Genomic DNA, 144179 nt, shown 5'->3' with positions numbered 1-144179 from the left:
TAAAACATAAAAACAGACTATTAAATTGGTGCTATTCTGATGGCAACGGCCTTCTTCCACAGCTCTTAAATACTGGCGCCAGTCAATTGTATGCCAGCTGGAAGAGGACAGTCTTGCAAACCTTGCAGAACTGCATCAGGTTCCACAAGGCCCTCACTTCATCTGGTAGTTGGTTCCACCAGCAGGGGGCTATGATTGAGAAGGCTCTGCCTCTAGTTGGTTTCAATCGGGCCTCCTTCAGCCCAGGGATTACTAACAGATTTTGTGATCTTGATCTAAGTACTCTCTGGGGAATATGTGGAAAGAAACAGTCCCTAGGGTAGGCAGGACCTAGGCCATATAGGGTTTTAAAGGTAATAACCAGCACCTTGTAACGAACCCAGTATACTATTGGCAGCCAGTGCAGTTCCTGGAGTCCCGGGTGAATGTGCTCCCATCTGGGAAGCCTCAATAACAGCCAGGTGGCCACGTTTTGCACTAGCTGCAACTTCCAGGTTTGGCACAAGGGCAGCCCCATGTAGAGGGCATTACAGTAGTCCAACCTCGAGGTGACCGTTGCATGGATCACTGTTGCCAGGACGCCGTGCTCCAGGAAGGAGACCAACTGCCTTGCCCACCTAAGATGAAAAAACACGGATTTAGCAGTGGCTGCTATTTGGGCCTCCATTGTCAAGGTAGGCTCCAGTAGTACCCCCATGCTCTTGACCTTGTGTGCCATTGCCAGTGGCACACCATCAAAGGCCGGTAGGGGGATTTCCCTTCGGGACCACCATGACTTAAGCAAAGGACCTCTATCTTCACTGGATTAAACTTCAATCTACTCAGCCTAAGCCATCCAGCCACGGCTTGTAGCGCCAGATCCAAATTTTCTGGTACACAGTCAGGCCGGCCGTCCATCAGTAGATAAAGCTGGGTGTCATCAGCATACTGGTGACAACCCAACCCATACCTCCGGGCGATCTGGGCAAGGGGGCGCATGTAGATGTTGAACAACATCGGGGAGAGCACCGCCCCTGAGGCACCCCGCAATCAAGCGCATGTCTCCGGGACAGTTCACCCCAATCACCACCCTTTGTCCCCAACTATCAAGGAAAGAGGAAAGCCATTGCAAGGCCAGTCCCTGAATCCCTGTGTTGGCGAGACAGCGGGTCAGCAACCAATGGTCGACTGTATCGAATGCTGCCGATAGGTCCAACAACATCAGTACCACCGAGCCGCCTCAATCCAGATGCCGCTGGAGGTCATCCACCAGGGTGACCAGCACTGTCTCCATCCCGTGGCCTGGGTGAAAGCCGAACTGGTGGGGGTCTAGAACGGAAGCGTCATCCGGAAAGCTCTGTAATTGCAGCACCACTGCCCTCTCAAAAAGTTTACCCAAAAAAGGGTAAATTCAAAACCGGTCAGTAATGTGCCAATTCAGCCGGGTCTAATGTCGATTTTTTCAGGAGAGGGTGGATCACAGCCTCTTTAAGAGGTGTTGGAAAATGCCCTTCCATAAGGGATCTATTCACGATATCCCGTATAGGATATCTGAGCTCCCTCTGGCAAGCTTTAATAATCCAGGAGGGGCAAGGGTCCAGATCACAAGTTGTAGGTCGTGCAGTAGAGAGGATCCTGTCAACTTCCTCTAGGCTGAGTGTATTGAAGTAATCCAGAACAAAACCAGAAGACAGGCACGGGCCTCGAGTTCACATACTGTCTCCAATGTGGCGGGGAGGTCGTGGCGGAGCGATGAGATCTTGTCTGCAAAAAAGTTCGCAAAAGCCTCACAGCCAATCTCCAATTCCTTAGAATTTGGCCTGCCTTGTGGCAGTGTTGTAAGGATCCAAATTGTGTTGGACAATTGTGCTGGGTGTGAAATTGCAGACGCAATCTTGGCCGCAAAGTAAGTTTTCTTTGTGGCTTTGACTGCCAACTCATAGGACCTCATGAACTCTCTAGAAGATGTTCTAGTCGCTTTGTCTCGAGTACGCTGCCATTGCCTCTCTAGCCGTCTGAGTCCTCGTTTCATCTGCCGCAACTCCAGGTTATACCATGGGGCTAGCTTAGATCGAGGGCACAGAGGATGCAGAGGTGCAATCTCATCGATGGCTCTGGAGAGTCTGTCATACCAAGACTTCGTCAGGTCATCCAGGGAATCACCAGGAGGCCAGGAATCCCATAGAGCCATTTGGAACTGTTCTGGATCCATCTGGCTCCGCGGGCGAGCTAAAATATGCTCACCACCTAATCAGGCTTGAGGTGGGACATCCACACGAGCCTTGAGGGCATAGTGGTCCGACCATGGCACTGCTTTGGCAGTAATACCATCCACTAAGACGGTGAGTGGACGTTGTAACAATTTGGGAGAGTCCCAGTGTCGCCATGGATGACACTAGGTGCATCGCCTGACTGGAGGTCGCATCATCGGCATGAACATTGAAGTCACCCAGGATCAAAAGCCTTGGGTACTCCAATGCCCAGCCTATTATGGCCTCCATCAGGGACGGTAAGGTGCTGGCTGGTGTGTTAGGTGGACCAGCCAAATTGCCAACCCCTCCCCAACGTTCCACAACAGACCGGCACATTCAATGCCCTTAATCTCTGGGACTGAGAGAGCCTGGAAGGCCACCCACCCGCTAGTCCGTGATTGGTGAAAGACTGAGTATCCTGGGGGAGACATCTGGGAGAGAGCTACAGTCTCCCCATCATGCACCCAGGTCTCAGTCACGCAAGCCAGGTCCACATCCTGCTCAAGCAAGAACTCCCGAAGGATTGAGGTATTATTATTTATGGACCTGGCATTACATAACACCAATGAGGAAGGTGAGTAATTCAGCCTGACCCCTCTACCTGCCACCGTCGGGATGGGACGCAGACTGGAAGGGGGCCGAGCACTATCATATTTCGGCCTCCTTCCCTTATAATTCTCCCTGTTCATACCTTCCCCTCCCCAGGAGTACTGGAATCCCCAGGCCAGTCATCCCCTGCTGGTCTCCGCCACAGCCTCAAACCAGCTGTAAATAGGCTCGGCTCGGCACCCTACTCGGGGTGTTAAACAGCAAACTAGCTCCCCAACCCTCTCTTCTCACACCAATCAATCAATTTCCTAATTTAAACTAACCTGCTAATAATTTAATCTAATAGTTAATTTAATCTAAAACCCCACCCCACAATCTCCCCTTTAATTAATTAGCTAAAAATAATTTAATTAGTTCTAATGGCTCCTTAATTGTAAAAAACCCTCCCAGCAGCTTCTGTAAGAGCTCTCTCAGCCCTGCTACTGAGAGGCATTGCCTGTTAAAATAGAGTACCCCAGTGCATAGAGAGAGTGGGTCTCCTGTTCCTGGAAACAAAATGGAGTCTGACCAGAAACAGGCCAAGAAAACACTCCATCCAAAAGTGGAGTGGACCCCGTAGAGAGCTTGTTCTGGCTGGCACCTGAAGTCTGTCTCTCAGTGCAATCTCACTTATTCCATTCCCTGCCAACGCTTCTGCCCAGACAGGATGCATAATAGCATGGGAACTGCTGGTAAGTATTATTCTCACTCTGATCTTCTGCTACCTGTCGATGGCCTCTTCCTTCAACCCATCACCTCTACTCTGCCACTTCCATTCAAATTCATGATAAGACCCATCCTACCACTCAAGGTCTTTGTCTTTTCTTTAGTGTCAGCCAAAACCGGTAACAAATCATTCAGTCACGTCCGAGCCCATCATTCTAGTAAATGTGTGGAATTCCCCGATCTATTGTTTTAATTACATAGCTATTCAAGAAAGCCATCATCGGGCCATCAAGGACTCCTTAGTAATGAACGATCCCCATCTGTCAGATCCCTATATAGTATGGGTCAAAAAACCATTTCAGTGTGCATTCTGTAGGTGCCATTTGCAGTCTGTACCCCCGTTACTCCTGTAATTGGGTCTGTAGGGCATGTCACACTGGTCATGCTCGTCCCTCTCTCTGTATTTTTCCATTGAACGGACATCTCCTCTTCTGGATCAGGTGAATATTACCCGCCTCAACGACCCTTAAATTCTTCTATCGATAACCTCTATTTTTCCTAGTCTCTTGATTGCTTGTTTTGTGTACCTGCGTGTGTAAACCCTCTTATTACATATTTGAGTAAAACATTATAAAAATACTATTCTTGGTTGAAAACCCAAACTCCGTATCATTGAAAGCAAAGATCCCTCGCTCCTAATTAGCTCTACCGAGTCTCTTAGCTAATTTCTCCATTAAAAAGCATTGCCGGTAACAGCCCCACCTACCTCACAGGGTGTCTGTTGTGAGGGAGGAAGGTAAAGGAGATTGTTAGACTTGACTTGACTAGATGCTCTGAGATTCAGAGTGAAGGGTGGGGGGTGTATACCAATATCTTCCTCTTCTTCAAAAGGACATAGTGGGTACCTGAGCCTGGTGACATGGCATTTTACAATGACAAGTTTTGTTCATTTTCTGGCACCAAAGGTATCTGCTGAAGTTATCACCACGAGAATGAGAAAAAGAGTGGATGAAATGTGGGAATCTGTAGAGGCTATTATTAATATTGTTTCCTAATGTATTTGCTAATGCCAAGCATTTAATATCCAGGCAATGCTCTTGGATTTCTTAATTTTTTTGCTTGGAAGATGTAAGATCTTGATACCATGGACCATGAATGAATTAAATAATATGCCTGTTTACATATTAATCCTCTTGAAACCTGCTATATAACTATGTGCCAGGCCCATGTACATCCCAAGCACATGAGTGCAAGAAGTCCAAGGAGAAAAACCTGATGTTTAACATTTCCTGTGGAGCAATAATGCATGCCTAAAAGACTAGACAAGAGCTATGAGGAATCAGAGGAAGGGCAGCTAAGGACACATGCACACCCTTGGACTGAGTCTGGGCCAAATCTGTGGGCCCTTTCCTCTAGTTGGAACTGTTAGGGGAGGGGAAAAACAGACACTCCTCAACTGGGTCAGGAGTCATGTATAACAGATTCAAAATTGTGTGAGCTTCTCAAGGACGGATAGCTAGGCAACCTTGCATAAGGTTCGTTCATCAGTGAATGTAGAGAATGAGAGATAGCAATTCTATAGAGTTGTTCTTCAACATCAAAATTGCCTGGGAAAATACATATTTATTTGCAGATTTGTATTCCATCATCCAGCTCAAAAGAGCCTGCATGTTGGTTCACCATAAAATTAAGTCCCAGTATTATCACCTTATTTTGTAGTTGGCTAAGATCTGAAATTGTCCTGGAATATCAACATACTCTAAGAAAATACATTAATGAATGATGTAGCATCATTGGCTAAGGCAAGGAGAAGAGTGTTTAGGAAATATTTCCTTCATTTGAGCATAATTATTTACAGTGAACAATACTAAGAGGCATTGTAATTTTATTTCCATAAAGGACAATGAGCTCTGCCAATAGGAGTTGATATTTGCAGCCTTTTGGCCAGTTTAGTGTTTCTAATGGCAGGGCTGTTGCGGCTGTAAAGAAAAGCATTTTTCCAGACCCAAACTGGCAACTTTGCTATGAACCCAAAGAGATGAGTTTCTGGGGCATATGAGACTGGATTTTCCCAGAATCTGTTAAGTAGACATTGAAGATGTGTGGGCTTCCAATCTGGATCAGGACTATGGCATTGGAATGGGGGGGGGGGGGAAGAGAGAGAGATGCCATTTATCCTTTCATTCCTGTTCAGTTTTGTTTAATGAAACAAACTGCTCACCCCCACACACTGGGAAGATTAGATCAAAGGATGGAATCAGACAGGCTTTTTGGCCCACCGTAGCCACCCCCAAGCTCTGGATTTAATGTGCACGATCACACATACATCTGTCCCCCATGGCCCACTCATCCTTCCATCATTGTAGGAGGGCCCAAAATGGATTAAACAGCCACTGGAAAATTTCTGTTGGCAAAATTGTAGCAGCGCTTCCATAATGCATTTCTGGCCATGTGATTGGCCCTGGTGCACCATGGAAGCGCAGGAGCAGTGTGAACAACCCTCATAGCACATGCACAGCCTGCTCTGACCTCACAGGACTGTGACTGTGTTGCCAGCGCCATCTGATTGCCGCAGCACCAGATGCCTCAAACAGGACCAGCTTTTTAAAAGCCGAGAGACTGCTGCAGCAATCCAGAGATCCCACCCAAAGATCTATTTAGGCCCTAAGCAGTGGTGGGATTCAGCCGGTTCGCACCGATTCTGCCGAACCGATACCTAATGTGCTATTGGTTCGGCAGAACCGTTTGTTGGCCGGGCGCCTGCTGTTAATTTTTATTACTTTTTTGTGTGAGCTTCACCCCGAGCCCCAACTTGCGACCACCAAGTGTGCACTACGCGTGTGCCTGATGAAGCAGCTGCTTCGCTAAAGCATTCGGCATCCTCTCACACGTGGGCTTTCCTTAGACCGCTGGTTTGGCTTCACCCTCGCCTTTCTCTCCCCCCCACCCCATTCTCCTTCAGTGAGCACGCGCCCGACTGCCTGTCAGCCCGTGCGCGTGTCTAGTGCAGCGCGTGGGGCACCTGCTTGTCTGGCTGCTGTGTGCTGCCGCCACCGCCGCCAGCGCCACGCAGGGCTGTCGAAGCTAAGACTCCTTTCCGTTCACTGCCGGCTCCAGTCTCCGCCTTCCCCCGCCCACTTCCCCTCCATCACCCAAAACATAGAAATGAGACCCTTGGAAGTAAGCGGGGGAGGGAGGGTGGAATGCTGCCTTGGTGTCCCTTTCCCTCTGGGCTCTTGGAGATCCCGCCACGCAACCCCGAAGAGAATCCGTGTGCACCGACCAGGCTGGCGAGGGGCTTCTCTGGCTTACCGCGAAGGGTAGAAGGCAGCGTGGCCCCGGCTGGCTGGCTGGCCGGCCTCTCTCTGATCTGCCTGCCCGGGAGAAAGGGCAGGCCTGCGAGGCAGTCTCTGTCTCCTTGGCTGGCGGACCCCTCCTCTCCCCTGCCCGACTGGCTTGCTGGGGATTTTTTATCCTTCCAGAATGTGACTGTTTGTTGTTTTTCCCCCTGGCTGAGACGGAGCGAGAGCGACACGGCCGGTGGCAGGAAATGTTTGCCTCCTTGGCACACCAGCAGCGCGGATGGAGGGCACGCCGCAGCAGGCCCTTCGCCTGGCCTGGGTTTGTGCGCCAGCTCAGCTGTATGCAAAAAGCGCTTGCAGCAGGGCCTGCCGCCGCCACGTGCCCAGCAGATGCCAGGAGCAAGAGATGCCTCTCTGCAGGACAGCGGAAGGGACTGTGCTTCTCTGGGACCTCTTCAGCAATCTCTCTCTCTCATCACGAATTCCTCAAGCTTCTTTATGCCAAGTCGGATTCTTTGGTCTGGTCAAATGTTGAGTGCAGGGGCAACCTTAAAGGCCCCTGCAACGTTTAGGTAAGATATGAGCTTTTGTGCAGGCACACTTCCTCAGATACATAGAAATAGAAGTTAACAGTTCATATATATATATATATATAGGCAGATGCCTTTACATAGGTGAACAGCAAATCAGCATGCAACCTGTTGAAGATGTTTTGACACAAGCAGAGACTAAATAGCAATAACAAGCTATGGTTATAGGTCTGTCAAGCAGGGGTGGAATTCTAGCAGGAGTGCCTTTGCATATTAGGCCACACACCCCTAATGTAGCTAATCCTCCAAGAGCTTACAAAAAAGAGACTTCTAAGCTCTTGGAGGACTGGCAACATCGGGGGGTGCGTGTGTGGCCTAATATGCAAATGAGCTCCTGCTAGAATTCCACCCCTGCTGTCAAGGTCAGTATTGTCTGCTCCGAGTGGCCACAGCTCTCCAAGTTCTGAGGCAGGAATCTGTTCCCTGATGCTCAAGGTAGAACTGGGGACATTGTGCGCGTGATCCGGAGTGAGACCATTGGTGTATCGACTCCAGTATTGTCTGCCCTGATCTGAAGAGGCTCTCTAGGAACTTGGGCTATAGCCTTTCACATCAACCCCTATCTGATCCTTTTAAATGGAGATTTTGGAGATCGAACCAGGAACCTTCCATTGGCCAAGCAGATTCTCTGCCACTAGCCACACACCCTCCTGAGAGGACAGCACCTACCTTTCCAGTTAGCACTAAAACATCATACCAGGAGTGGAGGAGCCCACTGTGCAAAGATGCCCATAGCCATTTCACACAATTGATAGAGGCAAACCCCACTTTACCATGGCACAAATTCTAAAGAAAGCTGCAGCCCCGGAAGTGTGCTTGTTAAAATCCCTGCATAACAAAACGGGGGGAAGGAGATGGTTTCATAGATTTCAGATGTACAGGTAAAGGGACTTAGGTATACACCTTAAAAAAAGCTGCAAGTACAAGTCCCCTTAAATGTACATCTGAAATACATGAAACCAACTCCTTTCCCCAGTTTTGTTACGTAGGGATTGGAATAAGAAGTTCCAAATCAAAACTGAAACCTGCAACCTGCCCCACTTAGCAACCATAGCCATCAGTAAGTTTTGCCAGTGAGGAAAAACAGTTCCCTCAGACTGTTTCCAGTTAGGAAAGTTTGGTAGGGTGGGGTGTGCGTAAGCCCCCTCTTCATTAATACTCAGGGTTGTCAGCCCTGGGTTGGGAAATACCTGAAGATTTGGGGAGTGGAGACAGAGGGGGATGGGCAGTGGTGGGATTCAGCCGGTTCACATCGGTTCTGCCGAACCGATACCTAATGTGCTATCGGTTTGGCAGAACCAGCCCGCGCGTACGCGTCTAGTGTGGCGCGTGGGGCACCTGCTTGTCTGGCTGCTGTTTGCTGCTGCTGCTGCCGCCGCCGCCGCCAGCGCCACGCAGGGCTGCCGAAGCTAAGACTCCTTTCCGTTCACTGCCGGCTCCAGTCTCCTCCTTCCCCCGCCTACTTCCCCTCCATCACCCAACAACATAGAACCTGTTGTTAATTTATTTGAATCCCACCACTGGCCCTAAGTAACATGAAGTGTCACGAGAGAAGGGAACATCTTTCTTGCATCTCAAACAGTGTCCCACTATCTGATCCCCTTTTCATGACATCTATGCTTCAGTCTTTAACTGATATTGCTGAAACCAGATCCTATCAAAATGCAAACTAGGTTCTAATGATCAAGACTCACTCTCATGTCTGATTTGTAATATTGTGGCAATTGGTATGTTTGGAAATGCTCTGCACAACTAGGATAAATAAGATTCTGCTTTTTAAAAAGTGTAGCAGAGTGCCTTTAAGTCTTTAACTCGTTCTTTCCTTTTGGCTATCCAATGAGGTGGGTTATCATTGCTGCAGATAGTATTGAGGGATTTTTTTTTATTTTATTTTATTAAATTTTTTTTGCCTAAAGATGTAGCAGGGGTGTCAAACTCATTTGTTAAGAGTGCCGAATTTGACATAAATGGGACTTTTTAACATGCTTAAAACTCCTGCAATATTTTGTTTAAAATGGAAAGGTAGGGGGATAGTGAGATTTTGCAATACATTTTAAAAAATAAAGCATCAAGGAAAAGCACAAGGATCACACAGCAGAAAACTAACAATATAAACTACTCTCAGCCTGGGAAAACATGAAATGGCAAGGCATTGCAAGCTTCTCCCCCCCCTCGGGTCTACTCAGATTAGTAATGGCTCTCCAGTGTAATATCCCCCTTTGGCTGTGGGTTCCCAAGTTAGAGTACTCACTAGGTACTAGTTCTCACTCCATTGAGAAGAGACAAAGTTGACTCAGAGCATCAATCCTTGATTTACAAGGACACAACTCCAGGAAGCTTCAGCTGGCCATAGGAACGCTGGGAAGTAAACCTCTCAATTGAAAAAAACATGGAGTGGATTTTCCATTCTGGTCTGCTGTGCCCATAGGCCTGAATGGGAAATCCATTCTGCATTTTCTTTGCAGCTTTAGCCTCTGCAAAGAGAAGGCAGAAGGAGCTGGTAACATTGGCAGCCTTGGAGCTTCACAGGGTGAGGACAGGAGAGGGGAGAAAAGAGCCCCGCGGGCCTAATTGAATCCCTCAGAGGGCCAGTTTGGCCTACGGGCTACACGTTTGACACCCTGATGTAGAATGAACTGGAAATTGTGATGAGGAGCTCCTATAAGTAGCAACCAGAACTCCTGTGGAAAAACTCAGTCTACGTAACTACTCCCATAATGATCAAAATGAGGAGGTTTTGGTAGGTTTGCATCTTTTCTGGGAATGTTGCAGTCTATAGATGAAAGCTCTATTTATTCTAATACAGCACACAACAATGCAGAGATGCAATGAATTTCCACCCACCTGGTTTGCAGGAGATGCAATGAATTTCCACCCACCTGGTTTGCAGGTGATACATAATAACTGGGCTGGAGGCGAAGGAATTCCAGATTTCTAGCTTGCTCTGTTAAATGTCGAATCAAGATTGTGTAAGCTTCTCAAGGAAGAAACTGCCTATAATTTAAAAATGTGTCACATTTATTGCATTCCACAGCCAGTTTCAATTTGAATCTTTGTTTTTATTTGACTCCCATTTGTTGTGTCTTATGTTTGGATTTCCTACTTTTGTCAAAATATAAAACCACTATAATACAAAAAGAGCAAGAATCATATTCTCCCCCCTCCCCCAATATTGTACACCATCTAAATTTGTTTCTTCTCATTTGTGCAGATCTTCTTACATCAGCAGCCATAAGGCAGCATTAATTAATCATAGAACGAAGCCTAAAAATAAAAACAATTCTGCTTGGGAAGTGTGTTGTGCACTAATTCATTATAGAGCTGGGCAAACATAGCTGACAGCAGCAGAAATAAACATAGAATCCACTTTTCTGGTCTCTGAGGAATGCTAATTTCTTTTTTATTTCTTCCTTACTGAATGGCATTTTTTTAAAAAAGAATTTCCATAAGAAAGTGAATAAATGATAAAATGCAAAACAAGTGACGGAAGAACACATCCATGAGTGGAAGAAGCCTTCTCTGGTCAAACAACAGGGAATGCAGAAGAAGGCTAGCATTTAAAGTATTTAATTAGGATCTGAGAAACATAGAAATATAGAGCTGGAAGGTATCTCAAGTGTCATCAACTCCCCAAACAATGCAGGAAATTCACACCTACCTCCCCCCCCGACTCCCCCAGTGGCCCCTGCTCTATGGCCAGAGGAAGGCATACAACTTCTAAGATCCCTAAGCCAATCTGGCCTGGAGGAAAATTCCCTCCTGATCCCCAAGTGGCTACCAGTGCTATCCTGGGCATATAAGAAAGGGCCACAAGAGCAGAGTACTGGCTCATTTCATCCTGCCCTCACTTTCATGATCTGCCTAAAGTCATAGACTCAGGCCACGGTCAGACTGGCAGGTTGGCATGGTTGGGCACACCCTTAATTACTCTGTCACATTTTGTGATGGAGATTTTCAATCAGACTCCCATCCTGTTCCGGCTGCCCTGCACACTTCTTCTGTGGTGACCATTCAGATTAGTGCTGTGCGCCAACCACGGAGTGCAGTGTGGTCTTATTTTTTTAAAAAAATAAATAACATTGAGCTTTTTTTGGAAAACATTTATTGGGTGCATAACTGACAAAACTGAAACTAAAGGTTCACACTTCCAAACCAATTTGAGTGCACACCGGGGGAGTTCAGACATCTGGCAACATGGGATGAATGTGTGAGGATACGAAAACACCAGAATTCATCTACTGTCTATTTACTCTATCTCCAACTCATCTTATGACAGGTGACGTATGACTGGGAAATGGCTGCCAGATGTGAGTGTGTGAACAATCCCATTTAATCCATTAGGGTAAAGCAACTATATCAGGCCAAACTGCCTGTCTGATCACCATCTAGCCTATGTTTAAAAACCTCCAAAGAAGGAGAGCCTGCCACCTCCTGAGGAAACCTGTTTCACTGAGAAACTGCTCTAACTGTCAAGAAGTTCTTCCTAATGTTCAGCTGGAAACTCTTCTCTGTCAGGAAGTTGTTCAGAAAGCAAGCTAATAAACCTCCAGTCAAAACTTGTTTTTCAGTTCAGTGTGAATTTTGATGGGACTTTATTCCCAGCACAAAATGCAAATCTTTCTAGTGGCACCTGTAACAGACTGAAGGTTGTGTGCAAGAAGAACTCAGCCACCCCTCACTCCCAAAGCACAGAGTAGAAAAGAAAACAGGAGGTGTCTTTAACAGCCCTCAGCAGCATGGATTTCTGAATCAGTTGTGCTTCTGGCAAGATGTACAAGGGCTTCAACCTAGTCTCCAGCTGCAAGTCAACAGACCTCCCACCACGTATCATTTTCATGTCATTATGTCTTCAGGATCTGCAAGCTGAACATTTTATTGGCGGACCCCAGCCAGCTGGAGAAAACCTATTTTTGCCTCCTGTGGAATTGACACAGTTGTGAAATAGATTAGTATTATTTCTCCTCCCAAATATAGCCCTGAGATTCTACTTCCCTTCTTCCAACAGTTTAAAAAAAAAACATACTCCTTATTCTCTTGTTACAGATTACTATGAGTTATGGGACCATGTGTTGAGCATATGTACACATACTGGTGCCAACAGCCAACTTAACATACAAACCTTCCTGTTCTGGTGCCTTCTTTTCTTTATGATGAAGACAGGAGCTTCTTCAGATGTGTAAATCTTTTTTTTGGGGGGGGGTGCCTGCATTTGTGTGTGTGTGTGTGCTTGGAAGTCATGGCAACCTCTGGTGACTCTTACTGGGACATGGAGGACATTCAGATACAGCCTGCCTCTGCCTCCTGACTCTTGTATTCTCTGGAGGTCTTCCATCCAAATACTTGCCAGGGTTGGTCTTGCTTTGCTTCTGAGATCTGACAAGATCAGGCTTGCCTGGGCTATCCATGTATGTGAATTTTGATCCTCTCAAGCACAAGAATGGGAGGTTCAGACTTACCACCAACTACCCAGAGGGGGAAAAAAAAGCCCTGTCCTTTTCAGAAAGACTTAATAGAGTATCATCTACCAGGTGATGTTATTGATCTCCATGCCATGAAAAATCTTGGCTCTCCATTTCTGCACCTTAAGCCATAATTAAAGGGACAGGTCATTTTCCTCCCATTCTGCTGGCAACCCAAGTTGTGGTCCAGCTGGGAGTCTAGACACATGGCCTTATCTAATGTTTTATTTAGTCCATTTTATTCAGTCTTAATTGAGCAACAGAGACCAAATATCAACCCCAGAAGCACATAAATCATAATAAAAGTTAGACCAAAAGAATGATCATAAAATACTCCATCAGAAAACTCAGTGCTGAAATAGTAAAAGAACTTTATGTGGGTGGGGGGAGGATGAAGCCGGGTTACTGCAGTAATAATGATTGCCTCAAACTGGATTTCTATGCTATGTGTTAATCTAACTCGGGGGTGGCCAAACTGTGGCTTGGGAGCCACATGTGGCTCTTTCACACATATTGTGTGGCTCCCAGAGTTTGAGGAGGAACATAATGCAGGCTTACTCTCAAGTAAACATGCTTAGCATCAGGACCTCAGTCACCCATAGATAGGAGACTATCCCCGCCGTATTTGAAACAGGGCAGGAGGGGGGAATAGGCAGCCTTGCAAGTTCTTCTCCTCCACCCCAGAGGTTGCCTGGAGACCTGAAATGGGGAAAGAGAGGGCAAGAGCTGAGGGAGTCACTGGAAGGAAGGACAGAATTAAAGAGAGTGGCACAGGGTTCCCCCTCAGTTTCATAGCTCTTGTAGGAGCTGTAATGACTAACCTTGGTGTCAAGGCAAAGAGAGATGCATAATGATGCAAATGGTGGTCAGTGTACATGTGTGTGTCCTTCTCCCACTGATGCCAAAAAATAATTCCCTGACTTTTCCCTAGGCTGGTCTTATGGAGACTGTTATTCCAAGGCTGATAGGCTGATGGACTCATGATTCCTCATGATCGCATGAATTGGTTCCTACATAGAATACACTGCTGAGATTAGGTCCCATCATCAGCCTATCAGGTTTGAAAAAGAGCCACTTGAAACACGACATTTCTCATCTGGAGAACACGTCATTTTCAAGACTCTACATAGTCCACTTTTCTCAGAAGTGCACATCAAGTTGGACATTAGCATATCAGAAATCATTGAAGTAAGACTATTGGAAGTTGGGACTGTACCTTATAGTGTTTTCATATATTGGATTACTTTAATACTTTTTGGTTCTGACCACAAACCATACAAGACAGGGATTGGATTTCTATATAGAATAAATTGCCTTCTTATGTTCTTAAGGTACATGAGTGATACTTAGTGGTCATAGACTAGTCAGTGGTTCTTTTCACTTTTCATGCCTGTGCCCACACACTGGCTCCCCTCTTTTTCTTGCTGAAAGCGAAGCTAGCTTGGCTAGCTTCACAGGCATGTCTTCTAGCCAGGTCATCCCAGGGCTAGATTTTAAAGAAGTTTGGCATGCAGTTCCTAGAAATATTTTCTTCTGATCACTTAAATTGCCTTCACAGCACCTTGTTATGACTCCTCCCTCTCACAGCATCTACACCAGCACCCAGGGTGCCAGCACGATAGAAGATATCTCAGCAGCAGCATTGTTATTAGAACACAAATGTAATTATAAATTCTATTGACAGAGATTGAGAAATAGTCCAATCCATGCTTTGGAGTTGACTTTCAGTGATGTTTACTGCAACAGGATTTTGCAAAAAAACCGATAACTGACTGTAGGCCTCAACCAAGAGGCCTTGTATAAGCACTAACGCACATGGCAGAGAGAGAAACAAGAGTCAGGCTAAACTGCAATAGAAAACATTCAATAAACCCTGAGCACTACAGAATGCACCACAGCTCCCCCTAGGACACAAGTGGACTAAACTATTCTTTCCATAGTAGGTTGTCACTTCTCCAACAAATTCAACCTTAAGTTATAAAATAGAACTGCTGTATAATGTGCTAATGTGGCTGTCTGGGAAGACCTGGGTTCAAATCCCCAGTCAGCTATGAGATCACTGGGGTAACCTTGGACCAGCCTAAAAAATCTCAGGGTCTTATGAGGATAAAACTGTGGAAGAAGAAGATGAAGAAGGAAGGATGGTCACATGCATAACAGTTAACTGTCTGGAAGAAGAGGTGGGATTAAAATGTGACTGAAAGGGAAGTGCTGAATTTCTTCCCTGGCGGCATTTGTTCTGGAAATCTCAGGGCTGAAGAATTTTGTAATGAAGCACAGTCTTGTTGAGTGTTCTGAACCCATTTGATAAATAACTTGAAGTCACTGGTACAGCTAGGGATCAGAGTCTTTACTGCATGCCTAATGGTTTGCAATGTAAGAAAGGTTAAAAGAATGCTTCCCCAGTCAGAGGCTCAGAGTACATGAAGTACACATAGTGAATATCCCTAGCTCTATGGACTCAGGTTTTGGTTTGCTTTGGTGCCAGTTAACAGAAAAGCAATGATAATGTCTTTCTTAGGGTTTTTTGCCCCTTAGCTGAACCCAAAATGCTGTATGCCTCATTTTAAAAGATAGCTTCTAAACTGGGCTTTGCCCTGGAACTATCAGAAATGAATGGCTTAGCTGTAGACTCAGAGGGTCTTCTTTAGACTAAACTCTGCTCAGGTACCAGAATTTCTTGATGCCTGCCATAGCCCAGCTGTCATAATCCATTCCAAAGTCTTGGCAGGACAGAATGGAACCATTCAATTCTCTGCCAAACTTTTACAGAGCTGAACAAAATGGTACTGCCTATTGTTGAATTCAATCCACGATTCCTTCCCTGGCATGCAGATAAAGTAATAGGAAATGCTTTATCGTCTTAATTTCTGTTTACAATTCCTCTGATAAAGCCCTATAGGCAGAACTGGGGAAAAAGTGGCATGCTAGATGGAGAAATGATAATATTCAAAGAGGACAAATTCCAGATGGATTGCCACATTTGTCTCCAGCAACACTAAAAAGGAGTCTTGTGACACCTTAAAGTCTTGAGGAGAGGCAATAAGCAGGTTGAGATAAATAAAGGGGATACTGGAACTAATTTTTTTTTCCCCATTTCTTAGTTTAAAACAATTTTATTGGTAACATATGGTAATAAATCTATATCTTACATCTTAAAAAAAAGCTTCTTTTATCTACTCCATATATTACTTTCTACCCACCCTCACCGGTGTTATTTGACCCCCACCTGTGTTATTTACTTAAAATGCAAATATTTAAAGGTATTAAAACAAAAATTTATATTCTTCTTTTTAAAACTTAAACATTATCAAAGATTGTCCAATGTCCTTTTATTTTCCACTCTTTTTCTACATATCTTCTAAACTTTTTCCATTCCGTCTTAAAAACTTCTAAATCATAGTCTCTTAATATTCTTGTTAATTTGTCCATTTCACTCCATGTCATAATTTTTATAATCCAATCCCATTTCTCTGGTATTTTTTCTTGCTTCCACAACTGCGCATACAGTGTCCTAGCGGCTGAGAGCAAGTACAAGATTAAAGTTCTATCTTCTTTTGGAAATTTTTCCATTTGTAGTCCCAACAGAAAAGTCTCTGCAACTTTGTTAAACTCATATCCCAAGATCTTAGAAATCTCTTGCTGAATCATCTGCCAAAACATTTTAGCTCTTTCACAAGTCCACCACATATGGTAGAAAGAACCTTCATGCTTTTTACATTTCCAACATCTGTCTTGCATCTTATTTATTTATTTCAATTTATATCCCGCCCTACCCCACCGAAGCGGGCTCTTTGCCAATTTTTTAGGAGTTATATACCATCTATACATCATCTTAAAACAGTTTTCTTTAATACTTTGACATGTTGAAAGTTTCATAGAGTTCTTCCACAAGTATTCCCAAGTTTTCATCTGTATTTCTTTATTTACATTAATTGCCCATTTAATCATTTGCAATTTCACTACTTCATCCTCTGTAGACCATTGTAGAAGTACGTAATTTATATACTTTTGAAATTAATTTATCATTGTCTCCAAGCAGAACTTTTTCCAATTCTGTTTGCTCTTTCCTTCTTCCTTCAGTTTTAATATCATTCTCCACCAAGCTCTTTATTTGTTGCATTTGAAACCAATCATATTTATGATTCAACTCTTCAGCAGTTTTCAGTTCTATTTTGCCACTTTGTATTTTTAATAATTGATTATATGACAACCACTTTCTTCGCCTATCTCAGCCATTATTTTTATTACTTCAGCTAGCACTATCCATAACGGTCTTCTCTCATCTCCATATTTCTTATATTTAATCCATGTATTTAGCAAATTATTTTTTATATAATGGTGAGAGAAAAAAAGTCCATCTTCTTTTTTCCATAATACAAATACACGTGCCAGCCAAATTTATTTCTGTGACCTTCCAACACTAAAAGTTTTTTGTTTAACAATGTTATCCATTCTTTCATCACCACTAAACAAACTGCTTCCTGATATAATTTTAAATTTGGCAGTTGAAACCCACCTCTTTCTTTTGCATCTGTCAAAATTCTCATTTTAATCCTTGGTTTCTTCCCAGCCCACACAAATTCTGAGATTTTCCTTCGCCATTTATCAAATTGTTTGCCATCCTTCACAATAGGAATAGTTTGAAACAAATACATATTCTTGGTAAGATATTCATTTTGATTGCAGCTATTCTACCCAACAATGACAAATTAAGCTTATTCCATTTTAACATGTCTTCATCCATTTTACGCCATAACTTCTCATAATTATTTTTAAGCAGATCAATATTCTTCATTGTTATCTCCACCCCTAGGTATTTTACCTTAGAGGTGACTTCACAACCCGTTGTCTCTGTAATTCTTGTTGCTTGTCCATCCGCATATTTTTACACAGAATTTTTGATTTTTCTCTATTAATACAAAGTCCCACCAACTCCCCATACTCTTGTATTTTAGCTAGAAGCAAAGGTGTAACTTGTATGGGGTTTTGATTTATAAACATTATATCATCAGCAAAAGCTCTATATTTGTAAGTAAATCCTTTTATTCTTAATCCTTCTATTTCTTTTTCTTCTTGGATTTGCATCAATAATATTTCAAGAGTAATTATAAACAACAATGGGGAAAGCGGACAGCCTTGTCTAGTACTTTTTGCTAATTTTCATATCTTCTGTAAGATCTGTGTTTATACACAACCTTGCACTTTGTTCAGAATATATTGATTTTATCATTTTTTATAAAGTTTTCACCCAGCTCCATTTTTTCCATTACTGCAAACAAAATCCCAATTTAAATTATCAAATGCTTTCTCTGCATCTGCAAAAAAATAATGCTACTTCTTTTTCTGGATGTCTTTCATAATATTCTACAATATTTACAACAGTTCTACTATTGTCTCTTATTTGTCTTTTGGGAAGAAACACTGCTTGATCTTCCTTTATAAAGTTTATCACATGTTGTTTAAGCCATTCTGCCAAGATTCTTGTAAATATTTTATAGTCATTATTTAATAGCGAAATTGGTCTATAATTTTTACGTTCGTGACATCTCTATCTTCCTTAGGTATCAACGAAATAACAGCTTCTTTCCATGTGTTTGGTACTTTCCATTTTATTCTTATTGTATTCATCAACTAAACAATAAATTCCTTTCCACTTTTTAGCACTTTTTAACACTGTCTTTTATATTTATAAAGTCCGAATTTCACCTTTTCCTCCCCTCTTCTTCCAGACTTTCTAGATTTTCCTTTCGCACCTTTTAAATTTATTCCATTAAGCTGTAAATAGTTCCGGAATGAAAGATAGTAATTTGTACCTTCTCTTCCAATTATCCAAGTTCCCACTGGTCTTGCAAAGCTTTAGATGAGAATTTAGATCCTGTCGAGCTCGGTACTCATTTTTCCGACCTTGGGAGGATGGAAGGCTGAGTCAACCATAAGCAGGCAACCTGAACCCAGCTTCCATCAGGATTGAACACAGGTCATGAGCAGAGCTTGGACTGCAGCTTAGCAATCTGCACCGCGGGGCTCTGTTCTTCTGAAAGAGGGTCACCTAATTCTAGGCCACCACTAGTATTAGTCTTTGTGTTAACTGGGAGGACAGGCTCCATTTGCAAACCTACAAACACTTTCCCAGGAGTAAGCCCACTGAATAAAATGAAGCATATGTCTGAGTAGACCTACCTCAGTGCCTAGGATTGATCACCTGGACAAAGTTTGAGTCCAGTGGCACCTTTAAGATGAACAAAGTTTTATTCTCAGTATAAGCTTTTGTGTGCATACAGAATAAAACTTCGTTGGCCTTAAAGGTGCCACTGGACTCAAAATGTTGTTCTACTGCTTCAGATCAACATGGCTACCCACGTGCATCTATCTTCATGGGACAGAATATGTTTCTTCTCAGTCATCCTTATGAGGTCTCTCGCAGATAATATTTGATAATCTCTTTCTTATTTTGGACAATTCCATATGGCTTGGAGAAAGTACAGAAGATCTAATTTGTTAAAGATGTTTCACTAGTTAATGGATACATGCAATAGAGAGAGAGAGATAGAATGAGCTGAGTTGCTAGTTCTCCCTCATCCAAGGAAGAATCAGGAACAGGTAGGAGACACTTTTAAAATGAGAAACTTCCTGTGAAGTGTTAGCTTCATTTTAAAACATTTTTTTAAATGGCAGAGACAGACTTACAACTAGAAGCTCAGAATATTCTGGGGTAGGTTGTCATGCATGTTAAAGTCCTCTAAGATGACAAATCAAAACATCCTCAATACCACTTTAAAGAAAAACTCAAAAACTCAAGAACTGCCGCTGTGCTGGTGACTGGTTGGTCATCTCTGTATCTAAAATGGAACAGTTTGGCTTTCCAGGGAAACACTAGGGAGCTGTGATCTGTCAGGAAGAGTCAACGTAGTTTGTGTATATGACATCCAGGGAGGAGAGACAGAGGTGTCCCAAGTCTGACAGGCCTGCTTGTACACAGTAACCAGACTGGTGAATGGCTTCTGAAACATCTTTAGTAAATCTGAATCACCACATGATGAGGTGAGTGGAAGAGAATCTCTCTCCAATGTCATGCTGGAATAAGTCAATGGGACAGCTTAGGGACCTGTTTCCAAACAATCCATAAAATGAGGCACCCCCCCCATACTGTTGTCCTTGCTCTGCTCCTGCCCATTGCTCGAGGAGTAAAGAGAGGCTGATCCCAATGCTTATCCCACCAGCAAAAGAGTATTTTAGATTGTTAGTTTCAGAGGTAGTCACGTTGGTCTGTGGCAGAACAGCTAGATTTGAGTCCAGCAACGCCTTGGACACACACAAGATCTTGGAGGCAGTTTAAAAATGGTCTATAAATATTGTAAGACATATAAATGTAGTTTAATGTAGAAAAAGAAGGAGAATAAGTTTTGAATATCAATTTCCTCAAATTTTGGTATATTAAGTTATAGCAAGTACAAACTATTGATTAAATATACAATATAGATGATGATATTATTGTAGAAAATGTCTACGATAAAGATTTTGGAGGAATAAGCTCCGAAGGGAATGCTAGGAAATGTGTCCATTACTGATGTATTTATGCTTTTATTTCTCTGCGTCTCTCTTGGCTTTCATGGAACCCCTCATTTTAAATCTGGAACCTTTACCATACATGGGCAGATAACTAAATCAGATTGCAGATAGGTCTTGGTTAACAAATGTAATGGGTCTTGTTCAGTCTTCTCTCTAAGCTGAGTTAGTGTGAGCTAGCTCACAGTTTTTTAGCCTCCGGCTCAAACATTTTTGTCTTAGCTCAGGAAGGATGACCCCAGAGCAAACTAATTTATGCAGTAGCAAAATTGCTTGCTCATAACTTTAATGCTAGTAGCTCATTAAGTAGAAACTTGGAGAGTGCTTTGAGGAGAGGCCCCGGATACTATGCTTAAATGCTGGTGCCTCTACCTCAAAAAACAGCCCCTCTGGAACCCCAGATGCCCACAGATCAATTCTTCTTTATACCCGATGGAAATCAATCTCCTTAGGGAATAATGGAGTGCCCAGCAGACATTTCCCTCACACCCTCCCCCCTGCTTTCTGATAACCCTGAAGCAGGGGGAGGGCTACCAGATCAGAGGATCTCCTGCCCCAAACTGGGGATTCGCAACCCTATTTGCTATTGCCTGCCTGTGTCACAACTTTGGACCTCCTTTGGTGGTCTCCCATCCAAATACTAGCCAGGGCTGACCTTGCTTAGCTGCTGAGATCTGATGAGATCAGACTAGCCTGGGCTATACAGGTCAGGGTGAGGGTAGATTTAGTGGAGAAAAAAAAATATTACAATCCTTGAAAAACACAGCAGAGAACAAGTGTTTGTTCTGATTACCCTGATAACTGGTACAGGAGATTTTCTCTTTCCTGTTTATTTATATCACACCTGAACACTGGCAATGTCATCCTCAAGGTGGATGATAACAGCCATCATAATAAAATAATAGTAGCTGAAAATATCAATACAATATGGCCTCATTTTGGGCAGAAACTCACAGGAGCAGAGTTTTGGAACCTCTGAAATATTATTGTGCTCTTTCTTAACCCCCCCCCCCCCAAAAAAAAACCACTTGTTTCTGGGCTCCATTGCGCAAACCCCCTGTGAGAATTTTGCTGAACTCTATGATTTGACAAACTTTCTAATATTTTCCCCCACAAAAAATGTGAAAATAACCAAAATGTATCAAGCAGACAGATGGAAATCTTCATCATGACACTGTGGCCACATAGGAGAAAGTAATTGAAAAAGTATTATGGGAGTATGGTTTTATTATGACAGCTATAATTCAAGAATCATTTTAAGGTAGCTGCTGAGCTGCTATAATTTAGTACACTTTCCGGTGATGTCAGGGGCATGTGGCATATGCAAATGAGTTGTACTAGTGAGCCCCAGCACCTCTTTTTCTACAAAATGACCCCTGAGAGCAATACCTTAAAACAGGCATTAAAAACCATGGTGGTGGTAGAAACTGCCATCAAATCACTGATGACTGATGAGGTTTTAGTTGTGCTTTGCTGTTACCTGCCTTCGTGCAGGGACCCTGCTATTTCTTGGAGGTCTTCCATCCAAACACCAACTAGGGCTGACCTTACGTAAGATTCCAGGATCTGATGAGATCAAGCTAGCCTGGACCATCCAGATGAGGGCTTAAAATCCATAAAGTCTCAGAATATAAAATACACAAAAGCTTAAAAACAGATACCCTACAAAAAATATTGTTCTGTCTTACTGTGTGCAGCTGGGATGTACATCATCTGTCCCACAAGGCAGATTTTATTGTAATGTTTTTTCATTTCCCAGGAGACAACCCATCTCCTTGTGTCTTGTGAGGTTTCACCTCAAGTGTAGAAGATTTATTACTCCTCTCTAAAATGATTTTATCAGCCACCTTAGCAGCTGCCAAAAGTAATACCATCATACACCAGAGACCTCACCCTAACCTCAACAAAGACTGGGGCAAAGGAGCTGATTTTTAAAAACACAAACACCAGGATGGGATCACATTCAGGTGGGCGATAGGATGGCAGGAGAAAATGCCTGTGGATGCCAGAAAATCCTGACAGAGATAATAAACAGCCCAGACCTCCAGTTGTCATATAATGACCTTCCTTTTCTCTACATCGGTAATATTGGTTTTACAAACTTGAAACTTGAGGCCCAGCTATGGATGCCTACCTCCAGGAGGGACATGGAGTTCTCCCAGAATTACAATGGATCTTCAGAATACAGACATCAGTCCCCCTGAAGAAAAAGACAGCTTCAGAGGTAGGGCTACCAACCTCCAAATGGTTGATCCAAGCAGTAACAATCACTGTGCATAAATAACTAACACCAAAACTATATTATCAATTCAAACATTTCAATAATTTTGCAATAATATTCAGTTAGAAAAGTGCAAGAAAAAGTCCACAATAGAACTGTTCTGATATCGTTAAAGTGCAAGAGGCTAAACTGCTTGTCCATATCACCATTTATGAACATGGAACTTTAAGCTGATATCGACAAGAGATTTTCTGAAGCACTTTATTTAATCATGGGATTGGAACAAGCACTTTTCCCCACTTTTGTGAGTGGCTGAGAAGTTGCACTTTAATGATATTGGATGACATCAATACTGTTTGGATCATTAATTCTATTGTATTTTTTTCCATGTGGACTTTTCTAATTGTGAATATTATTGCAAAATCATTGAAATGTTTGAACTGACAACACAGTTAATTGATGTTATTTATTCATGGTGATTGTTATTGTTTGGATCATCAATTCTGTGGCTCTCTTTAGGTCTAAACCTCCAGCTGGTGGCTGGAGATCTCCTGCTATTACAACTGATCTCCAGGCAATAGAGATCATTTCACCTGAGGAAAATGGCCACTTTGGAAGGTAAACACTATGGGCATTATACCCCATTGAAGTCCTTCCTCTCCCCAACCTTGCCCTCCTCAGGCTCCATTCCCCAAATCTCCAGGTATTTCCCAAACTGAAGCTGGTCACCCTATTCAGAGGGCAGACACTACAGCATCATGTAGCCACAGAAGTCCCTCCCCTCCCAGCCTTGCCCACCAAATCTCCAGGAATTTCCCAACCCAAGTTTAATTTCAATCCTTAAAAATACAAGAATCTTTGGGTTAACAGATCTTATTTGGGATTCTGGTTGCACATTCTTTTTAAAGTATAACTGTTATCCGCTCTCCAGACAAGCCTTTGCCAAATTCATCTTTCACATATTTTGCTCATTAACATGTGTGAGCACAACTCAGAGAACAAGCTAAAATGGTGCAGGGGTAGGTGGATTATATATCCATTATAGAAGTGCTCCCGAACTCAGAACTCTTGCAAGAACTCCCAGGCACCTGTCCACCCCAACACATATCCTCTGTGCCTAGACATAGCTAGCCTTTGCTATCAATTGGACAGTCATTCTTTCAGTTGCCTGAACTGCTGATGAAATGCAAAGGTTTTTCAGTAAACACCCCCTTTTAACCAAGAAAAAAAAGGAAGCTGTCCACTTGCTGAATGGGAGAAGCTCAAATTATGCTCAGCTGGTTTAGTTCACACTGTGACCCTGCCTGGCTTCCTGCTATTCAGATGTGTTACTTCCCCTTTGTGGTAATGGCTTGTGGCGCTCGGCCAGAAAACATTATTAATTTCAGAAGTGGCCTGACAGCAAACCCACAGTGAAACAAGAGGAAGTGCCCGGGAGGCCATCTGTTGGTTTCGGCAGAACAGTAGGAGGCCAGCTCCATGGGCTGGATGAGGAAAGCAGATTAATAATCCACAAAGAGGAAACTGCCTAAAATTATCCACAGACCATTTAAAAAAAAATCACTTGAGCTGCAGCTGGACAGGAAATTGCTAGAGCTGCCTGCACTTTTCTGCTTTGAACAACACTGTACAGAGAAGACCAAGAACAGAAAGTGTTCAGTGCACGATTAGTGCGAGGCAACCCATGTCTGCTCCCATGCTTTCTGAATTAATTCTAGGCTCCACAAGACTGATTCATTCATTTCCCTCCTCCCCTTCTGATTGTCCTGTCAGTTCACAATGTTGTAGCATTCAGAAGAGCACACAATTTATTTTGTTGGCTAGAATTTCTCCAGACTACAAATGCTGGAGAATTGGCCAGCTATACATAAACCTTGGCTAACAGAAGCAGGAAGTTCTGGTGGATAGCATTTCTGTTCAACAGTTGTCTTTGGGCTGGAAAGAGAATTGTCTGAAGGGGTTTAGGTAAGGGCCAGTGCCATTCACACACTAATTACACTCCATGGATTTGTCTAAATCCTTGTTAAAGCCATCTGAGGCTATGGTCATCATCATATCCTTTAAAATTCCACAAGTTAATTACCCTTTGAATGAAGAAGTACTACCTTTTGTGTGACCTGATTTTACTACCTGTCAACTTCACTAGTTCACTCCAAGTTCTGTTGCCATGGAAGAGAGAGAAAAAGGCCAATCCACTTCTTGCAGCCAGTGCTTGACATTTGTTTGCAGATCAACTTCTGAACTTCTATCAAACACTTGTCAGGGATGTTCTAGTCTGATCTTGCATTGAGAGCAGGGGGTTGGACTAAATAGCATGTATGCTCCCTTCCAATTCTGTGATTCTGATTCAGTATTGCAAATGCAAACCCACCATAGACCTATACAAGAGCATTGCCCTATAGGCTATTTCGTTTCCAATCCCTTTAATAATCTGCTGCACAAAGTGAATTATTTAGTACCATCTTCACTTTTATGTGAAACTGGGGTACATGTTTGTTTCTTGATGGCTTCACCATCAGGCAAGAACTTCCACATGTGATTCAGCTATCATAGACCAACATTTTATTTTTGCAGAAGCAGTAAATATGCACCACAACTAGAGTTTGCCCGTCACCTATCTTATCAACTGCAGTGTACGTCGTGGGGAAAATTAATCCATCTAGGTGTAAAAATCAACCAGGTGTAGTATATAAAAAAGCATGTAATCTACAGCTACATATGACACATACACTTAAACGGAACTGGGATGTCTTCTCTAAAGCATACCTCATTATTCTAACTGGTGAAGATGCCAAGCATTTTGTAGCACAATTACCATCCCTTACAACATTACCATTCACACAGAATCTCATGTTAGATCCATGTGACTTTGTAGCACAAATGTGGCCTAGCCACTGAGGACATAGTGTCCATCTCTTGCAATCTGGAAGTGAAATTTCAGTTTTAATACTTTGTTGATAATTGGCTGCATGAATACTTCCAAGTACTGCTCTGGCATCAAGACATGCAGTTGGATTAGGGGTATCCATCCACACAGTTTTAATTTCAATATGACACACATTCAGATATGAGGTTTTATGTGCCCATGGAAGCATATGAAATGTGGGTTGATGGCCTTCACATAGACATACACTCAATTTAAGCCTATGTGTGCAGCTCTTCTTTGGATTAGATTGAAAGCGTTGAGGAGTAAAAACAGCAATATAATTTCACACAACCCCAGCACTTGAATATTAAATGTTTACCCACTTTTTGAATTGTTACATTCCCTAAGTAGAAAAATTAAACTCATCCAGTTCGCAATAGCCAAAATAGTTATTTATTAATAATTTATGACCTTACATTCTTAGAATAAAATCCCAACTTTACACCAGCAAATTAGACTCTCCCTTATTGACAACCGTGTGCAAGAAATTCTTGCATATACACAGGTACACATGCTCACACACACACACACACTTCCAGTTTTTTTTACAAAAATAAATGCAAAATATTGCATTTGAGGTGAAGCTCCCTGAAGAGTTTGTACAGAGGTAATGCACTATTTAGCACATCTGTGTGTGTCTTTTAAAAATTGGACAAAAAAATCTTCTCTTTGAAGAAATAACTCTCTTCCAAAAACAAAAGCTAAGCTATTTACAAAGGTAAGGCGCAAAAAGTCAGAATGAGAACCTAAATTGATGGCACACGCCCAAAAGAAAAAAAATAACACAAAAAATATAGACTCTATCCATTCACAAAATGTGAACAGACCAACTTCAAAAGCACAGATATTCAAGGAACAAAGTCTTGACATTTCAGTGGTAAAATTAAGCATGTTGCAAATGTGTCCTTTGCACTCCAGAAATAATGAACTGCTGAAGAGGGAAGAAAGAGGGCATCTTTTAGGGTGACCTCATGTACCTGGCTTAAAACTGATGTTGCTTATTGATTCAAGATTAAATATTTACACTGATCAAGCCGAACATGACAAAGCTCTTGGCAAACAAATATTCCAAATACATTGAGGTGAAACCTCTCTCTTTGGCTCCTCTAAATCAAAATAAGAAAGGGGGAGAAAGAGAAACAGTCTTCACTGAAGACAACAATGTATATTACAACTGCAAGTAATACATTTCACCCAGTCTCATTAGAGGACATGTGCTCATGGTATCCGTTCTCCCCTACCTATGTTTGGAAGTTCACAATCCAACACACTGCATAGGTGGGTGTTTGTGCACTGAACAAAATTGGCTGCCTACCTACAGGCAATTATTTTACATTTCTTTTTCCAGAGAACACATAACGTTCCCTCCCTTTACAATAGCTGATTCCAAACATTGTAACCTTTTTATCGTTATAAGCACACAGGCGGCCACTGATCAATAGCCGGGCCCACAAGAGAAAGCTGCTGTTTCTTTGCTGCTGCCAATGAGAAGCATTGAGGAATGATCACATGACCCATGCTTGGAAGAGGTGGGGACTGGCCGGAGTTCACGTGGACTGCAGGGAGTCCACTTGGAAGACATTTTGGTTGGAAGGAGTGGTGAAATACAGTTGCTGTGTGGGCACGCGGTTGTCACAGGGGCTGTTAAGCCCCAGAGTTCTCTCAAAGTCTAGCAGTTGCCCCATGAAATTGAAGTTGGGGGAGATGTTGGACTTCTTCATCTTGACAATGTCATAGGCGTCATTCATGGACAAGTTGAGCTTCTGCATAAGATATGCAACTGTCACTGTGACTGATCGACTGATCCCTGCCAGGCAGTGCACTAACACCCCACAATTTTTCCCCCGAGCTTCATCTATGGAAAGAAAAGGAAAAAGACAAAAGAGCATGAACATGTTCCTTCAGCCTCATTTGCTATCTATGAAATGTGAGATGAAACCAAAAATATAAGGACATAAGAGAAGCCATGTTGGATCAGGTCAAGGACCCATCCACCAGTCCAATGATCTGTATCACAGATGCCAAAACCCAGGTGCCATCAAGAGATCCACCAGTGGGGCCAGAAAATATAGAATATGCATGGGAGGGAATAATTAGCACAGCATTTCATTTCTATTTTGCATTGCACTATCAAAGCTTTGCTTAGTTTGGCTTCCCAAGCACCCTTTTGGGGCAGGCTACATTTATTCCCATTTTTTTACTTGACCAAAGCCACATAAATTAGCCCATGGCACACAGGGCCTTAAGTCAGGTCCTCTTAGATTCAGTGTGGCTAACCAATGTGGCATACTGGACTAAAACCAGGGAGGTCCAGGTTCTAATCCCCACTCAGTCACTTAGCCTACAAGGTTGTTGAGATGGACATGGGGATAACCATGCATGTCACCCACAGATCCTGGGAAGAAGGAAGGGGGAAATGTGAGGGATTCATCCAGTCAAGCATGTTAAGCACTTGAACAGACCAGCTGCACAGAGTAAGAGAATAACATTATCTGCAAAATTACAAGATGCAGCCTTTAAGGGACTATACCATTTTAGACCACGTGGGAACATTCATGAATACAAGCATTCATACATGAATGATTATCCTTATAGAAAACTGAGTATCAAGGAGAAACATTGTAGTGCAGTCTTCTACCTGAAATACCAGTTTCTGTGTACAGCAAACCAGTTTGGGTCACTGGAGAGGATTCAAACTCCAGTCTACTGGTACAGTCACTGCTACACTGTAAGATTCTGTTATTGTACACATTGTTAACAATATCTAGTGCCCCAAGAATAGCAAAAGCTGTTGTAGGTTAAAAGGCAGTTTCTGGTGCTAGGAGCAGAAATAGGCAGCAACCTACATTATCAGACAGTAAAGCAAATTCCAGGAGGCTCCACAGCTCACAAGGACAATAGTTTTTCCTTTGAGGAAATTGAATTAAAATACTTTGCCACAAAAAGGAAACATGTATATGGGGGGAAACCCTACAATGTCACCTTTTTATAGAGATGAGCAGATTGCAAAGGCCTATTAAATTATCCTCCAACTGTTATGCAGTTCAGCTGAACAATGGAGGCATTCAGCTGGTTTAAAAGGGAAAAGAGGAAGTCACCCGGGACAGCCCATTAGGAAAACAGGATGTCAACATTGCTAGAAAATGGGTTTCTTTGTAAGAGGAAATGCATTATAATGCTTAGAGATTAGTTTCTTTGTGGCTTCCAGCCCACATTTCTTCCTGCTAGATTCAGATTACCTACAGTCTACCCTATTACCAGGATCACTCAATCAGATTACAGCAAAGTATTCTGACAGATGACACACTGACTCTCCTGGATGAGAAAGGACATAATTCAGTTGTTTCACATAGGGAAACAAAAATATATATTTCTAAAATTTATAGCAAGTGTGTCCCATCACTTTTAAGAGATACTGCGTCATGATTTTAAGGAGAACTTGAGAGCAAAAGAGAAAGCATTTGAGTGTTCCCACTCTGCTTGAGTTCTAGAAAAATTGTAGAGAAGGAACTCAATATACAAACTGTTTACACTGACGTCAATCTAGTCTGATGAAAGTCAATGGAACAAAACAAGAAAGGCTTAGATATATTGTACAACATGAAAAAAACAAGCCAGTTCAGACTTTGGGGCATTTTGTCATGTCGTTCTGACCCAATTCTACTCTGAACAAGTGCTTTTCTATTCTCTACATAAAACTGGGAAAATTTTTATGTTGCTTCTCTTACAAATCAAATATAACTTTGCTTTTAAAGACACATTTGCAGTCCAATGAATTGATAAAGCATGACTTCAAAATGCAGATAATTATTGAAATTATAACATTTTATAAGCTTAAAGTGTACAACTGGACATGGCCAAACTCTGGGGGCTGGGGACATAAATACATTTCTACTTCTTAAAGCTCAATGGGCTTTAAAACTGCATATCAAGTTCTAGCAATGCAAGATACATTGCTAGTAACTGAACAATGGTGATAAGAAAACACAGCAGAAATTCATTTCACAATTGTTATGATCTAAATCTCACCTATGAAAGAGATGGCCTCAGGAAAGAACTGAGACAAGTTTTGGCTCCAGTGGTCAGAGATGGGGATCTGCTTGTATTTGAATTCACCAGCATTCTCAAAAAGGTTGGGCAGGTTGGGGGTGACATTCAAGATATATTTAATGCCAAACTCTTCTAAAACATCCAAATTAGTGGAATCCTTGGCACAGCCCAGGTAGAGATAAGGAAGGATCTCCACTGGGAAAGAAGGCTGGTTGTTGGACAGGGGGCTGCCGTCAGAGTCTGTGGCACTGTTAGGATCGCGATCGATGTCGGATTCAATGTCTGAAGAGGAATCCGAGCTGATTCGGAGACCTCCTAAGCCCAGGACCGGCAATGGGGGAGAGCTGCTGCTGCATGAACTGTCGAGGTTAGTTTCGCAGTGAAGGGCATACTCTGCCTGGAACTTGCTGAAACCACCTGGGGGGAAAAACAGAAATGAAAAAAAAAATCATTAGGAGAGCATAATATGAGCTTCTTTTTCAGTCTACTTGGGAGATGCAGAACTGAAAAAACTCTGAGAATGCTATAAACAGTAGGTTCTTTTTGAGGGGGAAGTTCTCACAATAATTTTTTTTAATACACCTAGGAGATAACATGAGCAGTGATATCCTCTGAAATAAAACTGATATCCTCTGAAATAAAAATGTGCCCTCCAAACAAACATTCCTTTCACCCTTGGAAGAAGACTCTGCAGCTAGAAGAACTGTGGTGTGATGCCTAGTTATATTCTCAAGGTACCATCTGGATTCTCTCCCCCAGGCCCCAAAACACCTTGGCTAGTACATGATATTACTGTTCTTAAATCTTAAAAGACATTATGCTACAAGGTTAGATTATGAGGAAACCACGAGAACATCCCTCCTCTTCTTCTAGTCTGCTGTTTTGGAGGGGCTGGCTCTGAGCTGACCACCCCCAAGAGCCTCTTGTTCTAAACAAAGGCAGAAGAGAGGTCACAAGATTATCAGACTTCCTTAAGGTCAACCCGCCCTGGAAAGGGCTTCCCTTTATCCCAGATAATATAGCCAGTAGCCTTTAAAGCTCCACCGAATTCTCCTTTCAGACATTTTGATGGACAACTTGACACTTATCTCCAAGAGTTTTGTTTATTTAACTCCAGGAGACCAGGCATTCCTCATCCCTCCTCTCCCCAGTCTGAACACACACAGAGGAGTGAAGAGAGAAAAAAAATCAGAGACTTTTGGAAAGGTGCCGGCAGAAAAAGGCCCTTGGGCTTGCTGTCGTCTGGAGCAGGGATGCCTCCGAAGGAGGACAGCCCTTCGGTCAAGCACACACACATCTACAAGTAGGACCACGCATAAGGTATCCTTCGCGAGGGGGAAATCTCTCAGTGGCGTCTCGGGCGTGTTTCCCTCCTCGGCTTCTTTCACAAACCCAAGGCCATCTGGCAACGCTCAGATGCTTACAATAGGGGGCGAGGACGCCTTATGCCCAGACAGAGGGGGCCGGAGTCTAGACGCTCCCTAGGCGATGGGGGGGGGAGGGACACCAGGCCTGCCTGAGCTCGAGGGGAGGGGGATCCCGGGGAACCCGCCGCCTCCTGTTGGTCTAGCCGCCGCGTTAACCCCTCACCTTCCAGATAGAAGGCCCTGCAGCCGTCGTCTTTCAGGCGCTTGAGCAGCAAGCCCAGGACGGAGTCGCCGGCCGTGTTCTCATTCCAGTCGCTGCTGCTCTCGTCGTAGAGGACGACGGTGTCGGTCCCGCAGCGACGGGCAAACTTCTCGCGCTGCTCCTCGCTGCTGGCGAAGAGGGCGCGCAGGGGGAGGTTGCCCTTCTGCAGGCGGCGTAGCATGATGCCCGGCAGGGCCACGTTGATGGCGGACTCGATGTGCGACGACTCGTACAGCTCCTGAGGGCGGCAGTCCATGAGCAGCAGACGCTCCGCGCCCAGCTCCAGCTGCTCGTTGAGCCACGCCACCGTCTTGCTGATCGCCATGTCAGACACGAAGGGGGGAGCGGGGGGCCTGAGCGTATCTAGCATGAGGGAAAGCTGCGCAGGGACGGCGGGGGCTCCGGAGGGCGCCCCGCTCGCAAGGGCAGCAGAAACCCCGACGGGCAGCAAGAGCTCAGGCCGCTCGGTGCACCCTCGACAGCGGCCGGGAGAGCGAGATGAGCCACAGCCGCTCGGCCCCTTCGTGCGCCTGCAAGCCGGGAGCGCTCGGGCTCTTAGTGTTGTCAGTGAATGCACGAATGGCTCTCTCTAATCCTCCCTCCAGCCCAAGCGCTGGCTTGCCTCCTCTCCCGGAGAGAACGAGATCCGCTACAGCGTGCTTGGACGCCTTTGCTTACAACCGAAAGAAAGGCATGACAGAGAGAGAGACCCTGCGCCGTTCCTTCAGTTCTTGCTGGCTGACGCTCCCGTGTGCAACTTCTGGCTGCCTCAGCGCCCGGTTCTCACATTGTGCTTCCCGCCCCCAACCTCCACGTCTCCGTCTTCCTCCTCCTCCTCCTTCCTCCCAAGTCCCCTTGATGTGATCAATGTCCCTTTTAATCAGCCCCGCACGCTCCCCCCCCCCCGCCAGGCAGTTCCTCAATGGATACAAACATGGACCGTCTCAATGGATACATTCTCTAGCTCAGCCAATGAGCGCTCGCGGAAGAGGCTGTTGCCGTGGAGACGGACCGGCTGGAACAGGTTGTGTTGATGAATTGTTAATGAGTTTGTCATTCACAAAAACGGAAAGGAATTTCCGCTCCGGATAAGCCGAGAGCAAACAAGCAGCAACAGCAGCTCAGCGGGAGGAAGGAGGAAGGGCGGGTAGGGGAGGGGGGAGGCAGAGCCGCCAGAGAAGCGGGTCTGGGGCTCGGATTTCCTTCTGTTGGAGCTCACGCGGAGCAGCCCAGCGATTACACAACAAATGGTCCAATTAGAGAAGGAACAAAAGGTGCCTTCTCGCTCCACAAAGGCGCGCGTTTCTCGCTGGAGCTCTAACGTGGCCATCGGCAGGAACTTCTCGAGTGCCCCCCCCCTTTCCCCCGCCCGCCAATCCGTTTCCCGATTTTTACTGCGCAGCTGAAATCCTTTCCTTTTAGGGGATACGCTTTGCAAATGTGAGGTGCGTTCTGGGCTGATCTCTGCATAGGTAAACCGTTATGCTCTGTTACACGAGCCCAGCCATGCATTTGCCGCCTCCGTTGTGTGTCTCTGCAAGGTGGCGTGCCGCTCTGGCTGACGGGCCAAGACACGTGTTTGGCCATTCCGGCTCGGAAGCGCCTGCTGGTGACCTTCGAAAGGCAGTCGCGGGAAAGCGCTTCGGCTTTTCTGCTGCCCTCCGGGCCAGCAGCGTTAATTGGGGGAGAAGGAGCCGCCTTGTCATTCGCGCCAAGCGTGGGCCGCTCTTCGTGGAGAAAGCCGCTTGGCATTTGCAGGGCTGGCGGCTGGCGCGGGATTGTCCATTGTTGCCCAGAGTCGGCTGCCGCCCAGCCTCGGCAGCGAAGGATTCCCACGCAGCTCCTCTGTGGCTTCCCCGCCGGGCGTGCCGGAGCCGCCGAACTGAATGGAGGCCTCCGCCACGAATTAACCGGGCAGCCTCGGGCAAGTCTTTCTGAGCCGCCTTGTGCATAAAGGAGGGCCAGTCCCGGCTCCGTGAAAGAGGAGCGGCGCCCGCTGTGCTCCGTAAAGGCCGCGGCAGCCTCAAAGCGGCGGGGGGCAGCGATAGCAGCGGGGAGAGCGTCTTGTTTCGGGCGGCAGGCGCGTCACTAACCCCGTGTATCCGGCTCTGGTTATTGCCTGTGGGCAATAGAAATGGCTTCTGGAAACCATATGCAAATCCCCTTGATCTTAGAGATGCGGGATATAAAGGGACATCCCAGTGATGTTTATACGACTTATGCTTTTAAAGAACCAGATATGCATGATCTTATCCCGAAACAAGATTTCAAAGAGCTGGGCCTCCCTTTCCCACAATGCAATCTGCAAAAACGTAAATGAATAAAATGTGATTCAAGGGAAACGTTAAACAGACAGACTCAGTAATCAAACAACAGGTCAAACAAAAGCAAAATCACACACACACACACACACACGTCACATCACTCAAGCAACACCTCAAAGAAAATAATTTCAACGATGCAGGCCGTGGGAGAGGGAGACTAGTCCAAAACGGACCATCGCTGGGAAAAACTTGTCAGGAATGCCTTGCCTACTAACCTACAAAGGCGGCGGCAGAGCGGGGGAAGCTTTCAAACCAGAATACCAGTATGCCCTTAGAAAATAAATTATTCAAAATAAAGGGTAGGGTCTGGATTTGGCTCTTAAACAAGGACGTGTTGCGCCTGACTGATAGGGTGGACTTTTCTGCGAAAATGTGGTAGGGGAGCCTCAGATAGCCGAAGTTAGACTTCTACTCAAAAGCACTTCAGAGGGGGAATCCAGCATAAAAATGCTGAACGGGAAATTGTTAGGAGATTTTACAATATCTCCCACCCTCTCGACCAGGGATTTGGGATTTCTAACTCACTATAGCTATTAATTGATTTAGTAAAAACCCAGGGACTTCTCACATATAAGAGAGGTTAACTGGTTTAACAAAACAAATGAGTGATCTCTGCACTTTTCTTGATAATCTTTGATTTGAGTACTATTTCACCCTGTACTTCCTGCATTACATGGCACCCTCACCCTTATCCCACCCCCCATAGCTGTTAGATAAACGGATCTGCTTCTTGCATCTGAAAAAGTGAGTTCTAGTCCTCCCAATTTTATGGGAGGGTCCTGGAAGGCTCCTGTTGGTTTTCCAGAGGGGACATGTCTTTCAGCCTCTGTCCTCTTGCTGGCATCTGTCTCTGTGCCTTTCTCCCATGCAAACAGGGTGTGTCAACTGGGCAAGTGGTTTGGGGCAGAATCCCAGAGGAGTAATTTCTGGTGAGAACCCTGTCCCTTAATCCCTACTGAGCATAAACCACTGTGTTCCCCTCCCCTCCACAAACTAGGTGGGTGGCTCCCCCAGTCTTTTAAGCCTTCAAAGCAGTTGTGTGGGAGGGGGATCAGCTTGGGCTGTGGTGAGCAGAGAGGCCTAATCCTTCATCCTTCCTGTACCCTTCCTCCGCTGGTGTTTCTCCAGGAGAAGTAACCAAGGAGAGGTGAGGGGGTTTTGTTCAGTTCAGTAAATATTGGACCAATGATGGGCACCTTCGTTGCAGATGCCTTCACCTTCCCACTTCCTGCTCTCACTCCAGCTGCTTCCCCAATAGGACACTGTTGTGCTGCTTGTGCTCCTGCAGGTGAGAGGGGGCTGCAAAGTATTTGGATTCTCTGTAAAGGCATAGAACAGGGTGGCAAGCCATTTTGGGCCCCCTTTGAGGAGGTTACAATTATTTTATCTAAAACCTAAATCCAGCAACAGAGAATATCTAGTCATGTTGTTTGCTCCCACTTCTCCCTGGAGTTTTCCTTCCCTTCCCCTGGTAATATATTTAATCACTCCTGCATCTTGGCATTTCTGAATCAATCAACATTTAGCTATTATTGGATTTTATTATTTGTTTTGAGGCAAGATAATCAACAGTGCAGTCCTTAACAGGTCTATTCAGAATCTTACTCAGGTGTTGGGGTTTACTCCCAGGAAAGTGTTTTTAGGATTACTGCCTTCAGGGTTACCAACTATGACTTGAGACATTCTTGAGGTGGTACCTTCAGAAGGCAGGGTTTGGGGAGAGGGGATATGATGTCATACAGTCCACCAGCCAACTCTGCTATTTCTTCCAGGTAAACTAAACTGTACTCTTGAGATCAGGTGTAATTCAAGGAAAATTCTAGGATCTATCTGGAACTTCCAATCATACTTTCACATTGCAGGCAAATGTATTCTTTTTAAAACGACTTTTTAAAATAACTACTACAAAATTTAGATAATAAAAAAATGAGAGTGGTTTTACTTGCAAAGCAAATTCCTCTCTTTCCCAATATCTTCCCCACCCATGATAGGTCTGGAAGGCTTTAAGGGCACTTTGGCAGTTCATACCTGGCTGGTTAGCAGCACAACTGTGTTGGCTTTTTTGGAGAAAAAAAGTCACACTGCAAATCAAGTCTGGGAGGGGGAAACACACACACACAACAAAACCCACAAACCCTTGGGAAACAATCCTCTGTCACCGGGTGCCAGCAAAGTTGCCTGAATTTTCCATTATGGCTATTCCAGATTAAATGGCTAGTGGGGAAGCAACCTCATTTTACTCCCTGCTGCTTCTCACTTTCCTGCCTTCCTTCTATAATAACCATTTATTTGCTTTTCTGGCCCTCTTCCTGTTCTCAAGTATACTGACAGTCATTTACATATTTATATTCCACTTTTCTCCCCAGTGAGAAGAACATATGAACACATGAAACTGCATTATACTGAATCAGACTCCTGGAATTTCAAGAACAGAATGCAGAGGGAAATTTCTGAATTACACATTATTATGAAACTTGGAACAAACACCTCCCCAGGATTGAACAGGGATATTGTTTTTTTTTATCTCATTACATATACTAAACCTACTTTCACCAAGTATGACTATATATCCACAGTATTCCAATGTATTTCTCTTTTAGGATAGCATATCAGAATAATGTTTTTGTATTGACATATTCAGACAAGGGATATTGGCTGTTTATTGCATTACATATATCAAACTCATCTTCCACTATATTTTAATGTATTTTTTTCTAATGGCAAACTAGAATGACGTATATATTTATGTTACATATTAAAAGGTAAATTAGTTGGACGGGAAAAACTTCTGGGAAAGAAATGCTCTTATTTTGACCCAGCAATAGAATAATTAACAGACATTCTCACATTCTGACGTGTTACTGTTTTATTTGTTTCTCATGCTAATGCAACCCAGATCAAAGGTTTTCTGAATTTGTTAATTTTACTATTCTGCTATTGGATTTTAACTTTGTGCCACTTTGCATTCTAAACCCCACAAACTATATGTAGCTCTGCTTACTGTACCTCATTCCTTGTCTGAAGAAGTGTGCATGCACATGAAAGCTTACATTCCGAATAAAAGTTTGTTAGTCTTAAAGGTGCTACTTGACACCTACTTTGTTTTAGTCCATCAAAGTCAGTATTGTCCAGTCAGATTGGCAACAGCTTTCCAGTCTCAGGAAGAGGTCTTTCATATTGCCTACTGCCAGATCTTCTAACTGGAGATACTGGGGATTGAACCCAAGACCGGATCTACGTGTTTTTTGAGAGGGGGGGCAAAAATTAAAAAATGGCGTCCCCTTATGGGCCATTCTGTCTTATGGTCCCATAGAATACAATGGACTCCATACCCAATTTGGCGGGCCCCCCTCCATCAGCGCCCAGGGCAAGCAGCTCCTCTGTCCCCACTAGATCTGGCCCTGATTGAATCTGGGACCTTCTGAATGCCAACCAAATGCTCCACCACTGAGCCACAGCCTCCAAGTGGGACCTGAGAATCCTCCAGAATTGCAGCTCATCTCCAGACTACTGAGATGAGTTCCCCTAGAGAAAATGGATGCTTTGGGGGGGGGGGGGTGGACTCCTTGGCATTGTACCCCACTGAGGTTCCTGTCCCTTCCAGGCTCCACCCCCAAACTTCCAGGAGATTTCCAGCCTGGAGCTGGCAACCCTACCCCCCATAGCCTGCTGGTGGCTGGTGGGGGGACCTGACAACCCTAGTGGGGGAGACAAAGCAGTTTGTAACAGCATTATCTCTCCAATGTATTTTGACAACAACAGTGTGAGGTAGGTTAAGCTGTGTGTGTATGTGACTAGCTCAAAGTCACCTAATGACCTTCCACAGCAGAGTGGGGGTTCAAACCTTTGTCTCTGATGTCCTAGTCTAACACTACCCACTGCACTACATTGGCTTGGGAAACCCCCTGTTCTTTTTTTTTTTTAACTGAAACAATTAAAAAAAAAAAGCTTCTTGTCAAAATGATGCTCTGCATAGGGTACACAGTCACTCTGTGGTTCATGGTCATCGTGGATGGGGCTCTCCCAAGCCATGTGAATGCGAATTGGACTGTAGCAGAGGCAGAACTGACTTTTCACGTCTGCAACATTTGTCACTCTGGCCCTTTTCAAGTAAAAGAGCTGCTGCTCGTTCTGAAGGTAAATTTCATGGATGACCTACAGGAATTAGGTAGTCAAAGCTGCCTGGCCAATGCTGTATGGTGAGGATTGCAAGGACATTAAATACACATCCCATCCCCTCGCAAGGCAGCAACGAAGTAGCCTCTGATGTCTGAATGGCAGGCAGGTGGTTGCCCCTCACACAGGCATGATTGATCTTGCTCTCTGTGCCAGTCTACTAAGCAATCCCTGTGCATGGTTTAAGTGTGTGTGTGTGCTGGGGGAATCTGGAAGGACTGCAAAAGTGATAGGGCCAAATTCAGTTTAAAGTGTTCTGTTATTTGATCCCCACTGACAATCAGGAGCATTTGAAAGTCTCCTGGTCTCCCCCAAAGCAAAGGATCTCCAGAGTGTAAACTTGCCTCTTATGACCAAGCACTGAAAACAATTACCTGTCTTCTCTGTTAAAGATTTGTTTTCTTCTGGGTTTCCAAGCTCCTCTTGTCCCAAAGTTCTCTCTAGGTAGTTACTTTGATCCCTGGGGATTGAGGCCACAGGAGGATGGAAGGGTTGTTTTATAATCTGAAAAGAGTAAACAACTGCCAGGTATGAAAAGCACCAATTAAGGCACCTGGGCAAAAAAAACCCACACACATATAACAAGCGCACAAAGAAGAATGTTTGGCTGCAGTTTGTTGGAACTGGACATTCCAACGATACGATACACTTGCCAGGCTTTAAAGGGTCTCTTCTCAGAGCCATGGGCTGAAATTGCTGGGTCATCAGCTTTTTAAAAGATGTCTGTACATTTCTGGTTCCTGTTCTGTTGTACGTGTAAGCTGGAGATGGGAGATGACAATCTGATATTAGCACATCCTGTTATATTTAGTGTATAGCCAGTTTCCTTTACAATGTGCATGATGCATGCTCTATACATTCATAGAAATCATGTGCTACAATTTGTAGTGGTGTGGGGAGGTGCTGCAACCATTTGTATTGCCAGAATGTGACATCATGAGATCCCATCCCTTGCATTGTGGGGCTTGGGTTGTTGGAGATGTGGCAACTCCATCCATGAGACTTCCATCAGAATTGCAAAATGGAAGCAGTTAAGTTGCCCTCCCCAGTAGAATCATTCATTTTCACTCTAAGATTATCTATAGGGAGCTGAAAGGTGCTGCAAGTAATGCCCATATAAAAATACAAGTCCAAGAGGGCATACTATGGAAAATATATAACCTTGTTCAATGATTAGACAAGGGTTGCCAGGTCTCTCCAGCAACTGGCATAAAGTGGGGGAGGGGCTTACCAGGAATCTTTGCTGGTAACACAGTGATATCAGTTCCTGTGCACAATCAGAGGTGATGTCAGAACATCACTGGAAAAGCCAGTGATGCTCTGGCATTTGTACAAAACTCTATGGTTAAACTGTAAACGTTTTGCCCAAATGCCAGAGCATCCCTGGTGCCCCCCAGCATTATTTGTGGCTGCATGGAGAGCAATGCCAGTGTGAGCAAAAAGCCCCAACTGCAGAACGTCATAGTCCCCCATTTGGTTGCCAGATCGCCTGGAGATTTAACTCACACACATCTGCCAGAAACTGTGGGTTTTTGTCTACCGGAATATAAGGAACTTATGTGAGTACTTACAACCATAACGTTGCAGCAGCACTCAGTGTCTTGGGAAGAGTGCAAACCAGGAGGAAAAGATGGGTTTCCTGTCGCCCTGTGCGACCACCATCTCAGCTGGTGCAGCGGAAGAAGTTACGCCGCCAGGAGCTGTCCAAGCATGCGGTTTTCAGCCTTGACCACGAAATCTCTCGGGAAGGCTAACAGCACCAGCAACTATCTTTCCGCAGCACCAGACTCCATTACAGCAGGAGGCTCACATACTCAACAGATGTCACCTGTGAATAAGGCAATCAAGCTCACCCCAGGAGGGGACCCTGTCATCGGGTGTCACCTTAGGTAGAAATCTGGCCATCCATTGTCACCTTTTAGATATATTTAACAGCCTTCAATCACCCTCACCCCAGGAGTTTCCTCCCATTCTTTCCCTTGATGGTCACCCTGGAGCCTTCCCCCTTGGCCCATTGTTACCTGGAGGTCTAATCAGGGAACCAGGGCCAAGTCCGCTCATTGGCCAGGAACGGGCATCCAATCAGGTGCCCCCTTCAAGCTGGCCATTGGCTACCGCACAAGACCAGCCTTTATGGCCACCACGGAGCCTCCCCTTTTTCTGAGGTCATGCAGCAGCTGACCACCTGTCCTCCGCCCCTGTACCTCCCATCCTCTAAGGGCCCAGGGGAAGCCTTATAACCTCTGACCCAACTTTTCACATGTGTGCATCTAGCAGTACCCCATCTCCGCTGTTTAGATCCACCCCTGATTCCTGATCAGTTGAGCGTCCCCTCCCCCTAGTCCTCATTTTTCGCCATTGGAGCCTTCCTTGGAGACTATGATTGGTAATTATCACCCTGTTTGTCCACCCCTATGTTACCTCTATATTTTTTCTCTGTTTTTATTAGGACTGTATGTGTGTTGTATAAATTCATGACCTTGAATGTGTGTGTGTTCTACATTTTTCTGCAATAAAGTTTTGATGGTTTCTCTTAATTAGTGTCCTTGGTAAATTTAAGCAATAATTTCTGGAGGTGGAATCCTGTATACATAGATTCTAGATCCTTTTAAGCCAGGTGCCCACCTGTCAATTCCCCAACCTCGTTTTGAGGGCATTTTGGCTTATAGAAATTGGTGGAGAATGCATTCCTCCCATTTAGTGCCATTTCTTCTCTGTCAGCTAGCTTAACAATGACAGGGAGGGCCTACTGGAAGTGGAGGATTTCCCTCCCCCAGTGGGGGGCCTGACAACCCTAGACCAGACAAGTAGGAGATGTAACACCAAAGTCTGTTGTTTGCCAGTTTATTGGAAAGAACAAATGCTCATGAGTTTATGAAGGCTTTCACTGTGTTTAGATTTTATGGGCTATGTAGCAAGTAACATTTTATGACAAGTAACTCTTTCCATCACCATTAGGGATGGCATGGCACACTGCTGTGCTCATGAAACCATTCATTTTTCTCAGTTTATATCTATACAGTGGCTGAGTGCCAGAAGCATTACATAAATAATAGATTTCCTACCATGTTCTTATACTTGTGTAATATGGCCAACTTATCCAAAAGGCAATTTTAAAAATACATTTTTAACAGCATGGATGCAGCCAGGCTATGCAGGCGTGAACATCCATTTCAAATCAATGCTCTGCCATGAAAATTCACAGGGTGACTCCAGGGCCATTACAAGCTCTTAGACTAACCTACCGCACAAGATTGTTGTGAGGACAGTGTGGAAGGGAGAGAATGATGTGATATTTCCCATGTGGAGGGAAAAGTTTTGTTGTTGTTGTTTGCCATCAAGTCACAGTTGCCCCATAGGGTTTTCCAGGCAAGAGACGTTCAGAGGTGGTTTGCCATTGCCTGCCACTGGGTCACAACCCTTGGACTACTTTGGTGGTCTACCATCCAAATACTAGCCTGGGCTGATCCTGCTTAGATTTTGAGATCTGAGATCTGATGAGACCAGGCTAGTTTGGGGCATCTAGATCAGGGCAAGGTGGGGAAAGTAGGATATACTTTTAAAAACTTGGGGAAACATTCCAGTGTGGTATGTTCTACCTGTAGTCTGCAGTGGTATTCTCCATTCTAGGGGCTTCCACTGCTTCATGTGTAGGTGCAAACCCATTCCTGAGGACCATTAAAGAAAGCATTGAGACTTTCTTGAAATGAGAACTGAGAGTATCACTGATCTAGCAACTGCCCTACTACAACAAAACTCATGAGGTGTCCTCCACTTGAAAGGCTGATGGGACCTAAAAGATAAAGCACTTTAAAAAAATACTTGGGGCCAATCCCATAGCTAGGGCCCTGGGAGAGGGGGCCACTGGGGAGGGGCTCATGGGAGTGAATGCAGAAAGCTGGAGAGGCTGGGGGCCATCCCTCTCCCTCCTGCATGATTTAAAGAGCCTACTGATCAGCTGATTAATGGGCTCTTTAAATGGTGTGAGAGGGGCAGTGGTTGCTCCTGCAAACCCCTCCTGTGCAATTTAAATCACAGGGCGTGGCCCTGGGATGGGGGTGAGAGGCCCAAAAACCCTGTCAGGGGCCAGGCCATGTGGGCCCCTGGTTAGCTACAGCCCTGCTTGGGGCCATACCAAGTGACAAGAGGTGTTTCAAGACTTTTCTTTTTACATGTTTTTTATGCTTAGCATTGTAAATGTGTTCTAGGGATAAGATTTTGAGCAGAGTTGTGTATGACAAAAATACTGTGTGACTCACATACCTTTTTGGGTGGTTTAGGTCTATTCTGGCATGTAGGTGTTTGTATAGAGCAATTACATAAGTGTCAGAGGAGTGAAGAACTTTTGACATTCGTGGCAGCCTAACAGAGTTTCTTTAATAAACAAAAATGTTCAAATGAGGGATTTATTCTCATATCTAGGCATCTATTTATTGGTTTGGAGAACATTTTGCTAAAGTTAATTTATTGTCTCAGCATGTTACATTTTCTCTAAAAGAAGGAAATAATTTTCAAAACTTCTAAGACACATTATATAAAAACTCCCTGAAATCACAAATGATTCTTTACAAATGTGTAAACAATCACTTCTTTACACAGAGAGTGACCGTAATATGGAATTGGCTGCCAGGGAATGTAGTGATGGCCAGAGGAAGAAGCAGCTTTAAAAGGCGATTAGACTCCAGGAGCACAAGCCCATGGATGACTATTAGCCATGGTGACTGAGGGGAACCTCCACATTCAGAGGCACTAAACCTCTCAATCCTAGATCCAGGAGGCACCATCAGGGGAAGGTCTCAACCTCTATGCCCTGTTGTTGGCCCTCCAAAGGAACTGGTTGGTTGCTGTGTGAGACAGGATACTGGACTAGATGGACCATTGGTCTAATTGAACAGGGCTCTTTTGTGTCCTTATGAATGAATTTCTATACGCCTGAATGAGAACTGACCAAGAAATTGCTGTTTCCAAGGCCTAAAGAAAAAAAAAAGGGAATTGTTTCATTTTTGTGTTTTACTCCATTGTACTGTAACTAGTTCACTGAGCCAGTGGGACATACTGGGTAGACATGGAGACCCAGATTCAGATCCTTAGCCATGAAGCTAGGGTTGCTAACCTCCAGGTGGGGCCTGGAGAGCTCCTGGTAGCACAACTGATTTCCTGGCTACAGAGATAATTTCCCCTGGAGAAAACAGCTGCTTTGGATGGTGGACTCTATGGAATTATATCCCATTGAGGTCCCTCGCCTCCTCAGTCTCCACTCTCTTCAGACACCACCCTAAAGTCTCCATGAATTTACCTGAAGCTAGATCAATTTTACCTACTGAACAACACTTCTCAGCTCAGAACTCCTGTAGAATACATTAGTTTGCCTTGATCCTCAAGGACCTGATTACCCATGATTATCATAGTGAATTAATGCACTTAAAATGGCTTCAGGAAGCTCCATGCCAACTTCCATGCGGGCCCTGGAGATCTCTTGGAATTATGACTGATCTTCAGACTACAGACTGGAAAAAATGGTAGCTTTGGAGGATGGACTCTATGTCATTATACCCTACTGAGATCCCTCTCCTCCCCAAACCCTCTCCTCCTCCCAGGCTCCCCCCCCCAAATCTGCAGGAATTTCCCAACCCTGCTTGGCAACCCCAGCTGAAACCCTTCAGAGCAAAGGATCCCTATTGCAGAAATTCTAGGACCTTTTTATGTTTTAAATGATGAACCAGTATTTCCTCCAACCTTCCATTTTTCCTTTGCAGTGAGACATATATATTTGTACACACACAAGGAGAAAGAATTCCTGAATGGTTTCAGCTTTAAGCAAATTTCACCATTCTTCTCCTCTCCCCCAGTCTAGCATATATTAACTTTGTACATCTGTTTCCCTAAAACCACATCCACAACTTGTCTGTCCGCGTAGGAGTTAAGGGAGAGAGAGTTGTGTTTTGCCCTTTACTGTGCTGCGCAAGATTGTTCTCTTTCTCTGGGTACTGTTCAGCAGCCAGGATGAGAACAAAGGAAGTTCCTCTTGCAGGATGTACTGAAGCTGGCTAAAAAAGGAAGAGGAAGGAGGTGAAAGGGAATCTCTTTCTCTCTCCCTCTCTCCTTTTAGGTAAGCATTCTAAAGCTGGAACAGAATATCACCACTGGAAAATAGTTGGAGTTTTACAACTAACCATTTCCAAATATGGTTTTAATCCTTTTTCAAAGTAAAGTGTATATGTGTGTGTGGGGGGGGGGATGTTGTGAGCTCTGATGAATCCCTCAACATGGACAAAAATCTCTGTGGGATTTCAGCTCCTCAGATCTTTGGGGCTTTTGTTATTTGGTGGAAATAGATTCAAAATTTAACCGTTTGGTGGCTTGGGCATTTCTGAGTTTTGGTGCTGTAGTTTCTTAAAAGGAAAGGTCATGGCTATGCTTTGCCAGACTTCCATTGCTATACAAGAGCAGGCAAATCTTCTGGATTCACTTTGTATCAGCATGACAAATCCTTTATTTTCATGATCTAATACATTAGGGCTTTAAATGTTCTTCTCTCTGAAATACTTCAATGTTTCTTGCATATAAAAAGAACTCTCCCTTACAGATTTTTGCTGCCTTTTCTTTATTCCTTTAAAAAAACAACTATTAATTAGTAGTCATTCACATGACCTAGAAGACAGGAGTAAAGGCCAAGCAAACAGCTCGATTAGAGGAGGAATGGCAGGAAATCTACCATGCTGCCTCATAAGCAATAGCAGCATTAGCCTCATCCATGGACATTATGGTGTGCTGCCTGGTCTACTGAGAGCATCTTCACTCAGGCATGCCGTAAGATGAGAAACTTTGGGCAGTTCTGTGCACCTTTATTCTCCCAAATGGACTCAAAGCAGCTTACAGAAATTTCCCAATCAATTTAAACAATATAGTTTTACTTTACTTTATTCGATTTATAGTTGAAATATATAAGTTAAACTAAGAAAACAAACACATTCTAGGCACATCCTAATTCACTAAACTGACTATTGTGGGCCCAATGCTGAGAGTCATGGGCCAGGAGTCCTTTTGCCATTGATGTTCAGCTTGTGCCTCTGGCCATGCTCAGGATTAAGTACCTGCATGGACAGAAAGAAATAAAAAACCAGCCCAGATAGTATTCAACTGCTGTTTGCTAGTACTTCCCTACTTTCTCTGTGGCAAAAATGCCTCTGGCCATGCCCAGGCTTAAGTACCTGCAAGGAGAGGAAACAAATGATAGCATTCTAGCATTCCTTGATATTCTTTGTTTTGTGTTTATTGATGTCTGAGTAGGCCTGAGTGCTTCCTTCCATTAGTTCTTCTGTATATAAGAGCAACTGACTTAGGTGCAATACCTGGCTAAGGGAACAACACCAAACTAAACAATGAGACACATACAGTAAAAGGGGTTGGTTTTAAAAAGTGACACAATTCCTCTACAAACCTTAAAAGGAATACTGACTCAGCATTCAAAAAGAGATAAATCAGCAATACATTTAGTAAGAGGAACAACACAAACAGTTGGCCACCAGGCAAATTAACAAACTCAAGTAGTTACAATAACAGCAAGTATAGAGTAACAGTACTCAACACTAGAATGCCCTCATTAAAATCAAAATATTGCATGCGCACACACACACACTGTGTAATTTGTGTACTAACCTGCTCCCTCTCTGCTGGCTCTTGGCTTTTACCCTGGAAATGTTCAGAAACTATTGTTGGCCCATGTAATTGGCAAAGACTAGCTGATCTCAATGCCAAGATGGAGGGGAAGAGAGAAAGCAGTGCCAAAACGAAAGGTTGATAGCAGCAGTTAGTGAAGCTAACCATTCGTTGACCATTTCCTACTCTTTGATATATATTTATTTCTTTAGATATTTATACTCTGCCCTGCCCAATGAAAAAAGTAGAAGAGCAGGCAGGCTTCCACCTCTGCTGACACTCACTCTGTCCAGTTGCCAGGTTTGAGGCTGGCAGTTCCCATGCACACCCATCCCCTCTGGGATTTGGGCAGCAGCCAGTTTGGTGGCAGCCACATGCCCCTGTCCACTCTGGGCTCACATAGCAGCTGGCCAGCTAAGTGGCAGCCATGCATGCCACCACTTCCAGGGCTTGGGAAGCAGCAGGCTCTGTGGCTGCCATACATGCTGCCCCCTTTGGGGCTTGGGTGGGAGCTAGCTTGGCAGCAGTCATGTGCACATGCCCGGGACAAGAGTCACCTCTTGTTTGAGATGGGGGTAGCCCCAGAGGGGAGGAGGTCATGATTCTGGGCCCCATTCTGGACTTTTGCTCAGGACCCATAATCACTATGACCACCCTTGGGAATGTTATTTTCAAGCAAAGTTATACAGTAAGAAATATCATATACATTTTCCCTGAAAATCCCGTGGGACTACATGGTCTCACAGATGTGCAATAAAAGGCTATCCTTCCTAGACTTATGCATCCCACCTGGGAAGCTAACCTTTCCAGTTACCATCAATTGTCAAAATATATGTGGCTTATTTTAGCTAATCCATATCTGTTCATGAACTCCAAACTGGCTCTCTGTAAATGGAGCAAGGTGGTTCACAGCTACTAGAGCTCTTGATCCACTATGATGGATATTTCTGGCACTTTGTTTTTTCCCTGGCTGCTGGCAGTTCCTATGTCCTGCAATCAGCATAGCAATTAAAGATTTCTTCTGACTATATTTAGTAAAAGCCACATCAGCCTCACAATCCTTCCTGCTGAAGAAAGCTGAAAGAATTTGAATGTTTGCTTCCAATAGGCTGTAGTGTCCTGATTTTCTTGCAGGAGAGAAGTGATAGACACCACACTGCAGATGTCTGCATGAAGATGACCTCTCTGTCTACCCAGTCTAGTTAGTCATTTGAAAACTGCCGTGAAAGGACAAATTAAATGTTTTGTACACCAGGGATGGTTTCCTAGCGAGTTCTATCACAACTTCAGAGTATTCAATTTAGTTGTAAACATCTATGAGCAGTTAAGGTATAGATTTACCAGTGATGTATTGCTTAAAAGAATTAGAAAACAACTACATTTTAGACACATTCAACCAATTTTCTTTGTAGGAACACAAATCACTGTGCAGCTCTACCATATGGCTAATGGGGAATGCATGGGAACAGTACCTATGGGAAGATTTATTTATTTATTGCACTTTTAATTTGCATTTCCTGATCTTCTCTTTGAATGGCACAGATCTCTACCAGGAGATCTCTATCATATGGACAAAATCTTTAGCAAAGCCTTTCCCTAGCCAATTAGTGGGATTCTGCTTATGGGTAATCTTATATTCAGATATCAGTGAAGATATTTATTGTTGCATTTCATGAAGATGGAAACCTGTCCACTCTGTACCTTGCATTTATTTATACAAGAGTGTACTTAGAAAATATTCTTGGGAAGGCCATTTGTCCTGCAAAGCTTCTCAGCCTCCATAGATCTTCGTAGGACAATTTATTTATTTATTTAATTTTACGCATATAACAATATGCATAGCAGTATGGATTTCTCTGAATCCCTGTCTGAAGGTTTTCCAAAAGAAGGCATTTCTCCTTGTACCTTTCCTTTGCCCAATAAAAAATCTATAACTCAATGCCCCAAGCAGTATAACGATCTGAAATTTTATTTATAATCTCTATTTATTTCTCAAAGCACAAAAGTCACTGATTCAGTAAAATAAAATGGCAATTTAGATTAGCACATAGGGGACAGTCCAATAAAATAGATTTAATCTATTTTACCAAGGGAGTGAGAGCAAATTCTGTCAGAGTGGGGACAATGCAAAAAGTGGCCTCACATAACCACTGTTGAATGGGTATTTTTCTAGTAAAGCCCTGAGTAAACCAGGTGAGGTCAGATGATAAGCATAAGAGGGAAGAGAATCAGGAAGAAGTATTAAAAAAAACTGTGAAGATCAAATTTGTCGAACAGGAAAAATAGAACTATTGTAATCAACCTGCCTAATCTGTTTTTTAATTGTATATGCTGATTCAGTGAGCCCAAATTCTATGGTAGATTCAGCAGTAAAACCCATAGTTGACAATTTCTTGTCCATGATCCTAAGCCAAGATGATTATAAGAATCCTCCTTCAATAAAGCCAGATAGCTGTTGACATAGAAAAGTAACTTTAAGTGTAGATTAATTGCAAGTAGCCATACCCTAGCCTCCAACGATGGCTGACCAAATTCAGTACTCAAATTCACACCGACATGGTATATTTAGCCAACATGGTATATTTAGCAGCTTTCTAAGCAGTATGTTTTAGGATTCCTTTAAAAAAAAAGAAGTAAAAACCACTACCGTGGACTTCTTGCAGTTTACTGTCAAACCTTTGCAACAGTAGTAAAATAAAAGCTTTAAGGATCTCTGTAAACCAATACGAGTGTGGGATAACAAGACTGCATCATCCTCTTACAGCAGAATAGGAATATTATGGTTTGCAAGATAAGGCGAATGACAGGATTGATTAAAATAGCTTGACAGCTGAAGAAAAGAGAAAGAAGCTGGTGGCTTCTTTACATTTTGGACCTTAAAATCTTCTAATATCAAGATAAGTGACATCGATCTTCCTACTACTGTAAGTGTTCTTTCTCTATACTATTTTTTTGAATGGTAACATGTCTGACAAGCAGGAAAAAGGAGAATCAGGACTGAAGCAGATTTCAAGTGGGGCAAAAGATTGAGGGGGGGGGAACTCTCCTTCATTCTTTTTCAAGGCTTGCAAAAGTTTCTGCCTAACCTGATAACATTGAAAATACCTGCATGAGGAGACCACTCCATTTTTTAGTTTTATAAGAGACTTGATGGCTGAATTTAATTGATCTGCTTTAAACTCTCTTTGATGGAGAAAAATGTTTTGGATTTTGGGAAAGATGCTTGTTTACAAGTGTATATGGATGCGAAAGACAGCTGGCTTAAAAATACTTTGAAGCTTAAACTGAAGTGCTCTGAATGAATTTATAAGAGTTTTAATTAACTTCTAAAGGCTGGTGGGTACTTGATATTGTCTTAAAGACATAGCAGGATCTCTGGCTGTAAGAAGAATACCTCTACAAATTTCCAAAGTGGATTTTTATCTATTCCTGTTGGATGATATGGATATAACCTTTTAAACTTGTTTTTATTTTTTCTTTGCCTTCTTTTTATCTGTGGCTGGAATATTTTTAACATGGTTTAAATATTTTTGGTTTGGGATTTTTTTTATGCACCTTTCATTTTTCATTCCTTTTTGTATCTCTAAATAAGGGAACTTTTTCCTATTTTCTATTATTTTTTGCCTTTATTTTTGGGAGTGCCTGATTTCCTTTCCTTTTGTTTTGTTTGGATTATTGGCTTATTTTTAAATTTTGGATCTCACTCGTGGATTACAAATAGGGTATTCAGCCCTGGATTACAAATTTATACCTTGAAGTTTCTGAAATTTGAAGTTATTTGAAAGACAGCAAGGTGATTTGGATTTCAACTGAATCAGCATCGCTAGAGGACTTGTAATAGTGAATTGTTGTTGCAGTGAACTGAATTGTTTTGCCTATTGACTATTTAGTGTGGTTGGCGAAAAAGTTCTGTTTATTATTATTCTTAGCATTGTTTTGGCTACCAAAATTGTTGATAGAAGCTAGAAGGTTGTTTTCTTTTTAAAACTACTTCATAATAAGGGCATCTTTTGGTGGAGATTAGTTTATCAGTTATAAACAGAAACTCAGAGTTTCAAAACAAATGTTGAAGAGGTATTATTGAACTTGGGCTGTGAGTGTGCTTACTCTAATAAGAATGGAAAATAAAGCTGGGATCGGTTTCAAAGAAACAGGCAAAAGAAAAAAGAAAACGGAGAAGGAAAGCCACCATTTCCTTTGCCTAACACTCCACCTGGGCCAGGGAAATTTACGACCATGCACGGAGATATGAAAGAAATGCAAAACACCTTAATGACTGCTATAACACAACTGATTAGTAAAGTAGACAATATTGATGAACAGATGGCAGAGATTAAACAAGAGCTTTTGGAGAATAGCAGACAGACAGCTGAGACCAACAAAGCCTTAAAAGTACTAGATGGTCAGGTGACAGAGAATACCGAAAAGGTGGAACATCTGGAAAAAGAACAGAATATACACGATTCTAGACTCTTGCAGCTGGAAGTAGACAGAGCCGCCTATATGTTGAGGTTTCAAAATATACCAGAAGAAAAAAATGAAGATTTACAGAAAATTTTAAGTGAAGCTTTGGCTGAAATTTTACAGGTGACTCCTCAGAGGATGGAAGAAGAGTTTGATCCAGTTAGACAAGTGCCATTGAGTTATACAAGACGAAACAAATTACCTAGTGAAGTTCATTTGAGACTCACAAGAAAGAGGACTAAAGATGACATTTTGAAGCAAGTAAGAGACAGACCTATGATGATAGCTGGAAATATGGTGAAAATTCTAAGAGAGGTATCTTGGCCAGTGAGACAAAAGAGGAGAGAATATCAAGCGTTAACAGACTTTTTGAGAGGAAGAGAAATATCCTACATGTGGCTAGTGCCAGAAGGTCTTCTTTTTACCAACCAGGAGAACAGATACAGGATTAACTCAATTTTTAAAGCTCAGAATTTTTTGGATAGAGTGAAGAAAAAAGAAGGCAAGGAAAAGAAGGAGGGGGAGGAAGAAAGTTCTGGTGAAGAAAATCCAAATGGACCATGGAGATATCATACAAGTTAGCATTCCAAAAAAAGATAAGAAAGATAATGATAAGCAAAACCCATAATAGCTTCAATAGTTTCAATTAACGCGAATGGACTCAACTCTCCTGCCAAAAGGAGGAAGACTTTAAGATATGTGACAAAAATGGAAATGGACATAATTTGCTTACAAGAAACTCATATTTTAACTAAAGATCAACATTTTTTGAAAAAAATAAAAAACTTGGTAATTTATTTACAGCAACAGACATGAAGAAGAAAAAAAGGGGAGTGGCAATATATATTAAAGATAAATTTAACCCACAATTGCAGTATGCTTCTGAAGATGGAAGAATTCTATTAGTGGAAATTACAGTGGATAATAAAAAAATTTTACTTGCAAATATCTATGCCCCAAATGATCATCAAGAGAAATGCACTAAACAGGTTGGTTCTTTTTACCATATGTGGTGGACATGTGAGACAGTGAAGGGCTATTGGAAAATGGTGCATGAAATATTACAAAAGATTATGAAGACACAGATCCATTTCAAACCAGAACTATTTTTATTGAACATATTTCCTGAGGACTATTCCAAAGAAATGAGACATTTGTTGGCACATTTTAACACAGCAGCCAGGATTCTCTTGGCGCAGAGATGGAAATCTCAGGAAATTCCCACGAAAATGGACTTTCTAAAATTGCCTTTACTGGAATTGTCAAAACTAATAAATAACTTTAACAAAAGATTTATGCTATAAAATTTTAAAATGTGGATGATGTTTAGTTTAGACATAATATAGGACAATTTATGTAAAGAAAATATTGTCGAATTAAGCTTGTACTTTTTGAAAGTACTTTTATGCAGAACAAGGTCAAAATGTATTGTGCTTTCTACTTCCCCTATCCCCTACCCTCATTCTTTCTGAAACCAATAAAACTTTTGAAAACTGGGTAAAATAGCTTGACAGATCATTTAAGTATAAATTAAATAGCTATGGAGCCAGCAAGCAACCTTGTCTGGCACCGCATTCAGGGCTGAATGAGTCAGAAAGCTCACCCCCTGCCCTGTCCTCAACAAACCTGAGCAGTGGTGTCAGAATGCAAACAATATATTAACCATAGTAACCTTTTATCAATTGAGGTACGGTATTTTGTAGCTTCTCTCACAATCTAGTCTGAGGGACAGAATTGAAAGCCCCCTTTAGGTCCATAAACCCTACATAAAAGAATATAATCTGAAAAACGTGTATATTTTTTAATCAAGTGGGATAAGAGCAGAAAATGATCCAGGGTTGAACTACCTTGTCTGAAGCCAGTCTGTTCTAAAATATCCTATTGCTCTAGCCACTCCACAAGAATCTTCAAGAAATAAGAATACAATTTGTCTAAAAATGACAATAAACTGATTGGCTGATAGCAACCAGAGTCAGATTGGAAACCCTTTTTAAAAACTTACACAATTAATGTGTGCCTCCATGATTTTGGGATAACCCCTGTCTGGTTTATCTGAGAAAACAAAGGAGCAAGAATTTCTGTCCACCAACATGGATTAATCTTAAGCAATTTATTTGGAATAAGACCAACACCAGGGGCTTTCCCTGAGCAAAGACTAAATATTAAATCCTCAATTTCTAAGGAGTAACAGCTGGCCACTTTGGTAAACAATCATTTATAAGCAACAGTCTGATGACAAAAAAACCCCAATTTGTGGAAAACAAGCTTTTAAAATATGCTTCCCAAACCTGTAAGGAAATACAAGGAGTATAACTCTGAGTTTTAAGGCCCTGGCCCCTGATTTATAATAAACCAGAATGTTGACTGGCCATTAGAACTGGTAGCTGCTATTAGTTGGATCCACGCATGACACAGTTTTTCAGTTTTCCATAACCTGATCAGTTACTTATAGTATTTCTTAGGGCTTTTTTGGTAGAAAAAGCCCAGCAGGAACTCATTTGCATACCCCTGATGTCACCACTGTTTCACACAGGGCTTTTCTGTAGAAAAAGCCCAGCGTGTACTCATTTGCATATTAGGCCACACCTCCAGACACCAGGCCAGCCGGAACTGCATTCCTGCTCAAAAAAATCCCTGCTATTTCTTAAGAGCTAAAAAGGAAAGGAAAAGGAAAGATCCCCTGTGCAAGCACCATCGTTTCCGACTCTGAGGTGACGTTGCTTTCACAATGTTTTCATGGCAGCCTTTTTACAGGGTGGTTTGCCATTGCCTTCCCCAGTCATCTATACTTTCCTCCCAGCAAGCTGGGTACTCATTTTACCGACCTCGGAAGGATGGAAGGCAGAGTCAACCTCGAGCCAGCTACCTGAAAACCCAACTTCCGCTGGGGATTGAACTCAGGTCGTGAGCGAGCAGAGCTTAGGACTGCAGTACTGCAGCTTTAACACTCTGCGCCACGAGGTTCTTTCAAAAGCTAAAAATTGTCCCTCTTAAATTCCCTGAGCTTCCATTGTAGTTTCCGTTTAACCACTTTGCATTTCTTATCAAACCATGAGGCACGCTTGATGGAATCAGAAGGTTTCATTCAAGGATGTCCTTCAAAGGAAGGCTTTAAATAAAGTGGCTTTAGGAGAGATAAGATAGTGTTTAATGTGGCCAAAGAAGAGCTGACATTTGTTTGACACAGCAGCAATTGCCTCATAGCTGTTACCTCAGAGGTCTTCATTTCTTCCAAGATAAATCATATTACTTTTGGGTTCCAATGGACTTGAGGAGTAAATCTTAAACTTTGAACCAGTGGATTATTTTTCAGAACAGAAATCTGAACAGTTAGTAATGTCATATAGACTGCAATAGGGAGATTATGTTATGTCCTTGTGCCAATGTTCTTGGTATCTTTTCTCGTATACTGTCACTTTCAACAGTGTCTCACGAGAGGAATTTATTTGCACATCAAGTTAGATTTTCATCTTATCCACACAGTAAGTTTGTTCAACCTTGGCTCTCAAAGAGGAGTTGGATTTTTTTTTTTTAGTATCTACACAATGTTGTTCTCCACCAGTGCTCAACCTTCAGTAGATTCTTGGGGTTTGCTCTGATGTATTTGGAAACAGAGTTAAACAGACTTCCCCATAGTATGGATGGGAAGGTGAGGATTTCTGAACCTTCCTGCACACATTCAGTGCCATATCCCCTCCCAATAGCTCCCTCCCTACCAGCAGGCTTTTGCAGGCTTAAAAAAAAAGTAGTAGGAATATTGTTATAACAGTCTAGCGCTATACCTGCTACCAGTATTTTCAAAGCCTCCAGCCATGGGGTAAGGAGTGGTAGGTGCAAGGCAATTCCATTGTGGCTGCTGTGTTGCGTCTGCAACAAAGAATGCACAAGAAACCAGCCCATGCTGAAATAGTCAGCGACTGGCTGAAAGCACACTGCTGAGTTGGCGTTTATACCCAGCTCATAGTCCCACCTTTCATTTCCACAGGACAGCGGAGACTATCTCATATTCTGACCAACACTGGAAAAAATCCTTTGTGCCAAGAGCTAAAGGGAGGCTGATACACCAAGCCCACCTGACCAGGATGTATGAATTTAAGAATAGAGAAGGCCTGCAGCAAGTCATGGGTAGCATGAAGAAACACGAGTTTCCATTTCTTAAGGATAAATAAACTATTTTGGTCCCATGGCAATACTGTCATCCTAGTTTGAAGGATAACAATATTCAAATTAATTATAACAGGAGACAGTAACAGGATATTTAACTGGACCTTTCAAGGGCATCATTATGGAGACAGAGGGAAAAATCATGATCTGGAACTCATGATCAAGATGCACACCTTAAAAGAATATTGAATGAGAAAGGAGTGCACCAAGGAATGCCAACAGGCCATTAAGTTTTAGAAAAGCTGATAGCTCTATTTTTTTCAACGAGCTACAGTTGCTAAAGCAATGGAGCTGGGTGGAAATCAGTGGGGCTATACCAATTTACAGGGGTTTTTTTGTAGAAAAATAGGTGGCAGAGCTCATTAGCATAACTTATTAGCATATGCCCCCCCCCCGCCAAAAGCAAGAAACCCGATGCAAGAAAGGAGAGCCCTGGGCGAGCGAGGCCTGCTTGGGCTCTCCTGGGCTACTCACCCCAGTCAAAAGGCCAGCAAGCCATCCACTGCCCAAAATCACATAAGATGTGGAGAAAGGGTGGTGCGGGCCTCTCTAGGGGTTAATGAGGGCTGCTGGGGGTGTGGCAAAGCCCCTGGTGGCTGTCTGGCTGCCTGCTCTCCTAATCCAGGAATTCTTATGCAGCTGCACCTACTATTCAATGGACAAGGTATGTGGGGAGGAAGAGAGGGAACCCTCAGAAAAGTTCAGGAGCTATGCTCCTGTGAGCTCCTGCTGAATCTGAAGTCTGCCAATTTATAAATCAGTTCAGTAGCCTTGCTCATATTTTTAGTTCTTTTTTAAAAGAAAAGGAAGGAAAGCTCACAATTTTTAAGTTTTCAATGAATGTTATAATATAGTGGGTTCCATGCAAGGAGACACAATTATAGTGATCATAACTCTTTTATTAAGTGCAGCATGGTAAGGGCTGAACTCTAAGACTGAAGAACTGGACCAATGGGGCCAACTATATACACTTCAGGGTTCCCATGCTAAGATGCCATTGGATCATTCAAACTAGCAGGGAGCCCATGATTGGAGCAGGGCAGCAGGGATTTGGATCCTACTGCCCATTGTTCCTGAATCCCCAAGTTCAGTCATGCAGGCTCCAATGAGCCAGGCAGGAACACCTTTAATATACACAACCTTAGTCCACATACACAACAAATGTGAAGATATTAATGCGTTCGGCTTTGTAGGTGAAGCCCAACTGGTACTATTAACTCCACTGATCTGCAGGGCCTATTCTTTTGGGAAGTGAGGACACCCTCAGCTTTTTAACTCTTCCACAAGAAGTGGTAGCTGGCCTGGTGTTATTTATACAGCTGGATGTATTGCTTTGTCTGAAAAGAAGTTGGGGACTGAAAAAACATTGGCCTATAAAGTATCCCGAGTTAATTACCTGAACCTTGATTTATGAGCATTTGCCAATGAGTAGTTCAGAGCTGTGCATGACACATTGTGGAACTTTTTATCTTGTAAAAATCAACTCATTAAGATCTGTAGCGTTATATAACTTGGTAGATCTACATTGTGACTGTGACAGCATAACTTCTAGATCAGGGGTGGGGAACAGTGGCTCTCCAGATATTTTTTGCCTACAACTCCTATCAGCCCCAGCCCCAGCCATTGGCCATGCTGGCTGGGGCTGATGGGAGTTGTAGGCAAAAAAACATCTGGAGAGCCACTGTTCCCTACCCCTGTATCTAGATCAAATAATTTGTGAGTTTAAAAGTCTGTTTCTACTACAGGTTGCTTGAGATGGTAGCTCAGAGATTAATCTCTGTCTCACATAGATTAATCAATCCAGGTATATCGACTATTACCATCAAGTTTCCAAAGAGCAGGCAGAGGTTTTCTGTTAAAGGGCAGCTCATCAGAGCTTGGAAGCTAAGATGGCTTGGCTCTGGTTAGTATTGCATGGGAGACCTCCAAGGAATGCCAGACAATGACTCCTGCCTTGAAAACCCTACAGGGTCTCCATAAATCAGTTGTGACTTGATGGTACTTTCCACAACCAAGAAATGTTATGTAAATACTCTAGAATCAGAAAGTCAAAGTATCCATTGCACTATTGTTCTGTGCAAAGGAAAGATATGTTCTCATAAAAATTAAGGCTTGCATAAGAATAAACATTTATATTGTTGTTAGGTACCAACAATGGAAATACCCTGCAATTAATCTAAAGTACTGTCACAAAATGATCAATTAATTTTGTTTTTATGAAAAGGTATTAAATTGAACAGAAAAAATTGTGACATACTAAAGACCTCAGTAGAAATTAAATACTAATGCTAAGTTTTTGCATATGATTTATTGTTATATCCAACACTGGGATGAGTGATGGAAGGTACTGTGGAGAGGAGGCACTTTATTTTAAATACTTCAGAAATCATTTTGAAATGTGCAAGCCAGTGAGCATGCCTTGCACATCAGACACATTTATACCCTCAATCTGGTAGAAGTTGAGCATGTTCCAGCCCTATTAAATTTCCAGAGCATGGCTTGAAACTAAGCAGATTGGGGTCTTGAGCAGTTCCTGGATAGGAGATCTCCTAGGAATCTGTATAAGCTTCCTTGTGTTCTGTGAGAAAGGCAGAATGCAAGTGGAACAAATAAACCAAAATTAAGTACCTTATAGTCCTAGTCAGTGAGAAAATTCAGCATGAGCTTACATTTCTCTCATTTTAACAATGGGAATCACATGTGCTTCAGTTTGGCTGTATTGCATTCATTGAACTGGATCCTTTGAACTGCAAACAAAAAGTGACACAGATACAGATTCCCCCATTTCTTTAACAGCTTCCTAAGCTCTCCAAAAGCTGATGTTCAGAGTCATGGGAACTGTGAGGACAAATGCCATGGGGCACAGGAGGGCACAGTATGGAGGGGGGGATCAAGCAATGTTAATTCTCCTTAATTATTCTCTTGCTGGTGGAGTTTTTTCAGACACAAATGACTCTGTGAAGGCAAGAAGGAAGTCAAAGCAACATCTATTCTCCCTTTCCCCAGCATCAGTCAAATCTCAATGGCATTTGGTCCATGGGGCTCGTGTGGCTTCAGGAGGCATCTGAGGGAAGGGAAAAGTGCATGATCACAGGCAACATCTGCTCAGTTTGTAGGCTGCAACCCATTATCATTCTTGTTTTCTAACTTTAGGAATAAAGTTTGTTCCCCTTTTCTGATGAGGTTCTTGTACATCTCTATGCAAAAAAAAAAAAAAAAACTGTGGCAACCCTAAAAGGAATTTGGTGGCCTTCCACACATAAATCCCGACCTGTTGGCTCTATTATAGCAGCATAACATTGTGTCATGGGACACTTCACTCCAAGTATGTAATTGTTGGCATTACTATCCTGTTATCATTTTTATAGCAGCTTCAACTCAAGAATTCAGATGTCTTCCCCAGATATATTATTTGGCAGAACATGTCAATGAAATTTATTAAGGTTTACTTTACATCTTGAAACTCATCAGAAGTTGACTATTATGGAACAAAAGAAGGTAATAGAACATTTGGATAGAAGTAATTTAATGTCTTATATTTTTAAAAAGCTTCAACCCAAGCTATTCAAAACATCTAAAAATTATTTTTCTCAGTGAGACAGGAACTTTTGTCTGAAAACAGGATGGTCTGCCTTAAAAGACGCCAACAGATCCCAGTAGACTTGGAGAAAAAACACAAGCAGGGCGTCTCATTGCACTTTGAAAGGAAAATATCCCACTGGGTAATAAAATGGCATACAGAGTAAACAGGAAAGGAACACTCAACACAGTGAGAGGACTGGAGGGGTCAAAAGGCTGCGGAAGAGCTCAGATTTATGGGCTTGATAGTGAAACCAAATGGAAAGATTTCTTTGCACACTGCTGCAGAAGCTAGCCGAATAAACATGACCCCAGTGAGATGCATCTTTCTTCCAGCACATAGATCTTTTCACTGCCAGCAGTCATAGGTCTGATCTCTGTGCACACTATCTCATTTAAATGGAGACCTCAGACAGCGCAAGTGCACCATTAGTGCACCAGAGATATGTGGCATGCACTGGTGTGCTAATATGGCTTCCAGTCAGTTTCAAACTGCATTTATTGGTTAATGGGGGGAAAGTGGCAGGGAACAAGGGTTGTGGTGCAGGAGGAAGCAGTGGGCAGCAAGAGGCATGCATCTGCCTCCTGGGTCCTGCTTGTTGCTTCTCCCTTGCAAGTGCTTCCCTCATCAAATATGTAGTTCTGCCTAGGGCTTGTGGTGTCTGGATTTCCAGAATCACTTGAGATATAGGTAATGGAACCTAAGCCTCAAAACTGGTATGCAGAAGCAGTGGGGCAAAAAGCCATTGCACAGCTATCCTGCTCCAAAGAGCCTTCCTCTGGAATGAAGAGCTTTCAAATCTGAGATGTTTATGCTCAGAGTGGAGTTGTCAATAAAACACTCCCAGAAGCTTGAAAGCTGACTATTTTGGAGGGCTTGAACCTCCATTCAAGAATTCTAGCAATGGCCTTCCATTTAATTTCAGGCTCTACAACTCCATCATCACTAAAATCACAAATGTCCTATTGTATAGTGGGTTCTACGCATCGATGGGTCTTGGGATCAGTGATAACAAGCTCTTTATTAAGAGTAGCATAGTAGAGGGCTACATTACAAGACTACCGCTGGGCCAACAGAGCCAAACTTATATATATATCTGGGTTCCCGCGCCAGCACGTTATTGGGTCATTCAAACCGGTGGGGGCTTGTGATTGGCCCAGGGCTGCAGAGATTTGGATCCTGAAGCCCATTGTTTCCAAGTCCCCAAGCTTGGAACACCCAAAGTCTTCCCTTGAGTCCACATATATAACATCCCTCCTCCCTTAGTTCGCAAGCCCCTAGTGAACATAGTCTTTTAAGTATGCAGGCTTGTGGTGCTCTCGCGTCAACAGCCTGACTGCTGAAGTGGGCGGTAGGGAGGTCGCTACTTCAGGTACAGTGAGCAGAGGCTCTGGCACTGCTGAGATCTTGGCTGGCTGGACCAGATTCCCAGAGGTCTCCAGCGCTAATGGCTGTTCTGGTTCCTCCGAGGTCTCTGGTGCCGGCAGGGGTGTGGCTACCAGTCTCTCTGCTTCTGCCGGCTCATGGGTTGTTGTGTCTGGCTGTCCACTGTGCTCTCGCCTTCCATTGGGTCCACTCACCTTTGCCTTCATCCCCAGGTGCCTCACGTGACTGTAACTGGTCAATGTGCTGCCTCATCATGAAGCCCCCCTCTGTGGTGACCGCATACATGACGGCATCTAATACCCTGGATATGCATGCTGGTATCCACGTTGGGCCTCCTCCCCAAGTTTTTTGTGAACACCAAGTCCCCTGTAGCAAAGCCTCGAGGAGCCCAGACCGCCTCTGGTACCTCTTGTAGGTCTGGGGCATGGTCCGGGTGCATGCAGTCAAGCAGGGTTATCAGTTGTCGGTGCATGAGAAGCTCTGCCGGGTTATGGCCAGTGATGGTACTGGGAGTGGAATGTTGTGCCAGGAGGCACTCGGCAAAGCGGGCTTCCCACTCCCAATGGATGATGCGGCAGAGTGCTTCCTTTGTAGCCTGCACCATCCTTTCTGCTTGGCCGTTGGTGGCTGAGTGAAAGGGGGCGGCCAACCTTATGTGTTTTATTAAGTTTCGGCCACAGAAATCCTGAAACTCAGCTAAGGTGAAGGCCATCCCATTTTCTGATACCATTATGTCAGGGAGACCGTGCGTGGTGAAAACCTTGCAGAGAGTCCCTAATGCCATCCGGGAGGATGTGGACGCTATTGGTATTACCTCCAGTCACTTAGAGTAGGAGTCCACTGCCCCTGGATTCCTGGAAAGGTCCTGCAAAGTCAAGGTGCAGGTGGGACCAGGGGTTGTGAGTGGACTCCCAAGTTTGGCTGGGGCTTAGGGCGGTGCCAGACACGTCTCCTGGCATGGCTGACATTGGGTCATCCAGAACTCAATAGCATCATCTATTCCTGGCCACCAAATATAGCTGCGGGCCAGCACCTTCATGTGCCCGATCCCTGGATGGGTTTCATGCAGTGCTGCTAGGACTCACTGCTGCAGTACTGGGGGCACCACCACCCTGCTTCCCCACAACTGACACTGTTTGTGGACAGTTTGTCCTGGCGGGATGCAAATGCCAAGAATTCTGAGCCCACCCAGCCCTCTGGCCACCCCCTCCTCACCCAGTCCAGAACCTGGGAGAGGGTTTTGTCCTTTGAGGAACAGTGGGCAATGTCCTTGGTGTGAACTGGGATGGTCTGGAAGGGACTCCAACAGCATGACCTGAAAATCTGGGGCTGGATCAGGGTCCATTGAGGCAACAGCAGGCGGCTCAGAGCGTCGGCATGACCCATTGGCTTCCCCGGGCGGTACTTGAGGTCATACTGGTACCCCATGAGGAAGATGGACCACTGCAACACCCATGGTGAAAGCATTTGGGGCGTTTGGTGGTCGGGGACGAAAAGGCCCAGCATGGGCTTGTGGTCTGTCAGGATGGTGAGGGGCCAGCTATAAAGGTAGTTGTGGAATTTTTTAACCCCTGCCATGATGGCCAGGCCCTCTTTGTCTATCTGAGTGTAATTTCGCTCCAGTTTTTGTAGAGTCCTAGAATAATATGCTACCGGAACTTCACAGCCATGCAGTAACATGTGGGCCAACATGGCACCCACTCCGTAAGGTGAAGCGTTGCATGCCAAAGCAATGGGCAGCTGCTCATCAAAGTACGCCAGCAAGCTGTTTGAAGTTAGAATGTCCTTTACTGCCTGGAAGGCAGCGGCTTGCTGGCGACCCCAAACTCATGGTGCCTTTTTGTCCAATCGTCTGTGTAAGGGCTCCGCTACCGCCACCTTGTGGGGAAGAAAGGCAAGGTAGAAATTGAGGAGGCCCAAGAAAGATTGTAGTTCCACCTTGTTGGTGGGCACATCGTAAATGGTCTTTATTTTGTCCTGGGCCAGGTGAATGCCGCTAGCGTCCACCGTATACCCCTGAAAGTATATGGTGGGCATTCCTAACACACATTTCTCTCGTTTTACCTTCAATCCTGCCCCCTCAAAATGCTGTAACACTGTCCGGAGGCGGCTGGCGAATTCTTCTTCGGTGGCCGGTGCTATCAACGCATCGTTGAAGAATGGCTGGACCCCGTTTAAGAAGGGAATCCATTAAGTTCTGGAAGATCCCAGGGGCCATGCTGACACTGAACTGCAGTAGCTTTACTTTAAAGGCCCTCCAGTGCGTTACGATGGTTTGAACTTCTGCTGTGGCAGCGTCCACAGGGAGCTGCTGGTATGCATGTGCCAAATCACCACTGGAACCAGGTATGCGTGGCCTTGCAGCGCCTTGTTAATCGTAAATTTTTAATTGGCACAAATGTGGACACTGCCATTGGGTTTGATCAGGGTGACAATGGCGGTCTCCCACTTTGCATTAGCGACCGGTTCCAGAACCCCTTGGGCCAAAAGGCGGTCTAGCTCCTCCTCAATCTTGGGTCTCAGGGTTAGGGGCACGCACCTGGCCTTCAGCCTTATGGGCTGCACATTGGGGTTCAGTTGTAATGCTACAGGAACCCCAGTGTACATCCCCAAGGTACCGTCAAAAACAGCGGGGAATTCTTCACACACCTTTTGAAAATCTCTTTGGAAAGGGGCGTGATGGATACCTGTTACACGACTTCCCAGGGCCTCAAACCAGGATCACCCCAGTAGGCTACACAGATCCCCTTCCACAGTGATTAGGGGAAGCTTGCTTTTGAACTTCCCGTATGTAACGTGGACCGCCCCCACCCCCAGGACAGCAACCTCCCACTTCTGAAAATCATGGACTATGAATGGGGACAGGTGTGACTGGGATTCCACCCCTCCCCGGGCACAGCTCCCTGAACATGCGGGCCAAAATGACTGTCTGGCCCGCCCCAGAGTCTACCTCCATTTTGCAGGGTTTGCCTTCAATGAATACAGTCACTTGATATTTGTCCGGGGAGGGCAGAGGCAACTGGCATACCTGGGTCCCCGAAGTAGTGAGTGCCTGGATCTACAAGCGTGGCCTCGTGGCAGTGACCATTTTGTTGACATGAAGGTTTCCCTGGGCACAGCGCTGACAATTGGCAGATACGTGCCAGATGCCCAGTGTTTCTGCAAGTGTGGCAAGTTGTGTTCCGGAACTTGCAGGTGCGTCTCTTGTGCAGCTCCCCACAGTTGGTGCAGGTCTTGGGGGTGGTCGGTTCCGTTGCCCATGGCCATGTCTTTTGCTGACCTGCTGATGCAGCTTGAGGGCGTCATCTGCACTGGAGTCGTCTGACTCGGCAGCTGGTCGAAGCTGGTGAGTGCTGGCACCCGGGCGGCAGGCCTTCTCTTTGCTCGCATCCTCAGCGGCTGTGGCTATCTGCAGAGCCTTTGCCAGGGTAGGTTCGGTTTCTGTCGCAATCTTATGACAGGCCTTCATGTCTCTGAGGCCATGAGTGAACTTCATGAGCAGGGTGTCTTCAAGTTGTGTGCCGTACTCTGCCTTCATCCCCATGTCGCGCAGGCAAGCGAGGTAGGTCACTATGGTCTCGTTCGGTTCTTGGTTCCTGTTGAGGAACTGCAGTTGTCAGGTGAAGCGAGTTGGCTTTGGAACAAAATGGCCGGTCAGTGCCTCGATGATCTGGTCGAAAGATGATGATTTGAGCATTTCTGGCACGACCAGGCTCTCTGTGAGCTGTAGGGTGGCAATGCTGCAGTTGCTCAGCAAGATGGCCTTCCTGATCTCTGGTTCGTCCTCCTTGATCCTTTGGGCCACGAGGTGGTACTTGAGTCTTTTGACTCAGGCTTCCCAGGCCTCGGGCTGCGCTGTGTCAAACTCCAGAATGGAGTTTTGCAATCTGGACACGGTGGCCATGGTCGGGCCAGGCGGTGATGCCGGTTGTGCTGTGGCACTGGAGCTTGGTATGCTGGGCGATGCCGGTTGGCTCTGGGCCTCACTCATCTGCATCCCATCCTCATCGCCACTATTGTATAGTGGGTTCTGCACATCAATGGGTCTTGGGATCAGTGATAACAAGCTCTTTATTAAGAGTAGCATAGTAGAAGTCTACATTACAAGACTACCACTGGGCCAACAGGGCCAAACTTATATACATCTCTGGGTTCTTGCACCAGCACGTTATTGGGTCATTCAAACTGATGGGGGCTTGTGATTGGCCCAGGGCTGCAGAGATTGTTCTCAAGTCCCCAAGCTCAGTCCGTATGGCTCCTATGAGCCAGCCAGGAACACCCAAAGTCTTCCCTTGAGTCCACATACATAATAGTCCCATAAATTATCAGTCTAATGGCTTCTGTGACATCCATTCCCTCAGCTCAGTTTATGTCTTCTTCAAGTTGATCTTTTTCCCTCTTTGGGATTAAGTCATTTTCTCCTTGGTTGCTTCTCTTCCCTATCAAATGGTTCTTTCAGATCTTTTTCTGTTGCCCTTTTCCATTAAGGCTCCACAGGGCTCTTGTTTTCTTGTCTACACACTCGCTCAAGGAAACCTCATTAAGAATCTTATTCATTTAAAATACATGTATCCTGCATTTCTGTAGGAATATCTAGCTGCCTTGGATATTTAAACCATAGCACAATTTTAAAAAATCATCCAAGAAATAAAACCTGCCATCACTATCAACAGTCCAAACAATCACTATGGCACTTAAAAACAAAGCAGAAAAGGTAATCTGTAACCATCAAACTAATTAAAACCTTAACTTAACAGAAATACTTAGTATAAATTATTCCAATAAAACTCAGGGGCATTAATAAAAAAGCCAAGGAGAATATTTATTTAAAATATTTACATATCGGTTTTTGTCACAGAAGTATCTTGGTCTGGAAACCTGTACATTTTATGCCAGGCATGCCTCTATGGAGGCACAGCTACAAAATGTGGGCAGCACAACTAGGGTTGCCAATTCCAGATTGGGAAGTTCCTGGAGATTTCGGGGATGCAGCCTGTAGAAGGTGAGGTTTGGGGAGGGGAGGGACTTCAGAGGGTATAATGAAAAAGGAAGATTCATATGAGACAAGTTCTAATTTGAGATGGTATGTGGTTTTATTGGTAAATGCCAGTACTCTGAACTGTGTTCAGAAGCAGATTGAGAGCCAGTGAAATGCTAAGAATGGTGTGAGATCATTTCTGAAGTTTGTACCAGCATTCCAGCAAGCAGCCTTGCACCTTATTTTGAGCCATTTGAAACCTCTGTGCATGTATTCAACAAAAGCCTTGACAGTGCACAGTGCAGTAGCCTACCCCAAACATAACTGGAGAAATGGATAAAAAAGGCTGAGCCGTGCTTTTCAAAGAAGGACTGCAGCTGGTGAATGAGCCAGAACTGGTTAAAAGCATTACATGCCATGTTAAGAGATCTTCATCTCCATGCGTAGCCCCTGATCTACAAGTAAGTCCAAACTGTGAAGTTGCTTCTTATGGAGGAATTCCTATTTAAAACTGTATTGTTATGGCAGCTTGACAGTACTATGTTATATCAAAACAGCTGTTTATCTCCCTGTTGCTCACAATGCAATTATTTTAAGTTCATATGAACATCTAAATTCCTCAGTATCACATCAGAAAGACATCATACTTTCATGGCCCTTAGAAGCCTTCCTTCTTTTCAAGGTATTTCCATTAAATTGCTTTCCTGGCACTATGATGCTCTCTGGAGAGTATCCAGTGTATTGGAAGCGGTTGCATTTTAAATATCATATGAGTCAGAGAACAGTAGTCAGTTTCTAATTAACACAGACTTATCAACAGGGCTGGCGTGTAGGAGTAGGCAGGATAGGTGGCAGCCTTGGGTGCTACCCCACCTGGGGGTGCTACGAGGCTTCTCCTTACTCCCCTACACTCTTTGGAGGCTTCCTTGGAGCGTAGTTTCTCAGTGGCGCCCGGTCACTTTCGGGTTGAAAACAACTGCCAAGGTTCCTGAGGGGAACTGACCTTTCTATCTTTTCAGCTTTTAAAAAACTAATCACCACATTTTAAAAGACATTTACTGTTCTGGAATGAAATGCAGCTGTGTCATACTTTTAAGCTAATTTTCCATTGGTGTGCATGTTAAGTGTAATAACATCATGGGCAATGTTCCAAAGAGCGTGTTGTTTTAAAGGTGGCCAGCTGCCTTCGGGTTGAAAGTGGCCAAGAGGTACTTTTCCACGAAGATGCGCTCAGCCGCTTTCAACCCTGAAAGTGCCTGGTTGCCTTTTAAAAACGACGCTCTAGTAGTGTAGTGCAGGGGGAAAGCGGCGGCGCAGCAGTACTGTTGTGCGCCACCCGCTGCTCTCTAGTCCCCCTTACAATGACATCACTTTTAGTGACGCGCGAAAAACAAACAAACAAAAGGGAGCTGGAGGGGGGGGGGCGCTGGGATCTGCCTCTAGCGTCAGAACCCTTAGCACCGGCCATGCTTATCAATCAGTCCTTGGGGGGGGGGACAGGTTCGGTGAAACTGCAGAGAGCTATAATTCGCTTTCACTTCACCACAGTTAAGGCCAAAACAGTCACAAACAAGACAGGAGAACTACAACTGGATCTTTTGCCACAGTTGTCTTTGCTTCAAAGAAATCAGGTAGGGGTTGCTAATTGAATCAGGAAAGTAGCACTGGGGTGAAAAACCTTTCTTCCTTCTGCTCTTTTCCCACTCTAAATCATGCATCAAAACAGACACAGGGGGGATACAGGGCCCCATACAACAGCACAATTTCTCCCAACTATCACCTTGATCACATTAGTAATCCTTTATTGCTGCTTAGGAATAAAGAAACTTCTATTATAATGCTTTTAAACAACTGCCAAGGTTCCTGAGGGGAACTGACCTTTCTATCTTTTCAGCTTTTAAAAAACTAATCACATTTTAAAAGACATTAACTGTTCTGGAATGAAATGCAGCTGTGTAATACTTTTAAGCTAATTTTCCATTGGTGTGTATGTTACGTGTGATAACATCATGGTCAATGTTCCCAGCTTTGATTCCTCTATCCACAAACAAATCGAAGGGGAGGCAAATAGGCTTCTGGATAATGAAAATATCCACACAGTGTTTATTCTGTCATTTGAAACATTTCTGATGCTACATTAAAAAATTTCTCCATAACTTAAGTCCTAGATTTGGAGAAGTCTCATTTTGGGTTTCCTTCAATTACAGCCCAGTGCACACATTAAAGTGAACATGTTGTGTGATCCACGTACAATGTACCCATCATTTCTCTTTGTACATTTGCATACAAATGCATCCATTTCTCTTTGTATACATGTCTTACACAACAGTCACTGTCTGCATGGTTGAATGTGTGGACCAGGGCTTCAGTTTTCAGACTTATTTTGAGTTCCTGAAAAGTAGTAGTTCCTATTCCTTTCTGACCCTGTGGCTCTTTCAGTTACACCACAGTGTTCAGGCTCAAGAAGATTGTGTCCTCCCAGAAATCACAAACTAGATTTGCTTTTGCCAGGCTCCTATTGAACCATTCTTTGGAAAAAAATGAAAAAAAATGAAAGCAAAGAGATTGCATCTCAAGTTCCCCTATGCACTTAACAAGCATTCAGGTACTAGCCATGAGTGAGGCACCTCTTCCAGCAGCCTTCTCTGAAACAGCCTCGGCCTTATTGAACGGATGTTCCCTGTGGGTTAGCTTTGCCTCCAATTCTTTGCCTTGCAGGCGCAGTGTCTGGGGCAACAGACACTTAACAATGGTTAATGTTTGAAAGGTACAATATGTTCTGTATAACTTGGTGGTTCATTTCCTCTTCCTAATAGCATGATTGCAAAGGCAGGACTCCGAAGATTTGTATTTACCTCATTAGGCCACAAGAAACAATGTCATTAATATTCAAGCTCTGACACATTTTAAAAGCAGAGACAAAGCTAAACCAGTAAGTCATTAACTATTCTTTTTTTAAAGGTCAATGTATTTTATTTGAGTGTCAAACACTGAAATGGTGGGGCACTTCATCCCTGGTCATGGCTACATATAGATGGCATCATGCACACATTTTTTTCTTCATTTAAGAATATAGTCTGTCCACTCCTAAAACAATAAGTGTATTGATACATTTTTTAAATTTTTTGTTAAATGTCAGATACTAACGGAGCCGTTCTAAGCAAGTCTACCATTCAGGTCTATTCAAAGGGCTTAATACCAGAAAAAAAAGTATTCTTAGGATTGGCCAAAATACCTAGGGTTAGATCCAGTCTCCAAATGCTAACCCCAACAGACAGACATCTTCAAAAACCTCTGTAGAATTTGGAGTGATCAGGTTCTTTATTCTTGAGTCCGATTCTGTTATGTACACATTAGTTCAGGGCCCACAAATGTGGTTTTTTCCCTGATAAACCAATTCCTTTCTCATGGCTAGGCTTTGTAACGAAGAGGTAAGGATAGAGGGAAAATAGTCTGGTGATTCAAAAATGAAAACTATCACTAGATTATTTATTTATTTATTACTTTCCATTTATATCCCGCCCTCTCCGGAAGCGGACTCTGGGCGGCTCACAACATCATAAAATACAATCAATCCATAAAACATATAAAACCATAATTTACATATATCAACTTTAAAACCATTCTATGGCGCTATTTCAGTACAATATAGGCGGTATTGAATTCTCAACTGTGATTGCCAGCATTCTGCAAGATGTCCGGCGGCAGCTGTTTTTCAAACCGCAAAAGCCTGTTTAAATAATTCGGACTTACAGGCCCTGCGGAACGCAGACAAACCCCGCAGGGCCCTTATGGCTTCTGGAAGGGTGTTTCAAAGTTCTGGTGCTGCCACCGAAAAAGCCCTGGATCTCGTCACACACCGCCTGGCTTCTTTTGGGCTAGGGGCAGACAACAGATTTTTTGTCCCTGATCGCAGTGCTCTCTGGGGGATATATGGGGAAAGGTGGTCCCGTAGATAGGCAGGTCCCTGACCATAAAGGACTTTGAAGGTTAATACCAACACCTTGAAGCGAACTCGGAACACAACAGGCAACCAGTGCAGCTCCCTCAGCACTGGCTGAATGTGCAATGGATTACTACTACATGTAAGCAGAAGGCTATTAGGAGAGCCAGTTTGGTGTAGTGGTTAAGTGTGCGGACTCTTATCTGGGAGAACCGGGTTTGATTCCCCACTCCTCCACTTGCACCTGCTGGCATGGCCTTGGGTCAGCCATAGCTCTGGCAGAGGTTGTCCTTGAAAGGGCAGCTGCTGTGAGAGCCCTCTCCAGCCCCACCCACCTCACAGGGTGTCTGTTGTGGGACAGGAAGGTAAAGGAGATTGTGAGCCACTCTGAGACTCTTCAGAGTGGAGGGCGGGATATAAATCCAATATCTTCTTCTTCATCTTCTTCTATTAAAACATACCCTCGCATCTATAACAACCCCTACATCTCTCCCAAACACCCCCTTAGAGTCGGAAGAGATGCTGTTGAAAGGAAAAGCCATGAACCAGCTTGTGAACATATGGAAGAGCATGACCACCTATTATTTCTGGCCAGCATATATATTTTATCGTAATAAAAACTAAGAATCATTACAGACTAACACCAAACCATGACAGTTCATTGTGTGAAATAATCCAACCCAATGATCACTGAGAGCAACAATGATCTTCATCATAAATGTGCTTTGAATGCATTTTCCATCATTCCAGTAGTCCACTTGGCAAAGGTTCAAACAAAAATTGTAATAGTTCATGTAAACTCAAGCTAACTCTAAGTTCTTTTGGTTTGAACTTTTGCCAGATGAACCTCAGATACTTCTATTCAAAGAAGCTGGAGTTGGGGCCTTGACTTGCATAGCCCAGGCATGCCCAATCTTGTCAGATCTCAGAAGTTAAGCTGGCCTGACCCTGGCAAGTATTTGGATGGAAGCCCTTCAAAGAATACCAGGACTGAGACACAGAGGTAGGCAATACATGCCACCTCTCTGAAAAATTTCCTAGCCCCACTAGGGGTCACCAGAAGTCACCATGACTTGCAGGCATGCAAGCATGTGCATGCACATGAACACGCACACAATACTAAAAGAAAAGGGAGCTGGAATTGGGCTTGGCCAAACACTGGTCTGACTCCCTATAATTCATTTGGGAAAAAAATTCTTGTGGCCATGACAAACCATAACCAGGGCTGGTCCTGCCACTAGGCAAACGAGGCAATTGCCTAGGGCACTGGCCTTCTGGGGGTGCTGAATTAGGCACCCCACGGGACTCTGTGACATTATCAGTGTGTGTGGTGGGGGGAGTCAGAAGTTTGTCTTGTCTAGGGTGCCAGACAGCCTAGGGCCAGCCCTGACCATAACCACTACCCAGTTATCATGTGAGCCAGCTTTTTGTAGTGGTTAAGAGTGGTGGACTCTAATGTGGAGAACTGGGTTTGATTCTTTGCTCCTACCCATGAAGCCTGTTGGATGACCTTAGGCCAGGCACAGTTCTCTCAGAACTCTCTCAGCCCCACCTTCCTCACAGATAGTTTCCCTCTAAGCTGAGTTAGTGTGAGCTAGCTCACAGTTTTTTTTAGCTCCTGGCTCACACATTTCCGTCTTAGATCAGAAAGAATGACCCCAGAGCACACTAATTTATGCAGTAGCCAAATAGCTTGTATACAACTTTAATGCCAGTAGCTCACGAAGTAGATTTTTTGCTCACAAGTCTCCATAGCTTAGAGGGAGCATTGCTCACAGGGTATCTGTTGTGGAGAAAGGAAGGGAAGGCGATTGTAAGCTGCTCCCAGGTATCCTTCAGGTAGTGAAGAGCAGGGTATAAAACCAACTCTTCTTCTAAACAATGTCCTGAGCCTGTTTACAGGGGAGGGCAGCTTAGAAATTTAATTTAATAAATAAACAGCCACAGTAACATCTCATTGTTACAAAAAAAAAAAATCTAACAGAACATTCAGGCAAAAAAAAAAAGTGTTGTGGAATCATATGCACACATGCACCAAATGTCTGTCACTTATTAGGGTGATTTGCTCCACTTATGCAGGATCACACTTGATTAATACCAGATACTGGACTTCTCCTGATTAAAACTGATGTTCATGTGTCACAGGGATATGTCCACAGACTCAAGTTATCAAGCTACACTGTATCGTTAAAGACACGCCCCCCTCCCCCCTCCCACACACACACAGACCATGTTTTGATTATTGCTACATTTTAAAGGACCAGCAGGTTCTGATGGTGCCAGAGAGACATTGATTAATGATTAATCACTAATGTCTGGCTGTTATAAGTGAAAAAAAATTGTGGAAGCATTTCATTTTCCCTTCCCCGCCACTATTCCTCTTTCTTTCCTGGAAGCTCCCATAGCCTCTGATTTTCATTTTAGGGTTGCCAGCCTCCTGATGAGTCCTGGAAGTCTCCTGGAATCACAACAAATTTCCCAACTACAGATATTAGTTCCCTTGTAATGAGATATTAGTTCCCTCCCTGTCCTCCTCAAAACCCACCCTCCCCAAGCCCTACCCACAATCTGCAGGATTTTCCTAACTTGGAGTTGACAACCCTACCCCCTTCCCAGCTTCCCTTCTCTCCCCAACCCCCCATCCCCAGCAGCTTCTGCCTAGAAAAATTGTGGCTCAGCTGTGTGGTGCCACAGTTCCCTGCCACATTGTCTCCTCAACCATTCACCAACTTACATTTTATCTGCCTCCATCTTCAGCTATATTATTTATTTACTTCATCTATATTCCAATTTTCTCCATGGGGGAACCAAAGCAGCATACATTATTCTCCTAACTTCCTCCTTTTTATCTGCACAACAAGCCTGCGAGGTAGATCAGGCTGAAAGTATGTGACTGGTCTAAAATCACACAGGGAGCTTCCACAGCAAGATGGGGATTTGAACCTGGATTCCCAAACCCCACTCCAAAGCTCTAGCCGCTATACCACACTGATTTCATAGAGTGACTGCTGTTGAACTACAGCAAGCAGTCTGGCCTGGTTCAGTCATACAAGCCAAGTGGTATCAAGTCACTCACAAGTTGCTGTCAGGCCTTAAGTTGCCAGCCTCCATGTGGCACCTGGAAATATCCCAGAATTACAACTGAGCTCCAGACAACAGAGATCTGTCTGTCTAGAGAAAACAGCTACTTTGGAGGGTGGACTCTATGGCATTACATCTGGCTGAGGTGTCTCCCCTCCCCAAACTCTGCCCTCCTCAGACTCTACCACAATAACTCCAACCTGAAACTGGCAACCCCAGTCAAGCCTGGCCCCAAGAAGCCCTCCCTCAAAGGCAAAAATAGGCATTGAAAGGGCCCTGTACCCCCTCCCAATCTTTTACTCACTGAAACCCAGCCTGGAATACTGTTGTTGCCTAGCAACAGCCACTGAGGGAATCTTTTGATTAACACTACAGGCTAGGATTGCTAGCTCCCAGGTTTGAGCAGGGGATTCCCCAGGTTTTGGGGGCTTCTCTCCATCACAGATCAGCTGGCCAGCAAAGAAACCCTACCCATAAACAAGGATGTTGCCACGTGACATCCCCAATGTGATAACATAATTTGGAAGTGATGTCATCGTAATCAGGGATAGCACAAGGGGACATTCTGGTTTGGGGGAAAAACTCTATGCTTTGAGGGTGAATTTACCAGAGTTTCACCCAAAACCCAGACCGTCATCTCCAGTGTCACCACTGTGATGATGTCACTTCCAGGTGATGTAAGTGCATCGCACAACATCTCACCCACCCCCAACTCTCCCCACTGGAGTGATGAGGGGACCTGGCAATCCTACTACAGGGCACTAATTTGGTCATTTTCATGATTTTAAGCACCCCAATCTATTTGTTTTAGATTTCAGGTGTGTAGAAAGATCTGTAGTGGCCTATTCACAGCTCAAGTCACTGGATTTAAGTATCCAAAGATTTCTTATCTTCGCTATTAGTATATAGATAAGTGGGGATCTGTGACACTCATGGGGGGGGGGGGGGACTTCCGGCATCCTCCTCAATTGCAGAAAGGCCTGGCATGACTGCTAGAATCCAATTCTGCAGCAGCCAGGCCAGCAAAGCAGTCGGTGTCCTTTACTACCACTGCTGAGCCCAGCAGGTGGACTCTATGGCATATCCTCCACTGCTGCTGTCAGGCCCGTTTTGCTGCTGACGTTCCCCTTCACCATGGCTGGGCCCAGGGCAGCTGTCAGCATCTTTTGATGCTGAGTCTGGGCTGGGCTGGCTCCCTTCTGAGTGTGGGGAAAGGAATCCCCCCATCACCATTCAGTGAAACTCCCTTAGAGTCTAGCTGCAGCAGTGGTGGTGTCTGGAGCTGGCTCTCAGGTTCCACCACCACTGCGGCTTGGCCAGGAGCTACCTGGCCTCTGCCATTATCATGGCTGGGACTGCTGGCAGCTCCAAGGCTCTGTTGCTGCCATTGCAGCAGCAACTGTCAGCCCTTCTCCAGCTGTAAGTGTATTGTCTGTGCATGCCTGGATCGCACTTTATTGTTTGAGAAAGATTTAACCAGGAGCCATTTCATAGAAAAAGAGGTGCTAAAGCTCATTTGCACAACTAATTTGCATATGCCACACACCCCTGACATCACCGGAAAGTATACTGAATTATATCAAAGCAGTAGACAAGTGCACCTTTAAGATCAACTAAGTTTTATTTAGAATGTAAGCTTTTGTATGCTGTTAAGCAGACTTCATCAGACAAAATGGGAATGGCAAGCAGCAATTCTTAATATAAGTGGGCAGTGTGGAATCATGGGAATGTTTTTAGCAGATTAAAAGAAACACAAATAGGGATCTGTGTTTGTTAGTGTAGGACAAAACAGGGTTGAAAAAACACTGCAGGGTGATAAAAAGTAGGTGCAGGTGCCATAAATCTAGGTAACATTCTGGCTTTGTTAGTTTAAATAGAGGGCATGGTTTCTCAAGAGATTAGAACACCCATATAGTTTGCCATAGGATGGGTTGGTATATGCAATAAGACAAACAGCCAATATCCCCCACTTGAGTATGTCAATACAAAAAAAACAAAAAAGAAGTATAGTAGAAGATAGGTTAGTATATGTAATGTTACTCTCATTACATATATTAACCCACCTTCCACTATACTTTAAGGCACCCTGTTTTTCTAAGGGCTAACATACTATTTCTCTTTTAGAACAGTGTATCAGAATATTTTGTGTTTTTGTTTTTTTGTATTGACATACTCAAATGGGGGATATTGGCTGTTTGTCGTATTGCATATACAAACCCATCCTATGGCAAACTATATGGATGTTATAATCTCTTGAGAAACCATGACCTCTATTTAAACTAACAAAGCCAGAATGTTACCTAGATTTATGGCACCTGCACCTACGACAGCAGTCTGCTTTTTATCACCCTCCAGTGTTTTTTCAACCCTGTTTTGTCCTACACTAACAAACACAGATCTCTATTTATGGTTCTTTTGATCTGCTAAAAACATTCCCATGATTCCACACTGCCCACTTATATTAAGAATTGCTGCTTGCCATTCCCATTTTGTCTGATGAAGTCTGCTTAAGAGCATACGAAAGCTTACATTCTACATAAAACTTAGTTGGTCTTAAAGGTGTACTTGTCTACTGCTTTGTTCTATTGCTTCAGACCAACACGGCTGTCTACTGGGATCTATCTAAATTATATCAGTTCAACATCTACCTTAAAATGCTTCTTGAATTATAACTGTCATAATAAAACCTTACTCCCATCATACTTTTTAAAGTACTTTTTCCTGTGTGGCCACAGTAGCATAAGGAAGATTTCCATCTGTCAGCTTTATATGTTTTGGTTATTTTACCATTTTTTGTGGGGGAAAATATTAGAAAGCTTTAGATTTTAGAGTTCAGCAAAATTCCCACGGGGGTTTGAACAATGGAGTCCAGAAGCAAGGTTTTTTTGGGGGGAAGGGTAAGAAAGAGCACAATAACATTTAGAGGTTCTGGAGTTCCACTCCCGTGAGCTCCTGCCCAAAATGAGGCCTGAATTTAACCCCCTCAACATAATTTCTTTAAATTTTTCAGATTTTTCTGCACACCTAGGGGGTCACCCAAGTTGGCAGAGAAACCTCCTTGGGGTAAGTGTGCCCTCTATCTGGTGATTTAGGTATCTGCAGATAGAAGGCACACAGGAAAGATATATTAAGAATGCTATTTTTTCCCCCTTCTTCATGCTAGAAAGCTCTACATCAGTTTCATCTAGCAGCGTATAATAAGTCTGCAACACATGCTGCATCAGAGGCTTTTCCATTATGGCCCGGTAAACATTTCCCTCCCTATTTTAATATCATCCTGAAGAACCATTTTGGAGCATGTGATATGATATTTTGGTGGGTCGTAATAAAAAGCTTTTGCATGGCTTTTGGTTTTGGATTTTTTTCTAGACCAACATGGTGGGTATCTACACCTATGTTCTTTGAAGTCAGCAAAATCCTTTCTTTTTAAAAGAAATGAGAACTTTTCAGTATCATCTCCATATCATCCAGTGTGAACGTGACTTTTAAAAATCTAGTCAATTCCCTGCTCTATGCAATCTGCCCTAAGATCTCTTCTACTTCAGCCAGGTACTCAGGATATCTCCACGACTATGCACAAAACATGATCCAGTATGGAATTCTACAGTATGGCTGGTCAGTCCATAAGTATATTGTACAAACAGTCCAGAGTATATTGGTTTTTCCACGGATGGGCTAATTGCTGAGGTGAATAAATATTTGCAAAATTCCACTGTATGGCAAAGACTTGTAATAAATGGCTGCTTCTGGTTTTTATAAAGGTAAAACTGCAAGCACCAGTCATTTCCAACTCTGGGGTGACGTTGCTTTCACGACGTTTTCATGAGACCTTTTACGGGGTGGTTTGCCATTGTCTTCCCCAGTCATCCACACTTTACCCCCAGCAAGCTGGGTGCTTATATTACTGACCTCAGAAGGATGGAAGGCTGAGTCAACCTTGAGCTGGCTACTTGAACCCAGCTTCCACTGGGATTGAACTCAGGTCATGACCAGAGCTTGGAGTGTAGTACTGCAGCTTACCAGACTATTTGACATATATACAATAGTCACACAGCATTGGTTTATTAATCCTTTTCATTTATATCCCACCTTCCCCCCCAAGAGGAACTCAAATTGACTTATGCTGTTTTCTTCTTCTCCATTTTATTCTGACAAGAATCCTGTGAGATAGGTTAGACAGTGTCTGACTGGCCCAAGGTCACCCAACAAGCTTGAGTGGAGATTCAAACCTGGATCTCCCAGATCCCAGACCAACACTCTAGTCTAGATTTGGGGGGTGGAACTTGGGGAGGGTTTGGGGAGAGACCTCACCAGGGTGCAATGCCATAGGGCAGGGGTGTCAAACATGCAGCCTAGAGGCCAAATCAGGCTTGCAGCCTGGAGGGCTCCTATCAGGCTTGCAAGCAGGTCTGTTTCCTTCTCCCTCTCTCTTGCTTCCTCCTGCATCACAACTTGCTTTGCCAGGCTTGCTCAATTGCACAGGAACTACAGAGCAAAGAAAAACTCACAATGGCCAGTCATTTCATGTTTTCCTCTGGGTCTTAGGCTCAAAGTACTTAGGTGTCAGTTATAATAGACAGTTAAACAAACAAAATATTGCAAGAGTGCTAATGTTTTAAGCATGTTTTATTTTAAGTTAAAATGTTTAATTGTATTTGCCTGTGTCTTTATAAAGTTTATATCTCTGCTACCTGGCATTACATTTCATGACACACATGGTGTGCCCTCATAACAAATGAGTTTGATATCCCTGCTTAGGGTCTACCCCTCAAAGTAGCCATTTTCTCCATGGGAACTGATCTTTGTTCCAATTCTAATTCCAAAAACCTTTATTGGTTTATCTATGTTATGTGAAGGTAAGTTGTAATTCCAGGAGATCTCTAGGCCCCACCTGGAGGTTGGCAACCCTAGCAATAAACAGATGCATTAGAGACCAGCTGCAAACATTCAGATTAAAAAAGATACACAGTGTATCTATTATTCTCAGTTATAGTCACTTTGTTCTCTCACTAGACTGTTTTTCCTGCTCTCCTCATTTTGTTTTGCACTTCAGTGAGCAAGAAGAAGATGATATTGGATTTATATCCCGCCCTCCACTCCGAAGAGTCTCAGAGCGGCTCACAATCTCCTTTACCTTTCTCCCCCACAACAGACACCCTGTGAGGTGGGTGGGGCTGGAGAGGGCCCTTTCAAGGACAACCTCTGCCAGAGCTATGGCTAAACCAAGGCCATGCTAGCAGGTGCAAGTGGAGGAGTGGGGAATCAAACCCGGTTCTCCCAGATAAGAGTCCGCACACTTACTACTACACCAAACTGGCTCTCCAAGCAAGGGCTTTTGACAATACATTGCAGAACTTGTAATTCACTGGAAAAATTCTTTCCATCTTTACACAGAGCCATCAGAGACATATGTTCCAAATGATTCCCAATGTTATTCTCATGCCTACTTCCAAAGTCATCACCTGCGACTCCTTGAGCGCTTTCATCAGCGCTGCCTTCGCACCATCCTTAACATCCATTGGAGTGACTTTGTGACCAACACTGAAGTCCTCAAGAGGGCGGAGGTTACAAGCATCGAGGCACTGCTGTTGAAGACGCAGCTGCGCTGGGCAGGGCATATTTCTAGGATGGAAAACCACCGCCTTCCCAAGATTGCTCTGTATGGCGAACTTTCCACCGGCCATCGAAATAGAGGGGCACCAAAGAAGAGGTACAAGGACTCCTTGAAGAAATCCCTTGGCACCTGTTGCATCAGCCATCACCAGTGGTCTGACCTAGCCTCAGATCGCAAAGCATGGAGGCACACCATCCACCAGGCTGTCTCTTCCTTTGAGAATGCACGCATAGCTGGTCTTGAGGACAAAAGGAGATTGAGGAAGAATAGCACTGCTACAGCACCAACCCCAAATCAGACTTTTCCCTGCAGCCACTGTGGCCGGATCTGCCTGTCCCGCATTGGTCTTGTCAGCCACCAGCGAGCCTGCAGCAGACGTGGACTACTGCACCCTTCTTAAATCTTCGTTCGCGAAGTCAAGCCGAGAGAGACTTCCAAAGAACAGGCTCTTACTTCCTCCTATCCCATCTTAAGAAATAAAAGATAGAATTGTCTTTCTCGCTCAGAATGGCACCAAGGATTCTCTGTCAGTCATATCGATCACAGCCCAACTCATACATTCACCAAGTGAACCCCATATGTAGTTGTGAGAGGAAATCATGAATCCTCATGTCCCCCATGCAGAGTATACGACATCTCATGTGAGATACCCAATTAATATGACTGTAAAATGGGAGGAGGGAGGATTGCACAGTTGTGCATACAGCCATTTTGGAAATACAATGTCAGCATTAGGCATGCCAGAATCCAGATGAGACCTCAAGATCCCTGGGGATTACAGCTCATATCCAGTCCATCATACAGAGATCAGTTGCCCTAAAGAGAATGGATACTTTAGAGGGTGGACTCTATGGCATTGTACCCCACTGAAGTCCCTTTCGTCTCCAGGCTTCATTCCCAAATCTCCAGAGTTTCCCAAGCTGCATCTGGCATCTGCACTTTCTCTAATTAGCTTGATTACAACAAAGGAGAAATAAGCATCCTATGTCCCTATTCAGCCCTAAGGAGTCCATTGTTCTGAAAGTCAGGTAGGATTGACATTGTACAGCTGCATTTCTTCCCCATTTATGAAATTCCCTGCTGAGTTTCAGGCTCTTTTTAGTTAAAATGTTCAAAAGCCTGACAGATGCTTTCATTGAGGAAGAAATGCAATCTGTAAGTATGTCCTTTTGCTGCTTGAAAGAGGATGGCAGGAGGCAGTATGAAGGCCTCTTGCATATGCAGCTCTGCTGGAGTTTATCTGTTTAAAAATCCCCAGCTTACAGATGCACCTTATGAACTTCAGGGAACTTTTTCTGATACAATTGCTCCCAGGAAGAATTGTCCGGTGCTAACATACTTTGTGGTCCCAGAGACCTTGATATTCGATACAGGTGAAACCATAAACACAGGAAAGCTTTTAGGTTCTATCATCAAGGGCTGGAAAAGCTTCAAGAGAAATTCTATAGCAGCCAGGCCAGCTCAGGAGGCAGTTCTTCCTGCGCCTCTCTCTTTGTACTTTTTATCTCTCTGAAAGGAAAAGGGATTTCCTCTGGGGATTTGGGAAACAACTGCCCTTGAATGTACTGTTCTTTTGCAAGATAAAGCACAAAAGGATGAAAAGATGACTCAGTTAATAGATGGTTCTTTCTTGTTTTCCCTTTAGCAGCTGTGGAGCAGTTCAGTTGTTTTATCTTGTTCGTAAATTCTCAGCGCTGCAACACTCTTTATTGAGATTTATTCAGGGCAATACCTGAAAAGTATAGCAGCTGAATAGAAGGGGCTGACCAATCATGGCCAAAAAAACCAAAATGCCCATGACTGCTTCTTCTAGGGAAAGTAATTTCAGGAGATGATTTGCCATAGGGAAGGGTACTTAACATTTTCCCGTAATTGCTGTCTCCCTCCCACTCTGGATTCCAATTACAAACCAATTCCAGCTTGGAGAATTCCTGGAGATTTGGGGGCAATGCCTGGGAAGGAGGAGGAAGAAGATGATATTGGATTTATATCCCACCCTCCACTCCGAAGAGTCTGAGCGGCTCACAATCTCCTTTACATTCCGCCCCCACAACAGACACCCTGTGAGGTGGGTGGGGCTGGAGAGGGCTCTCACAGCAGCTGCCCTTTCAAGGACAACCTCTGCCAGAGCTATGGCTGGCCCAAGGCCATTCCAGCAGGTGCAAGTGGAGGAGTGGGGAATCAAACCTGGTTCTCCCAGAGAAGAGTCCGCATACTTAACCACTACACCAAACAAACAGTTCAGGGAGTGGAAGGATTTATTTATTTAGAATTTATATCTAAATGAGATACCTGCCTTCTGATGTTGCCTCTGAAAGTGCTAACTTCCTCCAGGGACTGATCTCTGAAGCCTGGAGATCAGCTACAGTTCCAAGAGAACTCCTGGGGGTTGGTAACTCTGCAAGCATGCATTAAGAAACTTCCATTCCTAATTTGCCTAAGCAAAGCAACTAGGAGAGGGGGAAATGTGCAGGATTCCTCCCACCTCCAGTGGAAACTGCCCTGTCTTAAAATCATTTTAACAGAAATGTGGTAACCTCGCCCTCAACATTTTAATAGATGCAACCCCTAACATTTGATCAGACACATTTTCAGGTGACGTGCACAATGGTGACATGGACAAACTGAACAAACGCAAACCATGCTCTGCATGCAAATGGGAAATTAATGTAGAGTATGAGACAGTGCAGGGTAGTTCCTGTACAGATGCAGATTCCCTCCCCTCTGCCCTTAGCTGAAGCAAGTACTTACCAGTAACAAGAGACCACTCAGTCATGGCAGATCTCTTAGCTACCAGTTCCCACAACAAGTACCAATGCCAACTCTGTCCCCTTACCTACGCAAATGAAACTCTTGGCCCAAAATACCAATCATACTAGCCAGGACTCATTCATCTGCTAATGTGATAGGTGGCAGCTATGTTCTTTTGCCATTTATACTGGCCAACCTAGACTTTCTCTCTGAAAGAGAATAGATGGATGCAAGACATTTTAAAATGGAAATAACTTAGAAACCAACTTCCCTGAAATTCGTAACAGACTTAAAAGTTGCCATTGTTTAGCACAAAAAGTTTCAAAAGGAGGTTGCTTCCACCTGGGGATGTGAAGACACCTCTCCCCCATGGCAGCACCAGGAAGCAGAGTGGGCATGGCAGGTGTATACAACTATCCCTGTTGCACTTGCTGCTGCCACCATCACCACATAATAACTCTCCCTCTTTTGTTTTTACCAGTGTGTACACACATCCACATCCACACCCACCCACACCCCCCTCTACCGGCTGACTGAGTGAAACCATGTAACTGACAGAGTGAAAGCTGTGCCACAACGAAAGTGGATCTTCTAAGTGCCATAAGTTTCTCTGTAGTTTGGATACAATAAACTAAGAGCTTGAACTGAGAACTCTTTATGCACCCTAAAAAAAAAAAGGTAAAGGTAGTCCCCTGTGCAAGCACCAGTCGTTTTCGACTCTGGGGTGACATTGCTTTCACATTTCCACGGCAGACTTTTTATGTGGTGGTTTGCCATTGCCTTCCCCAGTCATCTACACTTTCCCCCCAGCAAGCTGGGTACTCATTTTACCGACCTTGGCAGGGTAGAAGGCTGAGTCAACCTGGAGCTGGCTACCTGAACCAGCTTCTGCTGGGATCAAACTGAGGTCGTGAGCAGAGGGCTCTGACTGCAGTACTGCAGCTTTACCACTCTGCGCCACAGGGAAACTCACCCTGCACCCTGGAAACTCACAAAGCCCTTGACAGTTCTTAGCTTGTTGAGGAAGCGAAAAAATATTAGAAAACAGATAAAGCAACAGGAGATACAGAAAAAAATTTAATAAGAAAAATAATACATGCTCAACAAAACAGTAATAATAATGTTTATAAAATCACTTAGAAATAAGAGGCACTCTTCAGTTTTTTTGCATCCTGTCAGATTGCCATTTGTATTGCCCTGAGGAAGTATTTTTTTAAAAAAGTTCACCAGTGTTGGTATTGTTTATTTTCATTTCTGGTTGAAAGTAATATTTTCTCTTGGTTCTCTATACATTCTTTCAGTTTATCTTCCGTCAAAGTCAGGCGCTGCTCCAAGATTGAGATAGTCTGTTTTAGGGGAGGAAAAATGTATACTAGTGAAGGCAACATACATATGAAGTGTTATATATGTAAAAGAACTGGTTTTAATGAATAAAACAAATCAGACAGCTGATCTACTAGGATCAGCTATGTAATTTTTAAACACATTTAAATGAAAATTTATATCTTGGAAGCCTTTTAATTTCTATGCTATAAACCTGGACATCTATTCTGGTGCTTTTTACACGTAATATGAAGCTTAACATCATAAAACATAAAGCACTAAGTGTTCTGAATGCTACATATCTCATATGTATTCAGACTCTACATGAAGTCATTCATAGGGGAATTAACCTTCTTTAAAGGTCACACATAACTCTCTAGAAATTCAAATACTGAGACTTCCCCCTCCTCCTTGAAAAGCCTAAGCTAGGGGTGTTGAACTCATTTGTTATGAGGGCTGGATCTGACCTAAATGAGATCTTGTCAGGCCAGGCCATGTCAGGCTGGACTGTGTGTGTACCCATTTAACATTAGGTAGCAGATATATAAACTTTTTAAAGAACACAAACAAACATGTATTTAACATGTTTTAAGCATGTTTTATTTTAAGAGGGGTATATATATATTAGCACTTGTTGGTCTTAAAGGTGCTTTCTTTGTATTTCTCCCATGGGATCCAGGGAACTGGGCAAAGGAAGCTCTGGCTCTTTCCCTCCCTCCCCAGGGGACCAGGAAGGGGAAGAGCCTCAACCAATGGAGAATATCAAGGTTTTGCTCTGTAGCTCCTGTGAGATTGAGCAAGCCTTGCATAGCAAGCTGAGATGCAGAAGGAAGCAAGAGAGAGGAAAAGGAAGCAGAAAAGAGCCAGTTGCTTTAGGGCCTGATAGGAACCCTTCGGGGACCCGATTCACGCCCCCAGGTTGAATGTCTGACTAAGCATTCAATAGCTGAGATCTTAGAGATCACATATGGTATTCTATGGACACAATAGGGATTTTCTTGCTTCCCTGCCTTTCACTGCAGCCACTCAGACCTCCAAAAAAGTCACTCGAACAGTATACAATGAGATATGTGGCAGCCTTGGAGCTTCAAAGGGTAAGGACGGGAGGGGCAGATGGGGGGAGAAAAGTCATGGGCCTGATTAAAGCCCTGGGTGGGCTGCTTGTGTCCTGTGGGCATGCTCTAGAGCAGTGGCCCCTAACCTTTTTGGCACCAGGGGCCAGTTTCATGGAAGACAACTTTTCTATGGACCGGTGGGGGGCCTTTCATCATGCCCTTCGCTGCCCCCATGTTTGTTTGTTTGTTTAATTCAATTTATACCCCGCCTTCCCCACCAAGGGGTCTTTAAATGGGGGGGAGGGGGACTGGGGCTGTTTCTGCCACCTCCCCTCTAAGTGGCCAAGCAGCAGAAGGCCAATCTGCCTCCCCCTCCCATTTAAAGACCCCCACTGATCACCTGATTGGTAGGGGTCTATAAATGAGGGGTAGGCTAAGATCACAGCAGCACTGCCCCTTCTGCCAGCCCCAGGACCCAGGTGGATGAAAGAGGCGGTGTGGCCTCACTCCAAGGCTGCCTCCCCTGCAAGGGGAGGAAGCTTCAGAGTGAGGCTATACTGCTTCTTTTGCCTGCCTGGGTCCCGGGGCGGGCAGTGGGGATGCTCTGCCTTGTTCTGCAGCCTAGTTGCTAGCAGGCCACAGACTGGTACCGGTCCACAGACTGGTTGTTGGGGACCCCTGCTCTAGAGGGCCATAAACAGGGTGTAGAGGCCAAGGCCTTCCCCTGATGTTGCCTCCTGGCACTGGGATTCAGAGGCTTAGTGCCTTTGAATGTGGAGGTTCCCCTCAGTCACCATGGCTAGTAGCTACTGACAGACATATGCTCCATGAATTTATCTACTCCTGTTTTAAAGTTGTTTATTTCTGTGGCCATCACTACATCCTCTGGAAGCAAATTCTACATTTCAAGCACTCACTGTGTAAAGTAAGGGGTTTTTTTGTCTGTCCTTAACCTACTACTCATTAGCTTCACTAGATGCCCTTGAGTTGTAGTATTTTCGGGGGCAGAGAGAAAAATTTCTCTTTTGTCTCCACCCCATACATAATTTTAAAACCTCTATCATGACTCCCATTAGTTGTCTCTTTTCTAAACTGAAAAGTCCCAGACTCTTCAGCCTTTCCTCATACAGAAGGTGTTCCAACCCCTTCATCATCTTGGTTGCTCTCCTCTGTCCTTTTTCCAGCTCTGCAGTCTTTTTTGAGGTATGGTGAAAAGAACTGAACATGGTATTCCAAATGAAGCCACACCATAGATTACAGGGTTATTACAATATCAGCTATTTTATTCTCGATCGCTTTCCTAATAATCCCTAAAGAGTTTGCCTGTTTCACTTCTGCAGTACACTGGATTGACACTTTCATTATTTATCCACTACGACCCCAAGATCTTTTTTCCTCTCAGCCTCATTAAGTTCAGACCCCATTAGTCTATACTTGAAGTTAGGATTTTTTTTTTCCTAATGTGCATCACCTTACACTTACCTGCCATGAACTTCATTTGCCACATTATTGCCCATTTGCCCAGTTTGTGGAAGTCCTCTTGGAGCTCTCACAGTCAGCCTTGGTTTTCACCATTCTCAATAAAGTTGTGTCATCTGCAAACCTGGCCACCACACTACTCACCATAGTTCCGGATAATTTATAAATAAAATACTACTGGCCCCAATACTGGACCGCACTATGAAAAGTGTTCACTGATTTCTATTCTTTGCTTCCTGTTATTTAACCACTTTTTAATTCATAAAATAACCCATCCTCTTATCCCAGGCCATGGAAGCCTCACTGCTGAGTCATGGGGGCCTCTCGTGATGTCCTGCTGCTGGGCGGAGCTCAGCGAGGCTCAGTGGTCCCTGCCATATTCGCCTGGTGGCCTCTGGGCTTCCCGCTGCCGGCCGGGACTTAGCTGGCCCTGCTGTGCGGCGCAGAAAGTCAGCAGTTAAAGGTGAGTTGCTCCCATCCCCTTTCTTTCCGTTTTTCTTTTCTTTTCCTTTATTTTTCTTCCTTTATCACTCCTTTTTTCACTCCTTCCTTCCTATTTCCTTCCTTTCTTTTTTCTCTATTTGTTTCCAACTCTCTCCCCCTACCTACCTTCCTTTCTTCCTCTTTCTTTCCTTTCCTTCTTTCTTTCTTTCTTTCTTTCTTTCTTTCTTTCTTTCTTTCTTTCTTTCTTTCTTTCTTTCTTTCTTTCTTTCTTTCTTTCTTTCTTTCTCCCCTGTCTTTCTCTCTCTGACTGTCAGTCTTTTTCCATCTTCCTTCCTTCTTTCTTCCTCTCTCTCTCTGTCAGTCAGTCTTTCCCCCTCCTCCTCCCCCCCTCTCTCTATCAGTCCATCAGTCTTTTATCTCTCTTTCTCTCTCTCAATTTCTCTGTCATTCTTTTCCCCTGTCTCCTTCCTTCCTTGCCATTGCTAATCTGAGTAGACTGGGGCAGGGGGGAGAACAGGCTTAAAATGCCATTTCATGTTTTCCCAGGCTGAGAGCATCTTATATTTTTAGTTTTCTGCTGTGTGATCCTTGTGCTTTTTCTTGATGTTTTATTTTTAAAATTGCATTGCAAAATCCCACTATTCTCCTACCTTTCCTAAACAAAATATTGCAAATTTTAAGCATGTTTGTACATCATTTCCTGTCTCCCGGCTCCACCCTCAAAGTCTCTTGGCTCCACCCCCAAATTTTAGTGGGCCATGAAGGAGAAGTGTAAAAATAACCGGGCCATGGTGGGAGGGGGGAGTTTGGAAAACCCTGATCTAAACCATTGCTAAATGGAAATGCCATTTCAAAATTTTATTTTATTACAGTAACAGATATGAATAAAATGATTTTAAAAGCTGTATTATTAACTCTGCATCTTCCTAAAAATATTGGTCACAATTAATCAGCAAAAGCTAGGTTGATTAATATACCATTTTCAAGGCCATCTAAATGATGTACTTATAAAAAAGTTAAATTTATTCTTATTACGAACTCCTAATGTACTACTCCTAATTCTGTTTATGTCAGTGGAATTCAATTATATCATTACATTAAATTAATTATATTACACATTAATTCAATTATAAACTGTTTCTAACCCATTTTAAGCTGCTTGACCGAAAGTTAAACTGGTATGAATGTATTTTAACAAATAACCAAGCTTGCCTATAACTTTTGTATCAAATCATAGTCAAAGTATTTACACTGTAATTAAGAATACATATTAAAAGTGGGCTTCACTCGAACCAAAAGGGAACCATGATGCTGGCAATTAATATCAAAAAGGCAGCAAAGCAGCTTTTATACTAATCCTGGGGGAAAGCTGACAGGAGCAGGGGAGTCTCTGGTTTGGGACACGTCAGTCCAAAAGAATGACTGTGTAAGCACTCATGGTAATATTGAGAGTGAGGGGGCAGGAGGGGCAGAGGGGGGCGAGGGTTACTAGAGAGGGAAACACTTTGTAGATCTCTATATGCCAATGCTAGAAGTCTCTGAGCCAAGATGGGGGAGCTGGAGTGCTTGTGTTCAGTGATAATTCAGATATAGTAAGTATCTCAGAAAAATCTGGAATGGGGAAAATCTATGGGATACGATCATTTCTGGTTATAAGCTCTATACAGGCATGGCAGGGAGCGACGAGTTGGAGGAGGTGATGTGTTGTACGTTAAAGAGGGCATAGCAACGAAGTTAGGAAACAGGGGACAAAAAATCAAGTATAGGTTAATGGGGTCATAGTGGATAGCTCAATTAAAGTGTCAACCTACTGCCACAGCAGTGAAAAAGGCAAACTCTATTTTGAGAAAGGATTGAAAATAAAACAGCTAATATTATAGTGCTGCTTCACAAATCTATGGTGCAGCCTGGACCTGGTCTGATCCAGCAAGATTCTTCTTATGTTCTCAAGGAATATATTTAACTTATTTCATATGCACGATTTTGGCAATCATCCCAACAGCATTTTCATCATCGTACTACAGATGAAGGGGTGACAGAGTTATATTTTCCTCAGGCCACTTAGCGAGCACATAACTAAGCTGAGATTGTAACTGGGGATTTCTAGTCCAGGACAAAGAAACAACTCAGCATCTGGATATACCATTCCCACACACCTAGACTTTCCCTACCCAATCTACTGGTTTGTTTGAAGTCTAAGCATTAAGGATAGTGTTAGGAGTTCTCTTTGCACTTACCAGAGTCAGAACATCTAGCTGCTCCACAATGTGCTCCAAGGTATTACTCAGAACTGATGAAATGCCTACCGGTTCATCCACAGCATGCACTGAATATTTGTTTTCAGTTTGTGATATCCTCTTTGACGTGGTTGGAGGAGATTGAAAAGTATCTTCATTGTTTACTACATCTTGGGACATGGAAGGATGAGCCAATGAAGGACTTGCCTTTGCCTTCATTTAAAGAAAAATAAAATAAAATGTGTTACAGTCCATACAACTGAGTCAACACACACAACTAGAGATGTTATAGCCTCCATGTACGGTACAACTACATGGAAGAAGTTTTGGCAGACTCTGCTGTGGCAGCAATGAACTTTTCCTATTTCAACAAAATCAGACAGAACCTTTGATGGGAAAGTGATAAATGGTAAAAGTGACAAAATTTAGGCAGGAATACACTGAAAAAAAGGGAAAGAATATTCAAAATATATATTGAGGCACACAGGACACTGAAAGCGACAAAATTTAGAGTTTCACTTTTACCTAATTCATGTAATACTGGCTCCTCAAGTATTTCTCCTAATGTTTCTGAAGGCTAAATTCTTCATATATGCTGGGCCATGATGTTGAGAGAAATACAGGCAAAATGATGCACAATAACTAAACACTTCCTGGAAGCAACACAGCCATGTTATAGTGCAGCAGATCAGGGACATACAGAACAGTTCTGGGACTGTTTTCTAACCTGGAGTGATGTCATCATCTGAATATCTGCTAGAGGGAGATTACTGCCTGCAATCAACCTTCCAGAATTTATTCCTGCCATCCTCCTGGAGGGCTTTTGGAAGGCTCCCCCTCCCTTAAAAATAAGTAATTACCACAGAGCTATGGTAATCTTTTTCTGAAAAATTAGTAAGTACCATAATGCTGTGCCCTAATCTGGATAGCCAAGGCAAGCCTAAATCTTGCCAGAACTTCAAGCTGAGCAGGGTCAGCTCTGATAAGTAGAATCGCAAAGTTGGAAGGGGTCATACAGGCCATCTAGTTCAACTCGTTGCTCAATGTAGAATCAGCCTAAAGCACCCCTGACAAGTGTTTGTTCAGTGGCTGCTTAACGGCTGTCAGTAAGGGGGAGCTCACCACCTCCCTCGGTAGCTGATGCCACTGCTGAGCAACTTTTACTTTAAAAGGTTTTTCCTAATATCCAGCCAGTTCTTTCTTGCCCTTAATTTAAACCCATTATTGTGTGTCCTATCTTCTGCTGCCAACAGGAACAGCTCCCCGCCCTCCTCTGACAGCCCTTCAAATATTTAAAGAGAGCAATCATGTCGCCCCTCTACCTCTTCTTCTCCAGACTGAACATTCCCAAGTCCCTCAGTCTTTCCTCAGAAGGCTTGGTCTTTGGATGGGATCTGAATTTGGATGGAAGACAACCAAAGAAGTCCAGAGTAGCTATGCAGAGGCAGGCAATGGCAAACCACTTCTGAATATCTCTTGCCTTGCAGTTTACTTCCTCCCAGGAGCAGCATTTCAGGCTGCAACAAGAGAGTGGAGGCAGGAAAGACTTGATTCTGTGCATGAAACTTAGATGGGATCAAACTCTATTTATGGAATCAGAGAAAGTATGCATAAAGCTCTGTAATCATAATGACAATGCAAGCAATGCACATCTGGAAGCAGCCTTCATATGTCTATGTTTCCTCCTGCCTTGGGCTATCTATGAAAAATATAACCAGGGTCTCTTAGGTTAATCTATGTATGTTGGGGTAGAGTTAACTGTACTTCTTATAGGCATGATATCCTCAGTTAAAATAGTTTGGTATGTTTCTCCTACGTCATGTAAAAAAGCATAGTTTACTGCAGAATATGACCTACATGAGTTATCATATCATTCTTTCTACCATATTTTCACTCAGGCACGAGACCTTTTCTCAACTCCACCTGTACTTAGAGACAGAACTGTTTCCTAATGATATGCCTGGTGTACACCTTCTTTGTCTATTTAATTCAGGGGTGTCAAACATGCAGTTCGGGGGCCGAATCAGGCCCTCGGAGGGCTCCTATCAGGCCCCTGAGCAACTGGCTATCATCTGCTTCCTCTCTTTTGCTTCCTTCTGCATAACAGCTTGCTTTGCAAGGCTTGCTCAATTGCTCAGGAGCTACAGAGCAAAACCTCTATTTTCTCCATTAGCTGAGGACCTTAGGAAGGAATATCTTACTTTGTGAGGCTCTCTCAATTGCACATCAGAGCTACTGAACCAAGCCTCTCTTCCTTCTATTGGCTGAGGCTCCTCCCCAGTCCCCCGGAGAAGGAAGGAAAGAGCCAGAGCTTCCTTTGCCAGTTCCCTGGATCCCATGGGAGAAATACAAAGAAAGCATTGTTAAGACCAATGAATGCTAATGTTTTAACTATGTTTTAAGTTTTTAAAAAATATATTTGTGTTTGCTGTGCTCTTTATAAAATTTGTATCTCTGCTACCTAATCTTAAAGAGGTACATGGCCCAGCCTGACATGGCTTGGCCCAGCTCAACATGGCCTGGCCCAACAAGATCTCATTTATGTCAGATCCGGCCCTCATAACAAATGAGTTCAACACCCCTGATTTAATTCATTTATCCAGCAACCTGATCAATGCTGTTAAGGTTGGGTATAACTGGATGTCCCTTTTTATCCAGCAAATTTAGTTTTTGTAGCAAAGAAACTAGTTTTCCCTAGCCTGAGAATGAATTCAAATCTATATTTTATTCATGCAGTATTTTCTTTTCAAAAATAAAATATGCACAAAGCCACACAAAAATAATCCCTATATCCAGACTGTATGTAGCTGTTTGGAAAAGAGTGATCGTCTTCCAAACTAATAATAAAGTTCAGATATTTTTAGCATCAATCTCAGAGAATTCATTTCTCCAACAATAATGGCAGCCTGCGATAAGCTAGCATCATCTACTGGATAGCAGAGGAAGCAGTAGGTGAAGAGATCTTGGCCATTAGTCAACAAAGCAATGGTGGACGACAAGACCCCTTCCCAACTTCCAAGAAGTTAGCCACCTAGCCTCTGTTTAAAAACTTCCAAAAAAGGAGAGTCCACCACCTCCCATGGAAGCCTCTTCCACTGAAGAACTGCTCTGTCGGGAAGTTTTTCTTAATGTTTAGCCAAAAACTCTTTTGATTTAATTTCAAGCTGCTGATTCTGGTCTGACCTTCTGGGACAACAGAAAACAACTCCGCACCATCATCTATATATGACAGCCCTTCAAATACTTGAGGATGGTTATCATATCACCTCTCAGCCATCTTCCCTCCAGGCTAAACATACCCAGCTCCTTCAGCCTTTCCTCATAGGACTTGGCCTCCAATCCCCTCAACATCTTCATTGCCCTCCTATGGACACATTCCAGCTTGTCTATATACTTCAAACTGTGGTGCCCAAAACTGAACACAATACTCTAGATGAGGTTTAACCAGAGCACAGTAAAGTGATACCATCACTTTATGTGATTTAGACACTATACTTCTGTTGATACAGCCCAAAGTCACATTTGCCTTTTTAGCTACTGCATCACACTGCTGATTCATGTTCAGTATATGGTCTACTACAATCCCTAGATCCTTTTTGCACATACTATTGCTGAGACAAGTCTCTCCCATCCTGTAATTATGCATTGGATTTTCCCTATCTAAATACAAAAGTTTACATTTATCCCCATTGAAATCAATTTTATTTGTTTTAGTCCAGTTTCCCAGCCTCTCAAGACCATCCTGTATCCTGACTCTGTCTTCTACTGTATTTGCTATGCCTCCCAATTTAGTATCATCTGCAAAATTTAATAAGCATTCCCTCTATTCCTTCATCAAAATCATTTATAAAGATGTTGAACAAAACAGGTCCCAGGACAGATCCCTGAGGCACTCCATTTGTCCATTTTAGAGTCTTTTGGAGAGAAGTACAGGCCAGCTTAAAAACCACTCATCCAAATATCTGGCCACCTTCATATACACATTGTATATATAACAGCTTCCTGTGCAAAACCAGAATGATCTTCCAATAAACAAGGATTTGAAAATAGGCTTTCTAGTGAATCATAAAGTTGGTGAGGTATGCTCTTTAAAAAGAGAACATCCAGTACATGGTTTATTTGTTTACACAAGCTGAACTTTTTTGTATCATGAATAAATCCTGCAAACTTAGATCTAATTATAGAGAATCTACTAACTGAAGAATCTTCAAATGTTATTGATAAATGCTATTTATTAATCATTACTCATGAAAAATGCTTCTTTCAAACCATGGCCCTGTTAACATGTTTTGCTTTTTGTTGGGACTAAATATCTGACAAAGCTACTCTGAAGGCCTTACAGACTACAACTGTCACATACAATTGCTTGACTGGATTTGAAAAGATACAGAGCAGGAATGACTTTTGCCCTTTCTATAGGCCAAGTGATGGCAGGCACAAACCCATCCCATGGTTGCTGCCATTTTAAAAGCATTTGTAGTTCTCTAAAATTGCTGTGAGGGTTACTGGGTGTGCAGCATGGTGGCCCTATGAGCTCTTGTCACCACCCCACCCCTTTTCAGGTGCAGACACAACTAGGGGTGGGTGGGGGGCTGTTTCTGCACGTGAAAAGGCATGGAGAGGACAAGAGCTTCTGGGGCCACTGTGCCATGCGCCCAATCCAGATCAAGCCTTGCAGCAATTTTTTAAAAATCACGAATGCTTTTAAAATGGTGTTGGTGGCTATGGGATAGATCCATGCCTGCCATTGTTTGTAGTTTGTCATCTAAGCAGCACACAAAAACTGTGAGGTTAGTATAAATGTAAACTGACAATTTCTGAACGATAGGCAAGGGAGAATTTAGATCCATGTGGGTAGCTGTGTTAGTCTGAAGCAGCAGAACAAAGCCTGAATCTAATGAGAAGGAGAAATAATTCCGGGGAAGCTTCACAGGAAAATGACATTGTGTTCTTGCAGCTTGAACCCAAGGAATGGGCTGTAAATTTACAGCAAACTGGAAGCAGCAAAGATTCCCAGTTCCCTTAATTAACGTGACATTTTCACAGGCCACACCAACACACTTTGTTCTTTCCAATTTAGCCTATAGCCAACAAGTTTTCTGAGGGCACTAGGTCATTTCAGAACAAGGGGGGGGGGGGAGGAATTACTTGGTTTGATAACATTGCAAAGGGAAATAAACCCAGATCCTCAGTTGCTGCCTTTGCAGCTGCGCTTGGGTAAGCCAGTTTTATTTATTTATTTGGTAAGGATAACAGCTGTGTTAAATTTAGCACAACTTTGATGGCATTAAACAGCAGCTGCAGCTCAGATAAATAAGTGGGTCTGTGGTTTTCCTGACAGATTTCACGGGGGGGGGGGGGGGCGCAAAATGTATGCTAGCAGAACTGGAAAGCTCCTTGAGGATTTAGTGTTTTGCTGTTGCAAATTAATACTATTAAAGAAAGCTTCCTGCATTGCTCATGTTCTGCTTTTTCAATCCAGAAAGAAGACCCAGCCTTTCCCAGATGTGCACAGAGATCATTGAGGCTCACACTAATTTTTGTGCATGTGGAACCCGTCCCATCTTCCTCAGAGTCAGTATATATGCCATACACAGGACACAGAAACAACAGGGCATTTCCAGATCTCTTTAAGAACTGTGCGTTCAGCTAGAGTCATACACGGTAATAGATTGAAATCCAAATACTTCATTGCAATATTAAATACTGGTGTAACAGTGTATGCATTTATTTTAAAAACCTTGCAATTTTAAATCAAGCTGATACTCAACTCTTTATGGACTAAATATAATTTATATTTAAGATTAAGAGCCAAATACGGTTCAGATTTCAATGATCAGCAAAACGGACCTGTTTTTTTGTTTTTTTAAAGTTGACCATCAGAGACTGAAATCATCAAAGGCTCTGGACTCTCAAAGGTGAGAAATTCCTTGCCAGGAAGTCAACGCTAAATATAAAACGCCTCAGGAAGGAGAATATACAAATGCTTTCATAAACTACAAATATTCTTATGGAGAGCACAGGTGCCAAAAATAACAATATGAGTTCTGTAGGGGGAGGTAAAGAAATGTAATAAAAGCTAGCCTTCAATGTCACCATAAACAGCTGCAACAGGAAGCTCTTAAAAATGAGAAGGACAAACAACATGAAACTACTAAAGCATTCCCACTATTTACAATCTAAATAAAAGGAGCCAAATTTAATTTGCAGCAAGTTTCAAGTTTACACATCCAAGGGCATGTTTCATTGCTAGATCCAACAGGAAAGTTTCTTAATGATGATGCTATGCTAACTACCTCCATGTTAGGCCAATAATCTCAGAAAGCTGGCTTCTATACCTGCAATTAAAACATTTAGTGGAATCACCTGCATTAGAAGACACACTAACTCATCCCATGACAGAATTTGAACTTCAGGGGAACACTCAAAAGATCTGTTGTTCTCACAGATACATAAAATACTAGTCAGAGCCTCAGAAGACAAAATAATAATCTATCAAAAGCAATGATCTAAAGATTGCAAACTTGATTTTATAGAATCTGGGAGCACATTTTGTCTTCTCTGAGCACAACTTCTAAGGTGATCACTATTTGATTTCAGGCTATAAAAACCATGACGTGCTCGTATTTTCCACCTATTACATTACACAAAATTAATAAACAATATGACCGGTATTGTAGGAAACAATGTGGGGCAAATGTGGATTTCCTACACTGCTATTCTTTCTGGCAACCGATTACACAACAAATAGAGCAAATAACAGGTCATCATATTCCATTACTCCCAGAAAATTTGTTACTGGATAAGTGGATAGAGTTAGATAGCAATAAAAAAAGAATTAATATCAATATTAATATCAACAGCCAGGTTAACTATTGCTTCAAAATGGATCGATAAATATCCACCTACAATATCTCAGTGGCAATCAAAGCTATAGGAACATTTTATAATGAGCAAGCTTTCCTGCCAGGTGTCGAATGCCCCAGCTGACCAATATGAATCTAAAATTATAACAATATGGTTTCCTTTATTAAGTTATATGGCTGAAAATGATATTATACCAGAGAATCCTTATTACAAACCTATAATATACTTCTGAGTATTTGATGTAATCTTTATTTAGTGTAACAAAGCAAGAGTCAAGTGCACCTTTAGGACCAACAAAGTTTTATTCAGAATGTAAGCTTTTGTGTTCTAGAAGCACACTTCATCAGACAATAATATGGAATGGCAAGCAGTCCTAAATATAGAGAAAGTGGACAGTGAGTTAGTATGCAGAGTCATGGAAATGTTTTTGAGCAGATTAAAATAGTCACAAATTGGGTCTGGTGTTTGTTAGGGTAATTAAGCTGGAATAGCAGATTGATGTCCATGCACACTTTCTCTATATTTAGGACTGCTTGCCATTCCATACTATTGTCTGATGAAGCGTGCTTCTAGCACACGAAAGCTTACATTCTGAATAAAATTTTGTTGGTCTTAAAGGTGCTACTTGACTCTGCTTTGTTCTGCTGCTTCAGACCAACATGGCTGCCCACCTGGATCTATCTTTATTTAGTGTATTAGTTGAAATATTTAAGAAATCAACTAATTGTTAACAGTAATAATAATAATAACTTTTATTTATATCCCGCCCTCCCTGCCGAGGCAGGCTCAGGGCGGCTCACAGACATGGCATGTGCCATGATTACGATAAATACATTATACAATAAAATACATTCAAATAAATTAATTAAAACCACAATTGTTAAAGGTGCTATAGTGCAACACAGTATATATCAGATGGCTAGGTGTCACTTCAGGATTCAATCTTGTAGGCCATTTGAAAAAGGACGGTTTTACAGGCCCTGTGGAACTGATTATAGTCCCGCAGGGCTCGAACCTCCGCTGGTAGTTGATTCCACCAATGGGGAGCCATTATTGAGAAGGCCTGCTCTCGTGTTGTTTTCAGTTTGGCCTCCCTTGGTCCAGGGATTTTTAGAAGATTTTGGGAGCTAGATCTCAGTGCTCTCTGGGGGATATATGAAGAGAGGCGGTCCCTAAGGTAGGCAGTTCCTTGGCCATATAGGGCTTTAAAGGTAATAACCAGCACCTTGTAACGAACTCGGAACACAATTGGCAGCCAGTGCAGCTCTGAATGGCAGGGGTCCCCAATGTGATGCCCACAGGTAGCATGGCACGCTCCAAGACTTTCCCTGCAGTTTCACAATGGAAGTGAAAAACAAAGCCTCCCCTTCTGCCTTATACTATGTCAACACAACCAAGGCACAGTTTAGGACTGGTAGATGAGGTCTACAGCTTGTCGTGGATACTTAACTAAGCACTACCATTCTCCCAAGCACTATATGGACTCCAGCTAAGACACCAATACCTTAGATAAGAGGCTGTGTGACATTTCTCCAGCTTTGTGCTATGCACACTTTGGTGATGGAAAGTATAGAGAAAACTCTCTTTGCTCAAACAGTTCAGGATAACAAACACTGTTCCAGGACACTGTGAATACTACTCTGGTCAGAACTCATAACAGTATTCCACCACAGCACACTCCATACTTCCAATGAAAGATACAAGGATGTTGCACCCAACAAAGGCCAAGCAAGGGAGGGGATCCACGGATCACTCAACCCATACAAATTATGCAATGTCTCAATAGTCTTTCTTCCCTCAATAGCCTCCCCCACACAGAGGGCAAATTCAATAATATACGGTACAAAGAATTCCCTTCTTCCCTTGGAAATATGCTGGCAGAACACTGTTGCTGCGGCATCATGAAACTGCTTGGTCCATCAAAATCAGTATTGTCTACTCAGACTGGTACTGATCTCCAGGGTCTCAAGTAGAGTTCTTTCACGTCACCTCCTGCCAGATTGTTTAACTGGAGATACCAGAGATTGACTTTGGAACCTCCTGCATACCAAGCAGATCTCTGCCATTGATCCACAGTTCCCCACATGCCAGTAGAACCCCAATATGTAGATAGGGAAAACAGAGGATACAGTTCTATATCTATTAACCACGCTCATTCCAAACACTGCTATTGCTGGCCTCTTTTGCTCCGTGGAATCGGAGGGGAATGGAGCAATCCCCTCCCTTCCAACTGCAGCCAGAGTTCCAATGCAATTCCTTAGCATAGCAATTGAGTAAGTACTTCTATCTGCCTCAACAGATGCTGCCTAACATGTGGAAAAACCCATGGGGGAGGTATAGGAGTGAGAAGAATACCTATGTAGCACCACTCTCAGTTCCAAAGCTCACACCACTTTGCAGAATGCCACAGCCCACTGGCTGTTGGTTGCTTCTGCTGTATAGTATTCGTCATTAACTACTTTTGTATCACTTTTGGAAAGAATGGGTCTCATTCGCAGTGCAGTGTCAACCACCTGCTGAACATATGACACAACCAACAGCAAACTGCTTCTAAAGACTCTACTGTGGCTCTTATTCCAGTCTGGCTCCTGTACGACTACAAACTGCTTGACACTTGTTTAACCATCACCACAGTTATATCTATCATGAACATGCAGTGAAATGGATAACTCTACCTGTGATTCTTCCATGTGAGTGCAGCTTTCAATGGCACAGAAGCCTTGCTAGAATTTTCCTCATTTCATCTGATTCACTTTCTCTACTTCTTTCATGCTGCTATTATGCTTGTGTCCCAGTTTTAACAGACATACCATGCAAAGCTTAAAATGGGGGCCATGGCATGCTTTGGTTGGCCTTTACAGATTCCTACTTCGGATAGCTAAAAAAAAACCCCAAACCCAACCAAAAGCCTCAAAGGCAATGCTCCCGCCTCAGTTCACAATCCATCAAGCACTGCTTCGCTATAATATTTATTCATTGCAGTGGGACATGTGCTGGGATAGTGAACTGAACCACTTGGTGATAGAGTCAGGTGGGCAGCCATTCTGGTCTGAAGCAGCAGGACAAAGGTTAAGTCCAATGGCAGCTTTAAGACTAACAAAAGTTTTATTCAAGGTGCTTTCATGTGCACGCACACGTCTTCAGATACAACAAAACGAAAATTACCAGTCCATACATATAAGCAGAGGGTGAACAGTAAATTAGCATACAGTAGGGGTGGCCAAACTGTGACTCTTTCACACATACTGTGTGGCTCTTGAAGCTCCCACCGGCTTGGAGAATGCATTTAAAGTTAAAGTTGCTTTCTTTCCACCTCTCTGTCCCTCCTCCCATCTATTTGCTTTCATCTTGTGGCTATTAAGAACATAACAGAAGCCATATTGGATCAGGCCAATGGCCCATCCAGTCCAACACTCTGTGTCACACAGTGGCCAAAAAAATTATACACACACACACACACACTGTGGCTAATAGCCACTGATGGACCTCTGCTCCATATTTTTATCTAACCCCCTCTTGAAGGTGGCTATGCTTGTAGCCGCCACCACCTCCTGTGGCAGTGAATTCCACATGTTAATCACCCTTTGGGTGAAGAAGTACTTCCTTTTATCAGTTTTAACCTGACTGCTCAGCAATTTCATCGAATGCCCACGAGTTCCTGTATTGTGAGAAAGGGAGAAAAGGACTTCTTTCTCTACTGTCTCCATCCCATGCATAATCTTGTAAACCTCTATCATGTCACCCCGCATCGACGTTTCTCCAAGCTAAAGAGCCCCAAGCGTTTCAACCTTTCTTCATAGGGAAAGTGTTCCAACCCTTTAATCATTCTAGTTGCCCTTTTCTGCACTTTTTCCAATGCTATAATATCCTTTTTGAGGTGCGGTGACCAGAATTGTACACAGTATTCCAAATGAGACCACACCATCATTTGACGTTCATGTCCTGTGGACAGCAATCATCTGATGTTTATTCTGTGTGGCTCTTACATTAAGCAAGTTTGCCCCACCCGCAGCATGCAGCATAATGAAGATGTTTAACAGATTCAAGAACCAAACAAGAATAACAAACTCAGTTTATATGGTTATCATTTGATTAGGTTTCATGGAGGGGGGGCAGAAACATTGTGAAGGAAATAAATATGTCAGAATTGGAGACTGATGGGCATATTATCCTTAATTACGGAATTTACTGCTCATCCTCTTCCTATATGTATGGATTGGTAATTTCAGTTTCATTGTATTTGAAGAAGTGTGCATGTTATACCTTGAATAAAATTTTGTTGGCCTTAAAGATGCCTCTGAACTCAGACTTTGAACCACAGCTACCTGTGCCATGAGCACTAAACACTTTTTTTTTTAAAGTTTGAATTACAATAAGCATTTAAAAAGCAAAATTGTCTGCAAATGTTGAACATGCCTGAACCAGTATTTTTCAGCTTCATAAAAGCACGCAGAAGTTGCTATCCAGCCTCACTCAATGGAATATGAAGTGTTCAGCAAAGAGCATACGTGCCTACCACAGTCCAAATTTCAGATGGTGCAGTTACACATTTACAGAACTGCTGATTGCCAGCTTCGTTAGCTGCCGTTATGCTTACAGACTGGCAAAGGCATTTAGATCAGTAGTAAATCATCTTGTAGGTCAGCAGGAAGCTCATTATGGGCAGGCAGTCCAAGTGACAGCAGCACTTTTCTAAGAGTGCTAGAGTAGTAATGTCCTGTGTGAAAGGCTTGCTGCTGTTTCTGCATTCCTCAGGGTACGGCTCTCAGAGAATGTTACTTTTCCACAGGAAGAGGAAGAGACCAGTTGGTAGTGGATGTATGGGCTGATGACTGTCAGGCATTTTCTACATGCCTCACAGTCAGCTGTGAAAATGAGGGGTGCAGCTTTGATTCCCAGCAATGCATAGGAGAGGGGGGAACTGGGGGGAAGACAAAATTGGCAATGGGCACATGAGGTCACTGTTCACAGTAAACTAGAAAAAGAGATTGGATTTATACTCTGCCTTTCAAGTGGCTTACAATCTCTTTTTCCTTTCCCTCCCCACAAAAGACACCCTGTGAGGTAGGTGGCACTGAGAGAGCTCTTGAGAGAACAGCTCTGAGAGAGTTATGACTGACCCAAGGTCACTCCAGCAGTTGCATGTGAAGAAGTGGGGAATCAAACCTGGTTTTACAAGATAAAAGTCAACACATTTAAGGTGATTCCGCACTCACATTGGTCCAGGGCAGGCTTCCGTTTTGGGGCGGAGCAAGCTGGCGATTTCGCACCAGTTGCTCTGCGCGGGCAATTTGCCCCGCCTCAGTGTAAATCTGTTTTTTCAAGTTTACACTGCAGCGGGGCAAATCACGGGTTTGCCCCACGCAAAATGCCGGTGCGGAGCAACTGGTGCGAAATCACCAGCTTCCTCCGCCCCAAAATGGAAGCCTACCCCGGACCAAAATGAATGCGGAATCACCCTTAACCACTACACCAAACTGTCTCTCCACAGAAAGTTACAAGCAAGAAAGAACACTGGATTTGTTTGTGTTAATCCCACATACACAGAGACAACTTAATACAACTACAACAATTCACACAAAGCACCCACTGCAGACTATTTACACAACATTGCATTATTGTTTCATTTCAGAGCATATTTTCCACAATTCTGGTTGAGTACACATTGAAATTAAATCTCTTTTCAGTAGTTTACCAAAGCCATGATAAATTGTTGCAGTAACAAATGCTGAAGTATTATCTGTCTTTACAAAGGAACACATTTTTGCCAACAAAATAGTTCCAAACTATAGGTGCAGAAAAATAATCTGTAGTTTCACCCAGAAAACTGGCTCAGATGCTACTTCATTGAACTAGAAAACTCCCAATAGTTTTTGTCCTTGCTGCTTTTGCAATAGTGCCACAGGTCATGAACTCAACTCAAAAAGATTGCTTGTGGGGGAGGCCCTTATAAAGTCAATTTATGAAGCTGGATAGTAGACAGACAAATGCATGATTTTTCTGAAGTGGAAGAAAATTCAGCTGCCTGATCAATCATACTGTTTTCTCTGCCTCACAGAATTGTTTTCTAGAGTTCAACTGGAGAGCTTCTCAGATGATTTTGTGACTATTGATACAAATTCAAACATTTATCAAAAAGCAATAGTACAGTAACTCTTGAAGAGTGAATTAGGATCAGTAAGCAAGATGCTAAGGAAATGGCTCTATGGTAGAGGCACATGCTTTCAATGTAGACAGTCCCAGGTGGCATCTCTCCTTAAACAGTTCTTCATCCAAAGGGTGATTAACATGTGGAATTCACTGCCACAGGAGATGGTGGCGGCTACATGCACAGCCAGCTTTAAGAGGGGATTGGATAAAAATATGGAGCAGAGGTCCATCAATGGCTATTAGCCACAGTATGTGTGTATATATATATATATATATATATATATATATATATATGTATGTATATGTATATGTGTGTGTGTGTGTGTGTGTATATGTATGTATATGTGTGTGTGTGTGTATATACACACACACACACATATATTGACCACTGTGTGACACAGAATCAGCATTGCTGACAGATGGCCATCTAAAAGAGGGTGAAGGTAGTCCCCTGAGCAAGCACCAGTCGTTTCCAACTCTGGGGTGACGTCGCATCACGACATTTTCACATCAGACTTTTTACAGAGTGGTTTGCCATTGCCTTCCCCAGTCATCCACACTTTCCCCCCAGCAAGCTGGGTACTCATTTTACTGACCTCAGGAGGATGGAAGGCTGAGTCAACCTGGAGCCGGCTACCTGAACCCAACTTCCGCTAGGATCGAACTCAGGTCTTGAGCAGAGCCTCAGACTGCAGTACTGCAGCCTTACCACTCTGCACCACGGGGCTATCTAGCCATCCAGCCTCTATTTAAAAACCTCCCAAGGAAGCCTCTTTCACTGAGGAACTGTCAGGAAGTTCTTCCTAATGTTTAGTGAAATTTAATTTCAACCCGTTGGTTCTGGTCCAACCTTCTGAGGCAACAGAAAACAACTCTGCACTATTCTCTATAGAACTTGAAGAAGTACTTGAACATAGTTATCATATCATCTCTCAGTGCTCTCCAGGCTAAACATACCCAGCTCCTTCAAAATTTCCTCATAGGACTTAGTCTCTGGTCTGAGATCTGGAGAACCACTACCAGTCAAAGATGATGAAATAACTCAGTTTTAGCCAAGTATGTATGTTTACTCAAAGATAATTAAGATTTTGTTTCTTGTAAACTCTATGAACAGCATAGGTGTAACAAAAACTGCATACGAAATAAGTACATTACAGTAAGACGCACACTGGACAATACCGAATATATTCCTAAAAAGTAGTATTTTGTATGCACAAACACTTAATCAGCTCCATGGAGCTTAGTAGAACTTTCTTTGCTTGGATTGGACTGTAATTCACTTAACAGTCGAATTAAAATTATTCTGATTCTTCCACGTGATCAAGCAAACTTAAGTTGAGTACACACATAATACAAAACATCCCTTGTTACTAGACAAACCTTTCAGACTCCACCTCAAAAAAGGGACATGATGTGTAGCCCAAAGCAAGCAAGGTATTTCCATACTATAAAGCTGAAAGTTAGTAGACAATGGATCTAAGACAATTATTTACAACTGTTCTAAAACACTGGACAATTTTGTACCTATGATGGCAGCAGAAAAGCAATATGTGTTAACAGAGAGAAAAAACCTCAGAAAAACCCCACAGTGGTCCATCTAGTCCAGCATCCTGCTTCACAAACTAACCACAGAACCAAACTGGACTTGACAGCATCCTTGTGGCTGGCACAAAAAGCCCACCGCCATTTTAAAGTGATTTTAAATGCTGTGAGGACCTGATCCTGATTGGGCCCACAACACTGTGTTCCTGTCCCCCCCTTCTCCACACAAACACACACTGTACACACTGTTTCATGTGTTGAAACAGCTGCTGGGAGAGTGTAGCCATTTTGGCACTCTATAAGGCTTGCAGGAGAGACAAGAGCACCTCAGGCCACCAAGCTGTCCTCTCAGAATTTTAAAAATTCTTTAAAATGGTGTAAGTTTTCTTGTGGCAGCCATGAGAATATTGTCATATCTAGTTTGGCCCACAGTGGCCAACTAGCTGCCCTGGAGAGGCAAACAAAAACTATGCATCAAAATGCAGGGAAAGCCTTTTGGCACAGCTCACAACAATGTAAGCACAGAGTCTAAGTTGGCACTGTAAACCAATAGCACTCTAGCATGCATACGTTCTTGCAACTGCTGTGGATAAAATAACCAGCATTACAAATACTTGGTCTGTAATACAGTTTGTCATTATCCTATGAAAAACTCACCTGAGAACTAGAAGATGAAGAGTTAATATCTATGACAGTTGGGTCAAATGTTTGCATGTCCGTTACATCATAGCTCGGATTTATCTGTTGAAAAACAGATTTGAAGATATCACTATTACTTATATTTTAGATATAGAAAAGAACTCTCATATGCTGTATAATCCGGACCAGGGGTGTCAAACATGCAACCCAAGGGCCGGATCAGGCCCCTGGAGGGCTTCTATCAATCCCACAAGCATCTTACTGTCATCCGCTTCCTTCTCTCTCTCTCTCTCTCTCTCTCACTTCCTTCTATATCACAGCTTGCTTTGCTAGGCTTGCTCAATCACACAGGAACTGCAGAGCAAAGCCTCTATTTTCTCCATTGGCTGACAAGCAACTTATGTACAAAAGCTCACAATGCCCAGTTATTTCATATTTTCCCCTGGGTCTTAGGCTCAAAGCTTTGACCGTGAGATTTCTGTAATCAAAAGTAAGTTTACAACACACTTGAACAACACCTGAACAGCATATTCAAGACTGCTACAGCAGACATTGTCTCTAGATTTTGATGCAATAATTCAAAACAAGAAGTGTCAGTTATCAGAAACTGTTTAAAAAAACAAAATATTGCAGGAGTGCTAATCTTTTAAGCATATTTAAGTTTTAAAAAAAATCTTTAATTGTGTTTGTCCTTTATAAAGTTTATATCTCTGCTACCTGCATTACATTTTATGGCCCAAAAGGGATAGCAGACTTCATGCCACATTAAAGCAGGAAAACAACCTTGTGAAAAAAAATTAAAAGAACAAATCTTTAGGTACCTTTGACAGCTAAAGTAGCTGCCATCATAAAAAAATAAACCTTGAAAAATTTCACTTAAATACATTATTTTAACTGCATCCAGAATGCAATTATAGTAAATTCAAAGATCAACCATTGTAATCTTCAAAGCCTGCTAAAACAAATGCACCTTATATGGTTTTTAAACCAAAGACTATGTGTAAGTGTGCGTATCCTGTAGAAATGAATATCATTAACAGTGGAACAATTGCTAAGGAGGCCCTGTTCTTCTCTGTCACTGTTTTAATTTCTTTCATAAATGGAACTTCAAGCAGGTATGGTGGAGATAGAAGAAGGGCCCCATGAAGGATATTAATTTGCCTTGGAACAAGAAACAGCTGAGTAGCCACAAAAGAAACAAAATGTGCTTCCACACCCACAGGAAGTGGGGTGAGGCATGTTGCATCAGTTGAAGCTGCCTGATCTTATATATATTTTGCTTGTTTACAAAATGTATAGTCTACCTTTTTGCCTGGTCAGGGCCATCAAGGCAGCTAACTCTTTAAATATAAAACATTATGACTGTACATCATAAAACCAGTGTACAACCAAAACTAAAATACATCCATAAAACACAAGGACATTCTCACCTTAGCAACTCAAAAGGATGTTAAAATAAATTGCTATAGGCTTTGGGATTCAAAGAAATTAGGAAATTTTCTTGGGAAATTATTTGCCTATGAGAGTAAACTTGTTCCTTATCCCTAAGCACTTTTCTCCTCTACCAACATACATCTGTTGTCCTGACAAGTTTACAATTACAGTATAGAGTATGATATTTTCAATATTTAAAAAGGCATTAAGTCTGAAAATCCTGTATTGAACAAGATGATATCCAGTACACAAACTATCTAGTGGGTTTTGAAAAACAAGAAGCATCAATTTCAAATGCCTGCAAAGATCATCAATAGTTTTAAAGTTCACTGGAAAAGTTATTCTTTAATTAAAATTCATAAAAAAACTGTAGTCAATGTTCTCAACTGCCTCAAACCTTATGCTTCTATTATCTGATTCTGACTGTTTCTCTTTTGTCTAATTCTGCACAGAAATGGGGCGATAGTAACTGGACAGTGTGTTGGTCCATGTATACTAATTATAGCCTACCTCAAGTAATGTGCTACACTGATACATTATGAATGAGTCTTCAGTGGAAAGTGTCCATGAAACTTCTTACTGTTCTGACAGGAAGCTAGTTTTCATTGCTCTTTGACAATATATATTTATACAGCATTAGCTTATTACCTGTATCTGTCAGTGTCTATAGGCAGATTTGGCTACAAATGGTACGCAAACAACTATTAGTTAACAGAAAATTAGTTAAGTATTAGAAACCATAAGCAGGACCCAGCAAGGACTTGTGGGAGGATCTCATTCCCCATTCTTAAAAAGAACATAAGAGAAGCCATGTTGGATCAGGCCAATGGCCCATCCAGTCCAACACTCTGTGTCACACAGTGGCCAAAAAAATTATATATATATATATATATATATATATATATATATATATATATATATATATATATATATATACACATATATACACACACACACACACTGTGGCTAATAGCCACTGATGGACCTCTGCTCCATATTTTTATCTAACCCCCTCTTGAAGCTGGATATGCTTGTAGCCACCGCCACCTCCTACGGAAGTGAATACCACATGTTAATCACCCTTTGGGTGAAGAAGTACTTCCTTCTATCCATTTTAACCTGACAGCTCAGCAATTTCATTGAATACTCATGAGTTCTTGTATTGTGAGAAGGGGGAAAAGTACTTCTTTCTCTACTTTCTCCATCCCATGCATAATCTTTAAACCTGTATCATGTCACCCCGCAGTGGACGTTTCTCCAAGCTAAAGAGCCCCAAGCGTTTTAACCTTTCTTCATAGGGAAAGTGTTCCAAACCTTTAATCATTCTAGTTGCACTTTTTCCAATGCTATAATACCCTTTTTGAGGTGCGGTGACCAGAATTGTACACAGTATTCCAAATGAGACTGCACCATCGATTTATACAGGGGCATTATGATACTGGCTGATTTGTTTTCAATTCCCTTTCTAATAATTTCCAGCATGGCGTTGGCCTTTTTTATTGCAAACGCACACTGTCTTTACATTTTCAGTGAGTTATCTACCACGACCCCAAGATCTTTCTCTTTGTCAGTCTCTGCCAGTTCACAACCCATCAACTTGTATTTGTAGCTGGGATTCTTGGCCCCAATGTGCATTACTTTGCACTTGGCCACATTGAACCTCATCTGCAACGCTGACGCCCACTCACCCACCCTCAGCAGATCCCTTCGGAGTGCCTCAGAATCCTCTCTGGTTCTCACCACCCTGAACAATTTAGTGTCATCTGCAAACTTGGCCACTTCACTGCTTACTACCAACTCCAAATCATTTATGAACAAGTTAAAGAGCATGGGACCCAGTACTGAGCACTGCGGCACCCCACTGCTTATCGTCTTCCACTGCAAAGACTGCTCATTTATACTCACTCTCTGCTTCCTATTAATTAGCCGGTTTTTGATCCACAAGAGGACCTGTCCTTTTACTCCATGACTCTTGAGCTTACAAAGGAGCCTTTGATGAGGAACTTTATCAAAAGCTTTCTGGAAGTCAAGGTAAACAACATCTATTGGGTCTCCTTTGTCCACATGTTTGTTCACCACCTCAAAGAAATGTAACAGGTTAGTGAAGTAAGATCTTCCCTTACAGAACCCATGCTGAGTCTTTCTCAAAAACTCGTGTTCATCAATGTGCCTACTCATTCTGTCCTTGATAATGGTTTCTACCAACTTTCCCGGTATTGAAGTCAGACTGATTGGCCTGTACTTTCCCGGATATCCTCTGGAACCCTTTTTATTTGCTACCTTCCAGTCCTCAGGAACGGAGGCAGATTTCAATGAAAGATTACATATTTTTGTCAGAAGATCCACAAGTTCAACTTTGAGTTCTTTCAGAACTCTTGGATGTATGCCATCCGGACATGGTGACTTATTAGATTTTAATTCGTCTATCAGTTGTAGAACCTCCTCTCTTGTCGCCTCAATCTGACTCAGGTCTTTCAACACCCCTTTCAAAATAAGTGGTTCTGGAGCGAGCAAACACTTCTCATCTTCCACAGTGAAGACAGAGGCAAAAAATGCATTCAGCTTCTCAGCCATTTCCCTATCATCCTTCAGTAATCCTTTTACCCTTTGGTCATCCAAGGGCCACACTGCCTCCCTGGCTGGTTTCCTGCTTCTAATATACTTGAAGAAATTGTTATTGTTGATCCAGAGTGTTTGACTGGATGGGCCATTGGCCTGATCCAACATGGCTTCTCTTATGTTTTTATGTTCTTAACTTACCTTATTGGGAACACAAGGAATATAGGGATCTGGATTTCTGGTCCTTACACAGCCCTTAGGCTAAGAGCCACAGGCCAAGAGCCTTTTAGCTCTCGCCCTTCGGCTCGCGCCAAAGGCTTGTGCTTCTGGCAAGGGGCAGCTTAATAATGCAAAGAGGGTGGGGAACACAGCCACTCCTAATCAATCAGCAACAAGAAGCAACAACAACAACAACAACAAGATATTGGATTTATATCCCGCCCTCCACTCCGAAGAGTCTCAGAGTGGCTCACAATCTCCTTTACCTTCCTTCCCCACAACAGACACCCTGTGAGGTGGGTGGGGTTGGAGAGGGCTCTCACAGCAGCTGCCCTTTCAAAGACAACCTCTGCCAGAACTATGGTTGACCCAAGGCCATGCTAGCAGGTGTAAGTGGAGAAGTGGGGAATCAAACCTGGTTCTCCCAGATAAGAGTCTGCACACCTAACCACTACACCAAACTGGCTCTCCTTCAATCACCTTCAGCCCACTCAAACCAAACAGACAACAGTTCCCCAGCAACCACAAACTCAGAATTTTCAGCAGTCACACAAACTCAGAAATTCTCAGCAACTTCCCCAGCTGCTTAGAAAGCCAAACCTCACCCTTATAGCACTTATTCTCTGCTCTTAGAGCTCTCTGAAATGTTCTTGAACTATGTCTTTCTCTTCCTTAAAAGCCTCCATAGCCTCGCCTCTTTTTGACCTTCCTTCTCTCCTTCCCATCCATCAGCCAACCCAATTTTATATGCCCCCACCTTCAGTTCCCCCACTCTTCTCTATGCCTGGCAGCTTCTACCTGGGAAAATTATGGTCCCAGTTGGGGAACCCATAAGGACTTGTGGAGGGAACCTCATTTCTCCCATTAGTTCATTCTCCATGCTACTTTCTCTTTCCCTCCTCCTGGTAACCTTTCCTTGCCTCATTTTCTCCTTCCCACCAACCAACAAATCTATTTTATCTGCCCCCCCCATCTTCAGCTGTATTTACTATGTGTTTAAGTCATTTATACCCTGACTTTCTCCACAATGAACATAAAGCATTCTCTCCTCCATTTTATTCTAACAGCAACCATGTAAGGAATGTTAGGCAGAGAGTGTATGACCGAACCAATGCCACCTAACAAGCTTCCAGGACAGAGTGATGATTTGTTTGTGGGTCTCCCAGATTCTAATCTGAAACTCTAACCACTATACCACATTGGCTTTTATTAGGTGGCTGATGTTGGCCAGAAGCAAGCAGCTGGGCCTGGGTGAGTCATGCAAGTCACACAGCATCAAGCATCCTGGCCCAGTGATTGCCGGGACTGGCTCCCAAAGGCCAAAAAAACCCCTGGAAACTGCTTACCCTCTGCCCTTTTACTGACAGAAACCAAGTCTTGAAATGCAGTGAAAGCTGTTGTGGTTGCCTACAAACAGCCACTGAATATATTCATTTATTAAATCTACAGGAGTTCCATTTATCATTTCGGGTTTTTTAAATCCCTTAATGCAGGGGTGGCCAACGGTAGCTCTCCAGAAGTTTTTTGCCTACAACTCCCATCAGCCCCAGCCAGCATGGCCAATGGCTGGGGCTGATGGGAGTTGTAGGCAAAAAACATCTGGAGAGCTACCGTTGGCCACCCCTGCCTTAGTGTATTACGTTTTATAAGATACCAGATTTTTCTGAAAAACTGAGGTGTTTTTAAGGTTTGCAGAAATTCCTGTCTTGTTTGTGTTCCAGTCTCAGATTTAAGTATTCTCAGATTTGGCCTTTTTCAGAATTAGATATATTGATAATAGTTTACCTCAACTGACTGTGGTTTTACATCATGGCGATGAGGAGATCGTGGGTAAATATCAAGCAAATGAGGGGGTTCGTTGGTATGCATCCTCCGCATGTGCTTTTTAAGAACTTTTTTATACTCAATTACATCAAAATTAGTCTTCCACAACAACACCTGTAACAAGTCATAGATGTATATTTAGTGAGCTGAAATAACATAATCACTTTATTTAGTCAGGGTATATGTTACTTCAAGCACATTGAATCTATTAGCTAGAAAAATATAATAAACTAATTATGTAGCAAGAATTCAAAACATGCAAAAAAAAGTTCAAATTATAATTCTACCAAGACTTTTGAGAAAGAAAAGATAACTAAAGTGAAGTCATCTTTGTAAAAATTCTGAAGAATTGTAGGTTTTTTAAAATTTATTAAAAGTATTTTGACCCTCATATCCCCTAAAAAGAACCCAAGTTTGAACACACCTGTGTGTCTACGCCAGTAGAGGCAAATGTTTCCCCACCTTTTGCAAAGGCTACAGAGAGTACAGGTCCCTGGGGGAGGAAAACAGATAAAAATCAACTGTTTTCTTTCTTGTACATTCTTTTTTAAATGTTAATTTTATTTGACTTTTAGCCCACCCTCCCCTGCAAGCAGGCTCAGGTCAGGTTACAACAGCACAAGCACAACATAATACTAATAATTAAAACATAGTACAATTTAAAATCAATATCACAATTTATATGACTGGTAATTACTATTAATGGCACTGATAATACATCTACTCCAGGGATCCCTATGAGTGTATAGCTAGATGTAACTGAGAGGGGCCAGGCAGACGAGATTAGTACTAGATGGAACAATGCAGATGGAATAATACAAGCAAAGAAGCAAACATCTGTTTTACAGGCCCTACGGAACTGCATTAGGTCCTGCAGGGCCCAGATCTCACTTGGGAGATTGTTCCAACAGGCAAGCTCATTTTGTAGCAGAAGCTCCTTTGCATATTAAGCCACACACTCCTGATGTAGCCAATCCTCCAAAAGCTTACAGGGCTCTTATTATAAGGCCTACTGTAAGCTCTTGGAGGACTGGCTACATCAGGGGCGTGTGGCCTAATATGCAAAGGAGCTCCTGCTACAAAATGAGCCCTGGTCTGTATAGTGTAATGTCCTTTGGAAAACGTATTGAGAGATACAGTCCTTCCACCCTCATTAACCTTGGATTCCCTAGCCTTTTCTTGCATGACACCTGTTAAATACTGGGTTCGATACATGAAGAAGCTTGTAGCATAATGATCACAGCTCTTAGTGATTACAGCATTGCACTGGACACTAAAACTAAAGGCTGGGCCAACAGGGCAACTTATATACAAGTCAAATTCCCACACTAAGACACCATTGGATCATTTGAACCAGCAGGGGGCTTGCAACTGGTCCTAGGAAGTGAGGATTTGGATCCTACTTCCTATTGTCTCTGTGTCCCCGAGCTCAGTCCTAAAAACTCCAATGAGCCAGTTAGGAACTATCAACACATGTGCACATAACACTCTTCCTATTCACTCCCAAACAGCATTTCAAGCAGCAGGTTCAATAATCAATTTAACATTTCACTTCTCAGAGAGAAAATTCAACTTTTATCAGCCATCCTCCATTTTTGTTATACTTTGTTGTTTAGATTGACGCAATACCAAAGTGTTAATAAAAGGCTATTTACTAAACCTTTACTAAATTAGAGAAATTGCTTAAGCTATCATTATAACACTGTATCAATATATATCGACATTTTGGGTCAGTTTTTTTTAAAATGGGGGGGTGCAATGACAACCAATGACAAGCACACCCTCTCTTGAAAATATTATTTAAGGCATGTGTGGAAGAAAAATAAACTGACCCCACAACTGTGAAAATGCACAGAGAGGGCAGACATGTAGAAGAACTGTGCGCAAACAGATTCCAGTGCTTGGTTCAATTGCAAAGAAAGTCAGGAGTAAGTGTAAAAAAATTCTTCATATGGTTTCAGACAAATAGATACCATGTAGTGTCCATAGATTCTGGAGCACAATGGCTGTACTAATATGTACATGGCTGTGGGGTTTTGGGACATCCATGCTCCTGCCCGCAGCAGCTTTCTTGGCAGCAAGGTTCACATACTAGACAAACGTTGCATTTATAAAGTGCCCATCTGGTATGCTTCCAACACACACACACAGAGTTAACAAACTAAGAAAATTTGTATTTCCCCACCCAGACATTATCTCAGTACATGAAAGTAATGCATCGTAGCCCTTAACAGCAAGGCCAAAGAACAGGGTATGAGAACGAACAGCATGCTACCTCGTGTCCATGAAGTGTATACAGGAGTCTTCCTCCTAAAAGATCTATGATCTTAACGGTACCATCACTAGAGGCTGTGATGAGATAATTACCAGAAGGATGGAAAGCTGTGCAATTAATGGCAGCTCTGTGGACTGATAGAAAAAAATTAATTAGAATTTGATCCAAAAACAAAACATACATCCTCCACAGTCATCTTAAATTGAGCCATTTTATAAGCAACAGCTTTTTTGCTTTCAGCTTTTCACTTGTCTTAGTGATTTTCTACTTGCATGGTCTCTAGTCATTCTGATTCACAGGCATTCTCAGTTATCGTTAGGCTGCTACTAAGTCCCTTTCAAATACTTTTTGGTATCACACTCTGGTCAGGAGAATGCCGCTTTTCTTTGTGGATATTTATTATTCCATTCTTCATCTGCAGCAGGTTGAAATCATCATTTTCCTGCTCACCTAATGATGTGCTTGATTAAGTTACACCATTGCAACAAAAAGGCCAAAAGAACTACTGTTTTAAAAAAAATTCTTTAAAGAACTGACTCAGATGCCTGAATACTCATTTAAAATACAATTACATGAGTCAGCCTCCTACCTACAATAGGGCTATGTGTTCATAAGCAGGGTTTTGCACAAACAGGTGCACCGCTCTTTTAAAATACTGAAGCACAGTTTCAAACCATATGTTCTTATTCAGGCTTAAATTTAGGACAAAAAAAGAGGCTGCAAGTTCATATTTTGCCCAATCTATAATTTTCTTTCCTATTTTTGCCAAGATAACAGCTCACAAATTGAATTTGCACATTCATTTACTTTGTTAGATCTCATATTTGCATGCAAGTTTTCATATACATTATTTGATGTGATCTTGGCAGAACACATGGATACAGAAATTGTCCACTCCTTAAGATGATTGTTTGTTTGCTCTGACTGTCATATTTGGATGATGTAGGATTTCTTGTGCAAATGGGAACTGGTGAGTAAAAGATTCTAAATGAAAGAAAAGAGAGCAGTTCCAGAAAAAGGAAGCATCAGAAAGGAAGGAAGGAAGGTATGATATGGAAAAGTTAATGCATGTGAACACAAATCATAAGAAGCCAAGTGTGTTGTAACAAAAATCTGTTGTAAGACACCAGACAAAGGAAGCGTTGACTCATACCCTGAAAACGTTGTTGGTCACTAATGTGCTCTTGAATCTAATTCTTCTATTGCAGACCAACATGGCTACCCTCCTGAATTGTCCCTAAAGTGATAATGCAATCAAGAAATCAGAAGAAGAATAAGACTTGGAAGGAAGTGTTGCTGGAGACCAAGGTCAGGATAATTCACACTTTGGTATTCCCCGCAGCCAGCATGGTGTAGTGGTTAAGAGTGGTGGACTCTAACCTGGAGAACTTTGTTTGATTCCCTCACTCCTCTACATAAAGCCTGTCACAGTTCTCTCAGAACTCTTTCAGTCCCTTGTACCCTCACAAGGTGTCTGTTGTGGGAAAAGGAAGGGGAGACTGTAAGCCACTTTGAGTCTCCTTAAAAGGTAGAGAAAAGCAGGGTATAAAAACCAATTCTTCTTCTACTATGTATGGATGTAAAAGTTGGACAATGAAGGAAGCTGACAGGAAAAAATTGATTCATTTGAAATGTAGTATTGGAGGAGTTTTATGGATACTCTAGATTGCCAAAAAGACAAATAAGTGGGTTCTAGATTAAACCAAACCTGAATTTTCCCTAGATGCTAAAATGACTAAACTGAGTCTATTGTACCTTAATCATACCAGGAGGAGAAAGAGGAGGAGACTGAATTTATACCCCGCACTTCACTCCCCGAAGAATGACCAATGGATACTTACTGTGAAGGGTCCTTCTCCTCTGAGTACAGGAGGACAACTTGTGGGTGATTCCCATTCTATGTTTAGGGAAGCAGGAACAAATTTCTTCACCTCCTGTTTCTGGTGGGAGTCACCCTCAACCTCAGTTTGATAACTCCAACAGCAGTAAGCTCTAACTACTACAAGATAACTGTCAACAATAAACTTGAATAATAAAACAAGTAATCCCAGATAGAACTAATTACAGGAAGTAAGTACCAGAGGAAACAGAGAGAGGATACTTAGGGTAAAATGTGAGTGTGGGTGAGTGTATATATAGATATTTGTGTATTAACTACAATACATGACACAGTTTGCAAAACACAGGAGGAAGGTAATGGTGACCTGTGAGGACCAAAATGTCCTCCTGTCCTCAGAGGAGGACCCTTCATGGTAAGTATCCAATGGTCATTCTCTCTCTGAGGTGGAGGACATCTTGTGGGACATCTTAAAGCAGTGTCTCTAGGCCAGGGGTGGGGAACCTTTTTTGTGCCAAGGGCCATTCGGATATTTATAACAACATTTGTGGGCCATACAAAATTATCAACTTTAAAAAGGTGTTGGTACTTACCTTTAAAGCCCTATACAGCCAGGGGCCAGCATACCTTAGAGACCACCTCTCCCTGTATGAGCCCTGTAGGTCTTTACAATCAGCGACCCAACAACTTTGGGTAATACCCGGCCCCAGAGATATCCATCTGGCCTCGACGAGGGTCAGGGCCTTTTCAGCCCTGGCCCCTGCCTGGTGGAATGAGCTCCCCCTGGAGATCCAGGTCCTGTGGGATCTGCTCCAATTCTGCAGGGCCTGTAAAACAGAGCTCTTTCACTAGGCTTTCAGCTGAGATAGTGGACGTCACTTGTTACTGGCCTCCCCCCCTTCATTCCATCCCAGTGCTATAAGATCTGCTGGATCTGGACTTTTATTGTTTTTACCATTGTTTTTATGGTGTAACCTGCCCTGAGCCTGTCCTACGGGAAGGGCAGGCTAAAAATTGAATTAAACAAACAAACAAACAAAACAGTGCTTCGCCGAAAGAGGACAATTCAGACTGGCAAAATTAATCTAAATAATTGTTCTTCTATTTGAAGTCATGTGGGGGAGAGCCTAATTTGGCACACACACCCGACCCACTGCCTAGGCAGATGTCTAGGTCCAGGGCTTAAGGAAGGAAGGGAGAAAGGGAAAGAAAGAAATGGGGGGAAGAAAGGGAAATGAAATGGAGGGAAGAAAAGGTAATAAAGGAAAATAAAGAAATGGGGGGAAGGAATGGGAAAAAAGAGAAATAAAGAAAGGGGGAAGAAAGGGGAAATAAGCAAAACAAAGAAGTGGAAGGAAGAAATTGAAAGAAAGGGAAATAAAGAAATGAGGGGGAAACTTACCTGAACTGTGACAGTGACTTTTCCAGGTTCCGCAGCAATCCAGGCTGCCCAGCCAGGTGCCAGGGAGGCTGCCATGCAGCACAGCTGGGCCCCATGATTCCTCTGGACAGCCTGGCCCTGAGGAGGCTGCTGCACAGCACGGCTGGGCCCCACAATCCTTGCCGGCCAGCTAGGCTCCAGGGAGGCTGCCATGTGGCTCGGCTCAGCCCAGCAATCCCCGAGGGCCAGACTAAGTGATTTCAAGGGCCATTTACAGCCCTCGGGCCGGATGTTCCCCACCCCTGCTCTAGGCATTGGAAGGGTGGTTGCCACCTTCATTCTCCAGAATGTGTAGCGGGATTTCCTGGTCAAAATACTACCTCAGCCAACTCCTAGATATTTTGTAATGTCTAATGAGTGTGGATATGGAAGATCAGGTGGCCACCTTGCACACCTCATCAACTGAGGCTTGTCTAGCAAAAACTACACACGGAATGAGCTGTAATACTGACTGGGACAGGTAGTTTTGTCTTCTTTAGGGTTCTGCTATGCAATATCTGATGCTAATGGCTATACTCGGTATTTTTTTACCTGTGTGTGGTGGTGAAATATCAATAAAAAGTGCGACCATCCAGCAAAAGTATTTGGTCCCCTTAATATAACAATTCAACATTCTTCTATCGTCAAGAGAATGCTATACCCATTCCATCGTATAAGAAGGATGTGGACAGAATGCTGGTAAACATATTTCCTGTGATCTATAGATTGTGGAATTAACTTTTGGTTTGAAGGTTGGATTTGTGCACAGAACCTCCCTTCCTTCTGAAAAATAAAGAGATACTTTACTGAAAGAGCATCCAATTCCAATACTCTCCTGTCTGACATGATGGCAACTAGGAAAATGCTTTTCATTCTCAGATAAGCGAGGACCCTCAGCAACGGTTTTGAGAATGACTCTGGTTAGAGTGGACAAGACAGTGTTAAGCCTCCACTATGAGTCTGTGGTGGCTGAAAAAGAAGTCCCTCAGTCGGAGCACAGAAATTAAGAATGTTTTGAATGTTTAGGACCAGGACCAATGGGCTGAAATTAAATCAGAAGAGTCTCTGGCTCAACATTAGGAAGAACTTCCTGACAGAGCAGTTCCTCAGTGGAACAGGCTTCCCCCGGAGGTGGTGGACTCTCCTTCCTTGGAGGTTTTTAAACAGACACTAGATGGCCATCTGACAGCGATGAAGATCCTGTGAATTTAGGGGGAAGTGTTTGTGAGTTTCCTGCATTGTGCAGGGGATTGGACTAGATGACTCTAGAGGTCCCTTCCAACTGTGAACTTAGGAAGAGGCATTTGAAGTTCCTGCATTGTGTAGGGGGTCAAACTAGATGACCCTGGAGTCCATTCTAACTCTATGTTTCTATGAGATGCTCACTCCCTACACTTACGGTCAGACTGATGCCAACACTACCAGCTGTCTTTTCAATGTAGCTGTTTTTAAACTGGATGATAAGCCATCCTGCAGAAACAAGAGGATAGACTTTGTTTTGAATTTCATAGAGTCATTTTCTGCAGCACAAGCAAAGACCTTCAGGTGGTATTGTAAATCCTGGTAGGAGACTGTCTTTGTAAAATCAGGATGATGCTGGTCACTTGCGACTAATATCCTAAGAGAAGAAGCTTCATCCTTTCCACTTCCATGCAGTCAAACGGTGTCATCTTGGCCAAAGATGACAAATTGGCCTCTCATGTAACATGTCCTGTGAACCTGGAAGAGTTAGTGGATCTTCTACTGACACCTCCCGAAAGGACACGAAGCAAGGGTGTCTTGACCAATAAGGAACCACAACTAGAACCTTGAGATCCCAAATCCAATTGAACATCTTTGGAGGAGGAAGAGGAAGACGATATTGGATTTATATCCTGCCCTATACTCTGAATCTCAGAGCAGTCATAATCTCCTTTACCTCCCCACCCCCTCAACAACAGACACCTGTGAGGTAGGTGGGGCTGAGAGAGCTTTACAGCAGCTGCAAGTGGAGGAGTGGGGAATCAAACCCGGTTCTCCCAGATAAGAGTCCACACACTTAACAACTACACCAAACTGGCTCTCTAGTTGATCGGGGGGAGCAAACTGGTTTCCTCTGCCAGGGGACCGTAAGGGCATCCAAGGCCTCTGCTTTACAATGGAATAATCTGAAGTAGAAGTGGTCCAGTTGGTGTTTGCTGGAAAGCTGGAGAAGTCAACCATTGGTTGTCCGAAGCGGTTGATTTATTGGAAAATCTTGTTGAGGGACCACTACCCGTCAGATGACTCAACAACTCAACCAGACGATCTGAATGTTGATTGTCCCTATCACAAGTTCCACCTTGATGGATCACAGGTGAATCTCGGACCACAGGAACAGACTGCATGTTTCCCTGTGTTGAGCAGAAGATTTGGAACCCCTCTGCTTGTTGATGTGGACTTTGGTGGACATATTATCTCTCCAGATGAGAATGTGAGAGCCTGCAATTTGGGTGGAGAACTGCAAGTAGCCCAGTCTGATTGCCCTCAGCTCCAGGAAGCCTCGATGCCTTTTCCAACTACTGGCCTTGAACAGGTTGATCTCACACCATAGCTCCCCAGCTGCTGAGGCTGGCAACTGTGAATATTCTGAAGGCAATGAGGAATCCAAAAATGCTTGCCGTTAAGCCTGTTTGACGTCTTGGTTCTCCAACAGAGGCTGCATTGCACAAATACTGGGACACAAATTGATAAGACTTGACTTCTGTGAAATAAGAGCCTGATAGGATCAAAGAAACATCTAGAGTAGTCTGGAATAGAACCTCCCCCATTGTATGGTGTCAATCGTGGATATCAAAAGGCTCTGCAGCTTGGCCAGCTGCATTAGAGAAGAGAGCTTGCTCTCGATGACTTGATCTTTCAGGCTTTTATTTTTATTTTATTAAATAACAAAATAATTGTGCTGCTGCAGATACTATAATTACCTTCAGGTGTTCTAAACAACAAGATGGTGTTAGACAACTCTTCTGTAGATTGACAAGGAAAAGCAGAGACCTTTAGAAAATGAGACTAACCCAGTTTCTCACAAGTTGATAATGTTATTTCACTAGCACTTTGGTGAACACCTGAGGTGCTGACATCAGGCCAGAGGGAAGTAAGTGCCCTGATTTGGAAGTGTTTCTCTTCAATGAAGAAAAGAAAAAACTTCCTGTGACCCCTGAGAAAACTGGAATCTGAAAGTAAACCTCCATTGAGTCAGTGGAAGCTGGAGGTTCCTGAGGTTGAAGGAGCTCTGCAACCAATCAAGGAGTCTCCACTCTGAAGGGTTTTGGCATGACAAATTGTTTAAGAATTTTAAAATCCAGAATGGCTCTCCAATCTCCAGACCACTTTGGTAAAATGAAACAATATGGATTAAACCCCAGAGGATTATTCCATGTCCACTCTTTGGGCATTGATTTCCAGTGGCTGCCAAGGTTCAGTTTCTATTCTGAGGGCCCCTGTGAGATGGAGACCTGATGAAACATGCTGGAGGAAAATTGAAAATTTCTACTCTGTAACAATCAGCAGCTATTTCTTTGCCCAGGTGCTGTCTGAGAACTTTCCCTCTGCTGTCGAAAGAGGAGCAGATGGACACTGACTGGAAAGTCCATATAGTCATACCTTGGTATTCTTGGAATCTCTGTCAGAGCAATGTGGCTTACTACCTGTAGGCTTGTTGAGCCAGTTATTGAAACTACCCCTCCAAAATAGCTGGTTGTTGGGCCCCTAGGAAGAGCATCAGTTGTCTTGACAAAATCTAGAAAGGGTATGTTGTGTGCAAGAAAAGAGGAAGAGGAAAATGCCTTCATATAAGGCCAACGTATTGACTTAGGAAGTACCTTCTTCGTATCTCTGGTTTCTACCAGGATCTTCTCTCTTGACTCCCCAAAAGGTCTCTCCCCATAGACGGAATATACTGAGACAACGTTGTTTTGAGTGGTAGTCAGCAAACCAGACCCTCAACCACAGTGTGCATCAAGGGGCTGCTGCTGAGAAAATAGCCCTAGATGAAAATACCATAGTGTCCAGAGTAGAACCTGTAAGAAAGACACCGCTTCTAAAACTGTTAGCTTCCTCCAATAAAATGTTGGTTATCATCCAGCAGAAGAGAACCAGTTTTATACTTCCAAAACTATAGTGGCAGGTGCAACCATGGATGACATGGCAGATGCCCTTACAGCAATGGAAGAACCTTCATATGCTCTTCTGAGGGTGAATTCAGCTTATTCTGTCCAGATTGTCCTTGATGTTGTCCAAACCAACTCATAGGTTTGTATTGCTATCTGTATAACGTCAACAAAAGGAAACTGGAAGGACTTGTAAGCCAAAATGCCCTCAAAACGAGGATGGGGAATTGTCAGGTGGGCAGCTGGCTTAATCAGGATCTTTTACTTGTGTATACAGGAGTCCACGTCCAGAAATTAATGCTTAAAAATATTAGGGACTCTAATTAAGTAAAACAATTAAAATTTATTCCAGAAAAATATAGGCTTACATACAAGATAAAATACTCATAAAATCATTCATACAGTCCTAAGAAAAATAGAGAGAGAGATGGAGACAACACAGGGGTGGACTAACAGGGTGATAATTACCAATCGTAGTCTTTAAGAAGGCTCTAATGGCGACGATAGAGGATGGGGGAAATGGGACCCTCAACTGGCCAAGAATCGGGGATGGATCTAGACAGCGGAGATAGGGTACTGCTAGATTCACACCTGAGTGGAGTTGGGTCAGAGGTTAAATAGGCTACCTTAGACCCTCAGGGGATGGGAGGTACGAGGGAGGAGAAAGGGGAGGCTCTGCAGTGACCATAAGGGCTGGTCACCATAAGGGCAGTGACCATAAGGGCTGCAGTAGCCAATAGCCTAGTTAATCGGTGGCCCCTAATTGGGTGCCCATGACTGACCAACGAACAAGCTTGGTCCAGGGATACCTGGTTGAACTTTCAGGTTGCAATGGACCAGGGTGAGGCTCCAAAATGATAGTTGGGGAGAAGAATAGGAGAGATTGCTGGGTGGGGAGATGCTTAAGACTATCTAAAAGGGTGACAATAGAAAACCAAATCATTGCCTAGGTAACACCCGGTTTACACAAAGGAACTTTGCTCTGGCAGAAGATGGTCGTCCTCTTCTTTAGTCTTCTTCTTGGCACCAGTCTTTGTCTTGGGTTTCGTTGGACAAAGGCTTGGGTGGTCTGGCAGGATCCATGCCTGGATAAGCTTGATGGTTCCATGGGTGGCTCACATCTGTTGTGTACGTGTGCCTCCCGCTGTCCTGAAATGGAGTCTTGGTACTGCTGGAAAATAGCTGGTGTTAGCCTCCCAAAGTGGATTCTATGGTCAAGGCTGAAAACCACTTGGTCTGGATAGCTCCTAACGGCACGCTTTTCTTCCGCTTCAAGATAGAGATGGCGTTGCTGGCGCTCTTCCCGGAACACGGAGCGCTGCTGTAGCAGTGTGGCTGTTAGTAGTCACAAGTCCTTTCCATTATGCAAACCTACGTCCTTCTGTCAGATGTGTGAGAGCTCTGTCTCCAGGCACTCTGGCACCCAGACGGGTGACTACAATGTTCTGGAAATTAGGGGCATTTCCTTACAGACTGGATAGTAAAAAATGAGAAAGCACAAAGCTTTTTTCTTTTTTTAAAACAAAGCCTGGGTATTATTTGTTTGTCAAGGACATTGTTCACTCTGCTCACAACTGTCTCTCAAAATACTCTGGAAAGGGATAAACTTTCTCATAAGAGGACTCTTTTGGAAAAACTCGTTTCCCTTTTTAAAAAAATTCCTGCGGTTGTCCTCACAATCTCCTTTAACATCTGACTCCTCCTGGAAATCCAGGAGAGACAGTGTTTTTGGCCAGCAGATACAGAGAGACATCACTCTTCAAGAACCTCAGAGGTATTTCTGACACTTCAAGATCAATCCCCTCCTCCTCTGATATAAAGTCTCCCTCTTCCTTGCCACTGCACTCATCAGAAAAGTCTTCCCCCCTTTCCTGAGAAGGCTCTTTCTCCCTCTTTTTTGTGGCACCATTTGCTGCTAGGTAGTTATAGTCAGCCAGTCAGCCTTTCTATATACTGTAGACCTGTGGGGGGGAGGGGAAGAGGAGAAGAACTGGGCCCAGCATGTTGCTTTTTACTTTCCCTGTTAACCTTTAAAATCTGTTCCCTTATGGTACTCTCCAGAAAGAGAAAAGATAGGAGGGAAGAGACAGCAACCTGCATCTGCATTGGTTACCTCTCTGAGCCATCTGTGGTGCTGCTCCCATTCGCCTGTATATGTGCTGCTGGCTTAGCTTTGCTTGTCACCAATTCTGGAGCACACTGCCTCCTCTCCAGCTGAGAGTAAAGATTCCTGCAGCACTGCATTGGCCTTTGGCCCCTTTCAGATTTTTGCCACCTAATGGCTGGCTCGTTGAGGAGTCCGCAACAAGCCACTACAGGGTCTTCCGCTCCACAATGCTGGTCGATGTACAGAGCCTCTCGCTCCCCAGTCAATAAAGAAATGTTGCTGCCCTTTGCACCATTAAGTCAGCCCCAAATATTATGCCAATAAAGGTACTGTGACTGTGAAGTCAGCCCCAAAAGGCTTTTGAGTGGCAAGTCTCATAAATCTCTAGTGTCGCTGTGCTTTTTTACTCTGAGGCAAAAAGAAAACAGCTGCTGCAGGGCATGGGAGGACAGTTCTCACCAGCAGAACCTAGGAAAGATCTGTCTGCTTGATACGTTTGGGTTATTTTCCCATTTTTTTGTGGGAGAAAATATTAGAAAGTTAGTCAAATCTTAAGAGTTCAGCAAAATTCTCACAAAGGGGTTGAACAATGGAGCCCAAAATCAAGTGTGGGGGGTTATAATAAAATGCAGAGGTTCTGGAGCTCTGCTCCTGTGAGCTCTGTCGGGGTGTGTGGAGTCCTCCTATACACAGCATGACAGGAGCAACAAGCCAGCAGGTGGATCTATCTGACAGATCAGGTCAGAGCAACCTTGTCAGCAAGCCGGTTCTGGCTGGACAATGACGAAGGGAAAGTACCTGCTGGAGTCAGCAAGAATATGGACTGCCTTGATTGGCTGATGTACATATATAAGGACTGCATTGCCTGTGTATAGTTCTCTCACTCGAGAGGTGATGCTGGCGGAGCACTTTGTTGCTCAGATCTGTGTTTTGTCACTGCACTAGTTACTTTGTATATATTCTGTAAATACACTGTTTTAATACTAGGTGCTGGTGTGTGGCTCACCTTCTTACCGGAGCTCACTATTGTACATATCTCTGTTCCTCACTCTGCACACACACGCAACGATAGGGTTATGGGCCCAGCGTGGTTCCGCTGCGCAGAGGAGTGTTGAGAGCTTTCCGGACGTTGTGGAGGAGCTGGAGGCGAGAGACGCCGTGGAGGACAAAGACGAAGATTTCCAGCTATCTCTCTCTGAGAGCGAGGGGGAGGACAGCAGCCAGCTGTCTGGAGGAGTCGGTGAGATGGCTCAGCAACAGCTTGCCGTGGCCGTGGAGAAACTCACGTCTGCCAACTACACAGTATGGAGCCTGAGGATGGAGCACTTCCTGAAGCGTGAGGGTCGGTGGCTATACGTGAGTAATCGCCCTGCTGCATTATCTCCAGCCGAGACTGTGTTGGCTGAAAAAGCACTTGCTAATATAGTGCTGGCTGTTGGAGATGACCAACTTATCTATGTGCGTGGCAAGGACTCTGTGAAGGCTGCGTGGGATGCACTCAGTGGTGTGTACATTAGAACTACTGCAGGCTCCCTAATGGCCTTGACGCGCAAGATGTTCCGCACGCTGATGCCGGCTGGAGGGTGCGTGAAGGCAGCACATCAAAAACTTAACAGACTGTTTTGTTGAACTTGAGACCCGGGGTAAGACTATTGCTGATGATGATACGGTGTACATACTGTTATCATCTCTATCGCCGGAGTTCTCGCCGCTCATTACCTCGTTGGAGATGGTGGACGTGGCTGCACTAACCATGGAGTATGTGTGTGCGCATCTTTATGATTTCCAGGAGTGAATTGCAGCTGTAATCCATCCAGGAGTGTCGGCTGGTGAGCGTGTGTCTGCAGGAGTGTCTGGGAAAGTGTCCAGGCAGGAGCCGGTTTGTGCTGCTGGCAGGCAGCCAAAGCCTGAGTTGGAGCCAAGAGCGTTGGCAGTGAGGCGTTGCTACAGATGTGGATCTGCATCGCACCTCTTGCGTGCCTGTCCCGAGGCAGGGAGGCGACGTCATCAGGGGCAGCGGAGACAGATGACCACAAGCAGCCGTGAGGAGGAAGCCCAGCTGGTCACATCAGCAGCAGCAAGTGCCGGGTCGCAGTGGATTTTAGACTCCGGTGCTACAAGTCATCTCTGTTATGAGAAAAGCCTGCTGAAAGATATTGAAAGCCCCAATCTCTCCCACGTGCGATTAGCTGATGGGTCGTCTGCTGCTGTGGAATGTGTTGGGAGTGTTAATTTTCCCTTGTTAAGGTGCACGTTCCAAAATGTATTGTGTGTTCCCACTCTAAGATCAAACTTACTTAGTGTCAGTACTTTAATTGATGATGGCTTTGAGGTACTGTTTAAAAAGGAATGTTGTGAAATTCTTGGAGGTGGGGGGAAGTTGCTGGCTACTGGCATCAGGGCTGAGAATGTGTATGTAATTAGAAGTGAGTCTATCCATGCAGCTCAGGTCACTAACGTGCCAGTGCATGACAGATGTATCCACCTAATTCATCGTAGGCTGGGGCACTGTGGGTTTCACGCCCTAAAGAAAACCCTGCAAATGATGCCAGATGTGAAAGTCAAACCATGTAAATGCTTTTTAGACTGCCAGGTCTGTAAAAAGACAAAAAGCAAGGCTTGTGCTGTGGCAAAGCAAAGCACTAGGGAGACTAAACAGGCTCTAGAACTGCTTCATCTAGATGTCCTGGGCCCTTTTCCCGGGAGCCATTCGGGGAAACGGTTCTGTTTAGTGGTAACCGACGACCACTCAAGGTTCTCATGGGTGTTTGCAATGGAGCATAAGTCGGATGTGTATAAATGTTTCACACAGTGGGCAAAAGCTGTGGAAAGGCAGCTAGACTTAAAGATAAAAGCCGTTCAATCAGACCGTGGGGGAGAGTTTACCTCCAATAACTTCAAACATTGGCTAGAGAGCAGAGGGATTGCTCAGAGACTAGCAAACCCTGCAACCCCACAGGAAAATGGGCTAGCCGAGAGGCATGGTGCCATCCTCCAGGGGTTCATGTATGCAATGTTGGAGGATGCTAGTCTACCATTTGTGTATTGGGCAGAAGCCATGAATTCTACAGTCTATACATACAATAGAGTTTGGACTAGGGCTACATGTGATATACCTTATAGAAGGTTGTATGGAGAGCTGCCTAACATAAAGTTCTTGAAGGTATTTGGTACCCAGGCATGGGTTAATATTCCCTTAAAGAACAGAAGAAAGGGAGGTGACCGGGCGGTTTGCCTGACTTTCCTGGGCTACGAGCCAGGAACTAAAGCTTATCGGTTTTGTGATAAGAGGGCAAAAATCACCTACAGCCGTTCTGCTAATTTTAATGAACAGCGCAGCTGGCTAAAACTACACGGCTCTGAGAGTGCAACTGTTTTGCTGCCGTGTGCAGATAACAGTTCTGGGGCAGAGCAAAAGGAGATAAAACAAGAGCCAAGATCTCCAGGTTGGGAGGTGGTATCGTCAGAACCTCCAAATCAGGAGGTGGTACCGTCAGGACCTCCAGCTCAGGAGGTGGTATTGCCACAATCTCCAGCCCAGGAGGTGGCAACGAGTGAGCCTAGAGGGAGTGAACCCAGTGTAAGTGAGCCCAGTACAAGTGAGGGGCCACGGGTGTCCTCTAGAGTAACGAAAGGCATTCCTCCTGTGAGATATAGGTGTCCAGAAATAACGCTGGTTACTGTGCCTGTGTCGTGACTCGAGCCTGGGGTAGGAAACGGCGGCTGCTAGCGTCCCGGCAGTCAGCCAGAACTTTTGCAGCCGGCTGAGGTTTTCAAGTAGCAGCACAGAAGTTATCTCAAACAGTCCAATTAGTCAAAACCATAAATCAGTCTGAGCCGAGGGATAAAGCAGGAAGCGTAAACACAGGAATGCTGAGGGTCTGGTAACCGGAGAGAATAGATACGAACGAAGCCGAAATACCAAAACAAGTCCACAGAGCAGAGTCACAGTCCAGAGTTCCGAAGTCCAAGGTCCAAGCCGGGTCAGAAATACGCGGGTTCTCACAGAAGTCACGAGGGTGCAGAGCGCGGTCACGTTCCAGGAGGATCGTTCGTTGCCAGCACAGTTTGCCAAAAGGCCAGGGTTGCAGATATACTGTGCTGGCTTGTTAACCCATTAGTATGCCAGGCTTAGATCTCTCCTCCCCCTCATGCGTGCTTCGCTTCTCCTGTTTCTTATCTCCTGCCGTCTCCTTTCACGGAGCCGGCTAACAGGTGGTGGAGATTCAGGAGGGGATGAGCTGGGGCCCGGCGTGGCCTGATCAATTCCAGGTGGCTCCTGCTGCCGACTTGCCTCCTCAGGACTTACGTCCAGAGCTGTTAAAGGCGCCTGCTCTGAGCTAGCAGGGGCTGGGTCAGGAGCGGGCATGACAGCCTGAGCCTGAAGGGTTTAAAGAGATGTTAAAGAAGAAAGCAGCAGCATGGCAGGCTTGGTGCTCAGAGCATGAGGCACGACAAAGGGAGTCTGAGACAAAGCATCAGAACTCAATGTCAGACCAGGACTATGATGAAAATGAGTACCTGGGTTGAAAGGGGAAAATGACAAAGTGCTAAAAGTATGATGGAAATACTGCTGACTGGTGAACAACGTAGTTGCATGTGAATGAACAGTGTAAACATTGTAAAAGTTGTAAGAGTTGTGAAATGCCTGAATATGTCGGACTAGGAGGTGTGTCGGTGTGTGTGGAGTCCTCCTTTACACAGCATGACAGGAGCAACAAGCCAGCAGGTGGATCTATCTGACAGATCAGGTCAGAGCAACCTTGTCAGCAAGCCGGTTCTGGCTGGACAATGACGAAGGGAAAGTACCTGCTGGAGTCAGCAAGAATATGGACTGCCTTGATTGGCTGATTTACATATATAAGGACTGCATTGCCTGTGTATAGTTCTCTCACTCGAGAGGTGATGCTGGCGGAGCACTTTGTTGCTCAGATCTGTGTTTGTCACTGCACTAGTTACTTTGTATATATTCTGTAAATACACTGTTTTAATACTAGGTGCTGGTGTGTAGCTCACCTTCTTACCGGAGCTCACTATTGTACATATCTCTGTTCCTCACTCTGCACACACACGCACCGATAAGCTCCTGCTCAGAATGAGGCCTGAAAATAGGCAAAGCCTAGCCTAGCTGATCTCCCTACTGAAGTTGACTCCCACCAGGAACAGGAAGTGAAGAAATTTGTTCCTGCCTCCCTAAACATAGGATGGGAATCACCCACAAGATGTCCTCCATCTCAGAGGGAGAGCAGCTTACAATCACCTTTTCCTTCCCTTCCTCACAACAGACACCCTGTGTGATAGGTGAGGCTGAGAGCTCTGACAGAAACTGCTCTTGAGCAGAACAGCTCTGAGAGAGCTATGACTGACCCAAGATCACTCCAGCAGTTGCATGTGGAGGAATGAGGAATCAAACCTGGTTCTCCCAGATAAGCTCTCTACTGCAAACTTAGCCACTACATCAAACTGGCTCTCAGTCTGAGAAGATAAGACTTGCTGGAAAAGACAATAACACTAGGAAAATCTAAAGGTAGTAGAAAAACAGGAAGACCCAACATGAGATGGAATCACAATAAAGGAAGTTAAAGCTTTCAGTTTACAAGAGCAAGGTTGTTAAGATAGGACATTTTGATGGTCATTATTTCATAAGGTTGCCATATGTCAGACACAATTTGATAGCATATAACACACACACAAAGCTACCGTCTGAATTCATGGTAAACGGAATATCTGAAAGGGGAGCTTCCTACAGTTTTAACCTTATACCTTATCAGCTTGTAAAGAAATTACAAAGAGGTTTTGTAATCCTGAGCTGCATGAACAGTTTACCTTGATGATTTTGCAATAACTTGTTTGTTCGAATGTCCCATATCTTTACTGTGTGATCAGAACCTGCACAAGCTATGCATGTACCATCTGGATTGAAGTCTACATAGTTGGCAAATCTACAAGAAAACAACATAAATAACTTTGTCATTGTTTAGGAACAGTGGCACCCACTTGGATTAACTCTTAAGACCCAGTTTGTTTTAAGATTTCATTCTTATAGAAGGAAATTGTGACAGCACAGAAATAGCAGATATAATTACATTCTGCTTCACTTACACACAGTCATGATTACTAATTAAATTTCTCCATCCCTCATCATTTGAGAGTTTAGAACAGCAAAAAACTCTTTTTTTTTGCTAAGTATCTTTTGCTAAGTTAAAGAGGAAGTAACTAACTGAATTACTAATTGAACAGAGAAGAGGAACATGAAACCATATGTCTCTTTCCTATGTGCAAACTGGTCTTGAAACTAAGGCTTTTTACATTTACCATGGATAAGGAATAAAAGAACAAATGAACAATTAAAAGGAATATACTACTAACAGGATATAGCCACATATACTGCTGTGGAAAGCCTTGAATTGCTATAGACAGAACTGCCCAAGGTAAACATTCCAATTGTGGAATATTTTACAAGAAGTTAGAGAAAATGAACAGTCTCAATTCAGAAGAAAAGTACAACTGAAGTCTACCATAAAAAAATAAACTGTTAGAAATGAATTTGTTTTTATTCAGAGTACTAAAAGTTACTAGTCAGATCATTCCTTAATGAACCATAACACCCTTACAAGTTTCTTATGAAACCTGCTCATAGAGCAATTGGAAATATAGAAGGACTGAAGTCATCAGTAAAACACGTCTGCATTTTAACATTTGAAAGGCACTTACCCATCACGGTCTGCTATGTTATCAACACATATTTTGTTTCTTACATCCCAGACTTTAACAGTTTTATCTTCACTGCAAGATACTATTAATCTCCCATCAGGTGAATATCTAGAAAGGCAATACAGAGTAAGTAGTTTATAAATTCAAAGATTGTTCAGTGTTTGAATACTGGATGAACAATCCTTATTAAAGCAGAAGACAAATTTCTACTTTGTCCAGTTTTTCACATCCAGTCACTGTGACATACAAAAATGAAAAAGTATGAAATGGAAAATAAAAATAAGACTTCATATCTGTCTTTTTTTAAAAAATAAAAAGTTTAATGAATTCAAAATAAGTACAAAAATAGGAACATTATAAGATTAGAACAGCATTTAACATACACTAATGAAACATATAGGCAGGCTATTGGAATAGAGAAGGTAGTGATCTCTCTCGGCTTGGCTTCGCGAACGAACGAAGATTTAAGAAGGGTGCAATAGTCCACGTCTGCTGCAGGCTCGCTGGTGGCTGACAAGACCAATGCGGGACAGGCAGGTCCGGCCATAGTGGCTGCAGGGAAAAGTCTGATTTAGGGTTGGTGCTGTAGCAGTGCGATTCTTCCTCAATCTCCTTTTGTCCTCAAGACCAGCTATGCGTGCGTTCTCAAAAGAAGAGACAGCCTGGTGGATGGTGTGCCTCCATGCTTTGCGATCTGAGGCTAGGTCAGACAACTGGTGATGGTTGATGCGACAGGTGCCAAGGGATTTCTTCAAGGAGTCCTTGTACCTCTTCTTTGGTGCCCCTCTATTTCGATGGCCGGTGGAGAGTTCGCCATACAGGGCAATCTTGGGAAGGCGGTGGTTTTCCATCCTAGAAATATGCCCTGCCCAGCGCAGCTGCGTCTTCAACAGCAGTGCCTCGATGCTGGTAACCTCCGCCCGCTTGAGAACTTCAGTGTTGGTCACAAAGTCACTCCAGTGGATGTTGAGGATGGTGTGAAGGCAGCGCTGATGAAAGCGCTCAAGGAGTCGCAGGTGATGACGGTATAAAACCCACGATTCAGAGCCGTAGATGAGGGTTGTCATCACAACCGCTTTGTAAACATTGATCTTTGTGCCTTTTTTCAGATGCTTGTTGCTCCACACTCTTTTGTGCAGTCGGCCAAAGGCACGGTTTGCCTTTGCCAGCCTGTTGTCAATCTCCTTGTCGATCTTAGCATCTGAGGAGATGATGCACCCCAGGTAGCTGAACTGCTGGACTGTCTTCAGAACTGATTCACCCACAGTGATGCAGGGAGGGTGATAATCTTCCTGGGGTGCAGGCTGGTGGAGAACTTCTGTCTTCTTCAGACTAACTTCTAGGCCGAATAGCTTGGCAGCCTCTGCAAAGCAGGACATCATATGCTGCAGAGCTGATACTGAATGGGAGACGAGTGCAGCATCATCAGCAAACAGTAGCTCTCGGATGAGTTTTTCCATTGTCTTGGAGTGGGCCTTTAGTCGCCTCAGGTTGAACAGGCTGCCATCGGTGCGATAGTGGATGTAGACACCATCGTCATCATCTAGATCTACTGCGGCTCTTTGAAGCATCATGCTAAAGAAGATCGTAAAGAGAGTTGGCGCGAGAACGCAGCCTTGCTTTACACCTGTGCCTATTGGGAAGGTCTCCGAGAGGTCGTTGCAGTGTCTGACTTGGCCTCGCTGGTCTTCGTGTAGCTGGATGATTATGCTGAGGAACCTTGGGGGACATCCTAAACGTTCCAAGATTTGCCACAGGCCTTTCCTGCTAACAGTATCGAAAGCTTTGGTAAGGTCGACAAAAGTCACATATAGACCCTTGTTCTGTTCCCTGCATTTCTCTTGGAGCTGCCTGAGAACAAATACCATGTCGGTGGTGCTCCTGTTAGCTCTGAAGCCGCACTGGCTCTCTGGGAGGAGTTCTTCTGCAATGGCGGGCACCAGTCTGTTCAGGAGTATTCTGGCAAGGATTTTGCCTGCGATGGAGAGCAGGGTTATCCCCCAGTAGTTGGAGCAGTCTGACTTTTCCCCTTTGTTCTTGTAGAGGGTGATGATGATTGTATCGCGAAAGTCCTGTGGTAATTTGCCTTGTTCCCAGCAGGTGACAAGTACTTTGTGAATATGTAATACTGTGCCCCCATGCTTCCAGATCTCTGGTGGAATTCCATCAACTCCTGCTGCCTTGCCACTTTTCAGTTGCTTGATGGCTTTAACAGTCTCTTCTAGGGTGGGGATCTCATCCAACTCTGTTTTCACTGGTTGAAGTGGGGTGAGGTGGATTGCTGAATCTTGAACTACGCGGTTGGCACTGAAGAGAACCTGAAAATACTCTGACCACCGGTTCAGTATGGATGCCTTGTCTGTGAGGAGCACTTGGCCGTCTGCACTACGCAAGGACTCTGAGTCTGTGTGATCACCATGCAAAGAAAAATCAAATCCAATTTACAATTTAACAGCATCAGATAAAAAGCTGTGAACAAAAGAACTGCAATAACAAGAGCCTCTTAATAGCATACGGCGACACAAGATTAAAATATTAAATTGAGAGATTTAATTTTCTCTGGAATCATATTGTGAGATGACATAAAATCTAGGACAGGAAACCATTTCTCAGTGAAATCAGAAGATCTAGGAAATAATTCAGATTTTTATAAACTATCAGTAATCTTATCCATCATGTATATATTCCTAACATTATCAAACTAAGAGAAACGTTAGGTGCTGTGTTAGTTTTCCATTCTGAAGCAATGGCTGCAACTAATAGGACTGAAATTAAAAATAGTTCTCTTCTGATCTTCAGTATAGCAAGATGTCGCTAAAAGTTGAGGAATACTACTTCAGGCCTAAGCAGGAACTCATAACCTGATATCTGATAAATGTTATCTAATACCAAGGCCCAAAATTTATGACTGACTTTACAACACCACCAACAGTGATCAAAGGATCCCACTTCACCACACTGCTTCCAACATAGAGGTGAGGGTGACTGTCTTGAGCACCGACAGTGTAACCCCATGCAAAGTTACACACTTCTAAGCCTATTGACTTCAATGGATTTAGACAGGTATAACTCTGCACTGTTAAAAGTATGTTTAAATAAAATGTTCCAGTTGCACTGGGAACATTGTGAGAATCAGAAACAAACATCTGAAGAGAACTATCAAGAAGTACATCACAATATAATGTAGAAACCTGGGCTGGATTTACAGGCAATTGACCATGTGAGTGCTGTATTCAGGGGAACTGTCATGAACTACCTATTCAACTATCCACTTAACTGTTGAAATAGATTCTAAACACAGTTAATCTTTACAGGTGCAGCCAAGCATGACATTAACATTCGTTTTAGTGAGGAAACTGACATGTGAATGACACCATAAGAATAATCAAACATCATGAAACATGTAGGCATCAAACTCATACAAAAGTTAAGGATTTTGCTTATGATGTTGGCCAGTCACAAGAAATGAGCTCAGCTGCTTCAAAAAAATCATCCTCAATATATCTGCTTCTCAACATGGCCCCACCTGTGTGGATACTTAAATCCAGAGACTGGGACCATGAATAGACCACATGGCTCTTTCTACAAGTTTGAGAAAGTTTGTAGGTTTTCAGAAAAAAATCTGAAATAAAACATGAAGGGTTAATTTCCACCCCCTCCAAATAATAGAAGCAACACCTGTACACTTAAGAAATGAATGTCCTTTGCAGTAGCCATTGTGGGGTGGCTAGGCAACTACAATGATATTGCCAACCTTCAAGCCTTAGTTTCTGTGAATAAAAGGCAGTAGGAGGGGACAGAGCAGACTCATTGGGGTCAGGCCTGGCAACAACCACGTGCAACCCAGTCTGCATGCTACAACTCAGCAGCAGCCACCAAAGGCAGGTGCATTTATCCTAATAAATTCAGAAATCAAAGTGGTATATGCTTTGTTAAATCTGTTTAAATAAATTCATATAGGGTTGTCAGCCTCCAGGTGGGGCCTGGAGATTTCCCGCTTTAAACTGATCTCCAGCTAGCAGAGATCAGCTCTCCCAGAGAAAATGGCTTCATTGTATTCTTAGGGATACTCCACATTTAACATATTGCCACTAGAAGAACCATGAGTGCAGCAGGTCTTAGAAAGAGAAAAACTCTGCTAGGACAACATTGGAACTTCGACTTTTCAGAAAAATAAGAAATATAGACACTCACTTTGCACAGCGCACCCAATGAGTGTGCTGAGATAAGGTAAACAAAACACTCTGACTATATATACTCCACACTTTGATGAATCTGTCATTGGATGCAGTTACTAGGTATTGGCTGTCAAGTGAGAAGTTTACACTGCGGACTGATGCGGTATGGCCTTTTAATGGTGTGGATTCGCCATGACTGTGAACAAAACAAAATAAAAATTGCATCTATATTAGCCCTACAATAACATAGTAAAAGAAATCAAAAGTTTACAGTTCTATTCACTTTTCTCTCAACTTGCAGTTTAAATATGATTTATATTTTCAAAAGAAGACCTGCTAGGTTAGCATGTTTCTTTAACATGACAGCTTTGTACAAAAAAGCAAATCTCAATTACAATCAGGGCTTTTTTTGAGCAGGAATGCACAGGAATGCAGTTGGCCAAGGCTCCAGCTCAAAAAAAGGCCTCTGGCAGAGGGAAGGCACTAGGCAGCCATGTGCTCCCAGACTGCACGCTCTGTCCTCTCTGCTGCCTCCAGCCTCCAACGGGCTTGCGAAGAAAGTGAGAAGCATGGAGCTGCCCACGAGTGCCCCCTCCTTTGAGAAGCTGGGTCTGCTGCTGCCCACTGTCCCACACATGGCTCTCTCTCTGGCCATGTTTTGGGGGAGCGAAACAAGGTCTCTCATTGGGCTGTGTGAGAACACACATCCCTCTAATGTACTGTTTTGTATCAATATGCCGAAAGTAACCTACTGAACAGGTGATGGCACTTCCAGTGATGTCAGGGGGTGTAGCCTAATATGTAAATGAATTCCTGTTGGGCTTTTTATTAAAAAAAAAAAAAGCCCCAATTACAATATGTTTACTCAGGGACCAACCAAATTAGCACAGCCAGGGTGGATAAAATAGCTCAGTCAGGCTGGATAAATATATATATATATTTAGTTTTTAAAAAATCAGATTTTAAAAATTTGAACTGGATTTTTAAAATTTAAATTAGATTTTTTTCAATAAAAAAGATCTATTTAAGATTTTGAGGAAAAATCTATTTAAAGATAGCTTTCTATTAAATATACATTATAGCCAAAAGGGTTTTCATCATGAGATAAGAATTATTTTTTAACTTATGCAGTATGAGACTATATAGTATATGATGACTATATACACACAACGTTTAAAAAGTTTCATAAACAAATTCCATTAATTCATTCATTAGGGACCCAACATCTCATTCTCCCTGAACTTTTGGTAAGATTTTGGGTAATTTTTCTACCCAACAGATACTGTCACAGGTGCTTGGTTTTGCAGTTCTCAAAACTATGAATTTGTGTCTGTAGGCCTCTGATACTAAACTTACTGCAGACACCCAGCAGAGCCTGCTATTGCCCAGACCTCCTGAGCTCAGCCTCCCCTGCCTGCTGTGTGTGGTGGCTGCATGCACCTGTAATTCCAGCTGCTGGGGAAACTGAGGCTGGCGAATCGCATGAGCTCAGGAGTTCTGGGTTGCAGTGGCTATGTATGTGGTTGGGTGTCTGCACTAAATTCAGCATCATCTTAACAGCAACAATGTTTTAAAATAAACATATACAGCTGAGAAAGAAACCTCAGTCCTAATGCTCCTTTGCAAAACTATGTACCCAGAAGCAACCCCTTACCTCTTAAGTACTAAGTTTTAATAAATTCAATGAAGAAAATATTGTTTGGGGTGGAATAAGTTTAGATAAGGAGAAGATGTTAAGAGCAAAGTGTGAGGGACAAGCAGTACAAATGAAAGCAAAACTTTTTGAGCAGAACACTCCAGCAGTCTTCAGATCTTTGAGTGCAGCTTTATGGATGTTTAAGCAAATACAATAATCCATATGCTATATTATGTTCTTGTTTTAGTTAAATAAAACAATTATTACAGAAATACAGAATCCTCTTCAAGTTAATACTTCTGAAATAGTTTGGTTTCCTATTTTAGAATATCTAATGGCTCAAGTTGAAATTTCTGATATAATAGAAAAATATTATTTGTATTAGCATTTAATTTAATATTTTATGTAAGCAACAAGACAAGTTAACTTTTATTTAATGTAGTATGATGGTCATATAGTTAATCTATTAATATTTTGGTATGAGAAAATTATATATATATATATATATATATATATATATATATATACATACACCAAAGCAAGAGAGGTAGCAATTAGGCAAAGTCTTTAATCAGCAATGCAAATACAGAGTGCTGCATGTACAAATTTGTGTAGCAGGATATAGCCTTTCAGATTTTTTGGTTGTAATGATTACTACCTAAAGAGAAGCTGGTTTTGCTGGGACTAAGGGAAAAGGGTAGCATCGCTTGGTGGAGAACTGGGACAGATGTGGGGCTTTGCTGAGCTTCCAGGACACAAGCGAATAGGGTTTGAAAGTCTTTCACAGTTGCTGCTGCTGATGCTGCTGCTGCTGCTGCTACTACTACTACATCATCTCCTTCATTTAATCTGACAATATATCCAGAACAAGCACTATGAAATGGGAGTCTGTAGCCATGCACCTCAGGTAAATTCAGAAGAATGCAGGTTAGTATTTGTCATTAATATCTTCTACCAGAAAATACCAAAAAAAAAGGATAAGCCCTAAATCTCAGGCTCTTTCAATATTGCAACTGATGTAAAAGAAAATGAAATGGAAAACTTTATTTCTCAGTAATACTTACATACAAGGAATCCAAAGTCTGGCTGTCCTATCTTGAGAAGCAGATGCTAGCAGCTGTCCATCTGGCGAAAACTCTACACTGGTTACACCTTCCATGTGACCCACAAATCTGAAAGCTTTCGAATTTGGCCTTAAATTCCATATCATAAGAAACCTGTCCAATGAAGATGTGGCTGGCAAGAAATAGTCATAACACCCTTGACTATAAAAGCAACATACCAGGACCATTGCATCCACCATATTATAAGATAGACCAAGTTTTTATTTTGTATATGCTACATCCTGATTCTTTTACTTTCAATTCATGAGTTATTGTAGGGTAACATGCTGAATCTAATATAAATGTCAATTTGCATCAGACTGAAATCGAAGGGGGGAAATGATGGTCTGTTATGAATCAGGGAGGGGGAAAATACATAATTGTCAATTCCCCTGAACCATATAAAAGCACCAGAGATAGCTAAAGAGATGACCAAGCTTCCCTAGTCATAATTAATTTTATCAGACCCAGGCTCTGTGGTAAAAAGAAATAGCATCTCTACAATTTACAGAAATTAAGAAGTTTGATTATAAAAGGCACATTTGATATTATTGGTCACCCCTGCCTTAGCCTCTTCTGTCTCCAGCAAGAGAAATTAATGTTAGCTCTTCTTCTGTCAGTTCTAACTGTAACAACCAAAACATTTCTCAAGTTTACCGGACAATTTCATCCATTTGTATTATTCCCACCCCTATTATCTTCTCTCTGCGTTCCTAAAATAGAAAGTCATTCTATAAAATTTTGGCACAGAGTCTAACTTTCTGGAGTGATTGTCACATGAGATTTTAAACCAAGAATTAAAAGGTGTTATAATTTATAGTGTTATAATGAGATTAATTAGGATTTTACATTCCTTTTTAATACTTGCAAAAATTACAGCAAGAAATGGATGAAACTGTCCAGTAAATGCAAGAAATGTTTTGGTTGTTACAGTTAAAACTGACAGAAGAAGAGCTAACATTAATTTCTCTTGCTGGAGACAGAAGAGGCTAAAGCAGTGGTGGCCAAACTTTCCTAATGTAAGAGCCACAAGACATGAATGTCAGAGGCTTGAGAGCTGCAAGACATGAGCATCAGATGTGGGAGGGAGGGAAGGAAGGAAGAAAAATAGATAGAGGAGGGAGGAGAGAAGACCAAGTAGCATTCTCCAAGCTGCCAGCTGGCTCGGCTTGGAGAAGTGATTTAAAGAGACAAATGCCTTCTCCAAGCCAGCCAACAGGGCAGTGAGAGCTTAAGAGCCGCACAATATGTGTGAAAGAGTCACATGTGGCTCCCGAGCCACAGTTTGGCCACCCCTGGGCTAAGGGAAAAGGACCCTAGTGATCCAGTTCTACTGTGACACTGTGTTATTAGATTTCTTTCCAACCTGTGAAAACCAGTGTCCCTAGATGTACACAGCTATTTAAAGTGCCACCCAAGCACTCAAATTACTCTTGGAACACAGCTGTTTCACCACACAATGGACTCAGCCTTAAAATAATTTCATAGCAGTCATAGAACTATAAAGAATCAATACAATAAATTGACAGGAGGCAGTAATGTAGGAGACAGGCTACGGCTCAGTAGTCCTGTATCTGTCTGGCATGAAGAAAGTCCTGGGTTTAATTCCTGGCATCTCAGTTAAGGAATAGGCAGTAGGTAATGTGAAAAACTACCACCTGAAACTCTGGAAAGTTTCTGGCTAGTACTGACTTTGATGGATGAATGGTCTAAGATTCAGTATAAGCAGCTTCCTATGGGTTTAGGAAACTATGTCTGTATAGTCAAATTCGAATCCAGTAGCATCTTAAAGATACCCTGAAAATCTTGTTGTTCGCTAAGATGCTACTAGACTGTTCTACTGTAGGCCAGCATAGATACCTGCTGAAACTATGTTCAATGTATGTATCAGTGAAATATATACAAAGCAGTAACAACCATACAAACACTTTCTATGGAGACCAAAAGTTACTTTGGAGTTAACTTTATGGATAGCTGTACCATCACACAAGGATAACTGAAATATACATTCGTGGCTATGTCAACAGCTTTCGTTAAACATCTGTCTTGGTTCAAATTTGCAGGTGGTACTGAGCATGTCTGAGATAAAACAGTCAGGGAAGCCTATAAACAGAGTTTTAAATTCTTCATAATAATTTCCCCAATTATATTATAGATAAGGAAACAGACACCCCATGTTTTGAGCAACTGAGAATTTTCAACACTCAATCTGTACAGGAAGCAAGCTGTACTTCTTCATCCGGCAAACCAGAAGTGAGTTACAAAAGACTCTTTACATATTGAAGGTATATTTCAGTTCTTCTCATCTTAAAGCCAGCAGGCTCTCCTATCATTCCAGGGCACCTACTAACGGAAGAAGCCGCCCTCTAATTTCTGCTCCAATTTCACCACATTATTACAGACCAACTGCACTGGATTTTTCCTAATACTTACTCCACTATGGGACAAAGAATTCAAAAGACTCCACGGTGAAGAGTTTTCATTAGGGAACTTTTTTTTTTTTACTTTGACACACAATAGATTTGTCAATGAAAATTCCAACAAAAGACTATGAATCCTTTGTTCATATGAGCTTCAGCAAAGAACTTACCTAATACTTTAGTATTTGGACTGAAGGCAACACAGGTTACTGCATCTTTGTGGCCTTTAAAATGACGGATCAAAATAGGATCCTCCTAAAAAAAGAAAACTAGCATTTAAATAAAATAGGAACATAGTTTACTGAAACAAGAAATAAGTTGTTTCCACATATAAAATTCCAGAATAAAACTTATTAAGTCTTTAAAGTGGCACAATCCTGTCTATTATAACTTAGTTGGTAAATTACTAATCCACTGAACTTTTCCTTTGCAAGTTTGAGGCAAAACTTGCAGCTTGTTTTGCAATTTACTTGAGGTGTAGTACCTAATTTAAAACTATTCAACATTAAAGTCACAGCAGGCATGAGAAATGTTGACTGAGGGGTAACATTACAGATGTTTGCATGGGATAGAGAAGGTATAGAAAGAAGTACTTTTCTCCCTTTCTCACAATACAAGAACTTGTGGACACTCAATGAAATTGCTGAGCAGTTGGGTTAGAAATGATAAAAGGAAGTACTTCTTTACTCAAAGGGTGATTAACACATGGAATTCACTGCCACAGAAGGCGGTGGCAGCTACAAGCACAGACAGCTTCAAGAGGAAATTGGATAAACATATGGAGCAGAGGTCCATCAGTGGCTATTAGCCACAGAGTACTGATGGAACTCTCTGTCTGGGGCAGTGATGCTCTGTATTCTTGGTGCTTGAGGGGGGGCACAGTGAAAAGGCTTCAAATGTCCTGGCCCCACTAATGGACCTCCTGATAGTACCTGATTTTTTGGCCACTGTGTGACTGGATGGGCCATTGGTCTGATCCAACATAGCTTCTCTTATATTCTCAGTTTGTAATATGACTGAACATGATCAGGGATAACCAAAACTTTACCACAGCAAAGCTCGTATATCTGCCAGTCTCTCCAATGCATACTTGTCTGTTCCCCAGATCAACAGAAGTAAAACTATGGTATCCTAAGGCAACAGGGCAGAGAGCTTGCATTTGCAGTTTAGCACATACTTGAATTGCACTGCTTCATCTGTAAATTGTGGCATATTTGCAGATAAGGTTCATCACCATTGATATAAATCAGTGAAATTTGGTGGATTCATTGGCCTGTCTTCCTGGAATGGTTGCACTATGTACAGATTTCTTGGATTATCTGTAATTTGGAGAAATTTTTCCACTACAACCTTCTCTGTTCAAGTTGAATGTCTATGTACAAAAACCCTTGTTTCACAATAAATAATCCAGATAACACTTTTGTCATGCAAGCAATGTAATCTGGGCAGAATAAACTGGTCATTCATATCATGTGATCTGAATTATCCCCTTACTTCAAAATGCGCATGCTTATGACCAAGATACACTCAATCGTCAACAATGTTTTGTGTTCTTTTTCCACCCCGGTATGACCTTTACAGCACTAAAAATGCTCGGGAAATGCTGCTCTAATCATTATGTAGGTTAAGAATGCAGCGCGAGATACGGGGGGAGGGGGGAAGCATCTGATCGAGAGATCTGAGTTTGCTCTGAGGAAACTTCCCTTCATTGAACAACTCACACAATGAATAACTGTAGTAGTCTGTTGCAGGCAAAACAATAAGGGATGCTGGTGCTAGTCTTTAAAAGTGACTAGTGTACGAGAGCATAAGTTTTGGCCAGTCTGATCCCACGTCACTAGATGAAGTCGTACCATTAATTAGAAGATTTACACACAGATGCGCGCACAAACTGACTGAGTAACACTTCATGAATCTGCAGCTGCAGAAGTGGGCTCTAGTCTACGAAAGTTTATGCTAGAAGAAAATGTTAGTCGTCAAAATTCCTTTCGTCACAACAGACGTGCCAGTCTAACTGACAACGCCCTTATAAGCTGGGAGGCTTTGGAAATGGATGCCCAACAACAACCAATGGAAAGGGGAGATAGTCTTGCCCCGCGCCTGCCTCGTCCTCTTCGTACCAGTACAGACGCCATCCCTGCCAGCGGACCAGGCGCCGTATTCACTTTCCACTTCACCGGTTTCCCGGGCCCTGTCGAATCCCCCGCGCTCCAGACCACCTCAGTCGAGCTCCGATCCCTATCCTTCAGAAAGGAAAAATCAATTTCCGTTAATGTGAGGTCAATCCAGACTTCATCCCTTTTACTCAAACTAAGAAATTGCTTGGGGAGGGGAGGGTGGGAATCATCGACCCAGCCATTCAAATTCAAGCTCGGGCATCCATACAATAGGCGCTCGACTCGCCCTTAAAGCAACCGCGTTTCTGAGGCGGTTGAAGACGCGGTGGAGATGTAGCCTAGCAACAGCGTGTCTCCCAGACGGGAGTGTATGAGCGGGGCGTAAAGCGATTACAAAAACTTGTTCTAAAGCGGGTTAGGTAGGGAGCGGTTGTGAGAGGCTGGTGAAGAAACGGGGTGTTCAGCAAGGAGCTGAACTGGGTGTAAGATCGCCAGCATTAAACGTTGTTGCTGAGAAGAAATCGAGGTACTCTCTAATAGTAGCTGGTGTCATTATTAAGAAATGATTTTGTAGGATTATCCCGTTTCATGTTCTGGGGCAATCAATTCCCTCCTTCCTTTTTAGAAATCCTGCCCTCAATCCTGTTTCGTGTAGTGGTTAAGTGCGCAGACTCTTATCTGGGAGAACCGGGTTTGATTCCCACTCCTCCACTTGCAGCTGCTGGATGGGCCTTGGGTCAACCTTAGCTCTAGCAGAGTTGTTCTTGAAAGGACAGCTGCTTGTGAGAGTTCTCTCAGCCCCACCCACCTCACAGGGTGTATGTTGGGGGAGGGGAGGTAAAGGAGATTGTGACAGCTCTGAGATTCAGAGTGTAGGGTGGGAATGGGATATAAACAGTGTTCCCTCTAAGCTGAGTTAGCATGAGCTAGCTCACAGATTTTTAGCCTCCAGCTCACACATTTTTGTCTTAGCTCAGGAAAATTGACTCCAGAGCACAATAATTTATGCAGTAGCTCATGACTTTGATACCAGTAGCTCACAGAATAGAATTTTTGCTCACAAGACTGTGCTGCTTAGAGGGAACATTGGATATAAATCCAATATCTTCTCCAGGGCCTATAAAGTGGAAAACAGTTAAAAAGAAAATACAGTTCAATTTTAAAAGCAGTACATACCTGATAACCAGCAATTAAAAGAAAAAGAGTAAAAGTGGGAACAAAGTTAAACCAGAAAAGTATTCACCTTGGTGGAAGACAGTGATAGGCTGCGATCACACACATTACATAATTCACTTTCAATCCACTTTCAGTGCACTTTCTGACTAGCTTTTGCCAGTTCACACAGTAAAATCCAGTTGGAAAGTGCATAGAAAGTGCATTATTTAATGTGTGACTTTAGCCACAGAGGGGTTAACTGAGTCTGTCTTGAAAGAGAATTCCACAGTTTTGGTATTTCAACTGAGAAGGCTTTCTTGTGTTGCCACTTTGTCTAGCCTCAGATGACAAGAGATTTTAAAGCATGGATTTTAGGTTTGCATGGGATTAAATGATGCATTTTCAGTGCACTTTCCATCTAAAATCCAGTTGGAAAGTGCATTGAAAGTGCATTATTTAGTGTGTGATTGCAGCCACAGAGGGGTTAACTGAGTCTGTCTTGAAAGGGAATTCCACAATTTAGGTATTTCAACTGAGAAGGCTTTCTTGTGTTGCCACTTTGTCTACCCTCAGATGACAAGGGCTCTTAAAGCATGGTTCTTAAGTTTGCATGGGATTAAGTGATGTATCTTTCTCATGGATTGCTGCCTTGATGTGGCGAGAGGGCTTGCGCAGTTCAGTGAAGCTGTGGGCTATGCCATGCAGGGCCACCCAAGATGGGCAGGCCACAACTGAGAACCCAGACAAAATGCAATCCACTGGAGAAGGAAATGGCAAACCAATCCAGTATCCTTTCCAAGGAAACCCCATGGACAGTAACAAAAGGCTAAAAGACATGGCGCTGGAAGATGAGCCCCTCAGGTCAGAATGAGCCCAATATGCTACTGGGGAAGAGCGGAGGACAAGTCCACGTAACCACAGAAAGAGTGAAGCGGCTGGGCCAAAGCCAAAAGGACGCTCAGCTGTGGATGTGTCTGATGATGAAAGAACAGTTCGATGCTGCAAAGAACAATACTGCATTGGAACGTGGCATGTAAGATCTATAAATCAAGGTAAGCTGGATGTAGTCAAACAAGAGATGGCAAGACTGAACATCGACATCTTGGTAATCAGTGAAATAAAAGGAACATGAATGACTGAATTTAACTCAGAGAATCACTACATCTATTACTGTGGGCAAGAGTCCCGTAGAAGAAATGGTGTGGCCTTTATCGTTAACAAGAGAGTGAGGAAGGCAGTAATGGGATACAATCTCAAAAATGACAGAATGATCTCAGTCCGTATCCAAGGGAAACCATTCAGTATCCCAGTAATCCAAGTCTATGCCCCAACCACTGATGCAGAAGAGGCTGAAGTGGACCAGTTCTATAAAGAGCTACAACACCTTCTAGAATTAACACCAAAAAAAGATGTCCTCCTCATCATAGGGGACTGGAATGCCAAAGTAGGAAGTCAAAAGGTAACTGGAACAACTGACAAGTTTGGCCTTGGAGAACAAAATGAAGCCGGGCAAAGGCTCATAAAGTTTTGTCAAGAGAACAAGCTGGTCATAGCGAACACCCTTTCCAACAACCGAAAAGACGACTCTACACATGGACATCACCTGATGGGCAACACAGAAATCAGACTGATTATATACCCTGCAGTCAAAGATGGAGAAGCTTCTTACAGTCAGCAAAAACAAGACCTGGAGCTGACTGTGGCTCTGATCATGAGCTACTCATTGCAAAATTTGCGGATGACACTAAATTGTTCAGGGTGGTGAGAACCAGAGAGGATTGTGAGGAACTCCAAAGGGATCTGTTGAGGCTGGGTGAGTGGGCGTCAACGTGGCAGATGCGGTTCAATGTGGCCAAGTGCAAAGTAATGCACATTGGGGCCAAGAATCCCAGCTACAAATACAAGTTGATGGGGTGTGAACTGGCAGAGACAGACCAAGAGAGAGATCTTGGGGTCATGGTAGATAATTCACTGAAAATGTCAAGACAGTGTGCGTTTGCAATAAAAAAGGCCAACGCCATGCTGGGAATTATTAGGAAGGGAATTGAAAACAAATCAGCCAGTATCATAATGCCTCTGTATAAATCGATGGTGCGGTCTCATTTGGAGTACTGTGTGCAGTTCTGGTCGCCGCACCTCAAAAAGGATATTATAGCATTGGAGAAAGTTCAGAAAAGGGCAACTAAAATGATTAAAGGGCTGGAACACCTTCCCTATGAAGAAAGGTTGAAACGCTTAGGGCTCTTTAGCTTGGAGAAACGTCGACTGAGGGGTGACATGATAGAAGTTTACAAGATAATGCATGGGATGGAGAAAGTAGAGAAAGAAGTACTTTTCTCCCTTTCTCACAATACAAGAACTCGTGGGCATTCGATGAAATTGCTGAGCAGACAGGTTAAAACGGATAAAAGGAAGTACTTTTTCACCCAAAGGGTGATTAACATGTGGAATTCACTGCCACAGGAGGTGGTGGCGTCCACAAGCATAGCCACCTTCAAGAAGGGGTTAGATAAAAATATGGAGCAGAGGTCCATCAGTGGCTATTAGCCACAGTGTGTGTGTGTGTGTGTGTGTATATATATATATATATATATATATATATATATATATATATTTGGCCGCTGTGTGACACAGAATGTTGGACTGGATGGGCCATTGGCTTGATCTAACATGGCTTCTCTTATGTTCTTAAATTCAGGCTTAAACTGGAGAAAACTGGGGAAGCCATTAGGCCATTCAGGTTTGACCTTGATCACATCCCTTATGAATATACAGTGGAGGTGAAGAATGGGTTTAAGGAACTAGAGTTGATAGAGTGCCTGAAGAACTATGGAAGGAGGTTCGTGACATTGTACAGAAGGCAGCAATCAACACCATCCCAAAGAAAAAGAAATGCAAGAAAGCAAAATGGCCTGTTAGCAACCGGTCCGTGGCCTGTTAGCAACCGGTCCGTGAGCTGTATAATTATTTCATTATATATTACAATCAGTATTCCCTCTCAGTTGAGTTAGTTTTGAATGCATTTTTTGCCTCCGTCTTCACTGTGGAAGAGAAGTGTTTGCCCACTCCAGAACTGCTAATTTTGGAAGGGAATTGAAAACAAATCAGCCAGTATCATAATGCCCTTGTATAAAGCGATAGTGCCTTCTCATTTGGAATACTGTACAATTCTGGTCACCGCATCTCAAAAAGGATATTATAGCATTGGAAAAAGTGCAGAAAAGGGCAACTAGAATGATTAAAGGTTTGGAACACTTTCCCTATGAAGAAAGGTTAAAACACTTGGGGCTCTTTAGCTTGGAGAAACGCCGACTGCGGGGTGACATGATAGAGGTTTACAAAAGTATTCATGGGATGGAGAAAGTAGAGAAAGGAATATTTTTCTCCCTTTCTCACAATACAAGAACTCGTGGGCATTCAATGAAATTGCTGAGCAGTCGGGTTAGAACAGATAAAAGGAAGTACTTCTTCACCCAAAGGGTGATTAACATGTGGAATTAACTGCCACAGGAGGTGGTGGAGGCTACAAGCATAGCCAGCTTCAAGAGGGATTTGGATAAAAATATGGAACAGAGGTCCATCAGTGGCTATTAGCCACAGCATATTATTGGAACTGTCTGGGGCAGTGATGCTCTGTATTCTTGGTGCTTGTTTGGGGGGGGGGCAAAGTGGAAGGGCTTCTAGCCCCACTTGTGAACCTCCTTTCTTTTTTGGCCACTGTGTGACACAGAGTGTTGGACTGGATGGGCCATTGGCCTGATCCAACATGGCTTCTCTTATGTTCTTAGTTGAGCTGGCTAGCAGTTTTTTAGCCTCTGCCTCACACATTTTTGTCTTAGCTCAGGAAAACTGACCTCAGAGAAAACTAATTTATGCAGTAGCTCACAGCTTTAATGCCAGTAATGGACAAAGTAGAACGTTGTGTTCATAAGACTCCACAGCGTACAGGGAGCATTGATTACAATATAGTAATAGAAATGAAGTGCACAATTGTATTATCCCAAAACCATTGCCTTCCCCCCCAGCAGGTCCAATTCGGAAGACTCCAGCAAGGAAGATGCACTGCAGACATGCCAGGTTCTGAAGCACCAATAGTCATGTGCCACTGACCCGACTTTGATGGGAGGATGCGCCAGCTGTGGGGAAGCCCACGAGCGCCGTTCCTGCAAGTTCTGGAATGCCGACACACCTTGCATGGGTGTGTCGGACAAAGTCGCTGCACCCTGGCTGAAAACCGCGACAGAAAGATGGCCACCGCCACGAGGTCGCATTCATGGAGGACATCCAGGCACTCACCAAGGTGAGGGACCAGGTATGCCAGCTTCCCATGCTCTCCCCAGGAAAATACAAGGTGACTGTGCCCATAGTGGGCAGGCCCTGCCAGATGGAAGTTGATTCGGGGGTGGGCCAGACGGTAATATCGGTGCGGACATTCAGGGAACTGTGCCCGGGGAGGGAAGCCCAGTTGAGACCATCCCCCTTCGTAGTCCGGGACTTTCAGAAGAGGGAGGTCGCAGTACTGGGAGTAGGAAATGTCCATGTCAAGTATGGCCAACAAGGCGGAATTACAATCATTTTCTCAATTTCTACCACGCCTTCCTTCCCCACAAGGCGGAAGTAGCGGAACCTCTGCACCGCCTACTGGACAAAAGGGCTCCATGGGTTTGGGGTTGCCGGCAAGCCTCAGTGTTTCAGGCGGTAAAGGACACTTTGACTTCCAACAGCTTGCTGGTGCACTTTGACGAGCGGCTGCCCGTTGTCTTGGCCTGCGATGTGTCACCATATGGGGTGGGGGAGGTCTTAGCTCATGTACTGCTGGATGGACGCGAGCTCCTGGTGGCTTACTATTCCCGAAACTTGCAAAAGCCGGAGCGCAACTATGTGCAGATTGACAAGGAGGGTCTGGCTATAGTTGCAGGGGTAAAGAAATTTCATGACTATTTGTATGGCTGGCCCTTCACAATGCACACAGATCACAAGCCCTTGCTAGGACTGTTTGCCCCCGACTGCCAGACGCCACAAATGCTTTCACCACGGGTCTTGCGGTGGTCCATCTTCCTTGCGGAGTACCAGTACGGCCTGTGCTACCGACCAGGGAAGGTGATAGGCCATGCAGACGTGTTGAGCCTTCCATGGACCCAGATCCTGCCCCAGCTTACCAGATCATGTCGGAGTCCCTTCCAGACCGCCCAGTACATGCTACGGACATTGTCCAATGCTCCAGGAAAGACAAGACCCTCTTGCGGGTTTGCACAAAAATTTGAAATCTAAAACCAACTAGCAAACAAAATACTGGGGGAGTAACCTTGTCCCCCAGATAAAACAAGTAGCACCTGTAACTTTAACAAAGAATGATCTCTGTTGCTAGGCAATCACAAGACTTGCTAGTTGAAACCCAGGTTTCTCTCTGTAAAAGGTGGGATGAGGGGGCAGATGCTTTCCAGGGCTGTTCTGGCCTTTGTGGGAGGACTCATTAGACTTGCTACTATTTAGCCATCCCACAAGTGAAGTTTCAGACTAGGATCTGAGAGGCCCAAGTTTGAATCCCCACTCTGCCAGGGAATAGGGCTGTCAATCCCCAGGTTGGAGAAGAGGATCCCTCGGTTTGGAGACCCTCCTCCCACTTCAGGGTCATCAGAAAGTGGGGGGGGGAGGGAAATGTCTGCTGGACACTATTATTTCCTATGGAGACCAATTCCATTGGATATAATGGAAAATTGATCTGCAAATATCTGGGGCACTGGGGGGGTATTTTGTGAGGTAGAGGCACCAGAATGTCAGCATAGTATCCAGTGCCTCTCTCCAAAATACCCTCCCAGTTTCAAAATGATTGGACTAGGAGGTCCAATTCTATGAGCCTCAAAAGAAGGTTCCCCTATCCTTCATTATTTTCAGTGGAAGGAAGGCATTGAAAAGGTGTGTAGTCCCTTGAAATTTGATGGCCAGAACTCCCTTCGGAGTTCAATT

General features: G+C 43.3%; 2 protein-coding genes across 2 annotated transcripts; both read right to left on the bottom strand.

Annotated features, from left to right (window-relative positions):
* Positions 1-25926: 25926 nt before the first annotated feature.
* On the bottom strand, positions 25927-31719 carry DUSP6 (dual specificity phosphatase 6). Its single transcript, XM_060245162.1, has 3 exons — positions 31193-31719; positions 29582-30019; positions 25927-27407 (listed from the first exon to the last, which is right to left on the bottom strand). The coding sequence occupies exons 1-3, from the start codon at positions 31599-31601 to the stop codon at positions 27100-27102; spliced, it is 1155 nt and encodes a 384-aa protein (XP_060101145.1). The 5' UTR covers positions 31602-31719; the 3' UTR covers positions 25927-27099.
* A 48696-nt stretch (positions 31720-80415) lies between these two features.
* Positions 80416-137269, bottom strand: POC1B (POC1 centriolar protein B). The gene is made up of 12 exons (XM_060245161.1): positions 137061-137269; positions 135111-135195; positions 132482-132653; positions 129798-129977; positions 125604-125711; positions 124716-124831; positions 109399-109532; positions 107548-107616; positions 107085-107237; positions 101106-101189; positions 85890-86102; positions 80416-80697 (listed from the first exon to the last, which is right to left on the bottom strand). The coding sequence occupies exons 1-12, from the start codon at positions 137073-137075 to the stop codon at positions 80575-80577; spliced, it is 1452 nt and encodes a 483-aa protein (XP_060101144.1). The 5' UTR covers positions 137076-137269; the 3' UTR covers positions 80416-80574.
* Between the last annotated feature and the right edge of the window lie 6910 nt (positions 137270-144179).

Source organism: Heteronotia binoei, chromosome 8 (assembly GCF_032191835.1).
Source record: "Heteronotia binoei isolate CCM8104 ecotype False Entrance Well chromosome 8, APGP_CSIRO_Hbin_v1, whole genome shotgun sequence".
Taxonomy (NCBI): Eukaryota; Metazoa; Chordata; class Lepidosauria; order Squamata; family Gekkonidae; genus Heteronotia; species Heteronotia binoei.
The sequence above is the reverse complement of the archived record's forward strand: the minus strand, read 5'-3'. Positions and strand labels throughout refer to the sequence as shown.

Excerpts from the sequence above, each read along its gene's own strand:
- DUSP6 (XM_060245162.1), bottom strand. The coding sequence starts at position 31,601 with ATGCTAGATACGCTCAGGCCCCCCGCTCCCCCCTTCGTGTCTGACATG. Across the intron at positions 30,020-31,192 it reads CAGGGCCTTCTATCTGGAAG|GTGGTTTCAGCAAGTTCCAG; the intron begins GTGAGGGGTTAA and ends TTTTCCCCCCAG. Across the intron at positions 27,408-29,581 it reads TGAGGCCATCTCTTTCATAG|ATGAAGCTCGGGGGAAAAAT; the intron begins GTGAGATTTAGA and ends TTCTTTCCATAG.
- POC1B (XM_060245161.1), bottom strand. Across the intron at positions 132,654-135,110 it reads TCCAAATACTAAAGTATTAG|CCACATCTTCATTGGACAGG; the intron begins GTAAGTTCTTTG and ends ATTTCTTGCCAG. Across the intron at positions 107,238-107,547 it reads CTACTGGCGTAGACACACAG|GTGTTGTTGTGGAAGACTAA; the intron begins GTGTGTTCAAAC and ends GACTTGTTACAG.